Here is a 144,179-nt window from a genome sequence, read left to right on the forward strand (position 1 = left end):
TTCCCTTCCCAAGCCTTAGGCCGTTCCCAGCAGCTGCTAAGGATGGCGATTTACCAACAATCACCAGTGATGGACAGGTCGTTTCCACCAATTGCAGTAAACGTGGCTTCAAGGTAAAACCTGTTTCAGGTGTTTTCCCCACAGAAGAGACTTGCAAGGTGAAATTGAATTTTAAACCTTTTTAATTACTGAATTTGACAGTTTCCATGTAATGTACTTGTGTCGCAACAGACACACCAGAACAAGAATGCAAAATGCATCATTTTGAAGTAATTTTCCAGTCATTTATGCCCATGAAATCCCAGATAACAGGATTGTGCCTGAAAAGCAGCAAGAGAAGCATGAAGAGAATCAGGTCCTGTTTTCTAAGTGAATATCTGCCCGGCTACACCAGCACTACCTTTCCTGATGGGTACAAATATTGCACAGATCACTCAGGTAGCTGAAAACAGCATTAACCCCTGGCTTTGTGTGCAGTTACAGTTTAGCTGAGACTCCAGCACCGCACTCCTATTTCTCCTGCCCTTTGGTCATCTGTGTTTGTCTGTAAAGAATGAAAACTCACAGGGCACACCTGAAGAGAGACTGCGCCAGGGCGTTATTCTGGATCAGTTAAACAGCTCTCTTCTAACACCAGCCTCTAGTTTAGGTAATTTTAGCTCCTCCTGGTCAGGCCACCAGAATTCAGAGCCTAATAACGTGTAAAATAGAAATTACACACGTGGTTAACAGGCAGTTTAGTCAGAAACCTTTTAGGGAACATATTTAATTACTCCTAGGGAAAAACCCCCAACAGTCTGCCTAATACTTCCTCTCCATCTAAACGAATACCACAGGACACTCAGACTAAATATCTTCTCTTGCAATCGCTCTGATTTATGAACTTTACCGTTTATATAGTTCCTATGAAGGCAAAAAACCAAATACGACTGAGAAGACATTCTTTTATAACGCGCATTTAAGAAGTTCTCCTCAATCTTTGACACCAGCTGAACACGAACAGCTAACCATGGTAAGTGGAGGAACAGATTATAGATGCCATACTTCCCAAGGAAATAGCCTTTTCCCTCTAAGATACAAAATAACTGGAAATCTCCAAATCCAAACTCACTTTTCCCTTCAGACTCACACAGCTCAGCTGAGGGGCAGACGGGGACGTGCCCTCACAGGCAGGGTTACAGAGGTCTCAGCACTTCCCAAATCCTTACAGCACCTCGGAGATATACTGACAGGGGGCAGTTTGGGACAGGAGGAGCTGGCTCTGCCCACCACACAGGCAGGGCGCCATGTCCTCCGTACCCACCCTTAAGGGGGATCGGGGGCAGGTAGCTCAGCCTACCTGGAAAATGCAGAGCTTGGGGCAAGACTCCAACTACCGCGGTGTGAAAATCCAGAGAACTTTATATATATAAGTATACATAAATATTATATATACATATATCTATATACCCCTAGTACCTGCACTGGGTGCTGGTGACCAGGCTCCTGCTGCTGTGAGGAGATGCAGGGCTGCCCCCAGCCAGTTCCAGCCGGTTCCGGCAGCCCCGCCCCTCACCCTCATCGCTGGCACCTGAGGGGAGCCGAGGTGCGAACGGGCAAAATGGCGCCCGGCAGTGAGGGGTGAGGGGAAGAAATCCTGTGAGAAACAGCCCTGAGAGACCAGAGGGGACAGGAGCTGCAATAGCACTGCTGTTCACCCCAGTGCTGGCATACAGAGCACAAGAGATAGACCTGAGTGTGGCCAGATCAGAGCTGGCACATGGAATCCCAGCCTGGTTTGTGTTAGAAGGGACCTTAAAGCTCATCCAGCTCCAGCCCCCTGCCATAGGCAGGGACACCTTCCACTAGAGCAGGTTGCTCCAAGCCCCTGTGTCCAATCTGGCCTTGAACACTGCCAGGGATGGGGCAGCCACAGCTTCTCTGGGAAAAGTCTGTGCCAGCGCCTCAGCACCCTCACAGGGAAGAGCTTCTGCCTCAGAGCTCATCTCAGTCTCCCCTCTGGCAGGTTAAAGCCATTCCCCTTGTCCTGTCCCTACAGGCCCTTGTCCAAAGCCCCTCTCCAGGTTTCCTGGAGCCCCTTTAGGCACTGGAGCTGCTCTAAGGTCTCCCCTTCAGGAGCCTTCTCTTCTCCAGGCTGCCCCAGCCCAGCTCTCTCAGCCTGGCTCCAGAGCAGAGCTGCTCCAGCCCTCGCAGCAGCTCCGGGGCCTCCTCTGGCCTCGCTCCAGCAGCTCCACGTCCCTCTTGTGCTGTTGCCCCAGAGCTGGATCAGGACTGCAGGGGGGGTCTCCCCAGGGCGCAGCAGAGGGGGAGAATCCCCTCCCTGACCTGCTGCTCACATCAGGGTATGTCCTGTGGCAACAGGCAATAAGATACATTTACCAACCCTGCAGACATCCTGCCATGATCAGCTGGCCCCAAAACATCCATCCCAAGGCACTGACCCCAGAAATCCAGAGTCCTCAGGATCTGCTGGCAACTCCCTGGGATGGAGACATGGGCAGGAACAAGCTGCTCGGTCCCTTTGTCAATAGCACAGAACCAAAACAGATGAGGAAATGTTGACCTGACACATGAGCAGCATTGAAGGATGCTGAGCATCGATTATTTCATCAAGATCAAAGATAAAACCTTATCTCCTCTAGTCTCAGCAGGGCTCAGTAGCAGATCAGATCACTGTCTGAATGTTATCAAAAGGTATCTTCTCTCTATTGTTCATTCTTCCTGCTAGGGCAGGGATATTAGCAGGGAAAAAGTCAAGTATATGGTCACGTGGACCTATCATGTGAGAAAAGGAAGAGCTTCAAAGGGCCAAGGGGAGCTACTCGGTCTGAAGTAGTCCTATCTTTCTTTAATCTGAAAATCTCTCCAGAACGACTTCAGAGCAGCAGGTTTATTGCACAGTGCTGGCACATTCCTGCCTTTACATCCATCTCGATTCTCCATTAGTGCTTGCAGAAACATTTTGCTGGACACAGTAAAGTTATTACTTAACATAAGCACATATGGATTATGGATGCTATATATGAATATTCCTGTAGTTTCCATGGATGCTATATATGAATAGTTCTGTCATTTCCATTCTGTCAGGGTACCAACATAGCCTTTGTCTCCATGGCATTATAAGGCTTATACAATAGCACTGAGGGAGGTGGTACTTCCAGTCTACTTAGCACTGGTGAGACATCTGGAGTGCTGGGTCCAGTTTTGGGCTTCCCAGATGGAGATGGATATACTGGAATGAGCCCACGAAGGCCATCAGGATGGCCAGGGGCTGGAGCACGAGGCCCATGTATCTCCCCAGAGGTGCCCAGTGAAAGGACAAGCAACAAATGGGAACGCTGGGCAGATATAAGGAAAACTTCTTCACGATGAGGATGATCCAACAGCATCAAACCCAGAGCAAGGGGTGCCCAGCACACAGGGATGAACCCTGCACATCTGCAGACCCAAGAGGCTGGTCCACACGGCTCCTCGCTGGCACTCAGCCGCAGGCACATGCCAGGACCAGCGGCAACAGCTTCCCCTGCAGATGATTACAAGCCACTCCTATCCTGTTGACTTGTTATGAATTGTTTCAGCATGTTTTCCAAAGCCTGATTAAACCGTGGTAACAGCTCATCTGTTCACAAGAGGCTTGTCAAGGTCCTCAGGTGCCTGACCCCTTTCCTCTGCCGTCACGTGCGGTCAGGCCCTGATGTGTAATCACCAGCCAGACCTACTCTGTTGGACAGCTTAATTACAGCCACATGCAACTGGGGTCAATGCAGGATTTAGAGACTGAACTCCAGGTAACTATGGCATAATTTATGATTACAGAAATACACCACTGCCTTCCTGCCTTTCTCCCTGCACATGGCTGCCAAACACGTGCGGTGCATCAAGCCCAAAGAGCCCTTTCCAAGCAGGCAAAGGATGGTGGCAGCTCTGCTTTGCCACATCGAACCGTCGGGCTGGGGACAAGCTGGCCAGGCTCTCCCCGTGGGTCTCACCAGGGGTGTACCTGAACTATGGGGACTGCTGGCCCTTCTTGATGGTCTTGGATACAGAGTGGCTATTTTCCTGTACAGAAACAAACAGTAATTTGCTCATTATGTAGCTTTGCCCTTCTAGTGAAGCCATCTCGGAGCATATCACCTGCAACATCTATTTTATTTCTCCCCAAATGCAATTAATGGGATTTATGGAGACAAGCTTTAATCATTCATCATTATTTTAACTTTTCTCCCCCTTTTAAAGCTATTAGCGAAACAAGATGAACATTTTAACAAAAATTTCTAGCTATAATTAATCAGTGGAGGCAAAATCTTTTGTTTAACAGGTACATATAATTTGTTTGCTGTGATTGAATGAGGAAGCTTTGGAATAGTCTTAGCTACAGGTTACCTCATCTGGACATGAGGTGCTCTACCTGTCTGTGGGGAGCAGACTATCCCAAAGGAGAATGTTTTACTTTGGAATCACTCATTTAGATGCCACTGAATGCAAAGATAGAGATAACCATCTTGGTCACAGGCCTTTTTGCTTTTGATTTTACTTTGGTTTCTCCTTTTAACTGTTTGGTACCAGTACCCTGATGAGGAATGCTGAGAAACTGTTTTGGGAGCTGTACCAAGAGAAATACGCTGCCTCTGGGGCAAAGCAGAGAACAGTCTTTGCTCAGGAGAGTGCCAGATTGCATCTGCAACACCCTCTCAGTGCACCACGCACCAGACCATAATCTAACCTACGTCCTGTTTCTGTCAGTGACCTTCAAATAAAGCCTGGTGTGTGCAGATGTTCACTTGCACGGAGACCCACAGAGCACGTGTGAGCACTTCAGCAAAAGGGAGGCTGTACCATGCTACGTATTAATCCTGTCAACTAGGAAACGAATAGTATATATTATTCTCTTACTATATGGTGCGTAAGTTCAGTAGCAGCTCTTAATTCATGCATCATTTTGAAAGGCTCAATAGCTATGATATGTGATGTGCTTTTTTCTTTTCCTCCCAAGTGTTTTCAGCATTAAAAGGCATCTAACATATGCTCTCCTCCCAGCCCTAGAGACCAGTGGCCGTTTAAGGCTGCCAGCAGTCCTGCCAGCGAGGCACAGTGCCCTGATGCAGCAGGGTGACATTGTGTGCACCAACAAACTAACATCTCTGCAGGGACCTGATGGACAGTGGTGCAGGGAGGCAGCTAAGCAAGGGCGGAGGGAATCGTGGTTCAGAGAGGCAGAAACTGAACTACAAATCCTGTGATGTAGAGGTCCTCACGCTATTTGTGATCTCTTGTTCCCTGCTAGATGTCCTTGTAGATGGGACCACCCAGAGCAGAAGGCCTTCAAGAAGCAGTTTTTGCAGTTAGGCATATTCAAAGCTTGATGTAAAAGAAAGCTAAACCTAAGAGAGCAATCATTAGGAGCCATTACACAACGGTAAGAAGCAGCCTTCAACCTCAGCCAGTTCCTACTCCCATCCTCCTGCAAGCTTGGCTGCACATACTCACAAGTTCATCATTGCTCCCCTTTTCTGCTGTGCGCCACAACCATGCAGCCTTAACATCAGTGACCCCATTCCTGCTGCTCAAGTGTGGAAGGCAGTTAACCTTGCTTCTGGCATTCAGTATCACAGCTTCTTGCCACTTTGGTTTTATTTGTCCATGACTATAAATGCTAATATTCAGCTAAGCTGCTCTGAGACACCACTTGCATGCAGCAGGAGGAAAGCACAGGAGGAAAATAAACCCTGCAGTTAGTGTTTGGTAGGCTATTGGCAGCGCAAAGTGAGCACAAAGTGCCCAAGTGACACATTCAAGCCCCAAAATACCTGGTGCAAAATCTTTAGCGAGAAGCCAAAGGGATGCTGCAAAATGGCCATAACAAAAGGCTTAAAAAATAAATACCAAGAGGAAGCGTGAAAGTCACAACAGAAAGAATGCACTGCTTTAACATCAGTGTAAGTGAGAACACACAAGAATGCTTGTAAAGAAGGCTTTAAAATGAGTTTCATAATCTGCTCTGATTGAAGGAAAGGCCTTATTCAGGACCTCACTCATCTTGCGCTTAATTGTAAGCACATGTTGGGGTTCCAGCCTGGAGCAAGGGGTTAATTCGGCAATTATTTCACAGGATCACAACTTCACTTTTGTTTCCCTAGGAAATGCAGTGTTATTGCAAAGCCCATCCAGACATGCTATTTCATAATTAATACTAAATAAAAAGTGAATTCTCCCCTTTGTCTAAATAGTTTGCTTTGGCTCAGCTAGGAGCAGCAATTAGCAAGACAGCCTCCCTGAACGTATTTGATCTGCTACAGGGTTTCCTGCTGCGTATCAGAAGAACAAACCTGATTTCACACAATCCGTGGGGTTTATGTTGGCTGGATGTGCTATAATCAAGATGATCTTCCCCCCACCTCCCAAGGGCTTTGTTTATGTGCTTGTGGGTTTTTTGTGGAGACACACGCACCTCATTTAGCAGTTCTGTTGATTTACACTTCTGCTCTTTACTGCTTCCCTTTGTAGCATTGGCTGGCTGTAGTTTGGTGCAGAAATTGGGCCCCGTTATCATTTGTGCTATAGGTTTTAGTAGCAGGAGTAGAGGAACAGTTCCCATGGAAACGTTGCCATGTTTCATGGTGTGCTTTTCCTGGGATTTTCGGGGTTGTGCAGGGTGGGCTCTGGGGTGTTCGGGGCCTTTCTAAATGGGCACCTGCAGCAGTCTGTGAGCACTTCCCTGCAGCGGCGGGAGGAGGAGAATGTATTTTTAGGCTGTGTATTTCCTCTCTGATGAGCTCTAATGCCTGTGAAAACAGAGGAGCTTGACGGCCCCGTGCCACAGCCTGATGTTCAGGCCAATTCCCACCGCTCTGACAACAAAATGGATCCTATGTTGAAAGGCCACCTCAAACCCCCCCCAGAGTGTTTTCCTTTCGCTCTCTGACCTTTGTGCTCAAGCCATCAGCGATGCTACAGCTTAACAGGGCTCAGCACGCTTGCCTCAGCCAAGATGTCCTTGAGTCACCAGGGACTTCCAAAGCTTCCTGGAAAAACCATGACATCAATCCCCTCCTGCTCCACAGCTGAGGTGTTCAGGCCCAGGGAACGCTACTGCTCATGGCCAACCCTGTCCCCTGGCATTTTATAAAGAGCAACGCTGAAAAAAACAACCAAGAAACAACAAATCACATGTGAAAGCATTAAAACACCTTCTTTGTCACACAGCCTTTCTCTCAGGCCTCTCTGATTCCACACACACAGGTGGGTTGCATAGAAAAGGAGCTGTACCATTAGTCACCTAAACACTGCAAGAAGATGCACCTGCAGCCTGGATCCTGGCAAGAAAGGACCCCATTCCCCTTCCCTTTGTCCTCTTCATTTCCAGAGCCTGGGGATGGGTTCCCAGTGTTATTTTTTCCTTTACTTTTTCATCTGAAGACTTATAAATAAATTATTTTAAAATTTACTTCAACCTATTCACAGTAGTTGGGAAAAACCCACCCAAGAAACTTCAAACTTCAGGGCCATGGCCACTGCATTGAAGAGAGAATTCTAACGGATTTTTATGCAAGTGGAAAGTAATTATCATGGTCTAAAAAACACATTAAATAATTCATTATTATTATTTTGGCACTTCTTTGTGAACCAGGTGTTCAGGAAGCTGTTTCAGATGGAAGCAGCAATGAAATCCCTGAGGTCCTTCCCCACCAGCTGGTAGCATGAGAAGAACCACTAATGCCTGAGCTGGAGCCACCCAGAGCCTGGCTCCGGTATGGCCAGCAAAGACATGCTATCAATATCAAAAGATATTGTTTTATTTAATACGATGTAGTTTTATTGTATTTTCAGCTATAGTTTATTTAATTTTCATCGTTCCCCATGAATATTTCTCAGTTTTCTAATTACTCTCATGGAAGTGTCTGAGCTTTCCCAGTTTAGAAAGATTCACGTCAGGTTTGTGTCTCTGGTCCGTGTTATCTCTTAAGCTTTTGAAACACGATAATATTATTTTTTAATTTACTTATTTATTTATAAAACTATTCAAAATTACTTATTATTTATTTATAAGACTATTTAAAACTTTATTTTCATTCACACTACCCATTTTGGGTTGCCTGACCTTCCACCAAAGTCAGCAGGAGTGCTCAGGAGCATCCCATGTAGTCTTAGTAAGCCTTCCCCTCCTCTCTGATCTTTTCGAAAAGCCAAAAGTATTTGGCTTTTCATAACAACTGAAGTTTCTTTTCCACATATTGAAAATCTCAGCCACACCATGCTATTTCTGGGATAAATGAAAACCATGAAGAGTCTGGAGTCAGCAAGGAGGAGGGGAGAGAGGTTCTTTTTAAACAAAGAAAAACGAGAAAGAGGAAAGAGAAAAGAGAGGAAAAAGTCATTACTAGGAGGAAGGTTACTTGTCCTTTCTTCCTTTTGCAGTTTCTCCTTCCCCCTCACTCCCAATAATCAGATGTGATTTGCCAGCTCTGGCAAACGCTGTCCCATTATTCACCCCTGGGCATTAACTGCATGTGCTGGAATGTACCATAACCATGAGGCAGCCCAGCCAATGCCTGTTTGCTTGTTGATTAAATCTTGCAGAAACTCTATTTATTCACCCCAGGCAGAGCTGCTGTCGGGTCAGCTGTTCTTACCTTCAGGTTTGGATGACCAGAGTCGCTGAGCTAGTTGCTGGCTGGGGGACGTGCATGGCTGGGGTCCCTGTGTACATGGTTCACCCAAGCCTGGAAAACACAAGTGTGGAGATATAAGGAGGTCTTGGCATTATATACCCGGCAGCTGCATTTGCAAGTCTGTTCTGCAGCAATTCAAAATCAAGGACAGTCTCATCAAGATTTTTCTTGAAAGTGGGGAAAAAAAGAGGCTGAGCCACTTTCTTCAGTATCAAACTGGTGAGATCAGCATAAAGAATTCACCCCAGAGACTTATTTCCAAACCATATAAAGAATTAAATGAAGCAGTGCCCTGGCAGGAGTGGGATTCAGTGGGGATGTACCCGGCAGTGACACAGAAAGCCTGAGGGACATTTGGTGTTTCAGAGGTTCAGGCAGCACAAAGGAGCATGGGGCCGGGTGCCGCAGGGGCTGTTTGGGGTGGCTGTGCTCAGAGCGTTCCAAAGGGCTTTGTGCCGTGTCCATAAACATGTCCATCAACTGCAACCCTTGGGGAACGGGCTCCATTGGAACCATTCACTTGCTGGAAAACAAACTGCCATTCTTTACCTCCTAATCCTTCAGCAGAGCAGCTTTTCTCCACTCCAGAATGTGAAATCCACCACTACATCTGCTGTGCAAGAGCTATTTAAAATTCACTCACATCGTGAACTTTAGAGCTCATTGATGCTCAGTTCAGAAGCTGGGAATGGCCCTGTAACAACATGTGCAGATTTTCAACTGAAGCAGAATTATGCTAAAAACAACTGAACAAGAAGTTCATGAGGCTTGGCAAGATTCTGTTTTACTGAAGAACACCTAACCATGTGGGAAGAGAGCAAGACAGATGAAGGTGAAGGTCCATAACTACTACAGCAGTTTTTATTCATTAGCACAGAGACATATCACCAGGCTACAGGACCCTCAAGAGCACTGTCCCTCTTTGTCCCCACACCACCCACTTTCTCCTCTTAGTAAGCCACATTTTCAGGACCCCCACAAGATTTAATCATTGAGTAACTGACTGCTTTGTGTTGGAAGGGACATTAAAGCTCATCTAGTTCCAACCCCCTGCCACGGGCAGGGACACCTTCCACGAGAGCAGGTTGCTCCAAGCCCCTGTGTCCAACCTGGCCTTGAACACTGACAGGGATGGGGCAGCCACAGCTTCTCTGGGCAACAAAGAACAATATATTAGCTTCACGATATTGATTGTAATAAGTTTGGGTTTTTCACAGAAAATTCAGTTTTCTGCTCGCCAGCACAAGCAGCGATAGGCAGCCCTTTCACAGCACCTTCCCCTCACCTCTGCAGCCCATGGAGGGGGGATGAGGGAGCTGGTCCAGGGGCATCCAGAGATGTGTTGGGCACAGGAGGCCCCTGACACACAGCAGGACACAACCAGCCTCCCCAGTACCCCCCAACATGCCTGTGTCTCTTACCTGAGCGAAACGGCTGCGGGAGCTCCACGTCGCCTCACCCTTGCCCCAGAGCCTCTCTGTGCAAGAAGCAGGGAGGAAAACCAGGAAAACCCAGCACATGTGCCTGGGGCTGCAGCAGAGCTGGGGACTTAACACCTTCCCTGGGGCATGGAGCTGGTGGCTACCTGGAGCTGCTGCATAGAATCATAGAATCATAGAATCAATGAGGTTGGAAAAGACCTTTAAGATCATCAAGTCCAACCATTACCCCAGGACTGCCAAGGCCACCACTAACCCATGTCCCTGGCTCCCCACTCTCCATACATCATACATACAGCACCTACCTCCTTTAGCATAAAAGACAGAAGCAAGTCCACAGATCTGGGATGTTTTTAAAGATACCTGGAGAGAAAGTGAACAAAACCCCACAACGTGCAGCTCATTTCTCAACCAAGCAGGAAACCTTTCAAACGGCTCCTTCCAAGCAAACCTCATGTAAGGCCAAGCACCTCGTGGCTTCAGTCATTAAAGGAGAGCAAACAGTGTGAGATGGTATAATTTATTACCATTGCTAACTGAACACAGATACTTGATACCCAATCGTATGCAGAACTGTAAAAAAATAGTTTTAATACAGTATCAAAATTTACACAAGTGTCGTGTCAAAAGACCAGTGTCCCTCAGGTTAGCCCCTGCACATCCATCCTGCAGGTACAAGTACGGGTTTTACATCGTTTCATACATACATATAGATAGATATAGGAATACAACAATTGTAGTTTAACTATGCAAACAATATGTATGGGAGAAAACAACATGTAAAGATAACAGACAGCTGTTTGGGCTGGGTTATATATATATATCTATAAGAACTGATACAAGAGTGCAATGTTTCAAAATGGAAGGCCGGATTCTGCATTTCCAACTCAAGGAGAAGGAGTGAAGAGGAGTTTTGCCCGAGAAAGCAATGCTGGATCAGAGGCCTTACATCGAATGGTACCAAGTAAAACTAACAACAGAAACCAGTAGAATTACTGCTGCAAATTAACACACTGTTTTTCTGAAGACAATTAGCAGATTTACACCATAGTCCTAGATAACAAAAGATTGTACAGCAACCCAGCTACATTCCACTGCAGGTAGCCCACGAATACAGCATGTTGCAAGCTCAGAGAAAACACAGGTTCTGCCTTTGGCTCAAATCTTAGTAACCAAGAACAAACCAGAAACCCAGGAATTGTTGCATTCCTATTTTTCATGTTTAACTTTTATTAGTCTTTTTGATGCTCAGCTATAGTAAAAAGTTCAGCAACAGCATTCAGTCACAAGCCTGTTGCACATTCATACATGAAACTATCGTTGCTTTTAGATATACACAAAATACCTATTCGTTGCAATTCATTACACACAACTAGTATCATACACATAGATAAAAATAAACTAAGCACATCTAGGGCGCCGTCTGGTCAAATCTCAGGCAATCTGAACAAGAGCTTTCTGCCTCATAGTAATGAAAGACATGCTCTGAGTATAATAAAACCTTTTTCTTTGAAACAACGCTACAGTTGGCAAGAAAAGCTTTTGTTTTATATATAATGCAGTGCAATCTTTTAGATCCTTATAGACTCTTGTTAAATAAACCAGCGTGTCTCTAAATTAAACAGTAGAAATTAGCATCCTGACAATTGGAAAATACTCTCCAGAAAAACACTCTGATTTGAGACCTGTAATAGCAATCCCTAAGTATTCTGTTCATTAAAGGGCTGCGAACATCCTACACGTCTTCAGAAGATGTGCATCAAAGTGAATCGAAAAGAAAGCTATCGTTACTTTCATTTAGAAAGAAATTGTGTTTCACTACAAGGACTGTAGTTATGCTACACTACTGGCTGTTTAGGAGACTTGATGGTCTTTTAGCACCTCCAAAGGCAGGTATTCTACCAAAGCAAAAGAACAAAAAAATCACCTGGAAGTTGCCTAAGCACCATTAACTGATACTTTACAGACTGCAGGGTGCGTTACTAAGAGGTGACTTTCTCATAACTGCGGAGACCAAAGGCACAGTTTATCAATGTCTCTCCAGTCTGGTGAAAAACCTCCATTAAATCCAGTGGCAAATTCATTCAGATTTCACTAAAGATTCACTGTAACTAAGCAAAAGAAAACTTATATCATGTAACTCCTGCAGAATCCCGATTATCTTTGAGTTAGGGTGGGAATACCTCAGTGCTCCTACATGTGGTGTGTTGGCAGACGAGGCAGCAGCAGCGTTGCAGTAGCCAGTATACCCAGACAGCAGCACTCAGGGGACACGGACACCACCACGGCTCCTCTGGGAGACCTCTGGGAGAATCCCAACCAGTTTCTAACCGAGTCTCTTGCAGTGCATACAGACACCCTGTCATCAGCTGGAAGTTGCTGTGGACACAGCCAGTTCTTTCGCTCTCATGGCAGTTCAAACTCCTTCTCTTCACCGAGAGGACTTGCTCAGGGCCTTTTACATAGGTCCTTTATACTGATTTCCTGACAAATGTTGTCTAATTCCAGGGCACGACCCTGCAGCATCTCCAAGTTTCCTCCACACAACCTAAAGGGAGGGATGGAAGAGATGTGGTTATCACCAGTTCAGATGTACCATTGTTCATACAGACATGCATCTGGAAACGCCACGCGTTCGTTGCGCAGACCATGCAGCACAGGTAAGGACACAGGGGAGGGCCACACAACAGGAGAAGAGGGTATTTCTCAAGGGGTACAACATTCCTTCTGAACACAGAAAGCACATGCTTCTAGGAAAAAATGGTTAAAAACAGAGACAGATGAACTGGCACGTGCATCACCAGGGTGTTTTATGCTTCAGGTACAAGACTGAGGGCATTTACAGGCCTCAACTGAAACTGTTCAACACATCTCTTGCAGAATGCAGTTCAGAAGCACGAAGCTCAGTCCAAAGGAGCCTAAACACTTCCAGTTTCAAAAGCACAGAGCAGTTCTCCTCTTTTCCAAAGAATTTACTTGTTCTCTTACAATCAAGCAAGGCATTAAAAGTGTTGATTTCATTTGTTCTTCCTTGAGATCAGCGGAAGTGTGCATGTAGTCACTGTTCTACACATGCTTGTGTGTTTTGCTGAACCAGAGCAAAATCTGCAATTCAGTAGAAGTGAGTGATTTATTTCTTTGTGTGGACAATACATTATAAAGGTTTCCTTCCTCAGGCTCACATCTACTCCCATTCATGACGGTATAACACCCATGTTACAATTATGGAGTTAGAAATGCAGAGAAGTTATACCCCCCCAAATTAGGAAAGTATATAAAGGTGGACTGATTATAAGCAGGAGAACCAGCAGCTTGTGTTGTGTCACTGAGCATCTCTTCCAGGGACCACCAAAACCAAGAGTGGCGATTACCACCAACACTGTGTGTTGCAGCTTAAGATTATTTTTGTTTAATAAGTATCAACTAGCAACCAGCTAAAGCAGAACTGCTGCTAAACCCTCATTAATCTCTGGACCAACAGCCGTATGATTGTCAGGAAAGGCAAAAACTGTTTGTCATTATCTATTATTTGTATTTTAACAGTGCCTAAAGCCCAGGAGCAAAAAGATTGCATTAGCTGGAACTGAATAAACACAAAGCAGCTGGATCCTGGGAAGTTGACATCCTGAAAAGACAGTTCCTACAGCTGATGAGCAAAGGCAGAACAACCCCAAGGTCCTACTGTTATTCTGTGCAGGAGAGGGAAAATAACCCAGTTCCTCTGAGCCTTTGCTGAAGAAAACCTGAGTGTAAGCATGAAAACCAGAAATACTCCAAGGCTGAAAGCAATGACTACAGTCTCACTACACAGGACCAAATGAATTAAAGTCCTTTAAAGGAACTGTCTTTAATTCTAATGGGTGGGCACAACCCAAACCCTGCAAACTTTCCATATGACCAGCATCTTACAGCCTAAAATCAGAAGTTACCATCACAAAAATGTCTTTTAGCCATGTTTGATGTGTTGTGAAACATTTTGCTATGATGAAAGCACAAAAAATGGCTTTTCAGTGAAGCCTCCTGCATCAGCTGTCTATGGAAGTGCCATTGGAAATGGCTGAGGGCTGGATCTGATGAGGTTCCAACCTTTGGTTGCTGATTTTCCTAACTTAGTATTATCAAAAGGAAAGGTCTCTTGGATAGCTTTGTGAGGAGGCACACTATACCTACACATTGATTTCAACAACTTTCCTGGTCAATAAACATTAGACAATATTTACCAAGCAGCTAATGCTGACACAATAATAAACTAAAAGGTGACACTTCCCAAAGTCCTTTATCTCCAGCTGAACAAATGACCCTGATTGCAAGGAGAGGACAAACACACACCAGACAGCCCTGGAAAGCCAACAGCCTCAGCAGAATTGCTCAGGTGGGTCAGAAGCAATACTCATGCCTTTTTGATGGGTGGGAAATGAAGAAATCTGTATCAGCAACCACTTCTGCTTGCACACACAGTGCAACAGATACCTGAGTCTTGAAGGCATCACAGGAATTTTATTAACACAGGATGATATAGGCTAAATTTCTATAGATTTATCACCAAACTCTCCTTTTGTGCTGGTATGTGTGCAGTTCTTGGCACAGTCATGGTAGCTGTACATGATATCAGTTCACTAGTTCAACACCGACCTGTCACAAGCAGCACTAAGGGAATTACTTTGCATTTACAAGCACTGAAAAGAAAATATAATGTTTAAGCATTCCTGAATGTGTTTTAAATAGTTATGACAAATAGCCCAGTGCCACAAGCTTCACTCAGATTTCCAGCAGAATCCTTGGCTGAATAAAGGACAGTTGTAAGGTTCATGATACAGTCATGGCAATTCATTTCTAGCTCACTTCTAACACACCAGAGTAAAAGGATGGGGAAATCTTCTCCCTGGAAGCCAGGAGAAACCTGAACTCCAGCTGCAGGTGAGAGCAGCTACATCGCCTGACAGCTGGGGTAGCACTTGAGGCCAGTGGCACTTCATGTGCAGCATGAAGTATTCCTGGAGAACTCTGGGCTCCCTCTTTCGCAGCTACCCCGCCAATCCCATAGGGTATAAACCATCTTACTTTTGGTTCCCAGCCCAGGTGAGCCTGCTGCAGCCTTGTGAACAAAACTTACCAGTAATCTGAGGAAAGTCATGAAGAGCACCCCTCCAGACTTGGTCCAAACATTCCTGGGCTTTGAAATGCTCCATGCTCACTAATACATACGATGGTTTGGGTTGGAAAGGACTTCAAAGCTCATCCAGTTCCAACCCCTCTGCCATAGGCAGGGACACCTTCCACTAGCGCAGGTTGCTCCAAGCCCCTGTGTCCAACCTGGCCTTGAACACTGCCAGGGATGGGGCAGCCACAGCTTCTCTGGGAAAAGTCTGTGCCAGCGCCTCAGCACCCTCACAGGGAAGAGCTTCTGCCTCAGAGCTCATCTCAGTCTCCCCTCTGGCAGGTTAAAGCCATTCCCCTTGGCCTGTCCCTACAGGCCCTTGCCCAAAGCCCCTCTCCAGGTTTGCTGGAGCCCCTTTAGGCACTGGAGCTGCTCTAAGGTGTCCGCTTCAGGAGCCTTCTCTTCTCCAGGCTGCCCCAGCCCAGCTCTCTCAGCCTGGCTCCAGAGCAGAGCTGCTCCAGCCCTCGCAGCAGCTCCGGGGCCTCCTCTGGACTTGCTCCATGACATGATAAACTACCTCTAAACCTGCTACTACATATTGCTGCGTTCTCCTAAGACAAGTATATAAATAAAAAGCAAAAACATTCCCAAATACATTGATGCGATAGTACCAATACCACATGCTCATCCCTGAGGGGAGGAATCCCACATCCATTATCTTAATGACATATCAACGTGATCATATAACACTGTAAAGTTCCTACAACATGAATTACGAATCAAAACCATGAACCAAAATTATACACAGATTATTAAAGAGCCCAAAATGAAATTTGTCATCTTTCCACTGTTTTTACAGGCAAAATGATGCCGTGGCGAATGTTTCATGTAAAACACCCACAGTGCATAAAGCTGCAGCAAAACAGTGAGCTACAAACAGGAAGGAACTGCAATAAGAATGCAAAAGAAAGAAACATTACAATTAGTTTATCACAAATCCACTTTTAACATGGACTAGATGAACCTAAGAAAAAGTAAAACCAGAAAGGAAATAACCAACTCTTTTAAAAGTATAATAATATATCAATAGCCAAATCATACATAGATTATAAAAGTCAAAAGGAAAGGGAGCATTTCAGTGCCAGCAGCAGAGCTTTGAATCCCTGGGGAACAAAGAGACAAGGCAGAATCCAGGTATATATTTGGGATTTACAAAACTGAATTGATCATGTCAAGGTTAGCATTTTAGAAGTGGCATCGCTTACATCGCGAGGACTTTTATGGATTACTATTAAATATGTATTAGTTAGAAACTGCTTTTGTATCCATAATTTTCAAAGGAATAGAGCAGGCAGGAAAGTTCACAGGTGCCATTGCTCAGATGGGGAAACTGAGGCTGCCAGACTTCAGCATGCTTGCCAGATTTATCCTTCCAAAGGATGAATTCAGGCCAGCTGAGTCATACAGTCCTTCATCCCACGTACATTGTCACACACAGACTTTAGTGATCAATACTAATCAACATGTTAAAATCAGTGTTCCAAATAAACCAGTAATTGTATTACAGAAACAGTCACTGACTTAATTTCCATATAACATCTTCAAGGGCTTCTTGTCAACATTTAAACAAAAATTACTTTGCATTTTCAGGTGTTTCCAGGCTCAATGTGGGATAAAAAATGAAACACCTTCAACTTAGACTGCACTTTGCTCCAGCCACAGCTTTTCTGTCTCACTAAGGTAGTGGTAAGAGTTTTAGGAGTCTTTAAAAACCTGCGGATTTATATTTTCCTGAGCTTTCAAGACAAGGGTATATTTAATAAAAGGAAATGTTATTTTACAAATCTGTTTTGCAGCCACAAATAGGAGCAATAGTATATTTAAGCTTTCATGGGACCTCCTGAGTATGGGCATATATATAAAACTGACCAATTGCACTTAGACGTAATTAGAGTGATTACAGTGCTCTGGATTGCACGGCAGGAGGGATCAGTAAATCTTCTTGCCTGATCTCCTGGGTGCCACAGAACACTCACTTTTCTGCAGCAACTCCTATACTTACCCTCAGACCTTTGGTTAAAGCATACCTCAATTCCATTTGTAGATGGCACAGTGGAGTTTCCAGTAGGTGACACTGAACTCAGGATAGGAAAACTCAGTGCAAGTTTCGCAAGTGAGGCTGTGCCCATGGTTATTCAGGAAGCCAGACTAGATAACCATCATCATTCCATAAGTATAATCCCTGGTCTGCAAAGCAAACCTGTGTGGGACACGCACACCTCCATGCACAAGCACACGGGTTGGTCATATACAACTTGCAAGAGGAAACAAACACATCGTGATATGTGAAATAATTACTTATATATCCCTAGGGATACCACCTGCACATAGGGAATAATCCCATAACCACTGGCAGGGTGGGGAAGATCGCCAAGGCCCCACATGAGGATGCACAAGGCAATTTTTCCTTTCAACCACCCTGAATGATGGATCAGGCCATGGAAAAGCTTGTATCAGAGCAGCTGTGTGGCAAGGCTCTTCCCTCTCTTTCACCACTGTCTCCATCAGAGGGACAGTCACAGGTAGTTACAATTATTTTTAAAGTCTCTTCATTGCTCAGGAAAAAACCACACTATTTTTAGCAACGACCTCCCTCTGTTTTCTTCTGGATCTGCTCCTTTAAAACACGTTCCTGCTCTTTAGATTTCTTGCTGTGCAGAAGGGGATCGCGCTAACAATGGGGTTTTATAACAACAACTATTTCTTTCTTGCAGGAATTCCAAATGGCCAAATGAGTAAGGAAAAGCAGGCTCCTGAGGCTGGCTTGTTCTTCTTCCTGCATCTGATTCTGCTGAGCGATGCAAGTGGGAGCTCTGCATTCCCCAGACAGGCAGGATCAAACCCATCTGCTCCACTCCGGGAAACAGCGGGGTCTCCTGCCTGGCTGGGAATGGGGAAGGTAGGGCAGTCTGTTTAGCTGACAGCTCGCTTTCCATTTTGAATATACCAGTATCATTTATATCTATTTTTGCCTGCTGCAATACCTCCTAGCAAACTCGAGGCTGAGCTTTCACATCATATCGAACTAAATTCTGTGTATTTCTTATCAATCCATTTCAGCAACCAACGTATCAGCCATTGTTCAAATATTTCACTTACACCAACCAGCTATTACAGGTTATCAAGAGCATGTTGTTAAAGATTCCACTCAGGGAAGTGTCTTTGCCAATGGGTATTTTAAGAGAACTACAAAAGGCTTTTCCTGATAATTATGCATGATCTCTTGACAAAATTACTTTATTTTGCCTAGAAAATAGCTTTATTTTCTAGGCAACAGCAGGTGAAGTATAAGGGAGATGCACACAGGACCTTGAGGACTGCTAATGCAGGCTCCTCACCAGCCAGGAATGCTGGTGGTTCATCCTATGTCCTCTCCTGTACAAGAACAAGACCAGTGCACTCATGGGCAGAGTGCTACTGACGGGGACATGGGCAGAGGTGGCTGTTACAGAGGGGACCTGCAGTTGCGTGCACATGGAGAGGAGCTCAAGCACTCTGCTGCTGCTGCTTCCCCCTTTGGAATGCCAGGAAACCAGGCGAGGTGGCTGCGGTGAAGCACTGCTGTGCCCAGGTTTTCTGTTACAGGAAGGGATCTGATTGCTGTAATCTGTGTACAGATCACTTCTATAAACCTATTTCCTCAAGCTTCACGGAGGAGAAGTCAATGTCACCCAGGGATGTGGCAGATAATCACTCTGTGCATAAACTCAGGCAAGTCAACAGCACTCCAGAGCTCTTGCTGTGCACTGAGCATCTCCACGAAGCCCCCAAACAGAGCAAATGTCTACAAAAGTCCCTTCCAGTTCTCCCCTGAAGGAGTGCAGACCTGCCCCCTCCAAGGAACCAGTATGTCCCTGCAGTATGTGTATAGGAGGGGAGTAACACCCTCTTAACCAAATGAGTATCACAGCAGTTTAGCTAATGGGTGAAGTCCAGGAGAAGATGTGTGCAAAGCACCAGGGAACAGTCACATTAGAGCCAGCACTAGGAGGCAGGAACAGAGAGTCCCTGCTCTCTGCTCAGCTCACCATCAGTTTTTGATCCTCTTTGGAGGAGCACAGACACAGCTGATGCCCCTGCTGTGATGGGACAGAGAATTCAGCCACTGGTTGACTCAGATCAGCTGATAAACCATTGCATCTTTAATGGCTTTCTAAGTTTCATTAACTGCATGGTTTCACTGTTGACATCAGTAAGAACTCACAGATTCCCCCCTCTTTTGCTTGTGGCAATTGCTGTTTATCAAGGCAACACAGGTCTGTGCAATCCAACCCTGACTTCAGAGTAAATCACATCTGCTCTCAAAGACGTTTCAACACTGACCTTGGGATCATGATGCACGGTCTTCAGCCCAAGTTAGTTCTATTATCAATACACCATGCGCATTGGCTTTATCTTTGCATTAAAGTACTTCTCTCTGCATGGGTTATAGGAATCCATTATATTCCACTGGAGAACAAACAGGCATCCTAGGTGAAGTAGAAAGACTTCCTCGTTTGGAAAACCACCAGTTTCAGGTTCAAAATAAAACTGTACACGTGTAAGTAGTTTGGAGAGCAGCTACAACCAGCATTGACCGCACTGGAAGGGCCAGATCCCTGCCCCAAGAAACACACAGTCCACAGATGCAATGAGTGACAAACAGAACAACAAGCTCACTCATGACAGTAACATCCCAGTGGTGTCCACAGGAATGTTGCCAAGACAAATACAACACGTGTTGGAGAACAGACAGGACGTTTGGCATGGACTGTACCGGAGGAGCGTTACCTTCAGAGCATTTACCACTGAGTCAGACTGCTGAGAGGCTGAGCCATGTCCACTGATGCTAGCTGGCTCGTTTGCAGAGCAGTAGCTCCCCTCCGCCCCTCCTGGCATCCTAATGGGATCCTTCGCAAGAAATTAAACACTATTTAATAAAGAAAAGGGTTGGCAACTAATTACAACAGATGTCAGTTAGTCACTGTTCTTTTTTAAAAGGCTGAGAAGCACTGAAGGCATGTTTCACTCCAAAGTCTCCCTCTTTCTGTGCCACAGCCACCAAGATCCACGTGAGGTATCTCAAGTGCTACTGTTGAGTGTCACCCAAACACTCTCAAAAGGCCCTCAAAAGGCTCAAAGGCAAAAATCAGGATATAGGAATAAAATTTCTTATCACAGATTAGTTTGGGTTGGAAGGGAGCTTAAAGCTCATCCAGTCCCAACCCCTCTGCCATGGGCAGGGACACCTTCCACTAGAGCAGGTTGCTCCAAGCCCCTGTGTCCAACCTGGCCTTGAACACTGCCAGGGATGGGGCAGCCACAGCTTCTCTGGGAAAAGTCTGTGCCAGCGCCTCAGCACCCTCACAGGGAAGAACTTCTTCCTTATATCCAACCTAAATCTCCCTTTCTTAAGTTTGAATCTCCCCTGTTTGAGATGTCAGTTTATACCCAACGGTGACAACCTCACAGGCTTCTTCCTCCCAGTGAACACCTGAAGGGTTCTTCAGGACGCTGGCAAACAAACACAAGCTACAGAAACTCTTAGAGCTCAGTCATCTCAAACTTTGCAGGATGTAAAGCATCTCCTGGAGCGACTGCAGTGCCGAAGTAACCTGAGCAAGCAGCCTGCTTCAGAGGAGTGCTAAAAATACCCCTGCTGCATGCATGGACAGCAATGTGATAGCTGCAGTGAGAGGGATGCTTCTGAGGTGCCTTCAGCTTGACCTGCTCTTCACTGTCATTCTTCACGCACAACTTTGTTTTATAACAAAGAGAAACATAAAGAAGAAAAACATTTCAAAGATTGAGAGATGAAAAGTTCCTTTCTTACAAAGCAAGAACCACTGTAGGAAACGTTAAGAAATAATGTAGCAGTAATTCCTGCTGGAGTGTGTGGGAAATGCATTTCTGAAGGAAAAATAATGACAGTGGGAAGAGCCTCTGATCAGAATCAGTGCCCTGATGTGCACTAACGTGTCCCGCTGAGCAAGCACGAAGCACGTTGCAGTCTTTGGGGGAAGTCTATAATCTAAACAATAGGAAAGACGAAGGTGGCTGTGGGAGAAAAAGGGCACAGAGATGGCATGAGCTGAGCTTCACAGATCCAGTCTGCCTGCAAATGCGTAACTGGGAAGAACCCCAGCCCAAAGCAGGTTTATCTGCTGTGCATGGCTTCCTCAGGACCCTGCCCATGGCAGGGCGGTGGAACTGGATGATCTTAAGGTCCATTCCAACCCAAACCATTCTATGATTCTATGATTCTGTGATATGCCCAGGCCTTTGCAACCAACACTGCCAACAGGGCACATCGCAGAGAGAACCCTTGCAACTACTGAACATGGAATCATGGAATCAACAAGGTTGGAAAATACCTTTAAGGTCATCAAGTCCAATCGTTCCCCAGCACTGCCAAGGCCACCACTAACCCATGGCACTGAGGCCTCGGCTACACGGGGTGTGAACACTTGCAGGGACGGTGACTCCAGCACTGCCCTGGGCAGCCTGTTGCAATGCCTGAGCACCCTCTGGGGAAGGAATTGTTCCTCATCTCCATCTAACCCTCCCCTGGTGCAGCTTGAGGCCGTTTCCTCTTGTCCCATCCCTTGTTCCTTGGGAGCAGAGACCAGCCCCCTCCTGGCTCCATCCTCCTGTCAGGCAGTTGGAGAGAGATGTTAGACTCGCTCCCAGCAAGTGTCTGCAGGACTGAACCTCACAGATTCAAGAAAAACCCTGAAAAAATGTAATAAAATGAGACTGCTGCATATGTTAAGCCCATGGAAAAGGTACCTTAAGTCTGCATTTAATACAGAAACTCATCTTCCCGTGACGCCCTCCTGCCAAGCCGTGGATGCAGTGTGAACCACAAGAGTGGGGACTAATGGGTCTCATAACCAGGCCGACAATAGCAGCACACACTTAGGGCAGCGTGCAGTGTATCATCCTTCACTTCTCCCCAGCAATGACTATTATCAATTTGCTGTGATGTATGGAGGGAGTTTTAAGACTTATTTTTCTTTGGGAAGGATTTATAGATCTGTTAGTGACTGCGCAGACTTAATGCTATACTTTGGGAAAGGAAATGAAAGGGGGAAGGAAAAGGGGTAATAAAGCAGATTGGAGCAATTCTGGGTTAGGATAAATTCCCTCAGTCAGCTTTGGGTTTTTTATAAGGCAGAGTATTCTGTTTCTTTACTGACTCCAGAGCCAGCAAAGGTTTTGGTCAGTTCTGAATGATAAAATACAAATATTGCTACGAAAAGGCTGGGAATATTAGTGCAGATTGTACATCTAAAGCCTCCTGAATATGAGAAAATGCAAAACTCTTGCGAATTGTGCTGCTCTCAGCGTTCAGGCCTCCTCCCCTCCAGGCGTCCTCACAGCCTCTTCTGTGCCATGTGCATCTCATGAGAATGAGAAACTTGTTGTGAACACAGTGCTTTAAGCAGGCAGTGTCTCAACACGTGTTGGTAGGACGCTGAAAATTTGTATTTCCCTGTGGACATCCTTCTCCCTCTGTCCTTGGTAAAAGACATCTGCTTTTTGTTAACAATAAGGCATGTTTTGCAGCCCTGAAGCCCCATTCTCCAGCTCAGAGACTTCTCATCTCAGGTGAAGCCACTCCCCAAAGGCAGGACAGCTTTGGGGTTGGGGATGGGACCAGTCTGAATGTGGGTCTCTTATTCTTCAAGTCCTGTGAGCCTGAAGGCAGCCCAGTGCTACTGACTGCGTTATGAATTTCTGAGGCAGCGAAGCAAAACAAGAGGAAAAGGCACTTTGCCAAAGCGGAGCTGTCTGAAAACAAGGTGCCTTAGGAGATCAGAAGTGTGCTTTTCAGACTATCACCACAGCTCCTGCTTGCCAGTGGGGAGCATGGCAATGTTTAACCTTCCACCAAAACCTGACCTGAATTTCCTCATACTGAGTCCCTTCTCTGCTGCTGCCCAACCCAGATTTCAGCTGGATTCTGAGTAGACCTTGAGGATGGAGGAGAAATCCTGTTCCCTTCCTCCTCTTCTCCAGCTCCAAACACAGCACTTGCATTCAGCCACTCAAAATAGGCATCCCATCTGTCCACATGTTTTGGATAGATCTTTTCACTTATTATCTAGTAACAAAACTGTGCAAGTGGAACCATATCAGACAGAAGGGATGAAGTCATGGCTGCATAGCACTGAAATCATAGAATCCCAGAGTGGTTTGGGTTGGAAGGGACCTTAAAGCTCATCCAGTTCCAACCCTCTGCCATGGGCAGGGACACCTTCCACTAGAGCAGGTTGCTCCAAGCCCCTGTGTCCAACCTGGCCTTGAACACTGCCAGGGATGGGGCAGCCACAGCTTCTCTGGGAAAAGTCTGTGCCAGCACCTCAGCACCCTCACAGGGAAGAGCTTCTGCCTCAGAGCTCATCTCACTCTCCCCTCAGAGAGCTATTAACTCCTATTAACTTCATGCCTTACTTATTAAATAAATTTATTACATAAATTTAATAAGGTATTTACATAATTTTCTGAAATAAACCATTGTCTGATCCTGCATTAACTTCTTAACACTTGCAGGACACGTCACCTCACGCTGCAAATCTGATCTGCAAACTGGTAAGACTGTCTCAAGTCCTATTTTCTTCCCAATAGCTATAAAAAGCTAAAGCAGAATTTCATGTTTGCTTTCATTTTCTGGCTGCCCAGCTAGCAAATCTGCATTAACTGTGTATATTAATCTGTATTAACTTTAACATATTGAGTAATTTTGAATAAATGGTGCTGCACAACATCAGCATCTGAGAAATAATGCACTTTTCTGCTCATCCTACACTGCCAGCCTTCCCCTCTGGCCCTGCCCAGCCCTTGTGCCCAGGCTATAGCATGGTTTGCATGTTGCCTCCTCTAACGTGTGCTCTGTGTAGGTTATACTGCTGCAGAAAGCACGTTGCCTGAGGCAGGTAGAACCCACATAATATCCCATGTACTTCCTCTCACAAAGAGAAGAGAGGGCAATCACTAAATGTGTAGCTCCATTTTCTGTTGGAAGTAAATGTACACAATATCTAATGCCAACACGTGACTCCAGTGAATAGAGTGCACAGGAAATCTGACTCAGCCCCATAATATCACGTAACAAAAAATGAGATGAATGGAAATTTAGTATCTCCCTCACACTGACTGCAAAATGTGAGGGATACTCAGGCCATCCTCCCATAGAGGCAGAGGCAAACCCTGCACTGTGCCCTGGTCATGGTCAGAATAAAGACCCCTGCGTAGAACAGGGTATTTGATGGAGAGAACTAATGAGCTTTTCTACTTGAGCCAGTAGAAAACAGCATTTTCCAGCCCTTACTGTTGACAAGGGCAGTCATGAATGAAAACCATGTAGTGCAGAGCACACTGTGCAGCTCCAGTGGGTGATGGTTCATCTGCCAGCCCCTCTGGAGGAAGCATTCCGCTTGCTGCCTGACTCCCAACCTCCCCACGGCAGCAGGGATAGCTGAGGAGGGAGAACCACAGTCCCTTGTGCCCCAAGGACACTTGCAGTCGCCTCCCCAAAGCTTCTGAGAGAACACGATTTTCCTGTCCACTGGGCACTGCTCTGTTCACTTACCGTCGGAGACCTACTTCAAACGCCCCAGACCTCATCCTCCAGCAGCCTTTTATCCCAGAGGCAAGTGGTTTACTGGGAAGCATATCCTTCCTGCTGGGTAACTGCCACACCAGTTCAATCACTACCTCATGTTCAAAGCTTGCTTCTGATTTCCCCAGCCCTCACTTTCCCCCTTAGCTCAAAGAAAAACACGGGCTGTGTTTGTCACCTTGTTTCAAGCAGGCAGGAGAAAGGAAATCAAAAAGCACTAAACTGCAGCGTGTTGCTCTGCTGGATTAATAACACACTGCACGAAACTGCAACAATTGTTTTAGGGAACATTCCTGTCGACTAAAATACCCACTTTTACAATGCTGCAGTTACTCACCATGTAACTCCTGTTCTCAAAGACCTCAGGAGGAACCTCTACTTGTGCATATTGCTGCCAAAATCCACATAGCATCATGGCTCATTTGAAGCACACTCAGATTCCTGAGTGGCCAAAACCATTGCTGGCTACACACCTTCATGGAATCACAGAATGGTTTGTGTTGGAAGGGACCTTAAAGCTCATCCAGTTCCAACCCCCTGTCACGGGCAGGGACACCTTCCACTAGAGCAGGTTGCTTCAGAAACAACCATGTTCAGCAGGCCCTTCATAAACCTCTTTTGCTGGTGAATGTGTAAAAGGAAAAGGTCCTGGGCTGTAGCACCTCCAAAACTTGGAGGCCACAGATATAGACCACCACTATTTAATATCTGGAAGATTCAGTTTCTACTAGACTCAACTCTACTAGGACTTCACGAGAAAATCATGAGTACAAAGTAACTCCAGACCTTGGGAATTACTCTGGGAACAAAAAACCCCAAACCAAATCTGTTCTTCTCTCTGAACTGCAACTCTTGCTGTAGCCAGGTTTTCCTTGAATTTGTATCTGGGTAACACCAAGCCCATAAGCTCTTCCCATTCAGTTAACCCAAGGTGAAAGCACTATGTTTGGTGCACCCAGAGACAAACACCCTGGTCAGAACCTCAGCTGTTGTAACCTGAAGTCACTACATTAATGACCTATTAATTCAAACTGAGGAGGAGAGCACATGAAAGAACCTGGTGGGTGGATGCAGTGGATTTACTTTCAGCAAATATTTGATGACATGAGTAGATAACATGGGTTTGTTCAATGGGCTTTAATTACATTTTGGTTGAAGGATTCCCTATTCTCCTACATGCTATGGAAGGGAGGAGACAAACAGTATTGGGCTGTGAATAACACAGATTGCACAAAAAAAATGCTAACCAAACAGTTCCCATCTTCTAATTAGATTTATAAGTAAACCCATGCCATGCACAGGGTAAATAGAACACGCAGAGCTCAGCAAAAAGGGTTTTGAAAGAATTGGAAAGGGGTTGAAATAAAACATGACAGTCTAAAGGAAGGGGGAAGAAAGAGGGAAATGGAAAGTGTTAGAAGTGCTTAAAAATAAACTAATGTGTGCTTAAGGGTCACGCCTGCCATTTCACACTGAAACATACTGGAAAAGACAAACAAGGGTGCAAACCCCCCAAAGAGTGTCTGAAGCAACAGTGGAAATGAAAGAGATACAACAAATAGAGATGGAAAAGGACCAAAAGACTGGTAAAGGAAAGACTGAGGAAACAGAGGCAGGAAAGCTCGTGTGGAAGGGAGCAGGAAGGCTCGGTTCAGCCTCATGGTGTTGGTGCTGCACGCTGTGGAAGCTCCAGCTCAGCTCTCTGCATCCAGCCCCAGTGTCCCATGCAATTTGCTCGCCTAGAAAGCAGCATCCTGGCAACACTTCCTTTCCCCTTCATTAAAAGGTAAAGCTAAATTACAAGGACAAAGATTTAGAAAGGGGAAATGTTTGACAATTCTCCATCTCTGCCTCTTGCTCCCTCCTCCGATGAAACAAGCACTGAGGCAATTTAAATTGGGTGGTTTGCCAAGTAGATCTTTTGCAAATGCATTCACTGTCATTACATGACAGATGTCCACATTTCCATAACATTCCAGCTGAGCTTATCAGCCCTGAAATACTACCCCTATGAAAACACAGGGAGATCTGCGCTTAATTGCCATGTGGATGCCAGATCCCGATCTCGCTTCCCCCAGCAAGAGGCACGGGCAGCGGTTACGCACCGCACCAAGGCTCGAGGACTCTCCTGCTTCCAGTTATCTGAAGTTACTTGCTGATATGACACATCTGCCACACCCAGGAAGCTCCAGCTGGGATCTGAATCCATTTGCTTGATTATTGCTGAGTGGTTTTCATTGCAATATGCACAGACACTATGTTCTGCTGTATTGGGTTTGTGTGGCAAGGTTTTGGTAGCGGGGGGCTACAGGGGTGGCTTCTGTAAGAAGCTGCTTGAAGCTTCCCCCATGTCCAATGGAGCCCAAGCAGCCAACTCCATGATAGACCTGCCAGTGGCCAAGGCTGAGCCCATCAGTGATGGTGGTAGCACCCCTGGGATAACAGGCTGTCCCCCCGCAGCCCATGGAGGTCCATGATGGAGCAGATGGAGAACCTCACACTGGAGCAGGGGGATGCCCAAAGGAGGCTGTGACCCTGTGGGAAGCCTGCACTGGAGCAGGCTCTGGGCAGGACCTGTGGAGAGAAGAACCTGCGCTGGAGCAGGTTTGCTGGCAGGACTTGTGACCCCACAGTGGAGCAGAGGAAGGGTGTGAGGAATGCTCGCCTGAGGAGGAAGGAGCAGCAGAGACATCGTGTGATGAACTGACCTCAACCCCCATTCCCTGTCCTCCTGTGCTGCTGGGGGGAAAGGTAGAGAAAATCAGGAGTGAAGTTGAGCCCAGGAAGAAGGGAGGGGTGAGAGGAAGGTGTTTTAAGATTTAGTTTTATTTCTCATTTTCCTATTCTGATTTGACTGGCAATAAATTAAACTCATTTCCCCAAGTGGAGCCTGTTTTGCCCCTGACAGTAATTGGTGAGTGATCTCTCCCTGTCTTCATCTTGACCCATGAGCCTCTCATTATATTTTCTCCCTCATCCAGTTGAGGAGGGGTGTGATAGAGCAGCTTTGGGGGGCACATGGCATCCAGCCAGTGTCAACCCACCACATCTGGTTAGAGCACTGGTCATGCTATCTTGTGGTTTGAGGTTTTCTTTAGTGTTAGCAGCAAAACTCAATGCACAGCAATGCTGTAGTTGCAGGTACATATTGAGGCAGCAGAACGCACTGCCACAGCCCATGTGCCACAGAGAGCTTTCCTACCCCAGCCCCATGGGGGAACTATGGCCTGAAATCCAAACCTTGCTCAGACCTTTTTGCCTCCACCACTGCTGTCACAGTCCTTCACCTCCACGAGGGTTTGAGAAGCACCAGTGCACACACAGCCCTCGTCTCGGGCGCAGCCGGCACTGTTTGGCATTCCCAACACAAGACCCAGCTGCACACCATAAATCTTGGAAAGCATCTGCTTTCTTGCACAAAAATCCTATTTGTGGCCAGAAACTGAAAGGGTCTGGATCCTGTTACATGCTCTTTGAGAGAAGGCAAAAAAGAGAACAACATAAAAAGAACAGCTAATTACAGCTCTCAGCAGCACAGCAAACCTACAACCCATCTATGGCTCCTCATAACTCTTAAACCCACTACTATGCTATAAACTGCCACCAGAACAACTGTGCACAGCACAGGAAGAGACATTAACAGCCTGAAGTGAATATGTGCATTTTTATACCTTTGCTATTACCTGATCAAACTAAAATATTGACTCAGCGGTGGTACTGCATTTCCCCTGACATAGGAGCCCTTCAGCAGAGCAGAGAGAACTAAAACTCAGATTCTGTTTGAGCAGTGATGGCAGCACTTAAACCCATTTTCTCTGGAAATGTTCTTGCTACTAAATATTAATAAAACCTTTACATTAGAGGGCTGTGGGGTTTTGAAAGAACATATGTGTGTGGAGGGAGACAAGCAAAGCAAAAGCAATTGGAAAAGAACCACACCTAAGTGATAGATGGAAGGGGTGATTTAGCTGAAGAGGGTGTCCATGAATGTGCCAGTGCATTTTCATGAGTGACACATAAGCAGAAAAGGGGGAAAAGAAAGGGTATTGAAAGGAAAAAGAAGGAAAGTGTGGCAGGAGGAGAGGAAAAAGCCTCAGAAAGCAAGGCAAGGACTCTTCAGTAAAGAGCTATCAGAGGCTTCATACAAGTGTGAGTTGCCACCTCTTGTACCAAGCGCAGTCCTGCAACTCCCAAAGCCTCCCACTGCTCCAGTACCATCAAAGAGGTGCTGTGCACAAAGCAAAAGGTGCTTTCTTAGTGAAGCACTGGTGAAATTTTAAGGCAAAACACTGTAAGAGCAGTGCCAAAAACCTTCATCCGTTGTGGAGCTCATTTGATCAGCTCAGCTGATTTGTCAAAAGCGCTTGGTCTGGCTTAACACCCAACAAACTCCCATTCCTGCCATTAAAGGAATCGAAGTAGTGCCAGGAGCTGATGCATTTCCATCCTGCATCCTTGTCTTTGTGACAGGGCCTGACCACTGCTCACAGCACGTTCAAGGTGTCACTCAGAAGAACAACAAACTCCCAAACAAACTCATGCCAATGTGATGCTGAGGTAAGTGAATGCAAAGTCAGAGCGAGCTTGATGCCTACATTTCCTTCCTCGCCCCAGAGCAGTGACTTTCTTCAGAAGGAAAGGTGAGATATGTCAGGAAACATGAACCTTCTCACTCATTATTTCTTAGCATAAAGTATCCAGAAGCATTAGGAGATTTTTCAGAACTCTCTTACAGATCCTTGTGCCAACAAACCCAAACATAAGCCAAACTCTGACCTGTGTATTTAAAACCAAAATGCAGTTTGCAGGTTTGCTTACCTAGTTCTTCCCCTTCAAACCCCCACAATCAGCATATTTTGTTCCAGTTACTTTTGCCACAGCTACAGGCTTAGGTGCTATAGTCACGAGCACTATTGTCTGGTTTTGGCACCCCATCTCAGGTATTTTCAATGAATTCAATGCTCACGATGTGGGTGTTCCAGTCTTTGGCAAGCTCTGGTAATGCATTTCATGGGTCCCCACCTGAGCACCTCAAACCCCAGACGAAAAAACCCCATATGAGCACTTCTAAAGATTTTGCCCACAAAGAATGTTCTGCACAACTTATCCCCCAGCGCTGTTCCAGGCCCAACACAAACCACGAGGGTATTTTGCAGGCCCTGGACAATGTTCTTGGCAAGAAAAACATATTCTTTATCAGTGAAGATCAACCTTTGTCTTTCCTGTTGAAGACTCTGAACAAGTTGTTGGACAGACATTTAACCATTCTGGCTGTCCTTCTTCTCCAGATCAAAAAATTAGGGTACAGAGAAGCTACATAAGCTGCTCAGTGTCACCAAGAGCTACAGAGGCCCTTCCAACTGTAATATTATGGGTGAGGAAAAAACCCACCACACTTGCTTTAAAATCTGCCTTAAGGCAATTGTTAACCCAGGGCTGAGATCTTCTGACTAATCTCAGCTTATACAAATGAATAAATCTCAGCCAGTGGATTTTACTTTTTATACATTTCACTGTTATCTTGGATGTCATATTCAAATAACAGTGCTGAGCATTTTCCTTAAGACCAATGTCTTCATTTAAAGTAGTGTTTGATTTAAACAAAATTCAACTCCTTTTTTCTGCCAATGGGCAACTTCATTTGGAGACTCTATGGAATTTTCTAAGGATTACTTCATAGAATGTAATAGAAAGGTGCTGGTTTGTATGTGTATATATAAAGAATTAACAAGTGTCTTTGATTCATTCTTAATGAACTTCAAAACTTCTCATTCTTAAAAAAGCATATTTGAAAAACCTCTAACTTCATATTTTCTTATTTGTTCAATTTAATTTCAGTTTTGCATTTATGTATCTAATATATTCCTCAAAATATTAAAACTAATATATAACCCAATTACCATTACTTAAAGCATTTGCATTACCACAGCAAAATATTTTGGTTAATTGTAAATAGCACTTGGTATGTTAACAAGAAGAAGCTCTTGGAATAAAACCAGAATGCAAAGGGTCAATTCCCTGTGATTTCCAACCCTTGCATTAATTAATTATAAGAAGCAGCTTCCAGTGAATTTTTCTTAGCAAGGTACCAACACCTGCAAAGGAGAAAAATGAATGAAAGCATTGTCATAGCCTTAAAGAAATACCCCACTCAACCACGAGCAAGATGAACAAGCAGATGTGAGTGCCTTTGGTCACCCAAGTGATGAGCCCGAGTGTTCAAACGAGTAGTAACAATGTCAGATGAGAAGTGACACTGACTGTATCTCACGCATGAAGACCCCAGCGCTGCTGTCTAGCTGCTGGCTACTGTTCCCACCAAGAGAAGTCACCCACCTGGGGCAGCATGCGATTTTCCTCCTCCAGCTGTCTTACTCTTGCCTCCAGCTGCCTAACATAGGACAAGGTTGATTCTAAAAAATCAAACAGAAAAAAAGAACTCGCATTATCCACAGAGATCTGCTTGTGTTTGCTCACGTTGGAGCCTGCGCCACGTTCTGACTTGGACTCACAGCAGATGGCCTCCCTCAAATGTCCATGGAACAGTCAGCTCTGCTCCTCTCAAGGGCACTGCAAATAAGGCTGGTGCTAAAATGAATCTAGTTCTTTGTTGCTTGTGATTCTAAACTGCTGCGCTTTGAGGTGGTCCCTACTCAGACACAAGGTATCTCACAGAAAAGGCAACACAGACCTGAGTTCTTCCAACCCATCCCTCAAGCCCTGTGAGCTTGTGCTGTGTTTTGGAAATACCCCACAAGAATAATGCATTATCCCACTGAGAAGCTCAGAAAGGGAAGACAGACTTCCGCAGGAAAAGGCAGTGGAAGAAGCCCCTCCACACAGTGCTATGTAGGTCGGGTGGCACACATGCAGCCTCCTGCATGCCGTGCTGTCGCCTGCAGGGAATACAGCAGCTTGCCGGCACAGAGGCTCAAGCCTCATCCTCTGCCAGGGACATGTTGTCATGGCTCAAGCCTGTGCTACAAACCAGATGTGTGTCCCCAGGGTGGTTTTAAGCCTGGTTGATAGCACAACAGCCCAGGGCACAGCGTTGCTCACAGTGTGTACTCCTCACCCCACACATGCCAGAGCAATGCCATACCAGAACATGCCCTCACAGCACTGCTTTGCTATGCAGGCTTGGTGGAGGAGCAGAATCCTGCCCATTTTATCCGCAATCGATCTCACTGGCCTTCATAAGATAATTTAGAATCATGGAGCCATAGAAAGGTTTGTGTTGAAGGGACCTTAAAGCTCATCCAGTTCCAACCCCCTGCCACTGGAACATCCAGTTCCAACACCTTCCCCTAGAGCAGGTTGCTCCAAGCCCCTGTGTCCAACCTGGCCTTGAACACTGCCAGGGATGGGGCAGCCACAGCTTCTCTGGGAAAAGTCTGTGCCAGCGCCTCAGCACCCTCACAGGGAACAACTTCTGCCTTATATCGAACCTAAATCTCTCCTATTTAAGTTTGAACCCAGTAATAAATGAAATGAATAATAAATAAATGACATAAAATCGCACCTTTCCCATCCCCATCAAATCTCTTCTTCCACATAGTAAAATATCAGTGAGGAAAAAAAACCCCAAACTTGGTTAATTATGAAGAAAATGAGTCACTTCCAGTCTGCTCTGTTCCCAAGAACTTCATGCAAGCTTCATCCAAAAGCTTTATCATCGCACCTTTCTTGGGTCACAAAGAATTTCTGCTATTCTAGTCCTGCATCTAAGAGAAATACATACCTGAGAAAGCAGCATTTGACTGTAAGAGAAAAGATACCTTTTCAGTGCAGAAACACTGCTGTGACTCTCAGACCTCCTTGTACGTAGATGGAAGTCCACCATGTACTTACTCCTGACTCAATGATCCACTCATCTTTCTCTGAGATGTCAACTCCAGTAATATATCTGTACTAATAAAATTATCTCTTTGATGATTAATGGTGCAGAACCTGCGGGTATTGGGGCAGTGCTATCAGTTGACATAACCCTGCAAAGCTGCATTGACCTCAGAGCTGTTCACTGGTTTAAACCGGCAGATGAATTTGTGCAGCAGTTTCCCCTGGTACCTAATCACCTTGCCAGCCCACCCATAAAGTAAAGGTGTCACTTACTGCTCTTACAAGACTGCAATTGGCTAAAATATGCCTGCACAATGCGTGGGAATTTATACAACATGAAGACAACACACAGTCATTTGTCAAAAATGATTAATACACAGTGAGGCACTGGGTTAAAAATAGCATTGTACAATGAAAGAGGTAATGTGAGGTTCTGTGCGCTCTGCTGCATAAGGATTTCCATAGCCGGCAATGGGTGCATCTCTGGAGAGCCACTAAGCCAAGCTCAGCTGAGCACTTAGAAGATGAGCAGCTTATTCAATTAGCTGCATACGACAGGGTCCCTCCCACCACATCAGCTCCTTCCCAGCAGCAGCACTGCTGGGAGGAGCAGCGGAAGCTCCCTCACCATTATGGCCATTAGCACAGGCAATAGCTCCCAGCACATCTCATCTCTTCTCTCTGTTGTTTTCTGCACAAGATGGTCCCTGTGGACCCAGCTTTTCAAAGGGACTGAAGTAGGGGCTTGCTTTGGCACTTGCCATCTCTGAATTCACTGGTTACAAGTCCATTGCTATGTTAGCTTGGGTTTGGACTTGATTCTCAAGTCCAACTTCCTGGCTGTGCCCACCAGCCTGCTTTATGCGAGGTCCCTTCTGGATTCTCTTCAACTCTGGGTCTTCTGTAATTGTCTAGTTTACTGTTTAACAGCTCCTCATGGGAGGCACATCTCCTGGCAAACTCTGCCTCTCAGTTTTATTTCTTCACTTAGATGCTGGGAGCCCAGAGCCAAGATCTGTGCTGCTTCAAATAACACAACTCTGCTCCAATGCCAGTTCATACCTGCTGAGGATTTGGTCTGAAATCTCTGCCCCTGTTCACCCTCCAAAAGTGTGAAACAGTTATTTAAATCCCCTTTTGTAATCTGATTAAAACAGAAAATTAGATCATCTACCAAGCTAGATCAAAGGCTTGATCTAGCAAATCCTTATTTACATGAGTTTTCTTGAGATGCAGACTAGATGCATATATATTTCAGTATCTGTTAATATATTTATGCTGTGATGCTATGAGCTTAGAGGAAAAAATGAGCAGAAAAGCCAGTCAAGGACATAAGAGACAGAGGAATTGAAAATACATGAAGTGAAACACTGTCACTAAACTTCAAACAAAGAAAGTTGCATCTTGAAAGTATTTATGAGAAGGTCTGTATGATCCATCTATTCCTAATCAGGCTGGAGACCAGGAATGAGCTCTAAATAAAGAGCAAAGCTTAAAATGCCATCCAGCAAAGAGTTACCTGCTACCACTCCCCTTGTCATTTCAGGCAAATTGCCACAAGACAATTATGCACTTTAAAACTGAAGCAGAATGAACTGATGATAATAATGCTTCAGCTTCAATATCTGAGCTGCAAACAGATGCATCCCAAAGGGAAAGCAGTACAGCAGCTTAGCATCACTTCCCTATCATTACTGTTATCTGATAATCAGGCATTTAGTGAGATGGTACAATGTGGCAGGCAACCACTGCTCTGCAACACAACCTGTGCAAACAAGCAGATCCCAAGCTGATGTCGTTAGTCATGAAACCTTTTTGTGTTTTATCCTTCCCCAAACAGATCTCTCTCACACTGCTCATTTTCCCCGAGCTGCGGGTACACAGAAAAGCCCTCCCTTATTTGCAGGATCTTAAACTTAGTTGTAGATTGCTCATAGATAAACTTCCAAACACAAATGCACCCAGAACGAAACCAGGGGGAAATGGCATTTGTATTAACACCATAAAAGCTCAGCTACAATGTTCTGGGTAACAGCTCAGAAACTGTTAACTACCTGCAGATCAAACACATCCTCAGATAAAACCAGACAATTAATTGGGGGCCACGTCTAAACAAGATCTGAGCACAGAGATATGACACTGTAGTAGCCAAACCGCCAGTTCCATCACCATGTTTATTTCTGCTCCATCCCATCTTCCTTCACCAGGCACCTCTACGGGAGTGACAATTTTAAACAATTCCCATTCTCAGGAATGGATTCCTACCAAATGAGCTTCTCTACTTGAGCTTTTCGTGCTCTTAGCATCATTCAAAATGGGATCGCTGTGTGGTGCTTTATTCCAGGGCTGAAACTAAAACTCTTCCAAATCATTAGCGAGACAGCAGTATCTAGCTTTTAGGGAAATGCAGTGACAGCCCACCCTTTCTCCACATCCGTCACTCTAACATGTTATTAGAGAACATCAATATTTATAGCTGATCTCTTTTTCTTTTGACATCCACACTTGAAGCCAGTAGATATTTTGGGGTTATGTCAAACTTTATCAGACTCTTACACTGCTCCAAAGGCACATTTGTGCCTTGGCTTTATCCATTTTTGTGTGACTGCGCCTGATCTCAGTCTATCAAGTAACTCATAATGTTATTTAAGCCAGATTATCCTCTGCTATTTTAGGATGGTTGAAGATGTCACATTACATTCTGATAGTTTCCTTTTTTCTGGGTTTGCAGAGACTGGAGGGGTACAACTTGCAGGCAACTGTGGGACTGCACTGGAGAACTTCTTAAAGACTGAGGTCCTACACCACCTCTTAGCTCCCTGCAAAGCAAATAGATCAGAACCCCACAGAAAGCAACCTACACTTCTACCTGTTCAAATGAGCTTGAGTAACAAGCACAGTATGGCAGGTGGAAAGGGTTTTATCTCATGACTAGAGGAGTACTTGAGGTAAGGAAAGAGCAGGAGATGCAACACCTCTAGGACTGATATAAACTCTGAAAGTAATGCACAAGAAATGCTTTAACTCAGTGACTAAAATCTGGTTTTCTGCATTTTTAAAGAATACTGATTACAAGTTATAATAGTTGTCTGCAAAACCAGCACAGGGATCCCACAGACCTCCCTTTGAGTAACTTTAAAGGACAAACCCATCAATGCAAAAGATGCTACTCACCTTGTGGAAGTGAAGACTTACAGAATCTTTTAACTTTGGAGAAACCTGATAATACAGAGGATGAGGAAAGCAGACATTCCAGAGGAAAGAAGTAGAACAAAATCCTCAAAGCACTTAGAAGGAGAAAAAAGTAATACTGTTTGCTTTGATCCCTAGCTGGTAACTTACGGCCAGCATGAAGAGAAGATGCTATGAGTGACAAAAGGCTGCTCTGAAGCAGCAGCAGATGGTCCTCTCCTCAGATGGCCCCATGGCCAGAAAATGGAGAAACCTGGTTTCATGATAATGCAAATGTCACCTCAGTTCTGTTAATATCAACATTTTCTGCTTCCACTAGCTCAGCTCTTTAGGTTCCTAAAGGAGGTCACCAAATCCTGGAGAGCTGTCACATCCCAATGCAATATTTTAACCACTTACAGTATAAATGTGGGAAACTGCCACCAATTTATTTCAGCAAAGACTTTAGCATGTTATGTGTAATGATACCATGATGTATGGCAGTGAAGGTTCAGTGAAGGTGTATTCCACTTCAACAGGGAAAGTCATTTGTTACGCTGCTCCTCCTGCACTGTGTTGGCAGGGATATAATAATTGCATATCAAATCACATTTTGGTCATTCAAATCCACACCCCGCATCCTGCAATGAAAACTAAATCATCTTTCAAGAAATGGGAGATGAAAAACAAGGCTGTGCATGGGCTACTTTAAACCCTCCTGTAATTAACTGACAGCTCCATATGTTTATTGAAGGCTTTCTATGCTAACTAGGGAGCAGATTCAATGACACGCAAAGTATCTCCCTGTCCTATAATTCCTAGTCATCTGATTTAATTACTTCAGTATTAATATTCATGACTAAACCACGTTATTACTGCAATCCATCTCCTTTAAGCTGCCTCGTTGGAATATAAGTAAAAAAAATCACACTTCTGGATTTATAGGAAGGCAAATTCCCACCTCCTGCATCTCTGACCCAGTGGAGCTGCTCAGTGCTTACACTGGCAGCATCCAGCCGCCCAGCAGCAGGATTCAGTGACCTCTGAAGGTCATTTTTAGCCCTGTCTTCTGTGATTTTCTATTATGGTTGCACATCTTATGTAATGCTCCTATGGAGTAAGTGCTGGAGAAGTTATTAAAGTGCAGCTGAATTCCCCTGTAACACAGTGGCACGAGGATTAGCGCTCTCGTGTAGACAGACAGACATTTGCCTAAGGCCAAATTTTATGAAGCTCACCAGAATGTTTAGGAGCTATTTACCACTTAGGCACATGTTCCTGGGAAGTTCTGGGACAGCCACCACCCAAGCATTAGCATTAGGGTAGGGTTTGCATTTCTCAGGGTTGCTGCTGTCTGACATTCTCCCACCCCAAGCTGAGATTTCTTGTGATTACGGATCCAGCACTTCTTGACTTCTCCCTGTAATTAAAAATAGAATTACCCAAGCTTAGCTAGTTCACTGAGTACTTCAATACTGAATGCTAGCAAAGGGAAAAGCTTACATATGCTAATTCAAACATCCAGAATGCAACATTACCCCTGCCACTTAGTTTTATTTCTCAGGCAGCATGTGCCATGTTTCCCTTTTTCAGCACACGCTACACACAGACATGTGCCAATTATGGTGTTTTTGTAATCAGGCATTTGCACACAGATTTCATTCAAAAATAGTGTCTTCTCAGTTGCAGAAACTTTTAATCATAAATCAGCTATTTATTACAGGAAAAAATACTTCTAATGTCTTGAGGCAGCTCGAGACATGCCTTTAATGATCCATCTCAGGGCGGATCTTATCACTCTCTGCCCAAAGGAGGATGAAGCCAGGAGGGGGCTGGTCTCTTCTCCCAAGGAACAAGGGATGGGACAAGAGGAAACGGCCTCAAGCTGCACCAGGGCAGGTTCAGGTGGAGCTGAGGAACAATTCCTTCCCCAGAGGGTGCTCAGGCATTGGAACAGGCTGCCCAGGGCAGGGCTGGAGTCACCGTCCCTGCAAGTGTTCACACCCCGTGTAGCCGAGGCCTCAGTGCCATGGGTTAGTGGTGGCCTTGGCACTGCTGGGAACGGTTGGACTTGATCTTAAGGGTCTTTTCCAACCTTGTTGATTCTATGTTACTGATTTAGGTTGACATTGGTTGGAGGTTTTGTTGCATGTTTCATTTTAAGGGTGCAACAAAATTTCCAGTTGAAATCACCTACAAAAAGAAAAAAAAAAAGCTTAAAAAATGAGTTAAAAAAACCTCTCATAGGGAAAAGGATCTGACTTCAGGAGAACCTAAAAACGACACCAGATGTCAGATGAGGTCAGCTTCTGCTTCCTGCTTCTCTGAAGCTATCCATAACACTCTTGCTAACAGCTGGGTAACGCTGTCACGTTAATGGCCTGCTGTAACACTAACCTTGGTTTGTTGGGGGTTTTTTGGTGCTAGAGGTGACAAAGGCAAAGCTTTTCTTCCCGGCCTGCTTGATATCCTGTTAGCTCCACTTCAGCCTGGGCTAAATGCATTTGCCATGTTATTGATGAAAACTGAGAAAATCAAACCCATTACACTATGGCTTAAAGCTTGCCCACTGGCTGATTGCTTGTTCTGGTATTGATTTTGTGTGTTTTATTATTGGTAAAACCCTTATCAGCTCCACTTACTTAACTGCTTGGGTCTGTCCCTGTGCCACTGCTCTCTCATTTGCTCATTAGGAGCATCCCCCAAGTGCAGGAACATCCCCCCAGACTGGAAGTGCAGCAGAAGGAGAAGAGGGGGGTTCAGTGGGCTCCTGTGGGAAATAAAATGGAAGACTGGGAAAGAAAAGCCTGGGAGTAGCTTTGCTTGGGGAAGGAAGGTACATGGGGGCACTGGCTTGGAGAGATAAATAAGAGAGGGTTGTACTGCTGGTATGTAGAAAGAAAGCTACAAAATCTCCTGATCATGTTGATTTGCTTCTGTTAAGTGGTCCCTTGCTGAAGAGAACCTTGCAAACACGTGGCCAGTGTGAAGCCATGCACGCCTACATGGCCCCTTGATCCACAGAGCCACCACAGATCCGGCTTCTCCCGGTCCTCCTGTGCCCATGTTAAATGACCATTTGCAGTACAACAAAATGAAAAAGAAAAGAATAAATGAAAATATAAAGCTTCCCAGCAACAGCAATATTAGTGCAGAGAGCAGAGGACCAGAGGGTCAAACTGACTGAGGTGCTGAATACATGCATTGATGGTCCTTTATCATCCCTGCAACTCCCCACAGATGCTCACAGCCATCTTTCTTAGCACATAGAATTGTGTTTCACAAGCTCCAACCATCAGATGCTGAAGAAACACAGTGTAGAAAAGTCAGTATTGGTACAGCAAGTTCTAGTTAATAATTATATTGGCTTCTACTTGGAAGACTGCAATGGAGGCCAAAGCTGAAAACTACATCTCCAGGAATTCTGAATCAGATCAAACCTGTGAATCACTCTCATGTTCATCCATTGCCTTGTTAGGAGGCAGTTATCCACCCTGTAAAATCCCTTTTCATGGGTTATGATTTGTGTGACTCAGAACCAAATTCAAATGATGTTCCTGGGAGAGCAGAAATAGACGCTTTCACATTACTGAAGCCATTGAACAACAGCTCACACACTTTTTCTTGCTACAACTACAAAATAGATGCCAAAACTCATAACAAAGATTGATAGCCACGTGATATGTGGAGGAACCACCATGCCACGCTCCTCTTCTTTGTTAAGGTATCTCCTTGTGTGAGTGAAACCAGCAGTTCACATTCTGGGTTTATGTGAGGCAAGCCTGGATGGAGAGGCAAAGGCTGGGAAGGACCCTGTAGTTGTGCACACCATTAAAGTGGCCACCACAGACTGCAGGTGCACGGCAGCAGAGTGCAGCCTACTGTCTATAGGCTGCAGACCATGGCACACAGTGAGCTGTGTCAAGGACTCCTTTCCTCACCCTTTACGTCTCTCCTTGCTTAGAGAGGTCTCCACTGAGGTAGCCTCACCTGGGAGATCCTGAACAACAAACAATCACAGCTTCAAGAGATATCTTGGCAGCAGGCAGAGCCAGGAAAGCAAGAGGAGCAGTAATGTCACTGTCTCAGGCTCTGTTTCTAGCTCCTTGGCTCCCTTCTGATCCTGCTGTTGCTCCATTTCCTGCAATAGAAGCATCCTGCAGTGAACTGTGGTGTGCAGAGAGCAGCATGATGCTGCCGGAGAGCCCGTGTGGAGACAGCATCTCCCTTGTGCAGAACAATGCAGCAACACCCCGTCCTCAGGGGAAAAGTACCACTTAATAATAACCCAGGAAGATAGCAGGATTTAATCCAGCTATTATCCATGAGACTGCTGTCTCAGGGGCACAGGAAAAGATGCTGATAGGGTCAGGAGTCTTTTATGTTCCCTCTTAAACTGAGAACATCTTTACTAGCTGTGCTAAAAGCTCTGCCAATATACAATTTTGTATTGGAATAATGAGTCTTGCTTTCTAAGGAGCTGAATTTCAGACCTGTCCATCAGTCTTCCTGCATTTGCTTGGCCCTGCCTCATGCCCAAGGCATATCAGGTAGCCTGCAGCTACACACAGCCCTGCCGCCGGGAGGGACCTCATTGCCAAATGGTAAGAGAGGGCAAAGGGGACACCAACACCTCTAGAAACAAAGGCATCAAAACATCCAGCCCTTCCACATGGCTGCAGGCATCCTCTGGCCCAGGGCAGGCTGTCTGCATGGCAGATATCCCTCCAAGCAGCCTGTCCCTGCAGCCATGAGCACTTGGCAGCAGTGTGGCATCTCCTCCTGGGGGCAGAGCATCAGCAGGAGGCACCAACCACAGCAGGTCACCACTGACACTCCATCTAACCAAAAAGAAGAGGGGGAATGTCCCCCCCCAAATCCTGTCTTATCACAGATGGATACTTACTGGGAAACACAGCAGGGAAAACCACAAACCAGCAGGTCTCCAAGGGAAAGAGAAGCTAGATTTATACTATTATCCATCTCTATGGGTGAGCGATGAGGAATGCTCCTGTGATCAGGCAAGAGCAGAAGCTGAGGAACTGCCAGAGGAAGACAGGCTAATGTGGGCAAACACAGTGAAGATTTAAAATCATCAGCACGAAAGGGTGCTTTGGATTAATTCCCCTACACAGAGTGATTAAGATGTAGGACAGGCTATTAAATGTAGTAAAAGATGTTGCAAGATTAAATATGTCCTCGAGACTGAAACCACCCTCTTGCTTCCCACAGCCCATTAAAGAGCCATCATATAACAATGCTTTCCTGTCCCTACTGAGCCTGGCCACATTTGAAGCTGGAAAGATGACCATTCTGTAAAATTACTCCACTGGCAATCTCAGCACAGAACCTAATTCTGAGGAAAAATTAACTATTCATTTCATGCTGGCAGCTACATGATAACGGAGGAGAAGGCTCCATCTCTCCTGTAAGACTTTTTTGGCTGAATGTGGAAGAGAGTAATAAAAAGAAGTATTTAAATGACATGGCTTTTGAGCCAAAAATCTGTCAGTGCAAGTATGTCTCTATCTATAGGTACTCACATCTCCAATAGTCTGTCTGCCAGGCAACGTAGAACAAGAGCCTGGGCTCCTCCTCAGTGCAGCATCCATGTCTCCAGACAAAATCCCTGGGAGGGGAAAGCTCCCAGAGGGATCTCAGAGATCAGGAATCAGCCTAAATGTCCAGCTCTGGCTGAATCAGCACCTTACTAAACCACTTCAGCACTGTGGAAAACTGCAGATGTCTCCTGCATGCTCTTCATACCTCAAACAAACCTGACCTTGGGGGCACAAAGATGCCTGTGCCAGAACAGTGCCAAGCACCCACCTAACACAAGATCCTGCCATTTCCTTCATTTCTGGAGATCTGACCAAGTATCTCTGTGGTCCTGATACAATGCTAATATTATGTGATTATTTGAGTGAGACTCTCAACAGCCACTGCTTCTTCAGAGCCACAGCCAGGGCAGGACCTGCCAGGCTGAGGGGACTCGTGTGCTGCACACCAAACCCTGTCACATTGGATTTTAAGGCACCCAAGCTCTCCCAGGGACAGGGTTTAGGCACCTTTCACACATTTGCCCATCCCCATGGTCAGACATACATAGAATCCCAGATTGGTTTGGGTTGGAAGGGACCTTACAGATCATCCAGCTCCAACCCCCTGCCACGGGCAGGGACACCTTCCACTAGAGCAGGTTGCTCCAAGCCCCTGTGTCCAACCTGGCCTTGAACACTGCCAGGGATGGGGCAGCCACAGCTTCTCTGGGAAAAGTCTGTGCCAGCGCCTCAGCACCCTCATAGTGTACAATTACTGATAAGCTGCACTATACACATTTATCTGCTTTAAAGCTGTCAACTTGACAACTGTATAACAATGTATGTACCTCCCTGAGCCAGCAAATGGTGGTTGAGCCCCTTGTGCTCTCCTTCCCTGTCTGCTAGTCGTGTATCTGCAATGTCTTTGTAGCAAAACCAGCTGAGACTTCCTGCATCAGCATGTTCAATAACCAGCTGCCCATTTCCTGGTCAGCATAAAGGATTTCTCCAGTGATTCTGTATAGCTTGCATAGGTCCTGGGACAGCAGATGTGGCAGCTCCCTTTGGATGCTACTGCCTGCTCTGTTGGTAGCCCCTCCAATGATGCAGCTTTTTACCAGTATTAGTGAAGCTAATCCTGGGGCTTTAGTATGATGAGATCATCCTCCTCAACAAAGAGGTTAATGAAGTGCTTTCACTTCACTGCACTTCCAAAACATTTAGGAGAAAGATTCAAATACAACTCCAGGCAGCTCTAAGTAAAGGACAGTCTTCTGCAGAACGGCCTTTGTACATCTTGTCCAGCTCTGGGGCAACAGCACAAGAAGGACATGGAGCTGCTGGAGTGAGGCCAGAGGCTGCCACGGAGCTGCTGCGAGGGCTGGAGCAGCTCTGCTCTGGAGCCAGGCTGAGAGAGCTGGGCTGGGGCAGCCTGGAGAAGAGAAGGCTCCTGAAGGGGAGACCTTAGAGCAGCTCCAGTGCCTAAAGGGGCTCCAGGAAACCTGGAGAGGGGCTTTGGACAAGGGCCTGTAGGGACAGGCCAAGGGGAATGGCTTTAACCTGCCAGAGGGGAGATTGAGATGAGCTCTGAGGCAGAAGCTCTTCCCTGTGAGGGTGCTGAGGCGCTGGCACAGACTTTTCCCAGAGAAGCTGTGGCTGCCCCATCCCTGGCAGTGTTCAAGGCCAGGTTGGACACAGGGGCTTGGAGCAACCTGCTCTAGTGGAAGGTGTCCCTGCCCGTGGCAGGAGGTTGGAACCAGACGAGCTTTAAGGTCCCTTCCAACCCAAACCAATCTATGACCTTTGTTGCCAGCATGGCCATCAGCCACCCAGCAAGGGGAATCTGTGCATCTCACTCCAAGCTGCCTCTTAAAACACATGAAATGATGCCACTGATGTTGGCTGCCCGGGCACCTTCTCTTATGTTTCAAATACCATTTAATTCAACAGGGATTAAATCAGTCCAATATAGGAAGTACCCTGCAACTTGAAAATGCTAAATAAGCAGTTGCAATAGTTGTGCAAGTTTGTAAGCCATCTGCAGGGGTATGGTACTTTGTATTGTTGCACAAGGGGCTTCGACATCCAGACAGAGCTCAGAATGACTCACGAGCCATCAAACTTGAGAGCTCTCACAGCTGCTTATCTGCAGCATCAGAACAAAACAAGTATTTTAAACAAGGTCTCCTCTGTTTATTTCCTGGTTACTTCACTAATGGCAAAGCCATTTACGTATTTCCTCCCCCTAAACATACAAATAATGGAGAAAAGGTTTTGTGTAGGTTTACAAGGACTAAAAACGTGTGCCTTCAGACAGAGGGAGATTTTTTGCTCCTTAGCTGAGCATTTCCTGAGTAGGTTGTGCAGTACAGTCGCAGCTATCCTGTCTATCTGATTAATACTAATAATGAAATAGAAATATAATCATGTTGTGCAATATAATAAATTCTAGAGGAATAAAAAAGTCCAACATCCTCCTCTGTCAGTAGCTGCAGACTAGGACTGTATCTCCTGAGACTGGCCAGAATGAAGACAAAAAGACATAATTATTCCCAAAGTTCTGGGCAATAAAAGGCAGACGTGACTGTAACTACAAACTGAAGGAAAACTCCAAGTAAAACAGTTGGGGGGGTTACAAATCAGATTATATTACACATATATGACCACTGCAAGTCATGTTAAAAAGACAACAGAACCACACTACCTACTATTTCATTACACAGGATGAGGTCAGATACTACAGTGCTGAGGGCAAGGAAGGTAGAATAAGGCTATAAATGAGCTGTCAGAGTAGCTGCTGTACCAAAATGCAGGCAGCATCCTGAAATTTCTGGAGAAAATTGAGAAATATAGAGAGCCTCAGCGGTTTAAGGCTAGAGAAATGCCATTAAAACAATGCAGTCTGGCTTCCTGCCCTGCGGAGACAAAGGAATTCTGATAATAATTCCAGGAATGCCTGGTTTCCTTTTCGCTGCTGGAAGTGGACATGGTCTAAAGAAGTCTGTGGGTTTTTTAACTCTAGGAAAATTTTGGCAAAAACAATTAGACCAAAATGAAGTTCATGAACAACATTTTTCATGTGATTTAGGAGATAAACAGAAGATGTGTAGTAATAAATTATTGCAAAAGGTTCTATTCTCCATTTCTGTGGTTTTCCTGAAGCCTGAAAAGCTGTTTCAATGCCTCTACGTTACTGCCTGCCATTCATCAGGACAACCCTGCTCTGATATTCACCTACGGAAAGAGCAGAATAAAGCCTGTATCACTTACCCTCCATCCCTTTGTTCACATCACGTTGCACACAAGAAGGAAACCCATCTGCCCCAGCTGGCAAACCTCCCATGAGAGGTCACCCCATGATGCTTCCTCCATCCACCTGCTTCTCCAGGGATACTGGAATAGGAACTGCAGCACCACGATCTGTTGTGCTACAGTTAAGTGTTAACAAAGTCCCTACATAGAGTGAGAAATCTTACACAGATGATGACCCCCCCCTAGCAAGCCACTGGCATTGCCTAGATGATACCAACTGTCCAGCCTCTGTGGAGTTTACCAGAGCATGAACTAGACCATTCCTCACAAACTCAACAGATACTTCCAATCTTCATGAAGACTAACAGAAAAATCTCAAAGCATGGGCTTGGAGAGTAAAAGGAATCTCCTTTCCTCCCATTCTTCTAATAGCAGCAATTACGACACACCGACTCCAGCAACAGTTGACACACAAAACAACTTCTTCCTGGAAACGTGCCAGGAGCACAGGGAAATTATAAGCTGTCTTTCCTGTAGCATAAACACATTTCAATGAGGCTCTGCAACAACAACAGCAGCAGCAGGAGGATTATCAGGCAGAGTAGCCTCTACACACCACCTGCCCCTGTGCCGAGAGCCACCAGTGCTGCTGGGCCAGGCTCCGTGGGCCAGGGAAAAGGCATGATCTCAGGCAGCAGAGCTAACCTCTTCTTGAGCACTCAGGATCCAGTGCTGGCAGGAACTGAACTCTTCAGTTGAGTGGCAAGTTCCATCATTCCTCATTAGACAAACAGAACTTGGCAGACTTGGGAAGCAAATGGAGCAGTAATGGGAAGTGCCTGCTTTGTTTGATGGGCTTTGGGTTGGGGTTTTTTTGGGAGTGGGTTGTCCCAATGTTGTCCCATGGTTACAAACAGACAGAAGGAAAAAAGGCATTTAACACATCTCTAAACCACTTTATAGGCTGGGAAGTGGTAGTGAGCTGTTATTTTCCCCACTTCAGTCTCCTCCAAGCAGGTCTGTGGATGAAGTCGTTCCCCTCCAATGACTTGCAATATTCCCAGGTTTCCTTCTCACTCTCTCTTAAGGGAATGCTTGCAGGGGCAGCCAACATAGTTGGCTGAGTTTTGCTAAGAGTTATTTGCTATATCATTAGACATTTAGAGTAGACATTAGGCAGAAGTTCTTCCCTGTGAGGGTGCTGAGGCGCTGGCACAGACTTTTCCCAGAGAAGCTGTGGCTGCCCCATCCCTGGCAGTGTTCAAGGCCAGGTTGGACACAGGGGCTTGGAGCAACCTGCTCTAGTGGAAGGTGTCCCTGCCCGTGGCAGGGGCTTGGAACTGGAGGAGCTTTAAGGTCCCTTCCAACCCAAACCGCTCTGTGATTCTATGATTCTTTGACCAGAGGCCTGGCTCCACAGACAGCAAACAGGACCAACTTACACTGTACAGGGCAGCAAAAACAGTGCTACGGTGGCAGAACATGTGTGGTGCCTAGAGGGGGGTATTAAAAGGACACGGGCTTTTTCTGGTTTGAATGAAGTGCTCCTTTAGTAAGTGATAGAGGGGTGCTATGAAGGGTTAACTTTACTGAACAGAGCACCAAGCTGGCATCTGACACTGGAGACAGGCAGAAGGATTTGGTTTCTGTATTCCCCACAAAGGGAATTGTTACCTACTCTTACCGCAGGCAGACTGCACTCCTGATACAACTGTTTTGGTTTGGTTTTCTAGAAACTAACTCGAATTACTCTAAGAGGCAAACTCTGGACCTCTCAGTAAGATCCACACTCCCAGGAACACTCTGAGGGCTGCTTCCCATCATCAGAGAAAAAAGAAAAGCCCAAGATTCAGTAACAGTGTTATAGCAGACTTACTCAAGTGCACAACTTTGTGGGTAAAACAGAATTAGAACTTCCTGGCCAACATTTTAATGAAACATTTATCATTTTCACCTAAACATCAAGAGTGTTATCTAAAAATCATCTGAACATGACTGATGCTGTTGCAGTTGAGGGCACCACTTTCAGCTGAACAGAGAAGAGGCCCAACATGCAGCAACACCATTTCCTTTAATCCTGATCTGCTCCTGAGCTCCCACTGGTTTTGACCTCACAGAAGAACTTCAGCCATGGACACCAAATACAGTGATGATCCTGTGGCCAGGGCACTGCTCCAGGGCAGTAAATGACCAAAGATCAGCCTTTTAGTTCAGACTGGTCATTGAACAGACACCAGCTTTCCTTACAAGAAATACCAGTAAAGAGCCTTTCGTCAACTTCCAGATTTGTTTGTTGATCACCATCCTCACTGACGACCGTTCATATTGAGATGAAAATGCCTAGACTTGCTTATATGTTTCTTTAATAATGCCTATACTCACAGGTTTGTTAAGCACAAACATGCAAGTCATTGCTCTGTCTTAGAACAATATGGGATTAAAAGGTCAGGTCTCAGAAGGATCGGACCTTTTGGGTAGGAAAAGACTACAGGATAGACTCACACTTGGGTCTGCAGCTTTCAGAGTGGAAAAGAGAAAGAGAGGGAAGCAGAGTGGGAGGAAGGAAACTCGACCTCAGTTTGAACTACCAAGTGAGACAGATCTCTTATTGTGGCAGGCAGAGGAATGCAGACCTGGTTGGAAAAGTAAAATCAGAGGAAGCAAGTAATCATCAGCAAACTTCTTTTCAGAAAATCACCTTATCTTTACTGCCTCATTCTTAACATGAACACAATGTTTCTTACATTATGGTAAAGAATTCCCTGGAAGCTTAAACAGAAGTGATTTCTTTCTTCTAGACAGTTTTCCTCCAGTCACCCATTACCTCCAAAACAAGTCCACAATCCCTTGAGACTCAAAGCATTTCCCACCGACCATGTTAAATGTTGGCAACAGCCAGTTTTGTTTCAGAAACTCTCTCTATGCAATATCGATTCCTACTTTTCCTTACTAGCACTCATCAAAGCCCAAATCTCCACTGCTGGTCCCACCTAACCAGTTCCTTTCCTCAGCTGGCAACTAAGTACGTTCCAGAACTGTAAAATAAATACATCAAAACAAGTTGCAAATGGTTGTTACTTGGAAGCTCTTACGGCTGCACAGTTGTTAAGTACCACACTTAGTGCAACGATAGTTGCAGTGCTGCCAATAGTGACATTTTAGTCTGTTTTATTAAAAATATTTGTCTTAGCACATAGATATTGAACAACTCACGTCAACAGTGTCAAAAGCAGAAGTTGGTGACACTTTTTTCATAACTCACTTCTCAAGATAACACATAGAAAGCTGAAAATAAAAGTACATACTCTGCAACTGCGCAATGTGTTTCGAGTAAGCATCAGCCAGATCTTAGCTCTGGCATTCTGATCAATACAGAAACCTCACCTGCAAACCATTTTCCCCCCTTCTGTACCAATGTTCACACATGTAACTGAAACTACCAGCAGAACTGGCTGTTCTAACTGAAAACAAACTCCAAAGCACTTCAGCAAATATGCTTGCTCAACTCTATAGTAGCACAGTAGCTACAGGGGAACATGCCCTAAGGCTTCCTGGAGCGACTGTGCCTAGAGCTGTCATTTGGACATGTAGAAATGTCCATTTCTATGAATTCTATAAAGATGCCTCAGACCATAATCCCCAGGCGTTCAGATCCTACCTGTCTCACAGGGATGTGGGTTGAGAGCAGCCCTGAGGAGAAGAACTTGGGGACGTTGGATGAGGAGAAGCTTCCCATGACCCGGCTTCAGTGTGCGCTTGAGCCCAGAACCCCCCGTGCGCTGGGCTGCACCCCCAGAGCGTGAGCAGCAGGTCAGGGAGGGGATCCTGCCCCTCTGCTGCACTCTGGGGAGACCCCCCCTGAGTCCTGATCCAGCTCTGGGGCAACAGCACAAGAGGGACGTGGAGCTGCTGGAGCGAGGCCAGAGGAGGCCCCGGAGCTGCTGCGAGGGCTGGAGCAGCTCTGCTCTGGAGCCAGGCTGAGAGAGCTGGGCTGGGGCAGCCTGGAGAAGAGAAGGCTCCTGAAGGGGAGACCTTAGAGCAGCTCCAGTGCCCAAAGGGGCTCCAGGAAACCTGGAGAGGGGCTTTGGACAAGGGCCTGTAGGGACAGGCCAAGGGGAATGGCTTTAACCTGCCAGAGGGGAGACTGAGATGAGCTCTGAGGCAGAAGCTCTTCCCTGTGAGGGTGCTGAGGCGCTGGCACAGACTTTTCCCAGAGAAGCTGTGGCTGCCCCATCCCTGGCAGTGTTCAAGGCCAGGTTGGACACAGGGGCTTGGAGCAACCTGCTCTAGTGGAAGGTGTCCCTGCCTGTGGCAGGGGGTTGGAGCTGGATGAGCTTTAAGGTCCCTTCCAACACAAACCAGTCTGTGATACTATAAACATTCACTCAAGTCTGCTGATTCAGATAAATATCTTTCCAGGAAAAAGAATATTTGTTCTTTTGAGTCAGGATTGGAAAATATCATGGAAAACACGAATTGTGAAATCAGTGCTAATATTCTGGGGAAAATGTCTTTGCAAGTTATTTACTGCTTCGTGATCAGATCTGAGGAAATTTCACAACTCACAGAAAAGATTTCCCACACTGTAAGAAAATCATTTCCCATACTGTATATTGCAACTCTTCTTAAATTAAGTTAATTTCCCTGTTGAAATAATGGATCAAACCCACACAGCCTCCAGTTCATTTGGTGCACTGAATAGACCACATGCCAAGCCAAAGCCACTTTCATCCTGTAAAAAAAGAGACTGCTGAATCAGCAGTGTCATACACTAGATTAAATTTGCCACTAATCCAAGCAGATACACCACTTACTTTGTCCTACATGTTAAGCACACCCCCAGCCTATTAAAGGCCACGTATTTCACTAAACAGTTCTGGTTCATAATTCCCAGTTAATGTCCCAGCACAAATTAAAAGGGAGTTTAAATTCTACTTCCCTTTGCTGATGCATATCTTTGTGAGCAGCCACTTTGCCACCCCTGGCAGGGTGCACTGCCACTAATCACTTCCCCTCTTACCGTGCTGTAAAATGGGTCCTTTCACTTTGGAGATGGCTGACACTGGAGCAGGCACAAGCTAAGACACTCAGCCCACTACTGCTCCACTGGGCACGGATGGTGCCAGGGCAGGAAGGAAGGAAGGAACTACGCTGTGCAACAACACACAACCAGGTGAACACAGTGTGACTGGCAAAGAGGGGTGACCTGCTTGAAGTTTAGGTGTGCTCCTGGGCAGAGATAGATGATCATAGAATCATAGAATGGTTTGGGCTGGAAAGGACCTTAAGATCATCCAGTTCCAACTCCTGTCACAGGCAGGGACACCTTCCACTAGAACAGGTTGCTCCAAGCCCCTGTGTCCAACCTGGCCTTGAACACTGCAAGGGATGAGGCAGCCACAGCTTCTCTGGGCACCCTGTTTCTCTGCAGCTTGGCAGGGCAGCTCTCCCAGGACAATCTGCTTCCCTCCACCAGCAGCCTGGAATCAATAGTGTTGGATTGATAGATACTTTCATCATGCTGAGAGTCATTTCCCAAACCACGAGCCTTTACCTGCTAATCGTCAAGTTTACATTTGCACAAGTAATTGGCTTTTACCTCCTGCTCTTGCTGCTACAGATTTAAGAGCCTTTAAACACTTCTTGCCAAGAACTGGGTCTAACAGAGCATGGCAAGTCACTTCACACTGTAATTAAGTCTTCCTGGCCCTGTGAACCATGATAGAAAAGTTAATCAAGCATAAAAGAAATTAGGGATATTGTTACTCAAAACACCTCAATTTTATAAGTGGTGTTTCTTAACTGGGAGATTATTTCCCGTCTGTCATTGGTTTGTTCTAACTTCTCTGTGGAAAGGCTGCACAAAAATGATGTTTATTTGAAATGTCACCTTTAGCAATCTTCAGACCAAGATTAAGCTCAATAAGCTCATAGCACATGAAATTGAAAATCTGCTGAATGAAAGATGAGTTTGCCTGAACTGCAGTTTCCATAATGTAATTGCACACAATCAAAGGTAAGATTGCTATCCCCAGCAGATCTCTCTCTAGTAAAGTACCTGGGTTGTGGTAACAGAATAGGTTAATTACTGTTTCCCCCCAATAAAATCACTTCCATATAGTTTTTACTTATTACATTAGAGCAAATGATGCACACACATTCTTCAATAGGATTTCTCTCTTCACGAAGGCAATCATCATTAGCAAACTCCCAAGTCCTTGCTCAGTCTTTACTCTGTGGTTACTTGAAAGAACTCTCACTAAGATCACAACAAAGTCTTCAGGTTTTACCCCATTCTCACTGCCATTGTCTGACAGTGACTGAGAATTAATAAATAAGCACTTTCCTTACACTGCAGCTTCCTTCTTTATGGCCTTAAAATTTTGCTTCTATCTTCTTGTCAAACACACCCCTTATGTTTGACATGTTTATTGGGGGATAAATATGCACATTGTCAAATTTCACACTCAGAAACATTACTTCGACCCTGGAGCAGATGTTCACATTGTATATTTTTGCAGCTGGAGAACCCATAGAAGACAAATATACTTTGAAAAAGGCAGCAAGATTGAGGCCATATGAATGAAGATTTAAGATCAAGATTTAAGCAAACCAATTTTTTAAATAATAATAATAAACCCCCCAAAATATCATTCAAATGAAGGCAGATCCTGTCACAAAGTCAGACGACAAGTTTCAAGAGTGAAAAAAGTCCATTTTCAAGTGTGCCACTGAGGGCCTTTTTTAAAGCACCAGCATACACACACAGACACTTCTGCAATGCTTAGCTAGCTATATCTAACCTCTAAAAAATGTACCATTTAATATTAGTATGCTGCAGGTCTTGTATTTGCTCTGAGAAGAGCTCTACTGTCAACTCCCATGAATTAATTCAGCTTTTTATGAAAGTATTGGAAGATGAAATATCTGACATTGAATAAAGAGATTACATCAGAGCCTTCTGGAGATGTGCACAACATGTTCTTTTATGTCAAGCCCAGTCCCCCAGCCTGCAGCTCACTAAGCAGGACAGTGTGTACAAGAGCACTAACAGATACAGGACACCCCCCTGCACACTGGTATTTCCATCCCTGGGTTCTCACAGCACTTTCCTTTTCAACCAACACAGACCTTCCACATAGCTGTAAATTTAGGACATTCAAGGGTGGATATTGATGATTTTAACAAAACTAACATAACTTGAGCCGGGATTGATTTAAAGATCCCTTCTTCATGCCTTTTCATTCTGATGGCCTAATTTTGCTGCTGTTTTATCAGATTGATACTAGCATAAGGCTGAGAGAGCTGGGCTGGGTCAGCCTGGAAGAGAGAAGGTGCTGGGGAGACTGCAGGGCAGCTCCAGTGCCTAAAGGGGCTCCAGGAAACCTGGAGAGGGGCTTTGGACAAGGGCCTGTAGGGACAGGCCAAGGGGAATGGCTTTAACCTGCCAGAGGGGAGACTGAGATGAGCTCTGAGGCAGAAGCTCTTCCCTGTGAGGGTGCTGAGGCGCTGGCACAGACTTTTCCCAGAGAAGCTGTGGCTGCCCCATCCCTGGCAGTGTTCAAGGCCAGGTTGGACACAGGGGCTTGGAGCAACCTGCTCTAGTGAAAGGTGTCCCTGCCCATGGCAGGGGTTGGAGCTGGAGGAGCTTTAAGGTCCCTTCAACCCAAAGCAGTCTGGGATTCTATGATAAGAAGGGGCTACATTTGGCCACACTGTGGTTTGTCACTTCTATCTGTCTGACATTGTACTTCTGCCATCCTGACTGTTTCTCTGCATCCCCCTTTGCAGCCAGCCATGGACATGGAAGAATTGCTTCTCAGAGACTGAAGTTCCAACATGGAAGTTTTAGCATGAAAACCGTGTTACTGAGCATGGGACACGTGCACTGTTCAAACACCAATGACCATGAGCTTCACAGGGAGGTTTTCAGTGATTGTCCTCACATCTCTGCTCCCACCATGCCTGCTTTGTTACAGGAGCAAGTAATAACCCTGCCAAATGGGAGTTACAAGACCTCCTGTTATATAGTGTGGAAGGAATAAAAGGAGAATGAAGTCATGAAGGGCCTCATTTACTGCAGGTCAAGGAACTGGTAATGTCTGCTCAGCCCCATCACACGTCCCTCTGTCCCACACACACCATGTGGGTGGGCTGAGCTGACCCAGAACAGACCCTCTCCGTTAAATAAATGCTCCTTTCAAAAGGGGAATTGCCCATATTTCTTCCTGGTAGTTCTCTTCCCACCTCCAGAGAGGAAATGTCTAGTTACTCAGCCCATTTCAAAGACTATTCACTCACTGACTTATCTCCATGGGAAGAAAGTACTTAGGACATTTTCTTTTAGAGGCTTCTAAGAGATTCGTCAATGTAATGAACATGATGATATATATGTCCATGACATCTATTTCGTGTAATAAACCAGTTCAGACTATGTTCCAATGGGAAGCTGTGTGGATGAGATTATTAATGTGCAAGGCTAAGTGAAAAGCTGCTCCTGATTTGTTTACTTGTACTATTCAATGCATGCAGGTGTGAAGAGAAGCAATTTTCCCTAAAAATACAGGACAAGCTCAATGTTCTCTCTCTGGCTTCTGTGTCAGAAACTCATAAACACTTCCCAGTTTCTCTTTGAGGAAGGAAAGGTTAAAGCTTCTTTAAATTACAGCAGATGTGAAGTCAGTGACTGAAATGATGGCAGCCTGTCCACACAGCCGCCCTCGAGGACATGCTGTCAGTTAAGGATTTGGTTGTAGCCACACTCAAGTTGTCAACAGTCTGAAAACACGTCTTGCCCACAGCCATGGGGCCTCTGACTGACAGAAACACCACAAGCCAGAGCTCTTCCCGAGGGGCTGGACCTGACACATGTGCCCTTGAAGTGCCAAGTGATGTGTTTTAAGTGCGCTTACCACAGTGTGCCTCTACCACATACGCATGCCTATGGTTTCAGGTCAGATTTAAAACAGGTTTAGTGGTGGTCTTGGCAGTCCTGGGTTAATGATTTGACTTGACGGTCTTAAAGGTCTTTTCCAACTTTGTTGATTCTATGATTTAGATGGAACTCAGGCTACTATACCCAAAACTGTATTCTTTTCTCTACATGCACTGACGTGGGCTCCCCAAATAAACAGCATGCCAAGAAGTTAATTCCACCAGCACCGCACAATAACTGGTTTACATGGCAGCACTTTGTGTAACGCTGTTGCAGCACATCCACTGCTCTCTCTGTAGTTCTTTCCACTATCAGAACACTGCACTCAGCTCACTCAAAGTGTAACAATTTGATTTTCATTGCAAGTTATAGAAATACCATACAAAATGTATACATCTGGTTGCATTTTCTTACACAACTACTGTATTAATAACTGCTCCAGGCACTGCAAGAGGAACTCCAGCTTGTGTCAAGAGCACAAGTGTGATGAGGAACGGCTGAGGGACCTGGGGGGGTTTAGTCTGGAGAAGAGAAGGCTCAGGGGGGACCTTCTCGCTCTCTCCAACTGCCTGACAGGAGGATGGAACCAGGAGGGGGCTGGTCTCTGCTCCCAAGGAACAAGAGATGGGACAAGAGGAAACAGCCTCAAGTTGCACCAGGGGAGGGTTAGATGGAGATGAGGAACAATTCCTTCCCAAAGGGTGCTCAGGCATTGGAACAGGCTGCCCAGGGCAGGGCTGGAGTCACCGTCCCTGCAAGTGTTCACACCCCGTGTAGCCGAGGCCTCAGTGCCATGGGTTAGTGGTGGCAGTGCTGGGGAATGGTTGGACTTGATGAGCTTAAAGGTCTTTTCCAACCAAGTCAATCCTCTGATTCTATGATTCTGTGCACAGCCTCACTGCAGTGACAGGAGAGCCAGCCCCAAGAGCAGACCATAAACCACAAACATCAGGAAACATGGGTGCTAACCCCGGGTTGAGACACAGCTTTGCTTGTAAACCACAGAAACTCCTCACTGCTCTCTTTCAGAGGAACCATTTCAGCCAGAGGGACTGCTTTTGCATCCTGCCTATTCCAGCAGAGCTGAAACAGTGTCTGGGCTGATACAAGACGGTGAACAAGCCACATGCCACTGAGACAACTTCCCTAGGAGAATTCCCACTGCAAGGAGCCCCAACTGAACAGCCCGGCCTTGGCTGGCAGCCCAGCAGTGTACCCTCAGCTAACAGTAACTCTTCTATAACGATTAATCTAATGGGTACATTTATAGTGTAAATGCTGTATATACCCACTGTAGATGCTGACATCCACTGAAAATCCACTGTGAATGCTGACAGTGATTTGTTGTTTAATAAATTATGGGTCTGATTTCCAAAGGCAGCCAAGTGCCAGCTCTGTTCCCATCGAAGCCATTAGGAAAAATCTCTCCTGATTTCAAGTAGTCAGATGAAAACTCAAGACTTCTGAAAATTCTTAATTATTTGGAGATGTAAAAGCTCACTGAAACAAAATGAGTATATAAAGACATAAACTGCTTAAACAACTCGCTAGATTGCCACCAGACCAAACTTTGCAGTTTGCAGGTATTTCACATCAAAGCCAGAACACATGTGAAAGCCAAAAGGAGCAAGAGAGAGAGAACTGAGATTCATAACTCTTCTGTTTCTTAAATCCAGATAGAACCCAGAATGACTGAGTCTTAACTTTGCCTGAAGTATCATACCTGGCAGTACAATGTTTCTTACAGAAAGGTAGCTATATCTTGTGCCAGTAACACGTAAAATTTACATGGCATGAATAATTAAGAAGATATTAATAGATACCGTAAATAAATAATAAGTTTTATGAAAATAGCATCACATACATGTTTTAAAACCCTTAACTGCAAGTGTAGTAAACAATAAAGTACTTGCAGGAAACCATTTTTACTTTCATAAAACAGTATCATTTTACAGTGGGGTTATGGCAGTAAATACATAAATCCAGAGCTTTCTTAAGAGCAACTTAAAGTAGCTGTTTTGTTAAAGTACATATCAGATCTGCTACCTTCACTCAGGACCTAATCCTGCACTGGCATTCGAAGTTGGCACTAGGACTACAAGGGTTTAACTGTGTACCAGAGCTCCCAGGACAAAGCCCATATCCTGAAGAAACCCCAGTTCATTCCAAAAGCACCTCCCATCCAATTGCTAGCACATGTAATCCCTAGTACCTAGATATTTTGGTACATCCCAGAAACTAAATCCAAAGGTATTATCCAAGCTATATACAAGGTATTTCCAAAAGCGGGTGAGAAGAGCAGCCTCTGTCAGGCTCCTGAGCCCTTTCAGCACTTGAAAGAGCTGAAACCAGTAGCTGCAATTCACACAGAACTAACAGGACTTCCCTGCCCTCAAGGCAAAGGTAACACTTGTAAGAATCTAATACATAATTACTACTAAAATAACTTCCTGCATGAGGTTCGACGAAGGTATTAGGCAAATGAGGGGCACCTAAAATGCAGTGACGTTTGCTGATCCAGTTATTTGGGTGCAAGTGCTGTCTGCTGCGAATCACAACAGGCTATGTTACAAAACAGAGCAGGGAAGGGACGACATCAGAAACCAGCCACAGCTTTAATATGTGAACAGACATCTCTGCATATCAGAAATGGTTCTTTAGAGCACAATACTGAGCTCTCAACAGAAAGAGCATTTCCCACCTGTAACTGCATTCCCAGCTGAGATCCCAATGGTGAACAGCCTGAGAAGCAAGAGTATTTGGTGTATGACATTCCACTGGCCTCTCCTCCTGCTGCCCTGCACACAGGTGGCTTCAGAAACCCACCTCTGACGAGCTCATCCAACCCAAAGAGCAGGTAGTGGCACAGCAAAACGTCCCTGCAGGACACCAGAGACCTCACACAGCAGATTTCACCTGAGAGTAAATGCTTTGGTGTTTGAGTTATAAACCTCCAGAAGCAGGACTTGGAGATGATCATTTTCACATTCCCCTGGCTAAGATGTTACTCTAAAAATAAAATGCTAAAGAGAGATCTACTACCTGAGGTAAGATTAAAAATAAGGTTTCAGGGCAAGTCAGTTCAATGCGGAGTGGATATGTATTTAAGAGATCCATTTATTCCATGCAGCTGTATTTCTCCCTGATCTTCCTTTCCATTAAATTATATTTAGAATTGTGTTTAGAATTACACAGTCAAACCTGTAGAACTGTGTCTGTCTTTTTAAGATGCTTTCTACACCAATTTTCTCCAGGATTTCTGAACCATCTGAACTAGAAATTCCCCCGTTCTGCAATTTTACAGATCTTTGGATTTTTAAAGAAGTGCTTAAACAAAACCAAGCTTAAAAAAAGGACCTGCTAATAACAACCATTTGCTTAATGGGAGGTGTACAGACGGTGCAGCGAGAGACCGCTTACATCTGCAAACAGAACCCATTTATAAAAGGGAGTCTTATAAACCACTGCACAGAAATCTATGGGAAATCAATGCCCATGGTTTCTACTAGGAAGTAGCAATGAATTATTATTTATCCAAGAAGTAAAATCAGCTTTTCTCCCACTGAAAAATATGAAGGCCAGACCCAAAGCCTTCAGTCAGTGAAGCTCCTCGCTGGCTTCTGTGGGCTTTGGATGACACCCTTCGCCTGTCCTTAATCTCGTCAACAAATTCTATTATATCCTTCAGAGAAAATCCTGTAGTTGTTTTAAGTATGTCTAATCCATAAGGACAAAGCTTTAATGAGTTTCTAAATTTATATCTTAAGAAGTAAAATAAAATAAAATTAAAAAACCCCTGTGACCTAGAATCTATTCAAAGCATGGCTCATCTCATGTGGCCTCCATGCACTCTCCTGCAGTGAAGCCTCTAGATCAGATTTCCTGGAATCATAGAATCCCAGCCTGGTTTGTGTTGGAAGGGACCTTAAAGCTCATCCAGCTCCAACCCCTGCCACGGGCAGGGACACCTTCCACTAGAGCAGGTTGCTCCAAGCCCCTGTGTCCAACCTGGCCTTGAACACTGCCAGGGATGGGGCAGCCACAGCTTCTCTGGGAAAAGTCTGTGCCAGCGCCTCAGCACCCTCACAGGAAAGAGCTTCTGCCTCAGAGCTCAGCTCAATCTCCCCTCTGGCAGGTTAAAGCCATTCCCCTTGGCCTGTCCCTACAGGCCCTTGCCCGAAGCCCCTCTCCAGGTTTCTTGTAGCTCCTTTAGGCACTGGGAGCTGCTTTTAACTCTGCTCTGAGCCTTCTCCAGGCTGAACACGCCCAGCTCTCAGCCTGTCTCTCATGTCCATGAGCTAATAGGCAGCAAATAGGAAATAACTCTTGTGCTACACAGAACTACAGTTTTCACCATATCCCTCAGAAGACAGCAAAGGGCCCACGCTCTGTGTACCCACTGTCACCGCAGAGCAGTTACCACCTCACATCCCCGCAGGCGTGTGTCTAACAGCATGACATCATTCCTAGCTGAGAAGTGCTGGTTTTAGTAAAAATGAGAAGTGAAATAAACGAGGGCTGGAGCAGCCCCCTGGGAACAGTAACAGCTTCTCCTCGACTCTCGCTGTCCATCCCTTACGTGGTTTAATAAAGGGCAGGATATTGTGTATCATAAAATGAAAAAGATAAAATTCATAAGAACTTCTTGTGTTCCACCGAGTTTGTAATTTGGCAGTTGTGTAATTTAAAAGAAGTGAACAGTACTTCCCATGCAGACTCGATCAACCTGAGAACAATAACACCCCAGTCCCTTACCCAGGGTTTATTACACTGCCAGCAAAATGACAAATGAAAGCAAACACCAACCTCTCACTTGTTTCTATTCAAGATTTACATTCCTTCCAACGACCCCATTCTGTACTCTACAGGAAGCTGCAAGTCAAAATCACTTACTTAGTCCCTTTTTATTTAATTTCTCAGTTAAATGTGTTCACTTTAAGGTAAATAAAATAAACCAAAGCTGGTGAGTAGCTAGGGGAATGGAAGAAAGGTGGGGGAATCCATGAGGAAAGGAAGGGCATTTTCTCCGCTCAGTCATGCATGCAGAATGTACAGGAATATATATGACAATATATGCACAAGAAACAAGGTATTGATTACCACCCTGCCTGGTGATGATCACAGTGCCTTTGCATTCCTTTATTCTCTTCTTGTTTTTCTAGTGTACACAGTCTTTGTGGGAAGGACAACCTTCCTTTGGGTTTCCCACTGCAAGGCATGTTTGGGAGACTGCTGCAATCTAGCCCAGTGGCTCTATCAGACTAATGTAGGATACAGCAGAGAGGGCCAAGAGAGAAAGCAGCAGTAGGGCAGCAACCACCAGCCAGTGCAGGAGATGAAAGTACAAACCAACTTACTGAGCCTTCTCTGTTCTTGAGCAGATTTGGGTAGTGCTCTTATGGCTTGACTTGGAATAAGTCGTGACCACATGAGAAACAGAGGGCCAGGACAGCAGATGGCACAGGTCAAGAAGATGTAACATGAAGTTATCACACCTTCTGACTCCCAGTGGTGATAAAACCACCCCGTTGATGTTTTGAATTTCTCTCACCTGGTGTCAGGCAAAATCATAGAGAAAGACCTGCCTTTTGTCAAAATCAATGGGGTTGTACACATGCTGTAGAGGGGAGCTGCGAGGCACACAGCAATGCAGAGTGCTCCCCATCACATCACTGGTGAACAGAACCGAGGGGTACAACCCCACACCAAACACCTCTTACACTGCCCACCTCTTCCTTTTTGGTCCTGTGGCTTCTTCCCTGCTTGGTCCTGCTGAATAAGGAATGAGTAATGCCTTTGCTCTCATTTATGGATACTGTGGGAAGGCTTCTCCCTTTTTTCATATTTGTATCTATTCAACCTCTTTCCTAAGAGGCTGAATTTTTATAGAATCATAGAATGGTTTGTGTTGGGTTGAAGGGATCTTAAAGTTCATCCAGCTCCAACCCCCTGCCACGGGCAGGGACACCTTCCACTAGAGCAGGTTGCTCCAAGCCCCTGTGTCCAACCTGGCCTTGAACACTGCCAGGGATGGGGCAGCCACAGCTTCTCTGGGAAAAGTCTGTGCCAGCGCCTCAGCACCCTCACAGGGAAAAGCTTTTGCCTCAGAGCTCATCTCAGTCCCCCTCTGACAGGTTAAAGCCATTCCGCCTTGTCCTGTTACTACATATAGATATACATATAGTTTCATATAGAAGTTTGCATGTATCTTTAGAATTCAATCCATATGGCATTACTTCTACACGTATAGCCTAAACAAAGTTTCTACTTGCAAATTGTCTTAATTATAACCATCCACTTGCACTAAAATAAGCTACAGTGTTTAATGCTCACAGACTTCAAAATCAGAGCACCCTCAGGATAAGCTCACTTCAAGTGTAAGCCAAAGGATGCACACTGGCTGTGTCTATACTGCAAATAGAAGCAGACTCTTCACAGAAGGATCCTCAACAACCAAGCATGTCTTTGTGCACTGAAGTGATCTATTACAAAAATAAGTAATTGATGGAATAGGAGTCAAGTGTGGTGAGAAGTGAAGGGTATTTATGAGTATTTACCCATACTAGGGTAAATACAGCCTTTAAGTGGGCAAGTCAGCTTGCACTTTCAGATGCTCTGAGATCAGACTGGTCTGCCAGGGATTAGTTCAAGAAGCTGCAGAACAACAGGCAAACACCCCACCACAGGCTGACGCAGGTTACTTTGTCCCTCTTAGCAGGGAACACATCCTGTCCTTTAGGAGCCAGGAGTAAACAGTCTTGAAATGTAATTATTGCGGAACACAGCTTGTTCCGGTCAGTTATGATGACCCTGAATATCCCAATATCCACATTTCAGTCTTGTTTCAATTACAAATACCTTTTAAGTATCATGTCTTTTGGTTGTAAATTTTATTTATATATTTAAATAACATTTTTGTTTCTTTCACTGGTTTTAAATTTCCTGCTATTATATTTCATAGAGTATTTATGAAGGATATCATAGAGTAGCTAGAAGCAAAATAAAGTTTCAATCTGCCTTCTGCAGCTACTCACTGTTTTCACTTATTTTTCTCCTCCTCTTCTCCTCAGACATTAGAGTCTTTTCCGGTTGTCCTTCACCAATTAAATCTTTTTTGTCCCCAAGATAGAGATAACCAGAACTTCACTTATTAGTTACAATAAAGCTTAAACAAAATATACACACTTTACCATGTTCCCTGTAGCATTCACAACCCCATGGAACCTGCCATGATGTTTGCTTCTTCTAACCGACACTGCACACGCACAGGGCCTCCTTCCAGCTCCAACACCCAGATTCAACACCAGTATTGATAATGCCATCAGTTTAGCACTGGGAAAAGTGCCTTAGTTGTTTTACATCCCTATTAAAGTTATCCCTATCCTAGCTGGACACCACAGTGGTCGTATTTAGGCCACAAACAGTGATGACAGGCCACTAACAGTGATGTTAAGTGATGACTTCAAGATCAAGTTGATCTTGAATCAATTTGGTTTGCTATGGACCACATCTTGCCCAAGTTTGTTTTCTAGGCACGACTTACATGTTAAGCAAACACTATCCACAGTGTGGTTTTACTCCCAAACACATTGAATCTTTCTCTAAAAAAGTGACGGAAGGACAAATATTTGAGAGCTCCTCTGGAGAAAATCTCTGTTCAATTGCCATTTTAACTGGGATTTTCCTCCTGTACCCATTCACACCTTGGTTGTGAATTTGCAGATGCTCCCTTTGTTCTCTTTCAAATGTCACTCTCTTTTCATGTCCCAACCATGTATCTAAAGGCAACTTTTCTTAGTTGGTAAAAGGGCATTTGAAGGCATAGCAGTAGTCTAACATTTTCAGTTCCAGCCCTGTACTATGTCAATTTTTATCTCATCACTTGCCTGAAAGTCCTTTTATTCTTCTTGTTTAGAAACCTACAGACATATGGTAGCAGTCATCTAGAGGCAGAAAGAAGTGATGTGGCATGAGCTTAAAGCAAGCTAAGATTAACAAGCAAAAGGAAAGGTTTTTCACTGGAGATAAGTGTTAAATATCATAGTACGGTGTCCCAGATACAACAGCAGCACTTTCTGCATGACTGCATACGCTATAGATTCCTGATTATCAGATGGCACACTATGGTTGACTCCAGGTGAGGAGTAGTATTCCTCCTCAGTTGCAATGCCAGTGATTTCTGTAGCTTCAAAGTGGAGTTCACAAGAGGCACCTGATCCCTAGGAGCACACATCAGCAAGGAATCAAGCAGCCCCCACTCACCTGCATGGTCAATACTTTGTCGATAGCAAAAAGCATTTCTGTGTGAGTTTGTAGGTATTTATTTGCCTGGTTGCTCCTGCAGCGGTATAGTAAAAGCCAGTGAGCCCAAGGAACAGATACCATCAGGGAGACCTGCCCTTGCTGTTCACAGGCCAGCCTTATGTTAGTGCACACCAAAATGTAGAATGAAATTAAAGGAAAGGGGATTTAGTCTATATAGATATGAAGATATTTGCCTCCTTTTCTTTAATATAACATGTTCCAAACTGAGAGCAAGGATCATCCTGTCAACAAGGGTATAGACAAGTTTGTGTACCCATAGCTTAGACATACTTTCAGGTGTAAATCAAATGCAGAGTAATGTTTTAAGAAGTCCTTAAAAAAAAACAGGGTCCTGCTGTTTAACCCCACTATGGCATCTGCATCATGTTCTCACCTGTTTGGAAGTTAAGGGATAACTGCTCTTCCCATCCAGAGTCCTATGAGGTCCAAGCTGCCACTGAGAGAAAGGCTCAAATATAAGCAACACACCAAGCCCACTAGTTGTAAAATGCTGGATATTCTGTTTTAACCCAATACTGATGCTTCTTTGATGGAAATTTCCCTTTATCATTCCCTGGAAATACTGAAAAATCTGTCATCTTTTAACAAGCTTTAGTTTTAAACCTTTAAGGAACAAACCTGAAAATTAATGGTGTTAATGTAGAAGCACAATAAAACCAGCAGCTGATAAAAAACCCTGTAAAAATGAAATACAGCTTATTCTTCTCGCATCTTTACATTCAGCTTGCATTACTTCCTGAAGCTTCAGAAAGGACAGGAGACAGCCTATTTATCAGAAACCCATCAAGCTGGAATTTCAAGTCAGGCTAAAAAGATCCCAGGTGAGCTGCTTATCTATAAATAAAAGAACCTGTGAATACAACATGGAGCTTGATTTCCTCAGCTCTGAACCCCAAAGCTGAATGGTCAAACCCAGAAAACCCTTGCCACGGTTTAATTCATCTTAGTTTTAAAGTTCTGCTGCAGCATCAATCACCTTTGGGTTTGCTATCAGGCCTTCCCTGTGCATCAGACTATAAACTACACACTTGGCCGTGCTTAAGCTGTCAGCTCATTAGAGTGCATTCATAGCTCCAGCACCACTGAGACACACACAAAACCACAGTTTTTGCATAGGTTTCTGTAGAGGGGGCAGAAAAGCAGGAGTTTGGGGCCAGCGATACCCACCTGGTGCCAAGGTAATGCAATAAAGCAGTTAATGAACCCAAAACACATTGGGAATTTAACAAGATCCATGTACCCGGGCTTCCTTAACAAACATCACCACTGCTCTGCTTTCAGATGGAGGTTAAGGCAGTGATGCTTGTGACTACAGTGATAAAAGAGTTATGGATCCATAACGCCTCACCTTGCAACCAGATCTACTGTGTGCAACACAGCTTCAGTGAAGTCTGCATCATGAATTACACAAAATACTGGCTGAGCTTACCACTTAAAATTGACTTACATTTCATTAAGCAGGAAAGTCAGAGTATGGAAGGAAGATGTGAAAGAAAACTTACACATCACTGGGATGGCCACTATCCAAATCTTTGCAGCTTTCACAGGAGCTGTCATCATTTGATGTAATGTATGAAATGGTTTGAAGATCTGAAAATCTAAGCCAAATTCCCAGTGAGTCAGAAAGCTCTTGCACTTCTATGCCACTTCACATTAGCTAAGGATATGAATCTCATTCCTTAAAATGTTAAACTTTTCTTTGGTGATTTGGCTCACCAACACAAACTGGTGCACGTTCCCTAGGGCTGCAGGGGGCTGGTTGGATGGAGTCATGTTCAAAAGGTCCTTCTCTTACTACTGCTAAGGGAAATGAGAGGTTTAATTTTCAGAGCTCTTCAGCCAGGAATCATTTCCTTCCCTCCTCATTACAGTGTCTTTGCATGTGTTACAACTCTTTTGGGAAGAAAAGAGAAAGAGAGAGCAGCAAGATGTACTAAGATGTATAAATAAGTAAACAAGAAATCTCTGTTTTCCAACTGTTACTAAATAAGATTAAAATAACTTCTGTAATCAGACCCACCTCTTACTGGAGAAAGGAGAAGTGAAGAAATGGCTGTGAGATAAGGATTAGCCTCAAGAAAAGCATCATCATTATTCTCTTTCCACTCCAAAACCTTAGACATACTCAGTCTTACTTGATTTCATCAAGATACTGCCTAGGCAAGGGAAAGGATTCCAAAAATAGTGTCAGCACCAAGACCACTTGCACGGCAACATATTCCTGGACACTTCCCTTGTGACATGACATCCAGAACATCACTAAAGCTTAGTATCAGACCGTGGCATTCAGCATCTGATGGTGCAGCAATTACCAAGCTCCTGTGATTGAACGTCTCTCCCTGAGTAGTCCCTGCAGACCAGTGCTCTGCATGAGAATTTGACTTCTGGAGAGAACACTGATGATCTACACTCTGACACAGGACGTGTTTCCAGGTCCTGCACATTCAGCATAACTCAAAGCAGCCCTGATAGGAATTGCAAACAGCAGGTTAAAGATTCTGGTGTTCTGCAACCTCTATTTACCTTTGAAACAGCTACTATTTATGTCTTCCAGCTCAACAAAAATCACCTTTGGCACATCCCAATGCTTCCTGGCTTTCTCCCCTTGTCTTGGTTCTAGTACATCTTCAAAACATGACATCAAATCTGCTTATTTTTTTAACCACCCATTGCATTTTGTGTAAGGAATACTGCCTAGAAACTGTACCTTGTACTTCTTCACTCTCCTCCTGCCCTTGAGAGGCTTTTCTGCTTCCTGCTGACGCTGCCTACCTGGGAAACCTCAGCTCTGGCAGAGGATTTTGGTTTGATTTCTCTAAGGAAAAGAGTATGAAAGAAGAAAATCCCAACAACTCCATCAAATCAATTGCCTTACTCATTAGTCAGGCAAATGTTTTTGGGGGCTTCACATGCAAGAGCTCTATTTCTGTTCCCTGCAAATGAAGAACCAAAACTTCCACCGCAGCTTGTGTCAGCCTCAGCATGTGCACTTCACACACATGCATGGAGTTGTTCTGAATTTGGTTTGGATTTCCAACACAAGACAGACATTCATTCTCTCTTTACTACATTTTTGCTATTCCTTTGTCATCCAACTGGGAAAACCTTAATGGAGGCATACAGTGCAAAGTGTCCACATGATATAAAGTGCAATATATCCTTGGGTAGGCATCAGATCCAAATTCTGCCTTGGGATGCAAGGATAAAGCTTCTGCAAGTACCTAAGAGAGGGAGAACTTTGTCAAGGTTTAATGAAGATCACGAAGCAGCAGTGTACTGCTCAAGTTGTCTGAATTGCCAGGAGCTGGAATGATACCTGTGCCTTTTGGAAATACAGCAGCTCTCCTATGATCCCATGCACGGCTCCAGCCAACCTCCCGTTGCTGCTCTCACAGGCATCTCAAGACCAGGCTATTGGTCCTTCAGCGTTTTCTATCCCAAAGCTTTTCCTGTTCCAAGATCATCTCTCACTCCTTGCTGTCTGACAATGTTTTTAGCTTTTTAGAAGTTTTAATTCCACTATTTATATTCCCAAAAGGAACATTGTTGATGCATGTGCTGCTCTCAGCCAAAGGCTTTTTTAACCCCTTTTTTCTACATAGAACCATTTTTGTTTCACTAAAATGTCCAAAGAAGGGACACTTTCACCAGCACTGAAATACACAGCATCTTCCTTGTCTTACAGCAAAATTAAGCCCAAGCTGCCATCTGTTCCATCTGTCACATCCAACACTTCCTGCAAGAGAGAGCTCATTTGATCATCAGCCATCTAGACTTTGATAGTGTGATCATAGGATCCTGCCTAAAGGATAGTAACAAATCGTAGTGTTCTGTTTGCAACCATAAGGTATTTTTAACCTTATTGTGATGACATGCATGCACAATTTTCCCTATTATTCATATTAATAACAAATAATAAAACATTGTATTATTTTTAGTATTATTATGTTGTAAAGAAAGTTATGAGTACACCACGGAAACAGACGACAAACTGAAGCAATGTTTGCAAGAGAAAACAGTAAAAGTTACTCTACCATTGAGAGCAAAGCCAAAGCTGAGTGGTTCTGAAAGGAGCTCATGCTTTGAGCATCCTGAATGACAAGTCATGTCCTACAGGACATGTGGGAAACCTACACCAGGGGGACAGCAAAGAGATCTCAGATTTCATAGAATCCCAGACTGGGTTGTGTTGGAAGGGACCCTAAAGCTCATCCAGTTCCAACCCCTGCCATGGGCAGGGACACCTTCCACTAGAGCAGGTTGCTCCAAGCCCCATCCAACCTGGCCAGGTCTGTTCTGCTGTGTCCAGACAGTCCCACACAGTACCAGTACAAACAAGTTAGGATCATTTCTGAGAGCTAGTGAAGAGCCCACAGAGATTTGGCTGCTGAGGAAGACAAATAAAACTATTTTCAACCTAAGATAAATTTCTCTAATATAAAAAGATTTTTCCATTACAGAAGTTTGATGACTTCACATTCCAGAGGTCAATAATTTGAAATCATTGTTTTATGGCTACACTGAGCACAAAGCTTAGTCCTGGGAAACAAACCCATGTCTACTGCAGCACCAACATTCATTCACCTTTTACAAGTTTTCCAGGGGTAAAGACTGAAATGCCAAGAGTCCTTTAAGGAAACTCTTTCCTATCTACAGTTGCTCATCAGTCAAGCCCAATGTAAGTATGAAAGTCCAACCACTGATCAGTCTGATAAATCCAAGCTGACAGATACCAAAACAGGGAGATGCAGAGAGAATAACCAGGATTGATTTTTACCAAACAGAGTATCCGCTGGTTTCTTGCCCTGCAGGTATCTGTCGTGCACAGCCATCAGCTGTGAGCAGCTCCGAGTCAGAGGGCACCACAGTTGTTCTCATGCAATCAGAGTATGGGCCATTGCAGAGCCACCTGATAGTTACTCACTTCAGCAGCCAGGAAAGGCAGGAATCTGGCTTATATCTTTTAAAAGACTTTAGCGCTTAATTTTCTGAAGATGTGGAAGGAAACATAAGGAAAACAGCATTTCCAAGGGAGAAAACAGGTCAGAGAAGGGAGGTTTTACCCCAGAATGGGAATGATCTCTTCTTGACATAGTACTGAACCATTTCCATCCTCAGCAGGCATTTTTGCTTATAATTACGTTTATTTTATCTTCCAAAAATAAAACACAGAAGAGTGGCAGGGACAAGGGGCAAAGAGATAAGAAAAGAGAAGGCTTCAGGGAAACCTTAGAGCAGCTCCCAGTGCCTAAAGGGGCTCCAGGAAACCTGGAAGGGGGCTTTGGACAAGGGCCTGTAGGGACAGGCCAAGGGGAATGGCTTTAACCTCCCAGAGGGGAGATTGAGATGAGCTCTGAGGCAGAAGCTCTTCCCTGTGAGGGTGCTGAGGCGCTGGCACAGACTTTTCCCAGAGAAGCTGTGGCTGCCCCATCCCTGGCAGTGTTCAAGGCCAGGTTGGACACAGGGGCTTGGAGCAACCTGCTCTAGTGGAAGGTGTCCCTGCCCGTGGCAGGGGGTTGGAGCTGGATGAGCTTTAAGGTCTTTTCCAACCCAAACCAGTTTGGGATTCTATGACAGTTGTGATAAAGAGAAATAGGTGCTGTGATGAGAGAAGAGGAAGTGAATCTGCTTCTGGGCTCGAAGCAGACAGGGCTGTGCCTGCTGAGAAGCACACTGCAGCATATTACAGAGGTTTTCGACAAGAAGTGAATGGTAACACTGCACACAATGCTCTCTGCAAACAACACCAGTGTTTGCAGAGAGCCTTGGAAGAACTTTAAACTTTAAAGCTCTTGGTTTGTGGGATGTCAAATAACAAGCAGAAAGGATCTCAGTTTAATATTTCAACCTTTACCTTCACAATATTTATGACTGACTCAAAAGATAACGGTTTTTCCATCACTAACACCCTTGTGTTCTTTCCAGAGCTTAAAAATCCAGGTAAGGACACAGGCTGACCCTGCTCAGCTTACGATTGCTGAGAAGAGCCTTGCTTGCAAAAGTACAGCTTCTTTTCTTTTAAATAAAGAATTTCTTTGTTAGCTCAGACACTGCTGAGCCCTTCTGTCACTCTGGAACTACACGAGGGACTATGTACAAAGGATTATGACCCAACCTCTGAACAGAGCAGAGTCATGGGCTCACCTGATCTCTGTAGGGCAAGGACCAAAACCATGAAGCACCTGAGGAATTTCACCTAAGTCCAACATGTTCAGCCCTAAGGCCTGATGCTGCCAAGCTCTTCAGAGCTGAGCTGCAATTTACTCCTCCAGAAGACTCTTCCATGCCCTGCTCACCTATAGGATCCAAGGCACATCACCAGCTCCTTTTATATATTGAGGATCACCAAAATGAGACTTCCAGTACAGGCTAGCTGTGCACATTTACATAGCTCTGAGTTTAAGGAACCCACTCAGGAAGCAGCATTGGTGTTTTCAAATCCCCACAGTGCAAGAGTCAAACCCAAGTCTTGTTTGCACCAGGAGAAACCCCAAGGCTCTGTGGCACTGTGTGCCTGCCCCCCAGAGAGGTAACACCATACCACATCTGATCATTCTCTGTAAGAAAGGATGCCTCTACCATACCTCTCCCCTCTCCATCTTCTGCTGGATAGATTCTCCTCTCAGTTTTCCAGTCTTTCCCTAACCAGGTTATTCTCCCCAGAACTGAAAGGGTGAAATCAGAAACTTGGAGCTGAAAATTCCCCCAGTAAAGCCAGGCCCATGTGGGCATTTCACGCTGACTGCCTGGGGTTTCAACTGAGGTCTCTCATCTGAGAGCAGCCAGAAACTGCTGCGGGCAACAAAGGACTATGTAGAGAGGGGTGATCTATACACTAAAGCCTAAATTTAAATCAATCCCCTGAGAGCTTTAAAGAATAAGAGCAGTAGTTTGATAAGGAACCAGAATATTGTGAGCTATAAACATCTTCTGCAGCATAAGCTGCTACTAGATTGGGTTTGTAAAACATCTCCTGGGGAAAAGGGAGGAATTGTTGTGAAAAGCATGATTTTAAAACCTCTCATGTTATTTTTGAGTTTGTTCTTTAAAAGTTATGTTGTCTAATCATATAAGATTCCAGGGGGGTACAAACCAGCGACAACATGAAGAATCCACTGAAAACTAATTCTGCATGTAGGTTCTACAGTTTAAAAGGTAATAAATCACCAATCACCAGCACGGGACCACAGCATCTATTTCATGCATGAAGCAGCACTTCATCATGGGAAATTTAGCTGTGTCTTATTAAACTGAGTGCAGTCTCTGGCCAGCAAGTAGAACCTCAATAGGTTTGCACATTATATTCCTCAGAGCTCAAAATAAATCAAAGTCTCAGCTTCATGTACCTACATGGCATTTAGAAAATGACTTCACCATTTCAGCTCCTGAGCCACGCACCACGTGTGGGGTTGGTCTCCAGACTAAAAGTTAGAGGAAAATCTCTCCTCACCCGCCGTGGTTCTGGCATAACAATCATGGTACAAACTAGAAAGTTAATTTAGTCCCATGCAGTCAAGTAGGTTTTGTTTGTTCATTTCTAGTGAGATGGTTTTGGTTTGGGTTGGGGTTTATTTTGAGTGTCAGTGATTTCGTCTATGCCAACAGAGAAGCAGAGTCACAGGCTCCATGTGGCTGCATCCTGTTCCTCTAGAAATCAATGAGAATATTTCTACCAGAGGATCAAACCGTGTTTGATAGATTTCTCATTCGAATTCATTTATTCTTTCCACCAAGAATGAAATTAAAGCAATTTAAGCATTTTCCAAACCCCTCTGCCCCTTTTCCCCATGGTTTATTGGCATTCAGTTTTTGAGAAGAAGAAATTTTCTCCTCTATGTCCTAAAGGTTGTGTTACGTGTTGCCAATTGTACAAGGTTTGATTCCAACCCCACCTATTTCCTTTGCTATATACACACTGATTTTTCATACTTTATTCACTATAGGAAGCAAAGATTTAGGGAAAGGGTTGACTATAAAGAATGAAACATGTTCCCGTACTCATAAAACGGAAAGAGAATTCTTGTGTGACCAGTTCTTTGCAGCAACATGAACCTCCTCCCTCCTTAGAATCAACCAGGTTGGAAAAGACCTTCAAGATCATCAAGTCCAACCTTTAAACATTCTGACATTCCATTTTTCTTAAAAATCAAACTGGAGTTGAACAGGCTGGAAACGGAACTTTGGCCCTCCCCATGTCATCTGCTAACCTACAACACCCAAGCATGGCCAGGTCAATTGGTGCTCCTGGCAATCCTAATTCTTATTCCTGCTTCAAGGACTCTGTGTTCAGCAAGAGAATAAGCCCAACAATCCTAGGTCAGTATTTCCTTGATTCTACTTTAAGCCTCTCTCCTGTGTGTATATGAAATAACATAGGATATACTCAAGTATGGATTTCTCTTCTTTTTTTTACTGCTTTAGCAAAGGGGATGACTGAAAAAGCATATTCTGCTGTTTTCATTCAAGATACCCAAGGACCAGAATATCCAGTGTTAAGATACGTGCAACAAATTCACGGAGTGCTGCCAATTCACCCTCAAGATTCGGGGCTTATCGTTTCAACACGTCTGTTCCTGTGACGAACACAGGGTCACAGCACTGGGATCTGAAATGCTCATCACGCTGACAGCCAGAGGCTTCCAAAGCAGACCCAAGGCAACTCTCTTGGCTTTTTATGATTTGAGAGATTAAACCCCAACGTTTTCAAAAGAAAAGTCTCTGATAAATTTAGAGAGCTTTTTCCTCGATGTGGAGCTGTAAAGCTTTGCACCCACCACAGATTTCTGTTTGCCTATGCTTTCACTCTGCACCGTGAGGTAAGTCCTGCTCACAGGGCTTGCTTCATATGCCTGTTCACAGGCCGACTGGCAGAGAGAGGAGAAAATAGGAGTCCTTCCACAGACTTTAACCTCACCTAAAGTGATGACAGAGTAACTGCAGCACAGCAGAACCCCATCCAAGATAGCACAATCCTGTGCTTCTCTTCCCCCACAACTTCAACCACCATCACCACCACATTTCCCCATCCAGTTCTAGTTTCCTAAAAAGCAGTGAAATACTTCATGCAATTCCTTAAGAGCTCCAAACCCCAGCCAAAATCACATTCCCACTAACTGTGGCTTTTAATATATCAGTGACCAAAATCTGCCTTTCCTCGAGGAGGAATTAGTCATCAGCCTAACATTATCCACCCAGCAAGCAAACACTGCTGGCCCTTAGCTGTCACCAAAGCAATGTCAATAGGAAAGAGGCAAAAAATTATTCCAATCTCCAGAAAAGCCACCACAGTTCAAGACATAACAGCTCCAGTGCTACTCACTTGTAGCTGCTATTTGAAGCATCGGCTATAGCCTGCACACAGCAAGGATGCCTCAGACTTTCATAATAGTAATTCATTGCAGAGACAGGTCTCATTTCCTGCCCTCAGCACAGGAATGGATTGGCAACACTGGTATTAATTCTGCTTTCTCTCTTATTGTTGAATCTCAGACTGCCTGGAGATGTGACTATTGCGAGTATTTGTATAGCTACAACACAACCTAAAGGTTACCACACTGTGCACCTTCCTGTGCTTGACCTCTCCTTTTGAAACAGACATAGGATTTCCCACAAGTAGGTTCAGGTCCTGCCTGGAGTTTAGTACTAAGGCATATATACAGCATGGAAGGTGGAGGCTATGCTTTTCTGAAACAGAAAGGCAATTTCATGTTAGCTCTGTGCAATACAAATAAATAAATAAATACCTATTTCTCTTCTCAGTGACCTTCCAGGGAAGTTTTCATCCTGAGGTATCTTTGGATCATGTTAAGTGTATCAGAATTACCACTCAAACTGAGAGATTAAAGGTGCTTAAGGCTATAGTTTGAAATAGTCATAAGGCTAAAACTAAGCATTACAAATGATTCGAGAAAGCTGTCAAACCTCCTACCTCTGTAAGAGCATTTAGCTGAGTTTCTTGATGATCTTCAAAACAAAACACAAAAAAACCTGACAATGATTGAACAAAAAAATTTGTAGTTTAACACATTAGTTGCATGGTGCCTTCTATCTATGCAGCATACACTTACATGAGTATCAAGCAATGCATGGCAGCCCTCGTAACTGAAGTGGCACAGGCTGCCCAAAGAAGTGGTAAATCCCTGGCAGTGTTCAAGGCCAGGTTGGACAGAGCCTTGGGCAACATGGTCTAGTGTGAGGTGTCCCTGCCCATGGCAGGGGGTTGGAACTGGATGATCTTAAAGGTTCTTTCCAACCCAAACTATTCTGTGATTCTATGATTCTATGAAGTTAATTCACTGCTTTTAATTTAATCAATCTGATATGATAATAGCTAGACAGACAGATAGTTCTATTTGTGCACTTGAGTGAACATTTTCTATTTGATTTAAAATGAGCCCCCTAAATTCATAAATGCTACTATGTATGGACACACATAAAATGAACCATGAGATTCTTTCCCCATTTAGTTAATCTGGGATTTTATTCCACATCCTGAAGCCCAGGAACCTTTAGGAACTTCATGCTACCAGACACTTCATGATGCCATGTTAATCAGACAGTGCTCTGTCATTTAAACCACTGCTCAACAAGGACTAACAAGAGGAACCAGGAGGAATTCCTGCATCCCTGTCTCCCTGTGAATAATTCATCATCCACCATCAAAAATAAATCAAGGAAAACCAAACATTTGAGAAGAGTCTGATCTCGGTCCCTGGCAGATTTGCAGTGATACATCTCAGTGTTGGTACAGGTAAAAATCAGCCTTCATGGCTGTTGAAACCCCAACTGTGACAGGTCTGGATATGATCCCAAGTTTATCTGACAGGCTGTTATTATACACAGGTAGAAAACACATGCACTCATCTTTTACCAATATGCAGAAGAAATTAAGCCTATTTCTCTCTACACTGCACCCAATGTATAGAAGGCAACAAAACACAACCCAAATAGACAACAGTAATCAAGTGCTGCGCTAACGCAGCCCTCAGAGGATGAGGATGCTAATACTGAGTATTAGCAGCACTCAGAGGGCAGACAGTCCTCTCACATCTGGTTCTCAGCTGGGTTTGAGGTGTGTAAGAAAACAGGGACAAACCGTTCTTCATTTTGAGGATTCCGGCCACCAATATCTATGACTTTGATCTACATAAAACTTCTTCTGCAATGCACAAAGCATAATTTCCAATCCTAGATTTAATTAAAGTTTACTTATCAACACAGTCTGAACTTTAAGTGTGCATCAGGCTTCCTGAGCCACGTGACTTCTGGTACTGTCAACTTTCATGAAGAAGACTTTGCCCTTTAAAAACCAAGTCCTCATATCAGCAAAGGCTGCTTTTACACTTCAAATGAGGAACAGAGTGAAGCTTACAGAAGACAACAGCATCACTTCAGCATATTAGCTTACAGCTGTTTGTAAATGGCCACAATCTGAGGCCAAAGACACAAGGCTGTACACATGGAAACCGAAATGTCGATACATTAAGACTACAACCAAACCTACCTACTAAGCTATTCTACTTTTTTAGTTCAGAGTAGCATGCAGTGTCCCTGGTCTGACAGATCATTCTGATTATGCTTGCACATCACTAAGCTTTTAGCAGCTCTATAATGCTGCAGTGTAGTGAAAGCCATATGGATCTTCCATGGATAGCCTTTGTTGGATCCTTCTACACTGCTGGACTCAACCTCTTTTGCCACATTGCTGAATCTGTCCAATTTCACCTCAAATCCCACCAGACTGAAGAGGTGCAATGGATTTTGCACTCTGAAGAGCAATGGCTCATTTTTAAGAATACATATTGGTGCAGCAACAACTTATAAAAAGAACTTGGCTGCCTAATAGCAAAACTGAGAACCCAAATAACTGGATTACCTCTGCTCTTGCCTGCTGATAGTCTAAACTGTTTATAAAAGGCAGCAAGAAACCATCTCTGCCCCACAGAGCTGACAGAGAAACTAGCACTGTAGTTCTTCATCTCATGTTAGACTTTCAGTTGGTCTTCCAATGTAACTGCTTTTTCAACAGCAATAATGAAAGGACTCATAGTAATGACTTTCACAGATTAAGATCACTTTAGTAAAAAGTGGACAGAAAACATGTTTTGCTTTCTCCTTTTTAAACAGGAAAGCTCAGATTTAGTGGCAGAGTTCAACCAACACAGACCAGACTTTTCATTGTTTGAAAAATTCAGTATTTCCTAATGAAGGATTTCTGCCTTCCAGTGTGCAGGAGGAGATTTGTGCTTTACAGAAAACTCTGGTGGCAGAGTAGGGGGTGTGTAAAAAGAAATTCACATTTCTACACTCTGGGATTGCCAAAGTAGTTGCAGGCACACTTCTCCATTCCCAACCACAAGGGAAGACCTGCAGTAGGTACCTTCAGGTGCTCAAGACACCAAAAGCCACGGGGAGCTCAGAGATGCTACATAAGTAAAATTCCCAACCATGAATTGGTCAGGACCAGCACTACCACAACAGCAGCCACACCGTGGCTGGCAGATATTGTAATAGCTGCCCTATTTTTCATCTGATAGAACAAGGGGGGCAGGATATCAACTGATACCTGTGATTGACTAAAACCTGCATAGTCATTAACAAATCCCTTCAATTACTGTATTTATCACCCACAAAGAAGTGAATGTAAGTGGTTGTTATCTGCATCATTTCCAACCATTTCAAGTTCAGAAAAGCTGGAGCTCTGCTTGCCTCTATAATCTAATTCTACTCTCTCACACCTCTGTTTTCTAGAAGCAAGAATACTGTTAAAAACAGTGCGAGTTTACCCAACCCAACTTTGGCTAACTGGACTGTGGCATTTCCCCTTCTTCAGAGTCCCTCACTTTACAACGTACACACTCCTGAACATAACTCTGAATCTGTCCAACCTCATCCAGTTTCTTTTTCTCAAAGAAAACCCCTCAGAAACGACAAATTCTCTTCCAAGCAACTTTACTGTCTGTGCTCACGAGGGTGCAACTCAAAGCTTCCACATCAAACAGAGCCTGCTCCCATTACAGCTACAAAACTACCTCATCCCCAGGTGATCTGTCCTAGAGATGGCAATCAGCTTCTGATTGCCAGTTTCAGGAGTGAGGAGAAAGAAGATCCTGTTCAGTGCATCCTTCTCTTTCCTTTCCACTTCCAGCAATTGTGCATTTGCTGCTCCATCTGTAACCCCTCTGGGGAAGAGAACGCTCTGCTCCATGCTCCACCCTCCCCGAGCATGACTGGTGGAGCTGCTCACTCTCCTTTCCTGGACACTGAAGATGCTTCATCCCTTGTAGTGTTTTACAAGGTATATGGGTGGTCAAGAGCTTTACAAGGTAGCACAGAGGGAGTCTAACATGCTTCCCTGCTACTAAAAGCTGTATGGGCAACTCACATTGTGCCTTCAGGGAGGGCCAGCCCTGGGGTGGGTGATCCGTGAAGGCAGCACCTCAGGGAAAGAAAGGCCATTGTCATTTTTTGACTATCTTCAAACCTGGATTGAGAGTCTTGATGCCAAATATCCATCTATTGAAAGCAGGTAGTGAAAGAATAGAACTTCCTGAAAGAAAAGTTGCAAGATTTCCTTCAGACCAGAACATTATGGGGAAAGGAGATTGCTGCCTGCTTTCTCTGGAATAAATTTCTAAGTTCCAGCTCAGATTTTCATAATACCACTTAAAAAAACCAAACAAGTGCTTCTAAAAGCCTGTGAACTCAGTGGGAACATGCAAGTGCATAAAGTCAGTCACCTGCATAAATAAAAGTAGTATTGAATCCTAAATGATTTCATTAGGTCCATTGGTACCTCCAACATGACAACATGGTGAGCCATTCTGTTTGCTGAAACAGCAAGATTACAGCACACACATCCTCACAGACGTGCATTCTTACAGTCCCCAGGAGTCTGGAACAGGCAGACTTCCAAGTAGCAAGAGGTGCTTCAGGTGTTGGTTTAACACAACATGCCCATATTCCTAGAAGGCACACAATGAGGATGTTTCCTGGCAGCTCATCTTTCAAACTCTGCCCAATCCTATCCTCATGCTCCTGGATAACAGCTGCTGGGAAGCAACAGAGACCTGTCATCGGGCTGGCACCAGTCCTACGCCTTCGAGCACGTCCCTGAGTGGCAGGTGATCCGGGTGATGCTCATCACATACCCACCTCTTGGCAATGCACTTCACTTCAGGAGGACCACGTTAATCGGAACCCTTCCTTTCTCACTGCTATGTAGGAAGAGTAGTTTTAAATCTACATCATTCCCTGAGAGAATGGTCTTGCTCATTTCTAAAGTTTAATAACAGGCCAGTTAGCCTCTTGCTCATCATCTACCATGCTGGACAAGAGTCTAACAATGTAGACAAAAGGATACGAAAGTATTCTGGTTATTCTACTCTGGCTTTTCCAGCTATGCCAAACTTTTCAGGCTCAAACATTTTCAGTTTCCTTTCATTGTATATAGATAGATGTGTTGCTATTTCACATGCTCATGACTCAAGGTTCACACAGCTCTGGCAGAAGAAACACTATAACTTGGAAAGTGTGTTCACCAGACTGAACACAAAGCATGAGATGTAACCAGAGGAGTCTAGACACTGTGTTACAGGATTCCATGTCTACTGACAGTGATATCCCAAGAGTTCAGTTTAAAAAGAAATTTACTATTTTGACCCTTTCAAAAAAATCTGGAAGTGTTGTGATGAACTATTTAATTTCTATGAATTATCACTATTCCATTTCCTAATGGTGCCTTTGCATTTCTAACTGCTTACTGTTCACTTTTCTTATTCAGGCTTCACAGTTTAATCTCTTGACCTACATCCAGTAAACGTTTACAATGACCAGGACGTGATAATCCCATGCTGGAGTTATAAAACTGCTTAAATACATTAGGAATGTTTTTACAGGAGAAAATTATATGGCTCTGCAGAAAATTTTACAGGCAAAGATATTTAGACAAGTGCTACATCAGAAGTAGCACCATATGTTCCCATACTTGAGCATGAAAGACAAAATGCCTGTAAAATGAAAAGCTACTGCCCTGAGAACTTAAAAATACACCATTATTTCAAGCACCAAATAATCAGAGCAATCTAATTAGGAAGCAGATAATTAAAGGACTAACAGGTTGCTAAATCATGCTCAGGACACACAACCTGATGTTTGCTCCAGTTTGTAAGGTTAAAATAGTAACAGAACCAATGCCTCTTTAATCTCTGCCCAAGTTTGAGACACTAAATTGCACTCAGACCACATCTCATGGTAAGGAGTGCCATTAAAAACTCACTTCTTTGCATGGCAGGAAGCTGCTGTGATTGCAGTAACTTTCTACTCATAACAAGAATTGTTACTATAGTCCTGTCATCACATATCACGGGCTGGAAATGTTTAGGCTGTCATTTCTGAACGTCAAAGCTTGATTCCCCTCTGAGCACACATTACTATGGAGCTTGAAAATCCTGGCCTGAATTCTGATGGGTGCCATTCATAAACATTTTTAGCAATGACTCTGCTGCAGTTACTTTGTACAGGAAACCTCCATCTTTTTGGCAGACAGTGAGAGCCTTTCCCCAGTCTTCCCTCAAACACAGCCACTGCTTCACAGACTTGAAGTAAACACTTCAGAGTGCAGTGTTTGATAGATAGCAGCAGCAGCAGCCACCTAACTGCTAGAAATGAGTGTACAAGCTTTCAGCCAAAACAGCTCAAACTACACCAGCTCCCCGGTTCCTATCCACATCTGCCAAGTCACACAGATGTGCAGGCTGGGGCTTGTCATGGAGATTTATATCTGTTAAGTACCACTGGCATATTCACAAGATGCCACACTATTGATTGATACGAAGGACCAAATCATCATCTTGCCAAAATATTGTGTTCTCCTTTTAGCATAGAACAGCTTCCATTTTCAAACTCTACTCTGATAAAAGATGAATACTCCTTTTGATTGCACCAGTCAGCAACTCAAAATGCTCAGCTGATAGCTCACCATGGCTCTGATTCGTACCAGCATCTTCATCTCCCAAATGAAGGCAACTACAGCTACACAACTATTCTACAACAGTAAAAACAGGCCCCAAGAAATAAGACAGACAAATATAGCTTCTTCTAGCAAAGCTACCACAGCACTTCCAGTATGGATTCACTGTAAATCACTTTATGGGCAAGGATGCTTTTAAGCACCCTGTAAATGCAAAAGGTACATTAACATCTTCTAATATGCCTGCTGCATTGCACGCACAGACAAAATAGCTTTGTTCCCCACTGGCCTGGTTAGCATACCTCAGGCAACTCAGGAAGGAAGGAAGCAGTGCCTTGAAAGTTGCTTTTGAAAGGAAACACATTGAAAATGTTTGTGTCAAGCTAATTGTTCATAAAGGTGTTTTCTGGGCACGTGAGTAACCTCAGCCCCAGATTTTACATCACACTCAAAACCAGACTAATGTAAGAAAAATGCTGTTGGAAAAGTGGGGTGATGCAATGGAATAATCAGTAGCTAAAACTCAGGAAACCTGGATTTAAGGTTCGGTTGGTGGCTGATTCATCCTGTCTCTTCATTTGTTTAGCTTATGGTTCTTCGTACACTAGATGATGATCAGTGTTTGCTTCATTGGTAACTTGTTTTGAGAACTACTGATGAAAAGCTCTAAGTAATAACCAGGCACTACTAACAGGTGTAAGTGTTTACTCGGGTTAACAGCACATCCTTAGCTCTTTATACACATCAAGGTCTCACCTTCACAAAGCTGTTTTCACTGACTGTGCAACCATTATCTTGGCTACAACCAAGAGATCATTCATGCATGTAAACTGATGCAAGTTCCACACCGTGATGCTGTCCTGGTCAACACACCAGTGATCTCCAGGGCTAGAACTACCACGAGTTAATCCATCTCCAGCTAAAAAGCCAAAGCTCTTTAGTAAAGAGTTGCTTTATCTCCTAAGAGTCACACAAAAGTGGTTCACCAGCCTCTGCAGGCTCAAACTCCACAGTTTGAATCTGGAGCAAGGAAAGGACTTTCTGTTGGCTTTCCACAGCCAGCGAGCAAAACAAAACAGCAATGTCCTCCTCTCCTCCTGCTCCTCTAGCTGGTACCACACTCCCCACCTCTGAGATCACACACTTGCTCGGGACCTTTCAGAAGCTCACATGACTGACTGAAACACAGAAGCAAGCTTGCACAGCACAAACCAGAGCAAAAGGGTTTGGCCCAAAAGACTGGGCCTGAAAAGAACAGACCTACTGCAACGGATTAGTCTGACGACCAACATGGTACAGATTTTCAGTCTTGCCCTGTGCCAGATGTTCATGAATTCAGCAAAATTTAAGTATACCACAGGCACACAAAATAGGTATCACTGTGTATTTACTTTGGGGGCTTTCAGATGAGAGATATACTCAGGTTTGAGTTTTTCAGTATTTGGCTTTGTGGTTTCGAGGGTTAAGTTTTCTGCACAATACTCTATTATAAAAACATGTGTTCACAAAACCAGAGCAAGGTAACAGGATACAAGATGTGATGACTCCACTGCAGTGATTCCATACCGAAGGTGAAGCCTGACTCAGAAATACATTTGGATTGCTAAGGGGATGGGTTGACATGCAGAAGAGAACTAGGCCTGCAATCTGCAGGACAAAGAGCTATATGTGATATACACCACTAAAATGGAGAAATCTATGTTTGTCAAAATGTGTGCAACAGATGTCTCTGGATGTGGCTAAAACTAAGAGTATTCTCAGCTTTATCCTGTCCCAGTTCCTGATGACACTTCTGGAGAGGTGAAGAAACTGTCTCTCACTTCCCCTTTTCCACTGTGTTTCACGAGATATGATGGGACACAACTTCAGTACTTCGTAAGCACTGTATTGACACTCACAGCAGCCAAGGAGCAAACCAAGCAGCTGGTGTGTTCACCATCTCACTGGTCTGACTATTCACACTCCTGAGGCACCTGAATACCACACTGATGGGTAAAAACCCAGACCACTGAGGCTCAGGGTTTGGAATTAAGATGCTCCCGGTTCCCTGAGAAACAGCATTTCCTTATGAACACAGCACAAACATTGTTTTTTTCACCCCAGGCAGTGGAAAATCTACTGATCACTTTCATCTTCCATTACAGATCCCTTCCCATGAGTTTCAAGAGCCTCTTGCTTCCTGTGCAGGAAGATGTATCTCTGAGCAGCACTGCAAGGACAAATAAATCAAAAAGAACAAAACTTGGGGGGGTATTCAAAGCACTTCATTAAAAATGTTAAATGCATCTTCACAGTCGACACTCTTAACAAGGACAGTGAGCATCAAAACATCTCACATTAGGTTTAAGTGACATGTGGGTTAATATCCAACATCCATTTATTGATAAATACAGCTGCCAAGTGCACCTCCACCAAACACAAAGCGGAGCCAAGGTTTGCTACATTCAAAGTATAGATCTTGCCATGTTGATGATTTCAACAGGTATTTTGCTCTCAAAGCCAACAGGAATTATCGCTCATTCAAACAGTCTTGACTAATCCTTCAAACATCCATTTTCCAAACCAATATCAGGAGCAACACTGTTGATTGTCAGTTGAAAAAATAGAACATCATCAAGCAACAGAGGTGGAGTTGAAAGTGTTGCCCAAGAAACTGCCTCCTGAAGTACACACTTCCAGATACAGGCTGATAAGTGTTGACTTGTCCTTTAAGTACAAACCACTTTGCTTAATCTGGATTGTTGCAGAGTTATCATGAAAGAGGCTCAAGCAAGACCTTTTGTGCTACGTCTCTTTTTGAGCTTCCTCTTTTCAGTATTCCATTGGTTGACAACTGGACGTACTTGCAGTAGCGTGACCAACACAAGGAGTTGGCACTATCCGACTCATTCTTGACAAAACCAGGATGATGGAGTGACTTGAGAGGATAAAACTCTCAGATCCAAGCTTCCAAGAGACTGATCAGTCACTTCCATGCTGTCAGGCAATCCAGCAACTCCTTTTTATCAGTCTGGATACAACTTTTCAGTACACTCTAAAAGGTTAAGAGATCTTTCTGCTTTCTTACATTCATGGAGAAGGTAAAATACAAAAATATCAGGGCTTTAATGCTGAAATTAGGATTTATTTTGATATGCTCAGGATGCTTTAGTTCTCCAAAATACGTGCACATGCTTGCAAGCAGTCAAAATGTAGCATTCAGCATTACTGACTGAAGTGTAGACCAGATGTCAAGTTCCAACAAGGAATAAAGCAAGAAGTTCTCAGCACCTGTATCTGGAGCAGACAGAGATTCTGGTATCTTCTGCTGTTTAGTTAAGACTGCAGAGCCTTTGGTCTTGGTGGCTGGAGAGCTGGTAGGAAAAAAAACACTGTTGCTTTCATGGTTTCTTTATGGACTTCATGATATTGCAAAAACCTAAAATTCAAAATTTAACTTCAGGTTACAAAAAAATGCTGAAATGGAACAGGCAAGAGATGAATGACAACACAGACAAGTGACCTCAGAGCACTGCAAGAGCATGGATGTTTAAACTCCTTGCTTCTGTCTGGGAATCCAATCTCACAACAAGTCAGGTGTCAACAACGAGTGAAGTGCTCAAAGACTTCCAAGGATCTAAGCCAGATTTGAGGTTCTAGCTCACAGCATTCATATGCCTGTGCTTGGTGTATGCAGCTGCCTTCAGTGAAATGTTCCTTTCTCTCTCATAAGCAAACAGTATTTTTAGAGACCCATCCTAATGTCATTGCTAACGTTTTCAGACCACAAAAACCTTAAGATGGATTTTGAACCTCATTAAGATTCATTCACTGTAAAACAAAAATAGATTCAGAAACCAAGAGGGGATGTGGGTCACCTCCCAGTGCTTTCCTCCAGGCCTACCTGAACCCACATAAATGTGAGCTACATAGTGATGAATCAGCCCTGGAGTCTCTGTAAAAAGCAGATATATATATTTTCTTTGAATCCAAGTTTCAAGTACATGCTCCAGGAGCCTACAGCAAGGGCTGAGCAAGGCAAACTTTCACAATCCACAGGAACTTCAAGAGATGCAGTGGAAGAAATCTAGTGAGTTTTGAGGTCAAACATCTGAAGGAGGTGTCTCTCTACTGAGCGCATCAGAGAAGTTTGGTATTACAGGCATAAAAGCTCTGGAATAATTTTGGTAACCTTGAGGAAGCACCAAAACAGAGGCCTTTAGAAGACATTCAATACTGCTGCCTACCACATGGCTCAGGATGCTTTTTCAGCTATAATGTGTATTTACTCATGATGCTACTGTGTTTGATTAGTCTAAATAACCACTTACATTACTATATGGACTTCTACTAGTCAGTATTACAAACCTTGTCACAATTTTCCCCCCTCTGTAACTTGATATAATATTTGTAATAATTTAGTGCAAAGTTCATAGAAATCATGCAAATAAAAAATAAAGGGTTGCAGAAACCTGTACTTGCTGAAGTGCAGAGGTGCAAAACTGCTGTTTCCTTCCTCTCTCCAAGAGTACACAGAAACCATGCAAATATGCCCGAAGTTTTATAGTAGAACTCACAAGTCGAACTAAGATTATTTGTTATTCAGTAATTCAGTAAATTTTTGTTATTCAGAATTCAGTAAATATTTGTTATTCACGTAAGTGTTCATCTTTGAAGACAGCCGAGCTCAAGATAGAAGCTTCCCATTCCCAATCATCCATCTGAAAACATTTTCATGCTGCGTACCAAATGCTCACAGACACATCTCAAATCATGATCTGACTCCTGAGTATCTTACAGAATTAAAAGCACTTTAAAAAGATTTATAAACACACTAAATGTGCACTAGTGTCATTAGTGTATTTAATATTTTAAAAACAACTTCAGTATAGATCCTGCCCCCCATGTTATACTTGCAGAACTAATCTCTGAAATGGATTACTGTTGTTACTAGTGTATCTTAATGTCTTTCAGTCCCACTGTCCAAGGCTTCTCCCAGGCTAATCCTTCCCTTTGCTCATTTCATTTGGTATCTTCCTGTTATGACACTGAAAATCCCATCACAAGTGATCAGATTTCAAAAGAAGAACTGGAAATAGCACAGAGAGGGGAGAGAGAAGGACATTTACTCCTCATTTACTCAGACACGCTTTCAGGTTTCTTGACGGTGAATGCCCCAAAGATTACAGAAGATTCCTAATTCATGCTTATGAAGGAATCAAAGAACATAACTAAGACCCTTCACAATACTTTAAGTTTGCACTAAGAATGCAGACCGTATTATTAAGTCCTTGAGGAATATTACAGGCCATAGCTGCGGAATGAGTGTGTGGAAAAACTGCCTCCATGTACAAAGGAATAAGGACCAAAAGAACCACCTTACAGAAATTAGAAATTAGGATCAGACCAGTGCAATTAGTGTTTTATATAAATATATATACACACACATATATTTTACACACACACTCCTAACAGGGAACAGGACCAGCTGTTTTAGACAGAGGCACACAAAAACTTCTGCCATCAACAGCAATGGAACGACACACTGGAGTGAAATTCACCCTCAGTTTCTATTACTTAGAAGTTGATGTTCACCTTAGAGCAAATGAATCTGATTTCTTCTCCCAAACACCAAGGATTCCCATTTTATCTTGCATTTTGTATTACCGAAAGGAACACATAACACTTTTCAGGACTTCAACTGTTGTTGGGCTCTGCGTCATTGCACAGCAATGAGGGTCTGGCTAAATCTGCTGGTGTGGTTGAAGAGCTCAGTTACAACTGAGCATCCTGTCACAGTACTTCTCCAACCTCCATGGTACAGCGCTCTACCCCTTTGTCTTTACTAAGGCTTAATGCCACTGTTATCTCTGGACAGGCAAAACCACTGTTGGTTCCGCAGTGGATTATTCTACAGACTCAAGTATCAGGTTGTGGTAAAACTGATCATACCACAAGCACTGTATAATTTGGTTTTAATCTTTTCACAAGTATGGATGTGGTCTATTAAGATGTATTTTGTTCTGCACTAAGCCAAATTCAAAGCTCAGTGTTCCAGTCCTAGTGGATTCTCTTAACTGAGCCACCCTTTAACTGTTCAAGAAGCATACGGACAAGATTTATACCAAGAACATGACTGGAAGATAATTCTCAATGGTCTCTCAGAAACTATACATATATATATATATATATATATATGTGTATATAAGAATAAGACCTAAGCTGTGCTTCAGTTTACTAATCAAAACATGACTTACTAGCTCAGAAGCCAATGAAGTTTCATTGCCAGAGTAATTTTTATATGTACACAAAGCTTTATTTACCTCATTAAAGCCCCTATAATGTGGAATATTTCACTGTCCTTCACTCCTGTCAGCATCTGTGCACTGGGTGTGAATGGCAGTACAACACTTTAACCCCATACTATATGACTGCTACCCTCTTCCCTATTTGTTAACCAGTTCAGCTCCAATCCCTGCACAACCTGCAGCAACTCCCCATTGGTAACTTCCTAATAAAATAATCCATTAAAGATCCCATTCATAGCTAGAACAGAAGAGACAGGACACTGTTTGATTAACACACACAATATACCACACGAGGTTGAAGTTCTTAAGCAGCACTTACCAAGAGTTATTATGATATTCTAACTCTGCATTATAACTGACAGAGTTCAGAGAATGACAATTTAATCACTGTAATATTTCTAAAACCATATTTCACTATTCTAAAATCATAACACTTTAACTCAAAGCTCTGCAAAGGACTGTATTAAATGAGGTCCTGGCCTCAGGTTAAAGGTGCACTCTCCAAGCACAGACTCAGACAAGGCTTTAGTGTGAGGACTCTCCATTCTGGCACTAATGAAATAAAATAGAATCAAAATGTGCCCACATATTCCAGGCAGTCAACACTCACAGCCCTGCAAGCTCCTGATGAGCTCTCAGAGGTAAAAGCAAATATCTTGCATCTTGACCAAATCATCATGAGAAATAAATGATATCTTCTCTACATACCGAAACAAACTCCCACTCACTGCTCAGAAAATGCAGTATTGTTCAAAACAGGCAATGAAATAAGCAGAAGTAGTATGAGTATGTCAGACCCATCCCAGTGTAACGCCAGTGAAGTGAGGGGATGACACAGGGCTGGCTTGCAGGGTGTTTGTCAAGACAGTGATAACAGCACTGATCTATTGACAACCTTTCACTTCTGGAAGCCTGTGGACAAACGTCAGTGAAGTTCCAGCAGAGACCCAGAGCAAGAGCTATAGCTACACACCTCAAATTCATCAGCCAGCAGAGCTGCTGGTTAAATGCTTGGGAGATAAGGGCACTGCTCACAGGTCTGAAGGGAGAGTTGCTGATGGGCTCTATCAGCACTTCGGTGTAACTATGGCAAACCAACAGGAGCTGAGGGATGAGTAACCAACTCACTGCAGCAGCTGTAGAGTCAGCACAATTCCCTCCCACCTTATTAACACACACACTCATCATTGACTGACATACACCTTGCTCCAAAAGATATATGGTGTACTGGTGATGGTTGAAAGATAATGTATCTACAGTCCCTACTCTGATTCTTGCTTCCATCAAAGAAAAACTGAATTAGCATCCAGTCCTTACTGCCAAAGTCATCTGTGCAGCAGGGTATGCAACCTAAGGGGAAAAGGAATAAGTTTAAGACTTGAAAGTAGTGACTCCACAGAAAGTGCTGGCTCTCACACGTGGCTAGGGTGTATTTACAGCCCTTTGAGGAGAGGGCTGAGTTCAGCTGAGTCCTTCCCATGCTTCCCACTGTAAAGTATAGTGCCACTGCCTACCTAGCATCAGCTAGACAGGGATCGGAGCAAACCTCTGCCAGCAGCACCAGTCTCGTTGCCACTTTGATCAGGCACTGAACTTCCCAGTCATCAGAGCACTGGAACATCCATGTAACTGTTTGAAACTAGGCAAGTGTCTTTGTAAGGAGAGGCACCACTCTTCCTGTTAACACATCAACAGTTTGGCTGGAAGGATGATCCACCTTACGCTAAAACATTCAAACCACAACTGGTTTTGCCAGTGAAGGACATATAAGTGTAAACTTGTCCCCAAAGCCCTACAACATTAGTTTCTAGTAGACTCATTGTTTTGATATTGCAAGACACATTTTCAACTTGATAAATTACTCCAGGAAAAATGAGTTTGGTAATAAATGCAGCACGCTCCAGTCACATACATATTCACATATACACCCCAGTTCTCTTACAGTGTAATACCCAAAACTAATTTACAAGCTTGACATAAACTCTATGGAATTCAACTGAAAGACTCTGATTGACATAAAGTTTCAGAGTTCTACACTTCAAATAATAAGTTTCTGGAATAAATAGTACATTACTTCATAATGTCAAGCAAAAGAATCTATCAATCCTGTAGCCTCTGCTTACACAACAGGTTACTCTCAAGAGTAAAGCTGTGTCAGGCTCCCAGTGGCAGATGTAGAGTGGTGGGTGCCATCAGGAGAGCTCAAGTCACACACAAAGTATCCCTCTAAACTGCTATTAATGACAGGCAAATTATTTCCATTTCAACTTTAAGGTACATAACACATTAAAAACCCACACCAAAACATGGATGGCATCATTTCACTCTTCAGCCACCAGGATGTGAGCGATTTCCATGGGGCGGCTACCAGTTAACTCAGTAACATTATTACATGGTTTGTCTCTCTGAAGCCATGCTGCAGTTTCCTCTTTTTACTCAACTCAGCATTTTCTGAGTTTATTTTCCTTATAAGAAGCATCTTACTAGCAGAAATTGTTCAAGATTTAAGCCAAGTCTCCATTTAGCCTACAAATACCTTTGCTCAAGGAGAGGGGCTGTTCCATTTGTTCTGTAAGAACTCTCACACCTCCAGCAGCACACTTGGTGTTAGTCAGCAGTTTTACTTCTCCTCATTAATAACCTCAGCAGGAAGCAAAAAGCATGTATGAAAAGCCTTCTGATGCTTTCCTTTCACACAGGAGCCAAAGCCCACAGTAAAACAAAGGGCTTCTTAAAATAGGAAGTTTACAATAAATTGCTTTGAATAAACCCCACCACTTAGACTGCAACTGCTGGAAGCACATTCATTTATACAGAGCACTTCTACCCCACACACTATGTCAGAGTCAAACTGTCATGTATTATTCTCAGCTGCAGAAATGTTCTCTTTAAAGTGTTTTTTTACTGCTGGTATCCTCTAATTTCAGCAATCTTTCTATCCCAAATAACCCTGTGCCCATTACCCAGAACCTTTAGGTGTGATCACAGCAGAAGGTTGTTGCCGTGTTTTAGTTGCTTAGAGCCTTTCAAATGAAATACATGTTTTCAGTTAACAAACATCAAGCCGCATTTAGAGCTCTCATCCCAGTTTCTGTCATTCCAAAGGTTGAGGACACCCAGTGCAGAAAAATATGTAGGAGAACCGTGAAGTAAAGTTTTTAAAGCTTTATAAATCTTCTAAATGAAAGCTGACATGTCATACAAGAAAAAAAATACCAAGATCAAACCTTTGAGCATAGAAAATGAGAAGAATTATGAAAGGAAATGTTATCACCTCATCCTTTATTCCTTCAGCTTGCCTATGGACCAAAGACAGCTCCAGACTGAAGTAACTTCCTGCATACCTCATGACAGCTTAAAATATGCATGAAGCCCAAATGATTAATGCACATACCATATCCTGTAAAGCAGACAACAGCTACACATCATATTTCTGATGGCACTATAATATTACATTGCAACTGCATTAACTTTAACTTAAGAGTTTGGCAGAAACCTGCAAACACTCCATTCCCCACATCTTTACATACAGTCAGAGTTCTGGTATAGATTAATTGTACATTACTCAATACATTGCTTCCCTGTGGTCACACAAGTGCTGACAAGACCAGAACTCCTCTCAGACCTGATTCAGGGTCCAGTTAAGACTACGGAAGATGGGACAGGCTTGTACTGAGTCTATCAAGTTCTGCTTACATTGTTAAAATGTATTATTTTATTCCTTTACTTGCAAAGGTGTCAGCATTTCTTTGCTATTTGTCACCCTTGCTGCTCAAATGACAGTCCATGAGCACTGCAATAAGATTAGAAGTGCCCTGGAAAAATAATCACAGAGATGTGCAGTCATACTGCAAATTGTAAAACAAACTAGGCTCCACCAACATGATATAGTATACTTACTACATGATTTTGGGATAGGAATCAAAAATAGCATCCTTTTATATTGCTTATGGGAGTTCCAGGCTAGGTATCCAGACCACTTTCTAACTCCTATTTTCACAGTTCCACCATTCCTTACAAGACATGCAAAAGATCCAGATTTTCACTACAGCTCCAGGCACAGTTCCCACCTCTATTTGATTGGCAGGTTCATGCATACGGGTAGACTCAGAACAGGCAAATTAAGATCTACACATTACTTTAACAATACCAAATGGTAGTGGTCAGCACTTCTACTGCTTCCATATTAACTGTTCTTCACACCTTTACAGCAGCTGGCAAAAGCAAAACACAAAACCCCCAGAAGGATTCAGCCTTGCTGTGAAGATCAAGTATATTCTTGAAGTTTAAGGCCTCTTCCTCAGAGCAAAGCTGTCAAGAGTTTTACCACTGTCCAAGGTCAGACAAATGTCAGAACTAAGCCTCATGCTTGCATCAAATTATACAAATATGAAAGGAGAAAGGTTTGACATCCTGCTGGTGAGAGAAGTCCTTTGCAAGAATGATTATATAAAGCACAGGACAGGCAAAGCTGATTAAAGTCAATAAACAGACTCCCAAATCGCCAGCTGCCCTCTCCAGCATCTTGTGGCCCAGGTCCAAATTGTAGGTAGCTGAAATACTCTGCACAAAGGACACCAGTCAACTCAGGTTTAAAGTAACAACTGCTTTCCTTGCACTGTTAATAACATGGCTGAGCTCTTGACAAGACTATTTGGACTTAAAAATACCAGGAAGACCACTATGCAGAAACCCCATCTCTTTGTGCATGAGTTTTAAAACCTTAGATCACCTTTCTTCATAACCAGTGACCAGATTGATGAGCATTACAAGTGCAAGAAAGAAGCCATGTGGGGAAGTCTGGTTCCATACTTCATGCTACTTACAGCCAGGTCACTTTTAAACAGAAAGAACTGGATGGAAAAAGAAATACAGGATTTAATGGAAGTTTTTGTAAGACCAACTTTTGTAACTTGTGTATTCATACAACTGTCTTCATACAGTTGTCATGCAGTCTTTAATCATAAACATTAAAAAGAGAAGCCTCTACACTTACCACTTTGGGTTCCTCAGCCCTGTCAAGTATATGCATTTCCCTGAAAGTAATCTGGATTTACCCCTACAGTGCAGGTTATCTTAACTGAAGGCATTCTGCAAGCTAATCACCACAGGTAAATGGACCAAGGTGAGAGTGATGTGATAAATGAGGACAGAGCTCACTGCCTCCTCCGACACACAAGCAGATCCAACAACAAGTGGTCAGTTCCACCAAGGTCAACATGACTTCTACAGCTGCTTATAGAATGGAAAGACATGAACTCCATCCCAGACAATTACTAAGGCCAAATCATCACTTTCCACAGAGCTAGACTTCAAATCTAAGAGTAAAGGTCTGAGAAATGGGTTTGCAGCTACAATGCTCATTTCCTTCATGAAAACACCTCAAAGCACATCGAAGAAACAAACTGGAGCAGGCTACAGAAATTCTGCCAAGTCTCTAAAAAGTTATTTCTACAGCAGAGGAGGATGCTTGAGCTCTGGTTTAATAATTTCCTTTGCTGTATTTCATTCATTTCAATATGGTTGCAAGTGCTTGGCTGTCAAAATAACAGAATGCTTCATTGTGACTATCTTAAAGCAATTAATTTCAATCAGAGAGAATACACAGCTCTTAAAGCTTGTGCTTAGAAGCATGTTTATTGGGTATCTTTCTAAAATGCAGCAATAACAACATAAAACCCCAACCTTAAGATCTTCCTTCATTTTTAATTTGTTATAATTAAACACATACAAGCCCAAGGCTTTGAGACTCATTTATATGGAGCCCAGCTCTTCATCTGGGGTCTTTTCCGAAGCTTAAAGAAAAGGACAGAAGCAGCCTTCCAGCAACAAACAAGACTATTTTACATCTTTAAAGCTACAGAAAGAGCAGGTTGGGAAGGTGGAAATGAAACTGAAGACATTCACCTCCATTCTGCTGACTCAAACCTACGCAACATCTCTCTGATGTAAACAGAAGTCTACCTAGGGACAAACAGTTTACATCTACCAACCACGGAGCAGGATCACAGCCAAGAGCTGCTCCGTGGTACCTTACACCAACACTCAAGATCTACTTTTCCTTTGCTTTTGTAATCCACTCAACAGCTACTGGAAGTACTCCAATTATATCACTTGCTAAAGGAATAATGCCAACACCAGACTTGTTTCATTTCACATAAATCATTATTCCTTTCCCAGAAATAGCTGAAATTAGCACTGAAACTACCTCAGTAATTTTCAAAGTGAGTTTTCACTAAAGGTATTGACCCACCATTCATTCCATTGTATATACTCCTGTGGTGAGGTGACAGGTCATCCGTTACTTGTCTCCTGAGGGTACCTTCTCTGCTCCCTCCACTGAGGTGTTTGAGATGCTCTGGGCTCCCTCCATAGTGCTGTTTGAGATGCTCAGGGCTCGTACCCCTCACTTTGTGGAGATGTTCTGTACTTCCACTCAGCGTGTGCTTTTGAAGATGATCTGGGCTGCCACTGCTGTGCTTTTGATGCTCAGGGCTACTGCCCGGCCTCTGCTTTTGAAAGTGTTCAGGGCTACTACTCAAAACATGCTTTGGGATAGTTTCTGGGCTGCTGCTGCTGTGCTTTTGTTGTTCAGGTGCTTTGACAATGGTTTTGTGATGTTCTGGACTCGGTCCTTTCAGGTGATGGTCAGGACTGCCAGAGCTCCTCGGCTTCTGCAGGTGCTCTGGGCTGATGCTCCGATGTTTCTGGTGCTCAGGGCTTCCTTCACCCCGAGTTTTCTGAAGATGCTCTGGACTAGTACTTGGATGATGTTTATGATGGTCTGGACTGTCTGTGCTTCCCGTGCTAGAAGTACTGCTCCCATCACCAACATCTCTGATGTAAGCACTCGGTGCAGTTAACTGGCACAGGCTGATCTGGCTGTCGATAGAGCTCCGGCTGCCTGCTCCACCACCCTTCTCCTCATCCAGCAATACACACAATTCCTTCAGCTCCAGGTTCTCCTTAACTACTTCCTCTTGTCTCACTTCCAGTTCTTTCAGCTTCTGTAAGTATAAGGCAACCTCTTTGTGCATAATACTAGCGCTGTACCTGCCCAGTCTTTGCCATTCTCGGGACACCTTCTTGCCCTTCTGCCTGTCATCATCCAGAAAGCAGCAAAGGTCTCGCAGCTCTTGGTTATCTTCTTGCAGCTTCTGGTTGATATCCTTTAAGAGAAAGATTATCATGACAGAGAAGTGTCTAAAGAATTAAGATTATACCATTATATATACCATTATACCAAAAGAATTAATCTTATGCCATTGCAACCCTCACAAAGCCAGTGAACAGCGCTGCTATAAACCCATCATCTAAGCACTCCAGTGAGGCACAGACAGTTGTGTGTGTAGATCTGGCAACATTATAATAGCATCATGCTTCAAACAAAGCTGCTGGCCAGTAAAAAGCAACTATCACATGGAGCTAATCTTGAAGGGTTCAAAGACAAACTTCTGATACAGCATAAAAGTTTTGGATGCTTAATTCATTTTCATGCTAAACATGAGAATAATTTAGTTCCCGAGTTGGCAAAGATCATCACCTCACTCATGATGATCTCACTCCCCTGAGGAATATTCACCTGCAAGTTAGTGCTGAACAGAACTGCCAAGTACATCAGAAATTGTAATCTTGCCTAAATAATTACTTATTAACATTTATGCTCTCTGTTCCCTAAAGCAGATTCACAGGTAAGGATGAACATTTGAGAGATTCGAAAAACCTGAGGGTTTCTTTGGCTTTGTTTCAGATTTGCATGACAGAACCTTGTCAGGCATTACTTAACCACGATTGCTTCAACCACTCTGCAATAAAATAACCTGCTGTCATAGGTTTTTGTTAGGAGTGAAAATGAAGTACATGATTCCATGCCCTTCTCTAAGTGAGGAACAGTCTGAAGCAAAAATGTTCCAGCTATTACTATAGCAGAATGACATGCCAAAGAAAACATTTTCAGTATTTCAGCCTCCTAGCTTTACTAAACTGGCTTGTGACCATATTTATCTTTCTCCCATCTATATATTCATTCCTTCTTATGTAAGGTATGAGAAATAGAGATTAGCCCCAATTGTTAAAAATTAGCCTTATGGAAATACCATTTTAGCACTCTTTAAGAAAAGGAAGCTTTTGCAACTCTGCTGCATGTGTTTGCCTGATCTCTGCCTCGAAACAACTTTGAACGTGACCAATTTCAACCCATATTTGACAAAGGAAAAATCTCAGTGAGGCTACAAGATATCCTTAAAAATCTGAGCTGTGAGGGAGATTTTAAATGACCCCACAGTGGAATAAAACAGTTGTGGAAGCCCACAACTGGTCACTCAGAGGCAGGAGGCACTCATCCACCGAAACCAGGCACAGCTGCTCATTCTTACTCATGAACCAGTTATTCCACACAGGACAAAGGAGTATATGTCCAGACACCAACCCATGGCTCACAGACTCATTCTCCCTAATTCCTTTTCAAAGTTCCAGCTGAGGCATCTGAACAAAAGGTGGAAGTGAAACATCACTTCAGGAGTTCAGAATGGAGAGAGGAATTTGTCACTCCTTCCTACACATCTTGGTCTGTTTTGTTACTTATCTGGAAGATGCATAAATCTGTATGATGTCACCTTCGCACATAGCTGTAATTTAGCTTACATTTAACACTTTAAGCTTTATTTTTACTATGGTACTATCATGGAAAGGTCTTTTTTACCCCCAGATTGTCAAAAAGAGGGAGGGGAGACACATACACACTCCTACTTTGGAGAACTTGGGAGATAGGAACAATCTTCCTCCACATGCTATTTATTTTATGCCATACTGTTATCAAAGATGCTTTCTAAATCTTTCAGTTGATTAAAGCCATTCTGCAAGTCAAGAACTATCTTCTAATGTACCCTCACATAGTAATAATTCTAAAGCCCACCCTACATCTCTGTCTCTCCTCTCCTTCCCTCCAACCTCATCTCACTGAAGGAGCTTCCTAAAGACAATGTCCTCTCTCAAAGCAACAAAACACAAAAGGTTTTGTAGTCATACCTACTTTAAGATAACTTTCTAGGTCTATAACACATGTGTGCATACTAAGGCAGGGAAATTACCTGTGAATAGTCACACTATCTTCCCAATCCTTGGAATTGGGAAGGAAACATCAGGGACTATGTTTCTCATCCAACAAAAGAGTTAAATTAAGAAGGGATAAGTCATTACAGACTTGGTCTGCCTCCAACTGCAGCTTGCAGAAGCTACAGTAGGATCGAAAATGGTTCGGTCAGAGATGAATTATCAGACGTCTTTCTCAGACAATAAACTAGGATTTGGTTCTGATCATCCCAAAACAGAGCCCAGGGGTTTACCACCACCTGCCACACACCGCTCTGCATCCCGGAGATGAGCAGCTCTCTCCAGCAGCCTACCAGATGAGTAAGGCATCTTAAGACAGTGACAGAGAACAGAGTAAGCTACATAAAACCTTTTAAACGTCTACAGCTCTGCACACTACTCTTTCATGTACACTTTAAGCCAGTGTGGTTTAACCTGCCCAAAAAGCAATGAAGTCTAACGCAGAGGTGACCAGACTTAAGGGTTTTATCAACCCAAAGCACGCTGGAGCAGAGCACGAGAGCCGTGCTCCACCGCCTGCAGGAGAGCAGGTTGTGCTCTTAACCGGACCCTCGATCTTAAGCGGGCTCAAAGGCTATTTATTCACTCCAGCCCTTGTTCACTTTCCATGCGACTCTCGGTAACGACTCCTCCCAAACCATCCACCTGCTGAGATCGCTCCCGGCGGGACGCCGAGACACGGCAGCAACTTCGGGGCTCCCACCCTGCCCACCCCGCTACCTTCAAGCCGCGGATCTCGCCGAGGTGGAGCTGGAGGCGCCGGTTCACCTCGCGGATGAGGTTGCTGTGGTCCAGCATCGCGCTCATCTTCTCGGCTTCGGCTCGGCGGAGGCTGCGGATCAGCTCCTCCTTGCTCCACTTGAGCAGCTCCTCATCCGACACCTTGGACAAGTCCTCGGCCGGCGCCGCCCCGCAACTTTCTGCCGCCACTTTGGACATGGTGGCACCCGCGGAGGGGACACCCGCCGACCGGGAGCTACAACCCCCCCGGGGCCGCCCCACCGCCGCGGCGCGCAGGGGAAGGGGAGAGCGCTGAGCCCGCCGGCCGCTCCCGCGGGGGCACCCCCGGCTCCAGCGCCCGGGGCGGCTGGGCCGGGCAGGGGGGTTACGAGAGGAATCGCTCCCGGCTCCAGGCAGCGGATCCTGGAAAAACGGAGGAAGAGGAGGAGGAAAGGGTGTGGAGGAAGCCGGGCCACAGGCTGGGGAGCAAACTTCCCCCGTCGAGAAGGGGGAAAAACACAAAATAAAGGAGAAAAGACAAAGGGAAGCGGGACAAGCCCGGCTCTTTCAACAGGTCAGCGGTCCTCCTCCCCGCTGCCGCGCCGGGGCTGCCAGGGCGCGGTGCCTCTCACGGTAACCGCCGCCCCTGTGCTGCGGGATGCGGGAGCGCCGGGCGCCGAGGCTGCGGGGTCCCGAGCGAGCGCTCCATGGCGGCGGGCCGGTCCGTGCCTGTCTGTGCCTGTCTGTGCCTGTCGGTCGGTCGGTCCCCGCCGCAGCGGGAGGAGCGGCAGTGCCGGGCGCGGGGCAGCTCGCGGCTTTTCACACGTGCGGGGGGCGGGGGGGGGGGCGCTGTCCCCGCACGGCTCGCGGGCGCCACCTGCCGAGCGCTGCCCAGCGGGGGCTGCCCCGGTGCGGGGCGGAGCGGAGCGGGCCCGGTTGGCACCGCCGGTACCTCCCTCTCTCCCGCAGCACAGGGGCCGGGCTGCGCGTACCGCGGCCCCACTGCGCGGGGGAGCCCCGCGGGAGGGAGCTGCCGGGGCTGCCCCTCTCCCCTTACGCTGCAGGCCGGCCCCCGGTGCTCCAGGGAGCAGCTTTACACCGGGAAACGGGGGTGCAGAGGCAGCCGCCCGCCCCTCAGCCCGCTCCCCGCGCCGGGCGGGAGGGGAGGGCGCATTACATCACCGGCAGCCAGCGCCGCCCCGGCTGTATACAGCTGTGACCAGACAGAACTAGACACAGCCCCTCAGCGCAACTCTTCACTCGAGCTGAAGGTCGCTTGAGCTCCCCGCAGGAATTAGGACTGGGATGTTTGTATTTCCTCCTTCAGAACACTCGATAGCGGTGCTGCGAGCGGTTTACACGTCCCAGTTTGCTCAGAGATACAAAGACTCTACAGAAATCTGCCTTGCTGATGATTTGAGAATGAAACGTGATAATCCATTCATGCTGCTTACACAGAGAGATGATACGATACAGTTCGTCGTGGATGAACTGGGACTATTAGGTGCATAATTCTATAATTGGTTGAATTCCCATTTCTTAATCACCCTGAGCAATCCCCTGTGGGCAGAGGAGGGTGCCTCCCTCCATGGGCTCTTACCACCTCCAATTTCACAATTCCATAATTACTTAGTATTAGATTCCCGACTCTGGAGGGAATTGTAAAGTGCTGGATATTGGGGCTGGCAGATGCCGAGGCCGCAGCCACACGAGTGGGGCTGGCTCTGCAGGAGCTGCACAACGCCTGCCCTGTCAGTCCCTGTCCCTGTCGCTGTCACCATCCCAGCTGGCTCCTGTGGCATTTTGCTGCCTCAGGCACCTCTCTGCCCTGCCTGCTGGAAGAGCAGCCCATGCCACAGGACCAGACAGCCAAGGGCTGTTTTCTGCGCCAGTCCTATTTAAAAGTTGCTGCAAGAATGGTCAAACCAAACACTATTTATTCCTTTGTTCTTCCCGAACTACCAGCTCTCACTTCATCACAGAGTTCTGCTCCTGTCCATCTCAGGCTCCACTTCACATTTCCACCACACCAACATGTTTTCCCTTACCAAGTGCTATTCAGAGGTGTTCTCCCAGCTAATCCGCTTCCCATGTATCTCCAGTTTCCCAGGGAGGTGCCAGGCCCTGGTCTGACCCAGTGAGGGCAGCCCAAGACACCATCTTCCACCCCTACCAGTCACTTGCCAAAGTCTCATTTTGGGTACATGCCACCATGGATACAGGCTGCCACACAAGAGAACCACCCCGACTACAAACTGAACCTGTGCCGAGCTGCAGTACGAACCCTGATGTCCATCACAGTCAACAAAAGTTCCAACAGAGCATGGAGCTCTGCCATTGGGAAATCCCATTGCCCAACCAGCACTAAGTAAGTATTGTGTGAAATATTTATTTTCTCTGAAAAATCCATCACTCCCTTAAATCCTCTGAATTTTTCTTCCGCTCTAAAGAACAAAGCTGTAGATAAAAGCATCTGACCAGTCACAGCAAAAATACTGTAAAAGGCCATGAAAAGGAGCTGTCATCTTTCATGCCCAAATATATGCCATTTTAATGCAACTCAAAAAGAACAGCTTGGGGAAAAGGCAGCAATAAATAAAGGCTTTTTTTTATTCTTCTAATTCAGCAGTATATTAGTTGAAAGGTCAGATGATGTTGGAATTTTGAAAGTTCAAATGTATTTCTTTCCATGGAATAAGCTGTTGACTGATAAATGTCTGATAATTTTTAATCCAAAAGCTTCAGGAAAGAATGTCCCCTTGCCTCAACTCAATGTTAATGGTGTTTCTCAGGAGTATCACTCCACGGCTTGTGATCATGGGGTGCCATGGAAAGCACGGATCTGAAAAGAACAGCTTCAGGGAACACCATGTTCTCCAAAAGTATGAAATTCCTCCACATTTTTGCCTTCAGGGGACACAGATTTATTGTATAGACACAAACAACGAGTATCTAAAAGGGGCCTATAAGAAACCTGGAGAGAGGCTTTGGACAAGGGCCTGTTGGGACAGGCCAAGGGGAACGGCTTTAACCTGCCAGAGGGGAGATTGAGATGAGCTCTGAGGCAGAAGTTCTTCCCTGTGAGGGTGCTGAGGCGCTGGCACAGATTTTTCCCAGAGAAGCTGTGGCTGCCCCATCCCTGGCAGTGTTCAAGGCCAGGTTGGACACAGGGGCTCAGAGCAACCTGCTCTAGTGGAAGGTGTCCCTGCCCGTGGCAGGGGGTTGGAACCGGATGAGCTTTAAGGTCCCTTCCAACACAAACCAGGCTGGGATTCCATGAAACGCAACAGGAGAATTCATAAAGTGTGACCATTAGAAATAGTTAAATAAAGCCAAACTTCCAAAGTTTGGGAGAAATGTAGCTCTAATAATGGAACCAAAACCATAGCAAGCGGAACTAATCTGTAATGCTTCTATAAGGAGAGGATCTAATTTCACACTCACTCACGCTTGTGTAACAAGATCAAACAGAGAGTGGGAAGTGTGATATAATTATTCCCATCTTCTGGCAATTTTAAAACTTTACTTTCAGATAGTCCATCTTTCTGCTCAAACACTGAGCACTTCAGAGAATCATGGAATCAACTGGGTTGGAAAAGACCTGCAAGATCATCAAGCCCAACCATTCCCCAGCACTGCCAAGGCCACCACTAACCCATGGCACTGAGGCCTCGGCTACACGGGGTGTGAACACTTGCAGGGATGGTGACTCCAGCCCTGCCCTGGGCAGCCTGTTCCAATGCCTGAGCACCGTTTGGGGAAGGAATTGTTCCTCATCTCCATCTAAACCTGCCCTGGTGCAGCTTGAGGCCGTTTCCTCTTGTCCCATCCCTTGTTCCTTGGGAGCAGACACCAGCCCCCTCCTGGCTCCATCCTCCTGTCAGGCAGTTGTAGAGAGCGAGAAGGTCCCCCCTGAGCCTTCTCTTCTCCAGACTAAACCCCCCAGGTCCCTCAGCCGTTCCTCATCACATTTGTGCTCCAGGCTCTTCTTCCCTACGCCTGGGCTGTTACCACCAGTGGTGATGACAACAATTGCCCCAAACCGAACTATTTTTCACATTAACGCTGATTTTTTGCTATACCATCTTACTCCTCTGGATAATTCTCATTCACAGGCTGAAGAGGAGAGGCAGGAGGCAAACAAGGTTGGGGGCTGCAGTGTTGGGATCACTGCAGCCTTTGCCCAGTGACAAGGGGGGTGCAGTCCCCCTCCCTCTCCATGCTGTCACACCATGTGCCAAATGCTAGCAGCAATGAGGGCCTGCATCCAATTAGCTCTCCATAGCTGACCATGGCTTGCCAGCTCCGTAACACGTTCACTGCTGCGTCCTGCTCACCCCTATATGCAGACAGACACTGGCAAATTCTCCTGTGAGTCCTTGAGGACTCGCTGGCTCTTCTGCCTATCAAGTGCTTAAAGTCTCTGGTCCCTGGGAGGAGTCTCTAATCATTATTATAACCAATCATAATTATGCAGTGATTTCAAAACCACTTCTGGGCATTTCCAATGAGGTCCTAAAGCTGTTCAAGAGCTCTCTGCCAAAAATATGTCATAGCAAATGAATGCCTTCATAGCAGTCATGTTACGAAGATGGCTAAACTGTTTTTGTTCAGACTTTCCAAAAATACTTGTGAGAAGAGTTTAGACTTGAAAAATGTCATTCCCAAATTGGAAGGAAGTGGAAAGAGCTTTACAAATGAAAAGTTCAAGTAATTTTAGTTACTGTTGCTTCTAGATGTCCTACCCATCATTCATGTGTCTGTGGCTGACACCCAACACAGCATCACCCACCCTGGCTGGTCTCTAATCCTAGCCCACAAGTTCTCCATCACCTATCCCCAGGCAGAGCTCCACACCTTCCCATTGGATGACTTCTCCTCCTCTCCTTTCCATCGTGTCCTTCATAGAGAGCATCTATCTATCCATGTCAGCACCCAGTCAGACGAGCTATCCCACCATGCCTCCATGATCCCAATGAAATCACAGCCCACACAGACCTAATTCCTCCTGTCTGTTCCCCATGCCATCTGCATTGGCATACAGGCATTCCAAAGAGGCACCCAGATGTGCTGATTTCCTAGGAAAGGCAGCAATGATTCCTCTGCAATGCTGTCCTCTCAGCACCTCCTCACTTAAGTGCACATGCTTTGGGTTGACGTCCTTCAGTCCTGTGTGTAATTCCTGATGTCTCTCCTGTCCACATCACCCCGCAGCCCTTGCTTTCCAGCCTGGTCCACCACTTGCTCGCCTGTCTGTCACCAGCTCTCTCCTGTCCATCCCTGGGTTAAAGTTCTCCTCAACAGGTTTGCCAGAATGTTGGCAAAAATGCTTTTGCCTGATTTGGTCAGGTGGATCCCATCTCCTTCTATTGCTCCTTGACACTCAAAGAGGGTCCCATAGACATAAAAGCCAAATCCCTGCTCTCAACACCAGCTGTGCAAGTACTTGTTGACCACAGGATCCATCCACTCCTCCTCAGGCTCTTTCACCACAGCAGGAGTCTTCATTTTCCACCTGTCCAGCTCAGACCCTGGCTGCCCCTCCTTTATTCACTATACCATATAAATTCAATTAATGTATTCACATAACAACATTTTACAGTAGACTATAGAATAACTTTCCCTAATGGAGTCTTCTACTTGTACATATAAAACTTAACAAACTGATACCAGGCAGTCCATATAATATTTTCTACTTCATTGCACACCCACTACCATCACACAAGGGATATTATGGATAATACCATTGAGCTAAAGCTGGCCAGAAACAAAATCCTTCATTACAGACACCTTCATACTCAAAGCATTTACAGATGGAATCCTCATCTTTTGCTCCTGACTTCATGATAGGTACAAGTGAACAGCCATCTTTGAACAAACCCACACTTCCTTATGTTCACAACCCAACGTGAACTATACTCACACTTTCTGGCTTAAACCCATTGCTTAGGCAGAGTTTATTTATACTGTTTCTCTTAATAGATCTGCAACAGGTAGAGATACACCAGCACACTTCCAGCTTTAAATGAGATTAAAGACAATATGTTATGTGAAAGGGTTGGGTTTCCAAAGCTTTTGTGCCCATGTGCCCTGGGCATTTCAGAATGCATCTCTATGCCGTTCTCTACTATGACAGGGTTTCATTTGTGACCTCTGTCCTAAGCAATGCTGCAGACAAACACCAAGCACAGCACCATAGCAAAGCTGCCACACCACTAAGAGCTGCAGGAAGTGAAAAAGGGGTGGAACCAGCAGAGACTGCAGACCCCTGGGACAAGGCTGGTGACATGAGGGCACGCCATGCGATGCTTCAGCCCCCTTCAGAGAGCACAGACTGGTTTGTGTTAGAAGGGACCTTAAAGCTCCCCCAGTCCCAACCCCCTGCCACGGGCAGGGACACCTTCCACTATAACGGGTTGCTCCAAGCCCCTGTGTCCAACCTGGCCTTGAACACTTCTCTTGCTGATGTTCCAGCTTTATTGCAACCTGGATGACAAGCAATTCAACAATTCCACAAATACGGATTTCCAGTGCAACTACCAGCATCCTTTTAAACTTGGCAACATGCAGTTTTCTCATCCTAAAAATAATCGAAAGCTCAGCTTGAGCTCATCATTGGGCTTTCTAAAACTCCAGAAAGTTTCAACTTTAAACCCTTTAATTAATTACCTATGATAGTTTCTACCTATTCTCTAAGAAAAATGAAATAACAGCTTTCTCCCTCTTTCAATTGCTGAAAAGTTTATCTCCTTTTTTCAAAATTAAGGATTTCTCACAAAACAAAGTTTGCTCTGAACTTCCTCCTACATGATCTGGCTATATGCAACCCTGTGGTGAGCTGGATCAGCTTCAGGAGTCAATAAAAATATCATAAACCCAAAATCAACCATTTAAAATAATGACTGGTTTTGCAGCGGATGATTGCGCTGATGTGGCTCAGAGGACCTGAATGGGCTGCAAGGGAGGGAATACAGGACCCAGGGGTGGAGGTGGAGCAAGAGCATCTCTGTTGATGGCAGCCTGCATTGAGAGCAGGTTAAACCCATGGTGACAGTGAGCCTTCGGGACAGCCACCAAAGACACCCCAATGAGAGAAGAAGAGAGCAATGAGCACTTCCTGCTGGTGGTTACGTGGTGACTGGGGCTCAGCCAGGCTTGCAGGTTTGACTTGCAATCTGTAACAGAATGAGGAGTCCTGAAAGGTCTTATGTGGGCATTTTGCTCTTTCTTTCAATTGGAAAACTGAGTGGAGGCTTTTGCAGCTCTCCTCCAGGACAATCCTGGGGTCCCCAGGTCATGGATTACTCCCAGAAGGTGCCAGAAAAAGATACTGCCACTCAAACTGACTTGGAAACTGCCTTTACAGGTCTGGGCCAATATCCTAAACCTGTGTGGTACTTTCAGTGAGGTACATGGAAACGAGCATGCTTTATAACTGCTCAAGGTTAAACCAGTGGTCGCATGACTGATCCTTAGAGACAAAATAAAACACAGGAACAGGCACCTTTCCAACTCAGCAGAACCATACCTGAAACAATAACTTCAAGGCATCCAACGATGTTAGAATGAAATCATTAATTAAAACATTTTTATGGGGCTGATTTTATCGAAGAGCTTGGCAACTTCTCTACAGCTAACAGTTAGCTCTGGCTGGGATCCAACACAGAGGCATAACCAGAGCATCTGTGGGTTTGCTTTAACTGCACTCCTGTTCATCGTTTGGGTAACACTGGACTTTGGTTTGTGTTCATATTGGATTAGGGAGTAAATGAGGGGCCAGATGCTTCTTCCACTCTTGCTGATGGAAGCAGATGACTATGTGTCTTCTTCATGTGCATGTCCTCCAGCATAATCCTTTGCTTCCCCTGACCCCATAAAAGTGGCAAATACTGGCACACTATCTACAAGAATGAAGATGGAGATCTCTGTCCTCCTTTAAGATACCAGCATAACTGTAGTAAAGTGCACCTTTAAGCATTTACAACACACTTAGTAACCACAAGCACTGAAATGAGACTAAGGTAAGATAAGTCCTTGGGAAAAAATGAGATGTTTTGGAAATTAAGCAATACCATGCAGGAAGAAAGGCACCACTGTCTGGAAGGAGCAACATGGAAAAATGCCCTGTTGGACACCAAATACTTTACAGGAGCTTTTCTTCTCCTTCCCCTCTTTTTCACTATGTCCTTTTTTCAAGTTTAAGCTCTGGCATCATGAATGAAAACTGACACAAATTGACTGGAGTAGTGGGTTCCTCGATAACTGCACAAAAATAATGCTCACAGACTCCATGTCCATTCACATAAGCCATCACACCAAATAAGCTCCACTTCCTAACTCCTCAGAACCATGATCTGAACCAGCTATCTAATGAAAAGTAAAGCCTCCAGACTCTACCATCATCTCTCCGAATCTATGAAGCAAAAGACTGTATTTTCAAGCTAAAAGCTTCTTTTTAATCTGTCTCTTCAGTGACATTATTGTTACTTGTTAATAAACCCTTTTTATGAAAAAGAGGTTATTCATTGTATTTTTATAAAACTATGTGTGTTTAAACAAAACTAATCAGCAACAAGAGTATAATGGGACAGATCTCCAGTGGTCTGTAACACAGTACTTTTCATTTAGAACCATCTCCATTTATCCCAAAATATTTAAATCAGTCACCTACCATTCTGGCTGCCTGATGGCCTCAGGCCCACCCTCTCCCTTGGTGCAGTGGTATTTTGTGAATAGACTCTGCAGTTTCCACACACCTCCCCAAAACTCAGTTGCTGTCTGCAGTAAGGTGGGCTTTTGGGTAATCACTGGGTATTTGTCCATCACTTACCTCTTTGCCAGAGAGACACCAGCAGCATGTCACCGAAGACAATTCCTCTGCATCTCTTGCTGCTTCACAGTGACAGCTTCCACAGTGGAGCTTTGTGGGAAACAAATCCAGGGATTTCCAGCTTATCGTGACTTCCCATTCTGAGGTGTCCATGTCTTTACTAGGATTACCTAGTCACAGAGAAGCAAAACAAGATTATTTTGAAGATTTCCTTAGAATCACTCTAAATACTAGACTAGCTTTAAAATACAAACAAAACCATTCTCCCCAGCCATGCATTGATTCTTGAGTACATAATTGGAAACCAAGTCATGAAAACAAAGCATAAAACCAAGGAACACACACTGAAGATATTCACACTTCGGTCCACATCAGTCTCACATCCTCACTGCAACTCTGAGTTCACCTGCAGCACTTCTCAAAGCCAGTGGCCAGACCACAGCATCCAAAGTGCCATGCCTGCAATTATGCTTTGAAATTCTTTACTGGTTTGGGGCCTCTGAAATATGTGTATACATATTAATGTGCAATACCACACCTGGAAGAAAGGGGTACAGTAATGGGAAAGGCAGCTCACAAGGTTATTGAATGAACAGTGATTCCCACAGATCACCTTCCTCTGCAACTTTCATCTCCAGGAACACACTCTTTAGTTATTCTGCTGATTCCTTTCAGCAGGAAGAATCCATTAAATATTTAATTAAGCTGTGTTCAATATATTAGGTAAGTGAACTATTCTAGTGCTGGCTTAACATCACATGTTGTATCATAACATTCTGTACAACAGACCATTGCTATGATATGTGCTTTATTGGAGATTTTGCTCTATGTGCTTATGAACAATAAAAGCAAAAAGAAAATGAACACTTAAACCAGGATTTCTAATCTAAGTGTACTCCTTTTAGCTATTATTATCAATTCAAGAGGAGACGCCCAAACTCTGGAAACTGCTGGAGCACTAATAGGTGGGCAATGAAGTGAGGGTTTTTTTGCCTGGTTGGGTTTTTAAGTGGAGCAGGAATTAACTGGTAGAGAAAATCCCATTGTATGGCATAGCCACGGGCCTGACAGGCCACAGTGGAGGTTTTAAACTAAGTGAAACAGAGGTAAAATAGAGAGGGGACAACTTGATAATTCCAAGAAAGGCCATATAACCGAGATACAGCACAAACCATTGCTTCAGAACTCCATCAAAACTTTGCAGACTCCAGCCAATCCCCAGCAATTAGGGATGACACACACTGTAATGTTTGGAATATTCAGGGGGAAGAAAGGAAAGAGAATCAAATTGCTGTACAGTGCCACAGCTGAGATATGACAATTGCCAAGGGCAAGTGTTTCTGAAGATAAACTGATAGGCTGCAGTTGAAACAATTGCTTCTGACAAGGAAATGTTAGAGACAAACCCCAATCTTCAGAGGATGAGTATTTTCTCTGTAACATTAGACAAACAATGAGCACAAAGCAAGATCACTGCATGGGAAATTCTTGCAACTGCAGCACCACGTGAAATGAAAGAGGATCTAATCCAGAAACTTGATTTCTTGGGCTGACACAGCAAACATTCAGCAAAGGTTAAATCAAAGATTTTAACTTCCTAGTATCTGAAGAGAGGGACAATCAGGTTCAGTCCTATGAAATAGGAACAACTGCCACTACGTAAGACCCCAGAACAAAAAGCTATGATAAAAAAAGGGACAAATCTCAATATTTTGATCAGCAACTCAGCACTGTGGAAGCAGACAGTTGCTAGATGTTTTAGGGTTTGTCCCAAAGCCCACTGGCTTCAATAGGTGACTTCCCATTATTTGCAAGGAGTATGGATTGGTACCTTGCTCAATTACTTACCTGTCAGCCTTATTCCTGATCTCCTAGTAGAAGTAGGGTGACAAAAGAAGAAAATCAGTGTCTGACAAGGACTAAACCCAAAACATTGTGAAGATATGCAGAAGACACAGCCTTGTAGCAAGCAGCATGGGGAAATTTGCCAGCTGCCCAATTACTGTTTTGGAAATAAAGCAGGTTCTAGAACTAGAGCATCAGAACTTTGCACAAAGCCACAAAGTCCCTGATCTTGCAGGGGGATGGGGAGAAGCAGTTTGGACCAAATTGAAAGGAAAACTTCCAAAAGGTTTTCTTCCAAGGGGATCAGATTAGATGCTTCCTTCAAAGCAGTTATTTATAAATAAATAAATGAGGCTTAATAGAAACAGTTATTTTCCATACATCATTCTGAACAAACCACAGGCAAGAAGGAAGAACAAGGTCAGCAGGTTTTGTCACTATTACAGACACAGAAAGAAAAACCCTACAACCAGCTACTGTTAAAGGTACTGTTGGTTTGAAGCCAGCTCCCCTCCTTCAAAGGGTGACAGAAACATGCTGGCCCCACAGGGAAACTGAGAATCTTCTCATCGTTGTGCTATAATCTTCTTGTTTCTGGTCTTCCAGGGGCATAAATCACTGCTCAGCACTGTGCCACATCCTTCTGTAGAATACCATCACGAGGCAGGCTGGATGTGGCCTAGCCCAGTCTTAGACAAGGATAATTTTAGGGAGGAGGGAAGCCATCAGAGGCACATGTTCATGTAGGACAAATATAAAGAGATTTATGTCTCCATCCACATAAACAAGGTCTGATTTGTATGTGTGGGCACTGCAGCTGCTCACTTCCCCAGCATTCTGAGGATAACATGTGGTCTGAAATCACATTCTCTAAGTTTACATCTCAATAATCCAATTAAAATGTACGAGAACTAATTAAACCTAATGGATAACAATAGTATCAATGGTACATAGTAATTTATAGCATTTTCTATCTTCAATGCACTTTACAGGCATTAACTAACTAATGGGTAACATGAATTTAAAAATCAATGCCTGAGCAGAGCATATGATTAGAATTAACATCTCAATTACTCTCCTTCCCTGACCACTACATTTACAAAAGGCTTCTTATTTCTCTGCACGTATTTATCATAATTAAAAAGGATTCTCTACAACTTATTACAAAGTAATTACCGAGTTTCTGAACCATCCTATGCCTTCAATGAGGAACCACGTGGAAGTCTTCCACTAGGAGGAACTGAGGCTTTCAGAAACACAAACCAAAGACCCATTTTGGCAACTCATCTTCCCCTGCTGCCAATTTAAAACTCAAAGTTTAAGATTACTTCCTTTCAACATCTCTTGGGTTTGTGGCTGATGGATTGACCTTTCGGAGAAAGGAAAAGATTCCTTCTGGGTTTTTTTGCAGGCCACTGGTCCACAGGGATATCAGTGCCTGGATAACTCACAGTTGTTAGATATTTTCCAATAGCTTTCAAGGGTTTTCAGGTACTAAAACCAAACCAAAAATCCCCAAAGCCATAAGCACCCACCTACAGTAGCTGTCAAACACAGCCTACAATGAAAGGCTGCCAGGGTAAACGCATTTACCTTTTCTCCACAAAACCAATTTGCAGCCCAGGGTCTCCATGCTGATTCCTTCCTACCACTGCCCTCTCCATCCGCAGTGTTTCACTTTGTCCTCCTGCTGCTCCACACACCTTTTTAATGAAAATTAATTCATAGTGCAGCATTTTCCCTGCTAGATGTGTAGGCTGAGACTCTCTTTGCTCTGCTGTTCTCTCTCTTTCTTTATGGACCAATGCAAATTGCCCAGCTTGAGTTTGCTGTAAGATCTCTTTTTTTCCACACATCCCTGCATAATTGTCAAGCATTAAGTTTGAACTTGTAAGTATAGAGGGACAAAAGCATTTATCCAGCCTGGTACCTCTTTCAAATGGCTTTTTTGCTCCTGTCTTAACTCTTTAGTCAGCTGTAGAAGCCTTTGAGTAGCTGGTACCATTCTAATGTGTCTTTTTTGGTGCTAGTTACATGTTTGCAATCAATGAAATCAATAGTACACTTCTCATGATTTCCCTATTACATCAATATCAATGTAATGCTTCCAGAGAACAGGCTGAGGTGACAGAGAAAGGGGAGCACAACAGTGACAGCCAACAGGAATCACTCAAACCCTGCTGAATACAGTTCTCAGTAAAAATTCAATTATCAGGTTCCTTTTTTCATTAAAATTAATAAGCCACGCATAAATGTCTAAGAGGAAAGGCCAGCACTGACTCTAATCTTGCTCTTTACATCATTTGCTTCTAATAGGGCTGCAAATTCCGTTCTTGTGTTAATTATATTTTTTAATTATTATTCTTTAAAATGGAATATTTCTTTCATTTGTAGAGAAGCTACCTGCTGAGATCTAACTACTGATAGTTCAAGCTCATTGCATTTACTTTCAGCCATGAAAGAAAATCTGTACAACCACGAAGACAAGTTTTAATCAAAATGCAACTGGCCACTTCAGAAAAGCATCTCTGTACACAGCGCACGAGAAAGAGCTGTGTTAATAAAGCTTTCTGGACCCTGGATGGAAATTCTCATTGGTAATTCTCACTAGCAGGATGATCCTAAACCCTTATTAGAATCCGTGAGGAAGATTTTACAAGAGTAATAGTGAAGCAAATGGGTTGAAATATTGAGAGAGATCTCTGAAGCTGAAACATTTGGTTGCTACAATGTAGGAATCAGATTCAGTGACAGGATTTTGCAGGCAAACAGAAGATGGAATGATTCCTGGTACTCAGAGATGGAGCCCACCCCAGGAATCTACCTGAATCCATCCGTGTGTGGAGCACCCACTGCTCCTACTATGGCTCTGTGACCTCTGAAGATGCTAATAAGGGAAAACCACCCAGTTTCTAAAGCACAGGGAAATGTTTTTGGAAGAGCAGGAGGGTTTGCCCCACCTTGTTAGGCTTGGGAGAGCTGCTGGAGAACCAATGAGCACTGGAGAGGAATAATGCTTGAGCCTAGAGACGATGTTTAGACAAGCTTCAGGCACTGTCCCAGAGCAAGAGGAAATTTCCATTGCTGTTAGTACTGGGTGTCATCTGGATAAAGGCTTTCCTCAGCCATCCCCTTCCCACTGCCTTTCACAAGTTCTGCACTTACAAAAAGCAGCACAAATCTGAAGGCTGCAGGAAATGCAAAGCACTTCTCTTGTATAAGAATGTTCTAAAGGAAAGAGGGATCACACACAGAAATATTTCATTAGAAATACAGCCTTACAACTATCCCACTTTACTTTTCCCTTTACCATTTCTACCCACCTGCTCTCCCACCCACACATCCCCCAGCACTATTAGTGCTTATGAAAGAGCATCAAGTTTTCGTAATAAAGAATGTTTTTGTCCATTATCTAGAGAATAATATACTTCATTCGATATGTTCCCTTGAAGAAAAAGGCATTTGGTCTGCTGTAACTAGATGCTCCTGCTCAGGACAATACATTGCACGGAACTACCTGGTTTCTTTTCGATTTATAAGGGTACAGAACAGCTCTGCCTGGAGACAGTGATTTCCTTGTGGTGATGCTCACCCACAGACAGCTGAGGTGCTGTTCATTACATATCATCATATACCATGTGTTACGTGTAGAACAAGGAGATATTTTTGATCCTAAAAGCTGATTCTGTTCTTTTTTTATCTCATTACTGAAAAGACAGATGTGCTCAGGTTTTTGTCCTCAGAACTTACTTCCCAGATATGCTCTGCTGCCGTTTATTGTTTGCTTCTGGAAAGTTCTTTATTAGCCAGAAGTTTGGCGATATCAGTAAATCACACACCTTCAAAACAACCTGAATAAGCATTTGCTTATGCAAAGGTTAAGGCCAGGCTACAGGTCTGGGAGTCAGTTGTGGAGCCAGGGATTTCAGCTGACAGTGCTTTACGCATAGTGCCTCCAGTGCTTTTCATTCCTATATGCCTGATGTCCAAACTGAATTTATATCATCATAAGGAAATTTATATCTATTTTAAAGAAATAACTAAGGAAATACAGCTTAAATATCATAAGGCTGAAAGCTGGGTGCCTGCTGGATAGGATATGGCACTGTGGTTCCCCAAACCCTCACACACACTGAGCCAGGAAGGCTGCCTAAGGATTTATTGGGAGGCAACAGAGATCTCTCTTGTGAGGGTCCTCAGAGAATATCCAGCGAGGAGGGGACAGTCCCTAAATATCACTCCCCCCAAGTGAAATAAAACAATTGCATAGCAGCCTCATCTGTCCATGAGAAGTACTGCAGGAGAAGTAGAGAAATACTCAGCAGTGGAGTGTCTTCAGTCAGCTCAGGGAATTTTGTGCATTTGTTATTTAGTGAACGCTTATTAAAAAAAACAAACCCAAACCAAAAAACTCCAAATCCACAAAACTGAGCTATTCACTGACATTTTCAAAAACAACTCCAGTGTGTTAGCACTCGTCTACACGGCGTGTGAACACTTGCAGGGACGGTGACTCCAGCACTGCCCTGGGCAGCCTGTTCCAATGCCTGAGCACCCTCTGGGGAAGGAATTGTTCCTCAGCTCCATCTAAACCTGCCCTGGTGCAGCTTGAGGCCGTTTCCTCTTGTCCCATCCCTTGTTCCTTGGGAGCAGACACCAGCCCCCTCCTGGCTCCATCCTCCTGTCAGGCAGTTGGAGAGAGCGATAAGGTCCCCCCTGACTCTTCTCTTCTCCAGACTAAACCCCCCCAGGTCCCTCAGCCGTTCCTCATCACACTTGTGCTCCAGGCCCTGCACCAGCTCCATTGCCCTTCTCTGGCCTCGCTCCAGCACCTCAATGTCTCTCTTGTAGTGAGGGGCCGAGACCTGCACACAGGATTCGAGGTGAGCCATGTCACTAAGGGCCTCACCTACACGGTGTGTGAACACTTGCAGAGGCTGTAATCACCCACATTTCAAAATACCTTTCCCCTGTGCCAGCCAGTGCCCCGGGCTGAGCCGCCTCCACCGCTGCTCCTCTCCCAACCCAATCTCCTCACGATTCGCACCGGAGCCCGGGCGGGAAACCCGGACACCGGCCGCCCGAAACCGGCGGGGAAGGCGGCGGCGGCGGCTCCGGGCCGCGGGAGCGCGGCCGGCAGGTGGCGCCCGCACACAGCCGTTACACCACCGCCCAACGGCCGCTCCGCGAGCCTATGTGTACATACATATACACCTATATACACATATACACACATATATACACCTATATACACACATATACGCACATATAGACACGTACACACACATATTAGGAGCCTCCCCCGCCGCCTGACGCCTTCCTCTTCCTCAGTCTCCACAGAACAAAAGGGCTTTACCTCAGACCCCGCTTCTCCACCGCTCTGGGGATCTTCCCGAGGGCAAATGGCGGGAGCCGTGTGGTGGCCGCCTCAAGTGTCCCCCCCAGCGCCTGGCGCCGTGCGGCAGCACTGGCAAGGGGACACTGCGCCACAGAGAGCGATCCCCATGGGTGCCCCAGGCCATGGGCACCTGGTGCCCCTCCAGCTCTGGAGAATGGCCTGTGCCTCTGGTGAAACCGGTGACCTGGCTGATATGGGTACTTTTTTGTTGATAAAGAACCACTTGTATCGGTGCCAGGCATTCTTACCCAGAAACTATTGTCGTTTTACAGGGTTTCCTCTCCATACGCCCTGTTTCACTCTATCTGGATGCAGGTATTTGCAACAGTGTTTTATACACCTGACAAGTTTGAGGTTACCCTTAACCTGCAGTTTAAGGATCTCTTAAACGTACAAATCGCGGCTTACAATGTCATTTGATGGAAGAAGGAACCTCAGTTATCACTTACAGGTAGAGAACTGAAGCATCTGTAAATGAGAACAGAGCAGGACCCCTACTCTGACTCCTTGCTTTAGGTACACAACATCGTTCCCTGCCAGCAGAACCACACATCAATGTTATTAGACTGATTTTTCAGACAGAAATCCCTGTGAACTGGGGCTTGGAAGGGATAAGTGTATTGCCTCGAGCGACAGTGAGCCATGGCGGAGGCAGGGAAAAGACAGAAGACCCAATACCTGACTGCTGCTCTAACTGTTAGAGCCATCGCTGTAAAACCTTCCACCCAGCCTTCCTCTCCGGCACACCAGTCAGGGGAGTCTGTTCCAATGCAATCAAATTGAAATAAAAACCACAATAAACCTGTGCAGTTCGCTTTTACTGCCCAGTGAAGTGCCCTGTGAACATTACAGGGCAGTAACTCCTGGTTACCGCTCTCCATCCGTGCTGAACAAAAACTCATGGATGATTCCTCAAAGGGCCGCAGTCCTTCCAGCTACAGCCCACAGGCCTGAAAACAGCAGATTAAATAAGCACCAAGAAAGCCAGCATTAGTGTGCTGTGGCCATCTCAGCCTCTCCAACAGCATCTGTGTCTAGAAATGCATTAGAGAAGCATCCTTCTCCCCCCCATGCATTGCCTTCCTTACAGGAAGAAAATATGCCCCCTTAAGTACTGAGTTTTATTAAGTACAGTAGCTATTTTCTGTAGAATTGGACAATTCCCTTCATTGAATGATGCTGCCTCACACTATCTGCACAGGGATCTTTGCCAAAGACTGCTGGCAAAGGTACCTGATGGGCTTGTTCATGCTTGTGGGGCTGAATAAGTTCATTAGGCTTACAAGGAAGAACAAGCTCAAATAAAGCTGCACACATCAATGTGCCCTGCCTTAATTAAAATGTACGATCACCAAACAGCTGACACCCAAAACACTCCTGACACAAAGGAAGCACACATGTCCCTCAGCTAATAGTGCTTTATTTCTGCCAAAACTATTCAGGCAGGGGTTTTGTTGGGGTTTTTTTTGGGGGGGTGGCAGTGTCTCTATTAATTGGGCATAAGAAGCTGCACCATGTGGAACCAGGACTCATGAGTTTCAGAAAGCACTTGAGAAGTCAAGGTTGTCAAGGTAATAATCGGAAAATTGGATATGTATCTTTTAGTGATTTGGTGATATTTTTGTGATCGAGATTTTGTGAAATATTGTACAAGTATTGACCATCTCTTCCTCTATTTCCCATTTTTGTAGCTGATTGCCACACATACAAAAGTAAAAGATTTTCTGGAGGAAGAACAGAAAATGCCAGATGATGCCACCGGTTTTTCACTTGGACTTTCCCCCATCTGTAGAACTTTTCCATCTTCTTCAGGATACAAAAGGAACAACCATTCCCATTGGAGAGAACCCGGCAGGTTAAGATTTTCCTTAGCATCACAGGTACCAGCAGTTGTATCACCAACATTGACAGTGATCTCCCCTTAACCTCCTTCTCCAGCCTACCTGGAGACACAGGGGAATTTGAATGGTGATCATGAAGCCAAGGGAGTGTTGGTATGTGGTTGAAGAGGATATATGTATCACACATAGGTATCTCAAGGTACTCAAGACCAAAGACCAAAGGCAGAACATATGAGAACCACCCCAGCAAGAGCTCAGCCATCGGCTCTTTTGTCTTCCATTTGTTCTCTGAGACGTGTCTCCTCACAGCACTCAGTTCAGGATTGATCCTGTGGAGTGGCCTCCAAGGGAGGAAGCATGGAAATATAGAGCATGGCTGGTTGCAAGATGAGCCCTGTGGGACAAGCACTCTGTGTTCAGTGTCAGACACACCTGTGGCACTAAGAACACTTGAGGGAACAGGAACTGCAAAGCTAGCCCAATGTTTGCTGTGCCTAGAATTACAGGACCCAGTTTAAATTGCAATGCTACATTTACACTTCAGAATAAAATATAAGCATCTGACTAATTATACAGGTTTCACTCCAAAAAGGCGGGGTGGGGGGGAAGTCAGTCTTGTGCTGCACCTTTAATATTGCCAGACCTCAAGTAACGAGTGTTTGCCACGGGTGTTTCAACACTGCTCTGTCCACTAAGTGTTGTGAATATACGATATGCACTTTCTTCTGACAGCTAACTAATTGATTCTCAGAGAGAATCAGCTTTCCCAAGGTGAGCAAAATGTGATTTATGCAAAGAAGCATTTTTGTCAGAGGGAGCACAGCTTTAAAGGGAATAAAAATTTTACTTGGAATATGACAGAAAACATTTCAACAAGTGGAATTGTGTTGGCTAGTGCTGCTTCTGAGGAGAAAAATAGATTTGTGGTTTTTTCCTTTGTTCTATTACTTGTGAGATAAGAGAGTTTAGATTTAAGGTTCTTTTTTCTATACCCATTTTGATCAACATGATACCTTTCCAATGATCTTGTGGTATATAACGTTAGGCCATTTGCAACCCATTACAGCATGTTGTTCCAGTGATTTGCAATAGAGTGCAATATAAAGCTGTTTATAAGGCAGTTACTTGTGTGTATAGTTCAGCCTAAGTAAAAGATATTGAAAAGAAAGGCTCCCAGAGCCATCATTTTTTTATTTGCTCATAAAACTATTTTGGAACTTCAATATTCAAGTGTAAATTCAAGCCAAATTAAAGTGCTGAAATGTTTACTGAGAGTCATATTTTAGGAACAAGTAACTTCAAAAGTATTAAGAAAACAAAAAATAGGATCTGAAGGCATTCCTCTGCACAGAACAGCAAAATTCAAACAGTATGGTTTAGCTAGAAAACACTGCGTCCAGTGAAAGCCAGAAGGCAATGAATAACCCTCTTATAAAGGTGCTTCGTATTGACAAATCCCACCAAACACAAGAGGCCGAGAGACATGTTCAAGTCTCTTTGAACATCAGGTGACAAATCTAAATCCAATGTACATAGACCCTTCCTTAAGAAAGGCAGGTCTCTGGTAGGTAAAAATAGTTGAACTCTGCTAATTCGGGGACTTGAAAGTGTTTTGCAGACCATCTGGACTCAGCAATGCTCCTGGGAAACAAGGGTGTTATTATGCCCCGTTTATAGAGAACGTGCATTAAGCAGATTTTTGCTATCATATTTTAAACCATCAGCCATGAGGTAGAAACAAGTTTGAAGCACAGCTGTCCTTAATGGGCTTCCAGGTCGGCTCCGCTGACCGCTGCTGCTGGAATGCTGAACTCTTAGTCCCATTCGGTACAATAACTTCTGTGTTCCCAAAACTGAGGCAAGAGAGGCTAAAGGCCATCACAAAGAGTAGAAAGGCTGGGGAGCAAATTCTTCTATATTACACTGTGAGTAAACACTGTCTGCTTACTTATAACCCTGATCCAAAGGGAAGGTCATCTTGTCATGGACACGCATATGAGCAAACCAGGAGCAGACACTGAGGGTGCCAGCGCAGAGCACAGAGTGGCAGCACATGGTCTTAAAGCCATCCCAGGCAGTGCCAGGAGAACACTCACCATGGCCAGAGGAGCTCTTTGGGGCACTATCAGAGAGTGAATGTCCTGGGAGGGGACAGTGATTCCCTCCAAGGTGCTCTGTGGTGGCGTTTGGCCATTCTGTTGCTTTCCACATCTTTTGCTGTTTTGCATTACTGAATAAAGGCAGCATAAAGTGGAAAAAGCACATGTCCTGAGAGAGCAGGGAGGCTGTTTCTGACAGTTTATACAGTGTGCCATGCAAGATGGCCCAACTGTTTTTCTTTCCCAAAGCAAAAAGATTCCCCTGGGCAAGCCTGAATTCACAGATCCAAACCGACTGGCAACCAGGAGCACATGAGCGCTCCAGATCACGCTCCATCACAATACGGTTACAACTATTTAAAACCCAATTAATTCTCTTTCTAACTTTCTCATCGAGCTGTAAAGTTCCAGTTGGCAAGGCTTTTCCCTTTGATTTTGAATTCCTGCTTGGAAGATTAACTGAAAATGGCTTTGGCTTGAACAGCTGCACCGAACAGATTTTGTTTTATTTTGTTGCCATCTCAAATAACAATACTTAGCACTCTTCATCTTCAAAGCATTATACAAACACTGAGTCACATCCCCTCACAACAATCTCGTGACATCACCTCCTGTGAATAAAATCATTCTCATTGCAAAGAGGTGGAGAATGAGCAACAGTTCCACAATTTGTGCAAGGTCACAGGAAGAGCCCTTGGCAGAGGCAGATGGAGAAGTCACGGGCTCACAAGCCCCTTCTGGTCCTCACTTCTGCAGACACATGGGGGTTGGTTTGGGGTGGAGTTTTCTTCCCTTTTATTTTAGCTCTGTTCACACTAACTATTCTATGATTCTATAAGGTAACATCCAGGGCAGGTAGAACACGCATGTTTTAGCTTGCAGGCTTGATACGTGCCCTTCCACCTCCAGTCGAGCATGTACTGGTCCATGGTTGGGAGTTCCCTTTTCCCTCAGTGACTACAAGGTATTTCGGGCATGGTTGTGTGCCTTTGCCCTCAAGTCAGTGAGGCCAGTGTATCTGGCTTCAATCAGCCAGAGAAGATCATTGAATCATAGAATCAACTAGGTTGAAAAAGACCTTTAAGATCATCAAGTCCACCCGTTCACCAGCACTGCCAAGGCCACCACTAACCCATGGCACTGAGGCCTCGGCTACACGGGGTGTGAACGCTTGCAGGGACGGTGACTCCAGCACTGCCCTGGGCAGCCTGTTCCAATGCCTGAGCACCCTCTGGGGAAGGAATTGTTCCTCATCTCCATCTAAATCTGCCCTGGTGCAGCTTGAGGCCGTTTCCTCTTGTCCCATCCCTTGTTCCTTGGGAGCAGAGACCAGCCCCCTCCTGGCTCCATCCTCCTGTCAGGCAGTTGGAGAGAGAAAAGCAGCAGAAATCCTTGTCTCCAGACACACTCAATGCTGACAACGCAGAGGTCTCCTGAGGAGTTCGCTGTCTGTAGGGAGAACGCAGCACCAAGGCCAACACTTAATCCAAGTATTGCTTACACAGGGTAATACACTGGGTACATGACTTGTGCCTAAATTAGGAGACTCAGGTTGTCGTGACCTCGGTGGAGAAAGGAGCCTCCTTTCAGGGGTAATTCAGAGACATTAATTTAGGTTCCACTGACTACAGAGAGCGCCTGTGCTCCTAAATTAGACATCTAAATCAGTAGCCTGTGTGAGGCAGAAGTCGTGTGAATACGTCCTATAAATATATACTCTCTGCAGCCCTAACTCCCATAAAGTGAACTAATGTCAAACATGTAGAGCGTATAGATTATTCCCTATAAAACTATAACATCACCTAGAGAGCCCCTTCCCAAGGCATTCCAAGGCACAAGCAAGGGAACTGCTTCTCCTAAGGCCTGACAGGTATGTGGCAACAAAATCCAGAAGATTTTGTTGAATTTATGCCTCTTTATGCAGTCTAGTACCTCATTCTATGATTTCTAGGCTGGAAGGCACTGGGAAGAAATGGCATCACCATGAGGCTGAATCATTCAGCACTTAAGACACTGTCCTAGGGTAATTTCCAGTCCCATTACTCCTGCAGCACAGCTTTAAACACGTTATTTCACGTCTATTCCCACTATGAGGTAGCCTTGATTTCATGAGGCACCATCAGGTGCTTCCTATATTAAGCTCTAGTGTCAGTTTTTGAGTTCATGTGAAAATTGTCCATAGAATTCCCAACGGCAGTGGCCACACGGTGGAGAGGAGGTGTGCCAGTGGGGCAGTGTGAGTGGGCTTCTTCTGTAATAGAATCCTAGAGTCATAGAATGGTTTGGGTTGGAAGGGACCTTAAAACTCATCCAGTTCCAACCCCCTGCCATGGGCAGGGACACCTTCCACTAGAGCAGGTTGCTCCAAGCCCCTGTGGCCAACCTGGCCTTGAACACTGCCAGGGATGGGGCAGCCACAGCTTCTCTGGGCACCCTGTGCCTCAGCACCCTCACAGGGAAGAACTTCTGCCTCAGAGCTCATCTCAATCTCCCCTCTGGCAGTTCAAAACCTCTTTCAGTCCAAGTCTCACATGAGCTTCTGGCCCAGTTCAAAGCAGTGAAATAGTTGTAAGAACTTTAGCTTATATAAAATGATTGGGGGGCATTGAAGAAAAGAAAAACCAACAAATGCAAACCAACATGTCCACTTTATGTTCTGGTTCTGAAAGCCATTATGCAACTATAAATGCTGGAGCCAGCAAACGTGAATGCAGAAGGACTAACGAAATCGTCCAAAACCTCACCTATAGGTTAGGTCACTCTCCTCACTCTTCTCAACAGAGACAATGTATTTCTGTTATCTCAAACTGAAAGGAAAGAATAGAAATGAAAATGCCACCGACAGTGCAGCTTTTCAAGTAGCAAGTCCAGCTCCCAAAGGCTGCCCCTGCCTGCAACACAGACCTAGCCCACGCCTTCAGCAGCACCTTCTGGCATTTTAAGTCTCCCACAGAGAGCCATTTATGGCCTTTCTATCACTGGGGAAGAGCAGGAACGCATAAAGACACCAAGAGCATATAAATCCCCACAAGAATAGGAAGAGGAGGTAGCTGAAAGAATTTTTGAGAACCTCTTTCAGGATCAACTCCCATTTTGCTTTTGCTTTATTCTGGATCACCTTTGTTCCTTCTGATACTACTGTCAACTTCACATTCAGGGACTGAAATAAATCATAGCTTAGCAAGTGTGTAAAATAATTCATATTTCCATATTTATCACCCATTTCCACACATTCTAGTTGAAGAATGATAAAATATTGCATGATAATGGGTGTGATGGAAGAAGCAGGAACAAAATCTACCGCTCCTTTTGGCCACACTTCTGTGCAGTGAGTTAAGAGGTGCAGCAGGATGAGTTTAAAACTGATGTTTCTCATTGTGCAATAATGCTACTAAAGTTAACTGACCCTGAAAGCTGAATCAGATTCAGATACCCACTGACATTCCATTGTACATCGTTTTAGATCTTCCATTAACCACTACTGAAGTTTCATCAGGTGCTATTTCATACCAGACCAGTGTTTTATAACCTTCACTTCACAAGAGCATCCATTATAGCACTATACCTGGTTTTCAGGTATAATGAAGTGATGAGCTGTGGAATAGAAGGAAGAAAATGGTCCAGGTAACTAGATACCAGAAGACTGTATGTATTTATTGCTTCAAAGTGAAAACACAGTGCAGACTGGAAGGGGAAAAAGTTCAGTAAAAGCAGTTTCAGCAGAGGAATTTACAATTATTCACATATTCCTTGGAAAGGATCCACAGCACTTTCATCTGGTAACAGTAGTACTGGGTTAGGAAACAGCACTTAGACATTCTGGATTAAACAGCTATCTTGGAAAAGTCAGGTGGAGGCTGTCAGTCCTACTCATCTAGAACCAGAGATAAACCCCTGCAGTGATGTGCAGCAAAGGGCACGTGTTAGGAGGAATAAAAGGTATTACTGCTGCAAAGCAGGAATGTGGCTGGCACCATTTTTCTTCTCCAAGGGGAAGCTTGGACTGGGTGATGACAACACTTGGAATCATACTGAACAGCTTCATCCCACCAACTGCTTCATACACAGCATGGGTTTACAGACAACACCTGATACTGGGGAATGTCAAAAGTGGAAGAGTCATTTCTTAGATCCACGTTTAACCTTTAAAAGTTTAAGTCTCACTGTGCTTCCCACATCTACAGAATCTCTCCAAGCTGTGTCAGGATAATCATGAATTTGCACATGGAGATGCTGTCCAAGTGCAAACAGAGCAGCATGGGAAGAACGGGAGAGAAAACACACCCCAACGAGGCCAGGGTTGAGGAGGAGTTTTGTAACAGCACAAATCCCCTCCCCTCAGCAACAGCTGTGCCCCTGAAAAGCACTTTCCTGAAAATTCCATTGCTAAAAAAAAATAAACAAGCGAGTAAAATGTTCACCATAAATATACAAATAAAGAGTAAAAATACACCCGTGCAGGTAATAGAGATCTAAATATAAATACAGACAGAGATTGAAAAGCTCTCAGTTCAATCTGGGAGCCTCACAAACAAAATCTGGTGCTCTTGCCAATGCTGGAGCCAGAAAAAGCCCAGTGGTTGTGGCCATCACAGCTTTATAGAAGGTTTCTGTAAAAAGCAAAAGACAAAACCTCAGAAGTCACTAAAGCCTATTTCATTAGATAGGCAACTTAATTAATTTGTTCAATTTGCTCCTCTCCTATGCATGGGTGTAAATGCAGGTTGGAAAGCAGGCGGCTGGAGGTGATGGGAATGAAGCTCATTAGGAAGCAATAACGAAGGAAGAGATGCTGGAAAATGAATGCTGGTTCACTGGGAGAATTTTAAACCCCACCATTTGTCTTCATGACACAGAGAGAGACGAGCCCAGGAGCCCATGCATATGGTTAGTTTGTGGGGACCTTTGACTGCAGCTGGCCTCTGACCTCAGTGCTTCAATCAAGCCATGCACGGTGCCACCTTCCAGTATCTAGCACCTGCAGTTCTTAAAGAGTACAAGCCAAACCCAGCATAAAACCAGACACCTAATACAGGATTCCAGCAGAATGTGGGTTAGCAATCTGAGAATCCAAGATGCTGTGCACCCCAGGCTCCTACACACCACTTCATGCCCTCTGGTCCCCTGTGAGCCAGAAGTCCTCTTCTGCACAATGGGTCTCTGCCGACTGCACATTTCCAACCTAAGAGGTGCAAACTGACCCGAGCTTCTCACAGACTGACAGTACTGGTGGTAGTCCCTTTTCTGTAGACAATGACTGAAGGTGACACCACTTAACAACCAGCCTGCTGGTTGATAAGGATTTGCCCAGCACGTCACAGACAGTCCTCAATCACTGCTCCTTTTGCCATCTTTCAAATTAGTATCAGCCAGGAAAAGAACCCAAATGCAGGCGCAAAACCCTAATATCAGGGAGCTACAGCACTCCCCTGGTGACCAGAAGGTTTGGTCCTTCCTTCTCAGCATCATTTAAGCACTTGTGACCAGTGAGAACCTCACCCACCCAACAGAAAAGCTCTGCTGTCTTTCCAGCCCAGCAACTGGAACTTGGAGGATGACTGGATTCCCTGGAGCAAGGGAAGACTGTGGCTGCCGAGTGAAGCCAAGTGTGTAGCCAGATCCTGGGCTGGTTGACAGAGGGGCACAGTACATCAGACCTCTTTCACACCCAGCTTCTGCAGGCAAAGCCTAGTTCAGGACAGCCAGGAGCCATGCTGCCTGCTGACATGCATTCTACAACCCCTGCACTTCAACGTAACTGCACATATCAAATGATGCAACAAACATTCACTGCTTTCCTACGTGGATTCTCATTGTTTCTCCTCGACTGCTCACATTTCCTGGTGGTGTTTACTCTTTCAGGCTCTTTGAGAAGAGCATCTGTGGTCAGTTCTGCAGCAGAAGACAGTTGTACACTTAACCTGGGTAGGGGCTGCTGAGAGCTGTCAGTCATTTCTTCTTCCTCGACCTGGGCATGGAGCCAGCACTCTTCTCCAGGAATCTCTACAAGCTGAGACAGCCACATCCCATAAGTAAGTCAGGCTCAATTATTTTATATCAAAACAATATCTTAGCTTTTAATGAGTGCAACTGCCAATACAGAGAGCCACGCATTATGAATCACTGTTTTCTCCTTCCTAGCACTTTCTAATTTCCTGCTAAGGAGTCAAACTGAATGGGGTCATTAATCTGAATTAGAAATACCGTGACCTGCTCTGCACTTTATCTGCTAACATCTTCTGGTGCAGCGATAGAGGATGGGATTTTGTGTTTCAGACAACAGTAGGACGTGAGAAATGTAGCTCCTTGTTTTAAATAAGCTCATGAGGAAGTATTTTTACCAGCAAACTCTTAAATTTAAATGCAGCATTTAAATCTCTCAAAGCATCACAAAAAGTATGTTGACCAGAGAGCAGATAATATGCTCTTAAACACATTAGCATGCGGAATGCTCTCCTTTACCTTCCAATTAAATATAGGAATCATTTGGAAAATACACAGATGAATGAGATCACAAACCAACTATAAATAGAAATATAAGGTATTAAAATATAAAGAGTATAAACAATAGCAATGTTCAGAAAATTAATGAAAACCACTGTACCTAATTGTATTTTCCATTTACAAAGCAACTTCCCTCACTCGGGAGCCCAAAGGCCCTGACAGAAGCTGGTTGTGCTGGGTCTATGCTATTCCAGCAGCATTGCACTCTGATCTCTGCAGAGAGCTGTTCAAAGCCACAAACATGACATAGCCCAGGGGGTCCAATATCTGAGAACAGTTATGCACTCCAGCCTTGCTTTCCTTTTGGATTATTACTTTTTATTAGACTAAAATGGAAAGTGCAAGCTGAAGTCGGGGACCACATTCCCATTGTGCGAGCACAGGGCAAATTCAGACCAACAAAAATAGAGGGCCAGAGCTGAGACTTCAGTGTTGCCCAGACCTGTTGCCAGCCACTTGACAAAGGAATGCACCTCCCTCAAAATAACTTTCCACAGACGGACAATCTCTGCAAAGTCAGTGGGAGTTTTCCACAGGATTTAAGCTGCTCATGGAATTTCCAGCATCCAGCCCAAGGCTCCAGCGAGCTCATAGGTGAGGTTGTCTGAGTTTCCAGAGCTCCTCCAGCAGGACTGGGCCCATCTCAGAGAACAGCACTTACAAACAGCAGTGCCTGGAAGGATGAGGAGCAGCCACCTGGGACCCAGCATCCTGAACAGCAGCAGCACACGAGAAGGCTTGGCTGGAGATGGGAAGTAAATGCCGCACATAGATCTAACACGACAGCATGCAGCCAATTCCCACTGCAATTTATTCAGTAATTATTCTCCATTCCCTATATATATTTGAGAAGCCAAGAAGATTAAAAGCCACTAGTAGAACTTTTTCCCCCCTTATTTCTTTGGTAAAATCCCAATTTTCTCCTGCTTATGGCAGTTTTACTAAGCCAAAATCCCTTTGGTGTTTAGTTCTCCTTAGAACTAAGTCATCGTTTCTCTGACTCAGACCTCTGCCTCCCAGGCTGCTGAATTTATTATCAGGTTTTGATATCATGGTAGACAGTTATGTTTCGCAGTGCAAATGTTTTTCAGCTCTGCAAACCTTGTTGCTAAACATGCATTAAGGCAGACTGCAAATTAGAATCACAGAATCCCAGACTGGTTTGGGTTGGAAGGGACCTTAAGGCTCATCCAGTTCCAACCCCTGCCACGGGCAGGGACACCTTCCACCAGAGCAGGTTGCTCCAAGCCCCTGTGTCCAACCTGGCCTTGAACACTGCCAGGGATGGGGCAGCCACAGCTTCTCTGGGCACCCTGTGCCAGCGCCTCAGCACCCCCACAGGGAAGAGCTTCTGCCTCAGATCTCATCTGAACTTACCCTGTTTAAGTTTAAACCCATTACTCCAAATTAGAGGCAAGTAAGTTAATAAAGGGAGAAGACAGAGTTTTTCAGTGGTTCAGATTTCTGTGTTTGGTACCGGCTGGCTGTGCCTCTGTTCTCCTCAAGAAGGTGACAATCAGCTCACATTTCAGCATCTCAGTCTGCTGACATGACAGAGGAGAGGGTGAAGCACTAGTGCTGTGCTCCTGATAGTTACAGGTATCAAGAAATAGATTTTAAAGTTCCAGGCTGAGATCCCTCCAATCTGTGTACAACAGATTCTCCTACAAAGGAGCGGTGCTGTGGTGTCCTCCCCCCTCATCCTTGCATGCCACATTGGAAGAGAACATGAAATAAGATGTTAGTTCTTGAAACAAGATGAGCTTTGACAGGTGAGTGGGTTCTGCCCTTATTTGACATGAAGAAGTTTTACATGAACATTGGAGTTTTCTCTTCAATGCAGACAGATTATAAATAATGCAATGACCAGGCTATAGAACCAATGGCTTTGCCCTGCCTCTGTTAACGTGTGACACAACAGGCAGGATGGAGCTGAAGAAAAAAAGTCCCTATATAGCTTTCCACCGTCCACTTTCTTCCAAAGTTTGGATGCTGGAGAGAGACTTTTCATCAGGGATGTAGCGATAGGACAAGGGGTGATGGGTTCAAACTGAAACAGGGGAAGTTCAGGTTAGATATAAGGCAGAAGCTCTTCCCTGTGAGGGTGCTGAGGCGCTGGCACAGACTTTTCCCAGAGAAGCTGTGGCTGCCCCATCCCTGGCAGTGTTCAAGGCCAGGTTGGACACAGGGGCTTGGAGCAACCTGCTCTAGTGGAAGGTGTCCCTGCCCGTGGCAGGGGGCTGGAACTGGATGAGCTTTAAGGCTTTTCCAAGCCAAACCATGCTGGGATTCTACGATTCTAAGTTTTCCCTCCCCACATCTCCCTTTCTTGTAACCGAGACATAGAAATTCCCATCTATGACATAACTACTTCCTCTGACTCACAAAGACATTTTGTGCTGAAGAAAAATTGAAGAGGGTAAAGAGATGGCAGCTCCTGTTGTGACGGGTGGATTTTGTTGGCTTGAGGTTTTAATAAACATACACACACAAGCTAAAAGAGCAAGGTAGGCTATAGGAACCCCGGTGTACTGAGAAGCCACCTATCTGTTGATCAGTCAGTTCTGACTTCCTTTTATTCAGGAGCAAGAACTGCAAACTGCAGTGCTGATGACCTGTGGTTTGCCAACTGGTTCAGGATCAGGAAATGACTTGCTCCACACTGGCCAGCACTGTTTTGGTTTATTTTTTCCTATTTTCAGCCTTTGACTATAAAAAAAAATATGACATTTTGGCAAGCAGTTAGGAGTGCAGGAATTGCTGGTCAGCAGTCTCGCTATCCCAGCATCCTGGCTCTGCCAGCAGCTCTCAGGAAAGCCATCCTTTCTATGGTCAAACTTTACAGGTTCCTGTTGTCACCAGGGCCCATACAAACACTCCCTCATGGCTGTGCCCCTTGGCCAAGCACATCAAATAGCCTTTCCTCAACTTTGAAGATGATCCAAACAGTCATCTCATCATCCTTCTTCACTGCACACTCCTAACCTTTGAGGAATTTCATTGTTTCTTAAGGAAAACCTCACGATTTTCCACTGACACGTTTCCACTGCTGAGCAGTACTTCTGTCCTCATGGCGGGTCACAACACATTGAGAATAAGGTCTATTCCTGAATGAATTCCTCATCCAGTTTGAGTGTGACACCAATAGGTACATCCTAAACTCACTATTATATTTCCAAATCCCAGTAAAGCTGTAACACATTCTAACACTTCTTTTTTCCTTCCCTCTCCTTACGCTGCCATCCAGCCTTTCCAAAGGAAACACAGCAGTTCTTTTCATGAGCTTTTGAGTATTTCGGAGGCTGACACTCAGCCATGCAGTAATTCCTAGAAAAAGGAAAGCAGAACAACTGAACATTTGAACTCCCACAAATAACCTCCACAATGATTTTCCACATGACCCAGAAGAATTATTTTTAGAACCAGCAAAGTAGCTTTATTCTCCATTTCCCCTCAGTGCTGGTAATGTTGGAAAGGACATTCAATAAGGATGAGTATTATTCTTTCTCCATGATGTGTATTCACTTGGAAAAAGCTCTAATTCCTAGAAGTACCAGCCATGAGGAAGACACGCTGTTCTAAGCACTGTGTAACTTATGGTAAGAGACAGCTTCTGCCTCCTGAGAGTTTACAATCAAAACAGATGGAATGGAGAAAACAAGAGGATGAGGAGTGCGGTTTGCAGGCAGATCTTCCCTAGTTTCCAGTTTAGCCACTAAACTGGTGTGTCCTATCCCTGAGACAGGACAAGACATCAGTCCTTCTAGACTGAATCTCTACTCCCTGTTCAATCACGAGTGTCTTCTGCCTCGACTATCTTCCTATGAGCTGAGAGGTTTTGGCAGAAGCACTCAACTGCAGCTCTCCTGAGGGGCACCCAAGTTCCAACAGGCAGCTTTCCTCCACCCCTGATTCCTGTTTTGAGCCCTTGGTGGGGGTATGAGGTGCCACTGGATGGCCACAGAAGAGGCTCAGTGGTGCCCATCAGCCCATTGCATTCCCAGGTTTAACTTCAGAGCCCATCAAAGTTCATGTCATTTCCATCACATCTCTGTCCTATTCATTTCTCAGCCAACACGTGCTGCTCAAAACCACAGCAAATAAAAACCGCTTATGACAACCTTACAGGACCCACCAGTTCCTGAATCCTACCAAACCTTCAGTGCTAAGGGGAGATACTCAATGTGCTATCTTGCACCATACAGCAATGCTTCCTACACAGATTTACTTATTTGTTAATCTCTTACTTCATTTCTCCAGCCTGAGGCCAACCAAAGGCCAGTGCCAAATGCTGTGCAAGCAGCTTTTCCGTGTGAAACTGCACACCAGTTTCATTTGCATGCTGCAGTAAATGAAGCCACACGTTCTATTTACTCATATCACAGACCAACACAAATCCTGATGCGTGGAACTGAAATGTGCTGCAGCAAATGGCTGTGGAGGAGCTATGGAAGTGTGTGATACATGAGGTCCCAAGAAAACGCTGCTGCTGTCCACAGATGGGTGATTTTCTTATATTTCTCAATTATATTCTTTCAGTGAGGCAGAACAGGGTTTGTGCATTGGCAACTTCTGAGATCAAATAGGGAAATAGAAGAAGTATCATTCTGAGATTAAATATAAAAGCTCCTGCAAATACCTCAGCAACTGTTTTAATACCTATCCTAGCAGCTAATAGTAAATGTAATCCAAACCTGGTTATAAACCACTCATTGATTTCTGAAAAACCTTCTAGAATTGGCACATGAACACTCATTTACCCCCATTGAACATATTTCTGTTTTTAAACAGATTCCATTTTTACTGCTTTTTCCTGAAGCCTGAGCTTTTCCACATGACACTCCCATAGGACCTACAAGTTCCATCTGAAGGCCCTGAAAATCAAGGGGATCAACCAACTGGTTAGGATAGGTTTGGGGTTTGTGCCTAGGATCCCAGCACAAGCGAACCAGGACCTGGTTCATCTCTCGGCTCTTCCTTACAAATCCATCAAAACCATTTAAAATAGCATTTTATATTTTGCATGAAAATAGCATTTATATTCCTATCTCTCAGGATACGTTAGTCCACACAGACCTTTTGGTGCTGTGACACAACTGCAGATGAAATACCTTGGCTCAGCAAAGGGTTCTCTTCAAAGCTTTCACTTCTGCAGTTCCTCTCCTGTGATACCCAGTTGACACATGAATAGCAAAGCTGATACAGGTTCAGCATCTATATTTAATACACATTTGTTTCATGTCAGATTCATTACAGATCTATGGAACCTAGTTACATGCCCACAGTCGGGCACTGACTTTTAAATCTTGCTTTGTTAATTGTGGTGTTTGTTGGGTTTCGTGTTCTTGTTCTTTTTAAAAAGGTGGCTGAGCATTTGAGTGATTTTTAAGCTAAATAAGGATTCCACAAGAATATTTACTTCTGAGAAACCACTGAAAAACTTCCGTGAGGACAACAGAATTGTCAGTGAATCTGAAGGAAAAATTCCAATCACAGAATTTTTAACTTAGGAATTTTGTATAGTGGATTTTATTTCGAGGTCTCATCCAAAATAGCACAGAAAACTTCAGAAACCCATGAAATTCCATATGTCATCTGTCTGTTACATCTAGACACATCACACAGCGTGCTACTTATTTTAAGCAGTTTGCCAGGCTGAGAGAGTTGATCTGGTTCAGCCTGGAGAAGAGAACTTGTAACAGTTTTCCAGTGCCTAAAAGGGCTCCGGGAAACCTGGAGAGGGGCTTTGGACAAGGGCCTGTAGGGACAGGCCAAGGGGAATGGCTTTAACCTGCCAGAGGGGAGACTGAGATGAGCTCTGAGGCAGAAGCTCTTCCCTGTGAGGGTGCTGAGGCGCTGGCACAGACTTTTCCCAGAGAAGCTGTGGCTGCCCCATCCCTGGCAGTGTTCAAGGCCAGGTTGGACACAGGGGCTTGGAGCAACCTGCTCTAGTGGAAGGTGTCCCTGCCCGTGGCAGGGGGTTGGAACTGGAGGAGCTTTCAGGTCCCTTCAACCCAAACCAGTTTGGGATTCTGTGATTCTATGTAGTAATTTGCATGTTATAGAAGGTTATCTTGCTTTTATCCTCTTTTTATTGGCAGAAACACTTAATGACAGCCTGTAGGCATGTCACAGGAGAGATTTGTGCCTCCTTCCCGAACATGCAGGGCACAGCTCAAGGTCTGGGCCTATGTGGAAATTCATTTTACCATGAAAACACACGCAGGAATATTCCCAGAACACATCTGACAGATGAGACCAAACCACCTCATCAGCCCTTCCTCATTTACCCCTGTCCACGAGCCCTTCTCTGCCCTGTTCTGGAGAAAATGAGATTAACTTTAATACAATGTGCTGTGACATTACTGTTGTGTTATCTCAGCAGGGAGCAGGCTGCTGGTGAGCGCTGCCCTCGGCAGGGACCAAGAGCGTGATCCCCCCAGGTGCTGCAGCACTCTCAGAGGGAAAACCCACTGCTCACAGCTAGAAAGGAGTTGGAGAGAAGTTAAAGAGTCCGAGGGGAGTGGGGAGGCTAAATACATCTTGTGGCTCAGCTCCAGAACCTGGAATGTGACACATCAAAGAGGCTGAGGGTGTCCCAGCATGGTAGGAACGTGCTACACCCATGGCACAGGGCTCATGGTACCCTGGGTGAGCAGCAGCAAAGGGCCAGAGGTCAGTGCCTGTACCTCCTAATGCAGGCACTGGAGTGCCACTAAACTCACAAGGTCTGTCCACATTGAATCCACAGTGACCAGACCCATGCATGAGGAGAATGTGGCACTAGGCACAACATAGGTATTTTGGGGGCAGGGTATGAATCTCCTCCTTCCAATGAGAACCCGCATAAGGATGAATTTGCATTTTGCTGCTCTTTCAGTTTGCAAATCAAACACAGCAATTCAATCTACAAAAATCATTTTCATCATCATCAAGTCAGAATTCAGGAAGGCTTTTGGGGTTTTTTTTAGAGGTTTTTTTAGTTGTTTTTCCCTTTTGTACCTCAGTGAATGAAAACTCTCATCCTGAAGAGCCCAAGAGAAGTAATTCAAGCAATTATATCCACATCTCTGTGAGTGTGCAGGGTCAACATGCCAGATTCTGTTTGCTTAGGTGGCTCTCATCATTATCTGATTCCTTTCTCCCCATGGTTAATGGCTGTACCAAGCAGCACGTTCCATTTATACAAATAGCATTTTAGTTCTTTAATTAAATCACAGCATAATCAGAAACAATTGAGCAGGCATCACCGAGGCACAAGGCAGAACAGCTTGTAACACACAAGCCACGGTATTAAGGCTGTAGATGATTTTCATTTGTTTCCTTATTAAGGAGCATAAATGAAGCCTTATATTATTTGAAGATGCTTAGAGAATATAGGTATGAGCACTCGGTGGTTAATCACTTCCAGACAGGAGACTAGTGGTAATTTCTTTAATTACAGTACAACTAATCAAACACAGAAAACTCCAAGGAATCGGCCGGTTCCTATGGATTAGACTGCAGGGGTCCCATCTAATTTCAGCGACTTAACCCATGATTTCAACTCATGTAGTTCAACTCTCTCTCCAGAACAAAACCTAAAGCTGTACAGCAGATGGTGAGGTTACCAGACCATTTTCTGGGGGTTTATTTAATACAGCCACAGCTGAGGTTTGGTGGGAAATGACTGTTAACAACAAAGTAAACTTATCAAATGAAGTCTCTTTCTATGGAGTTACTAGAATCACTTTGAACCTGCTGCAAAAACCTAAGTTCATAAAGTCTTATAAGTCACCTTGTTCCAGCCTTTGTTCAAAAGAGCAAATACAACTGTCAAAGCAAATGCAATTGTATAAACTGCTGCTTTTGTCTGTTTTGAGGTAGCACTGTTTAAGACTGGAATTTCTTTTCTTTATATTGCTATTTAATTACATTTGTTTAGGGTTTTTTAATGTATAAACTAAGTTCCTGTCATTAGCTGAATATTTTCCTGCATTTTAATCTAGTTACTTTTCTAATGATTTTTAACGTGTATTTTCATATCTTTAAAAGTCTGTTCTAAAGTTAAGATGTTGATACTTGGCTAATTCTGACATAAAAAGAGACCAGTGAATCACAAATCAATCCTGCAAGAGAAGACCGAATGAATCTTAAATATACTCACAGTGACACATGGAATAATAATTACTTTTACATGGTGCTATAATGGAGGAGGTAATAGAGGATATTACAGTGCATGAAAATAATACCCTGTCTTTAATCCAACATATGGTTTTCATGAAAGATGAACTGAAATCACAGAGCAACCAGGGGAAAAAAGAAAGAGAAGGCAAGCGAGTGAACACAGGACAGAGAATTTACTACCTTAATATTAATACAGAAGGAAAAATACCTTTCTGGCAAAGCCTATTCACACAAAGATGAAAAGTTAAGTTTCAGGGAAATTCCCTTCATCAAATACAGCAACTGGAAAGAATGTAAGAGGAATCCTTTGCTCCCCCATCTTAAACCGGAAAGGAATTGCCCAAAGGCTTTCAGATACCTCTAGATTTTCCCAGTGAGTTTGTAACATGTATTTCTGCTTCTCCAGAGAGCTTGGTATCCTCCTGCTAAATCTCATTTATAGTCCAGCCCATTCTCACCCGGAATTTTCTAGGAGCCCTCTGACCTCAGGTGCACACAGTTAATTCTTGGTAGTAATTTATCTTCTCCTCCTTTTCAGCTAATTCAATTACTTCTTAATTAATGATACAAGACAAAGAAGAAAACAAACCCAGCGTATCATTAATGGGCAGAGTCAGGAAATTCACCTGAGAGGGCTCTTCAGAGGACCACAGTGACATGAGGGATGAATGGGGCATCTCAGTGCCATCCTCCACAGTGGTCCTGATGCAACAGGACTGGTTATACACCACCAATGTTCACTTGAGCTGCTCTTATTAAGCTTATAGCCAGAGGGGTGGGATTCACCCATCCTCCAACACCTCTGCAGCAGGACACCCTACACAGGTCAGTGCACATCTGCTGCCCCTGCTGCCTGGGGCAGCCCGTGGAGTACGACCTCCACCAGTACCTCACCACAGCACACTCACTGCCATGTAATACAAGGGGTTTACTCCTCCAGCCATCAGTCCTCTGCCCTTTTTCTGGTCTCCGGTGCCATCACAGAGCTTCCTCTCTCACATGTTTTGCTGTGGAGCACTGCCAGCGCCCAGATACCCACCAAATCAGCCATTATTCCTCTAGTGGTAGGACAAGGGGTAATGGCTTCAAACTTAAGCAGGGGAAGTTTAGATTAGATATAAGGAAGAAGTTCTTTACAGTGAGGGTGGTGAAGCACTGGAATGGGTTGCCCAAGGAAGTTGTGACTGCTCCATCCCTGGCAGTGTTCAAGGCCAGGTTGGACAGAGCCTTGGGCCACATGGTTTAGTGCAAGGTGTCCCTGCCCCTGGCAGGGGGGTTGGAACTAGATGATCTTAAGGTCCTTTCCAACCCAAACCATTCTATGATTCTACAAATCAAGCTTGCCTACAGACAACACTGCCTTGCATGTCTGCTGATAATCTTTCACCACTCCGTATCCATTAAATATGGATTAGACAAGCAATCAGAGCATTGAAGAAGTAATTACTGTGTACTGGTTTCTGCAAAGGCAGGAGACAAATTAGTTATGAGGTAATTATGGGAAAGATCTTTCCAGGACTTTTGTAGTTGTTGCTGTAGTTGTTACAGCAACAACTGTAAGGGTTGATTTTAAACACGAGTTTCCAGCCCACCTTTCTGCTTTACCTGACTCTCAGGCTAAAATGTTCAAATACCGAGATAGACTAACATAGTTCAGCCTCTAGGAAGCACAAGAAAGTATATTTCCTATTATAGAAAGAGTTTCATAGAATCATAGAAGAGTTTGGGTTGGAAGGGACCTTTACAAGCCATCTAGTCCAACCCCCCTGCAATGAGCAGGGACATCTTCAACTAGATCAGGTTGCCCAGACCCACATCCAGCTTTATTCCTTTACATATTTATTTATTAGCAGAGAACAGAAAAGATGTTTCTGTACTAAAGAAATTTCACTTCTCCATTCCCTCATCCCTTCCTGAGGAAAGCCAACAGAAGGACACGTTTTTGCAATGACAGTGAACACGTGTGAGAGCAATGGGCTATCGAATTCAAGACAAACGTGTTGTAACACCAACAGTGGCTTGCATACACCGCAGAGCTACAAAACATCAGACAAAAGGATGTGAACAGTGTGAGCAAAGGGAAATTGCCACAGAAACTACAATTGATCAGGAAAAGGTCCATCCCCAGGGTATCACCAGCAACTGGGGCTTCAAAGGACTACCAGAATGCTGTGAAAGGCTCTCTAAGATATGAAAGGACATCTCCTCCACAGCCTTTTGGAGACAGCAATACAACCCAGAGCATATAACAGATTCAATACCTGGCATATCAGAACCCTGCTTTTCTGGGTTACTCAAAACTGTAGCATGGTGGCAAGGTTCAGGGTCAACTAGACTTTTAAAACATCCTTGGAGCAAATGAAATGAGGAAGACAACTGGTCTGTGACTGAAGATATGGACTAGGAACTAAACACCTCTTCCTCTTGGGAGAGCTGGGCAATTTCCCTGCATCCCAATTCCCCAGCTAAATATAGGACGACTGACACTTTGTTATCTCATACAGCTGATATAAAAACACAGACAGCAGCGCCTCAGCGAAGGCTGGAACTGTTTAACTCACAGGGAGATCACTGAAGACAGAGCTGAGAGTTAACTCAGAAATCTGCTTATTCCAGAAACATGGATTAGAGTTATCCAAGGGAAGATGCAGCACTGCACATGAATGCATCGAGGCACGCTGTTCTCCAAGACCGTGCAGCCCAGAAGTAAGGAATGATCTGCTGCACATTCACTCATGAGGAGCTTTGCTGACTACTGAAAGGTTTAATCAAATACGTGGAGGGTTCCCAAAATGCTTAAGCAGATATTAGACAGATCATTCCTTCCGCTATCTGCACACTTCACAGCTTATGCTCCCTGTACTCTTCAAACAGCCCACTTTGCTTCAGCTCCAGCCAAAGAGGATATGAGAGGGAAGTGGAAGGCAAATTCCACTGGTCCCAGAGCTCCAAGGACTCCTCCTACTACTGTGTTCAATTACTCCATTAAAAGACCCGCTCTCCTGCAACTTCAGAGCTGCTCAGCAACTATGCACCACATAAAAATAGTTTTCTCCTAGAAAACCATAATAAAATGTATGTGCACATGAGGGTTAAGAAGCAGCTATACTGAGCTAAAGGCAGTTTTGCTGCACAAAGCAGAGATCATGAAGAACATAAACAGGCATTCTTCACCATGTAAAATTGCTACGGACACATGCACAGGAGCAGATTACCTGAGAGTTTTTGGCATTCCCCCAGCTGTCCTTCAGTATCATAAACAGAATATTGTTATCTCCAGTGCAACTAAATGATGGTATAAAAGGTGATTTCAGATGAAGGGTGACGGAGAAAGCGGATGAACCCTACAGAAATAAACCTTCAGTAAAGAGGAAGATGTTGCTGCTATCACAGGTAGATTTCAGTGAAATCCACTCACAGCCAGATAATCCAAGCTATTTTACAGAGGTTGCCATAAAGTACCACAGCTGTAAATATGTCAGCAATCAGAAAAGGTGTCAGCTGGTGTCATGCATAGATTCATGGAAGAACCCTTCTGGTTATTAGCTCAAGAACCAAGTCAATGTCACAGTCTGGGGGGAGCTGAGCTCCACAGTAAGCTTCAAATCAAGAAGTTCACACCCTGTCTCAAGACACTGTATTTTTCTCAAGCAGCAATTCAAGATACTCCAAGTTCTCCAATACCATCACAGCTCCACTCTCTTTACATTCTCTAGTGTTACCATATGCTTGGCTTAAAAACAGGGACAACTTTAATCAAGGCTTACTTGGCCAATGTACTATTGGAATTAGGACAGGATATCACCAAAGGACCCAGCTTAGAATAATGACAGTGAATAGGAGCCACTTTGGCTTAACAGTGAAACATCAATTCTAACTAATGAGAATACATCCACTCTTTGCCAACTGGTTAAATGGTGCTTATCCAGATGTTTAATGCATGCAAACTACTCAAATCCCATCTTTTAATTAAAAGAAAAACCAACATAAAAATGAGGATGCTCAGCTAAAGATGACTGCTTCATCTGCTTGTTCAGCCTGGAGAAGAGAAGGCTCCTGAAGGGGAGACCTTATAACAGCCTTCCAGTGCCTAAAGGGGACCTACAAGAAAGCTGGGACAAGGGCCTGTAGGGCCAGGCCAAGGGGAATGGCTTTAACCTGCCAGAGGGGAGATTGAGATGAGCTCTGAGGCAGAAGCTCTTCCCTGTGAGGGTGCTGAGGCGCTGGCACAGACTTTTCCCAGAGAAGCTGTGGCTGCCCCATCCCTGGCAGTGTTCAAGGCCAGGTTGGACACAGGGGCTTGGAGCAACCTGCTCTAGTGGAAGGTGTCCCTGCCCGTGGCAGGGGGTTGGGACTGACTGAGCTTTAAGGTCCCTTCCAACCCAAACCAGTCTGGGATTCTGTGATTCATCCTATGTCACAGACATCATTTTATTATTTCATTTATGTCTTTGAAGCATAATTTTGAGCAGTGTCTTTTCTGGTCACTGCACTAAAGAGGATCCCATTGTATTTATACAGTGTCACATATTGGGTATTGGATGAAGTAAAATAGCCTGGTCAGTGTTGAGCTGTCATTGCCACGTCTTGGTTATGTGTAGCAGTAGAGTACTCTCTGCTGCTAGAGGCAAAACCACAACCAAAGGAACTGCTCCACGTAAAGCAAGGAAAAATGATTTATTTTCCCTTGATCCACAAGAACAGGAAACCTTTCCAGGGAGGAACGAGCCCACAGCCAGCAGCAGACTATTCCCTCCCTGTGCCTGCTCACTGCTGGCCAGCGCTGTGGGTCAGAAAGGAAACGGAGCACGGGCCTTCTCCTGGCAAAGAGATGGATTTGGGAGAGCCCTGACATCCACACTCCTCCTGCACTGTATCTGCTGGGCAAGTGTCTCCCACCAGAGATAAGCCACGTCCTGTTCATGCAGCTATTTTGGATGCTCCGCACTCATTCTGTATGTGGATGTGTATATCCTGTAGGAATAAACTCAGCGACCACTGTCAGGAAATTTGTTGAAGGAGCAGCATTTCCTAGCAAACTCACATTCATAACTCTCCCCGAAACAAGGCTTCCAGTATAACTGTGGTCAGAATCTGGTCCAAAGGAAGCTATGCTTATTTATATTCTGGAGACAGATTTGAGCCCTTAGTATCTTGTTTTCCATATTAACTTGAACAAAGCACGCCTTTTCCAAGGCTTGCTAATGAGCCTAGCATACTTAGGGAAAAAATGTAAAATATACAAACAAACTCACTGTCAGATGGGTTTTTCCAAGGCCTGGCCTGAAACTCAGAGAAATAAGAAATAAATGTTATGTCCCTCCAAATATCTTACAAACTCTGACGAAGAAAAAAGAACCCCAACCTTGATTTTCTGGCCAAATCTCCCAGCTGCTTTTGCAATTCATAATGGGCCTGGCTGAGGAGCTGCTTCATTTTTATAAATCCAGTTCCTTTTCACAAGAATGTTACTTTAATAACATCCAAATCCTGATTATTTTGTGCTTAAAAACCAAATGCTGTGAAAAGACGGCGCCTTTTCCTGCAACCCACTTTCACCCAACATCTGTGGAAACACCTCTGGGGTTCTTATAGAAATAGTGTGCCCTTTCCAGCATCGATGTTGTTACTCAGAGGTTGGGGTAAGTGCATTGGATAAGACAAATAATAGATCAAGATAGAAAGCACCTAAAATCCCGGTGATCAGTTAAACTGTCAGAACAAGCAGGACACTGACTCTTCAGAAACCACATAGGTTCAGAATTCAACATATTGATGATCAATCGATGCAAGTTCCAAACTGACAAGATCACTCCAAAAGCCAGGACACACAAATGTCAGGTTTTGAAGGGTACATTTCATTGTATTTCCTCTATTTTATCAGTCCTGCTCAGCACTGGGTCTCAATATTCTTCTACCTTCTTGCAGGTGTAGCATTTTCGAAGACTCACTGGCTGACAGACTTTGTTTTCCTCATGCATTCATCAGTAGCAGGTATTATGTACCCAAACCATTGTAAGGAGAAATCAGAAAACGTTTTTGCTATATACACACAGTTATTCAAGCACTTGTATAACTTCTATGTGCAAATACACACATTGCAATCACACGTGTTGTAACCCCACTCACCTGAGCACGTTCTCCTCAACATTAGTTTCTTCCTGTCAAATTACACAAAAATAACCATATAGGGACCGAATGTGCTTCTCAGAAATGCATCTCCTAGCCTTGCCACACAGCCTTTTTCCACTTCCAAGCTCCATTACTCAAAATAGCTCTGAAGTGGTTCCAAAAGGCTGGCAGGACACAAAGCAGCTTTCACATGAGACTTGCAGCCACTTGCTTCTCACCTACCAAGTGGTGGTGAAGGGGTTTGGAGAAGTCTTGACCAGATTAAACCTTTCCTCCACCATATGCACCACGAGTCTGGGTGTAGCTACTTCTCATCATGTGCTTGTCTTCAGCACAGTAACCACACTTCGTTAATACTGTGAATTCTGATGTCTTACAAACTTTTTCTGAGGACAACATGACAGATCTCAGCCAGGGTACCTCTAATGCCACTGTGAACAAGAAATAGCCACCTTCAGCCCTCAAATAAATAATCCACAGAATTTTGCTTGATGAAAATTTAGGAAACAAGTTTAAATGCATCACATTCAACCACACCTGCATTTACAGACTGTCCTTCGAAGAAGCCACCTACCAAGGTCAAAAAGCAGTCACCTGAAACAGGATTTAGATGGAGACTTGGATGGAGATTTAGCTTCCTCAGATCCAGTCAGTCTTTGCTGGGAGGGCAGCACTTCTTGCCACACGTCCTGAGCACATCCTCACTTTCTGCTGTAGAGCACAAGTCACAAGCACCTTCCTGTTCACTCATCATTAGACCAGAGGGCAGCTCAGTAAACCAAACCTTCACAGACTAAAGAGAGGACAAAGACAGGACAGACTCTGGCATAGAACAAACCTCTCCAAGTCTGCCAAAGTGCTTTCATGGTATGACTTGAACCAAATGCCAACAAGCACTCACAGGCACCCATCACCAAAACAGTGAGACAGCAGCAACCTGGAGCTCAGAAGCTCGCATGTCCTCACAAGTGAGCCCTGTGGTACTTCAGGGAGCACCAGCAAACCTACAGGATGAGGAGGACTTCGAGAATTCCAGCGTTTGCTGCTCCAAAAATACACTGTTTGACCAGGCTGCTGTCAGAGCCCATTCCTACTAAAACAAACATTTAACATGTGCAAATACTAAAAGATGAATTTCCTGTTTGAACAGTCAGCACAACAGAATAGTGCCAAAAGAATCATTGCAACATCTGTCAACGTAACCAACCACCTACCAGCCAGAACACAGGACAACCGTGATCTGCCATCAAGAGACAGGCAGAATGTCCCAGCAAAGCCTTCCTATAGCAAATTCCACCTTGGAGATGAATGACTAGCAGGATAGGGGGGCAAGCAAGACAGCTGCTGTGATCTCCTACCCTTCCCTTCATACCCAAATAAGCCAATAATCAGCTTAGGAGTGAAAGCACCTTTGGTGCTTAGCTCAAGGGACACATGAGAGCAGGAAAGGAACCACCTTCTGGGCAGAGACAAGTTTGGGACCTGTTCTGTTCTTTCCAAAACGCACTGAGTTGCTTGTGACCATGATACCACTTCCCTCAGACATCGTAGAATCACTGAATCATAGAATGGTTTGGGTTGGAAAGGACCTTAAGATCATCTAGTTCCAACCCCCTGCCATGGTAACACCATGATAACATCAGTTATCAGAGCTTACAAGCCTGGCCAAACGCCCACAGCAGATACATACAGACATTGCCATGATGGCAATGACAAGTCATTAAGATCAAGAAGAGACTAAGCTTCAATTTTTCTTATTTTTAATAAATATTTCCAAGGTCTTTGCTCATTTTCTAAGCATTCACACATTCATCATCACTCTCTCTGAATCAAGTGATAATAAAAGAGTTGAAGTTCAGAGGGAAAAGGTGTTACTGTTGACAGCTCATTGCATGCTTCTGCTCAACAGAAGCACTATGTGCTGGTACCGGCAGCTGAGTCAGTGTCCTCAACATTGCCTTCCTGCAGGACAGCATGGGCTCACTCTCAAAAGCTGTCTGTATGTGTGGTGGGACACATGTATGCCAGGAAAGATGTCACTTCATCAGTAGAAATGATGCTGATGTAGCTGTGGGGGGTTTTAACCTACTTCAGGAACCAAAAATCCCTCTACATCCTGAGTGCCTGAGCAGTTAGTACAGTCGTGTGCAGTGAATGGGTAAATGTTATCAATTTGGCTTTACAAATGATGTAAAAACCCAAAGGAAGCCAAATTAAAGCTTGCCTAATTTGACCAGTTAAAGAACCCTCCAGTGCCAAGGAGGAGGATTCTGGTCACATAAGGCCAGCAGAATATTTCCTTTGTGAACTTGCTGCCAGTGGAAATCTGGTGAAGGATTTTCTGAGCCAGTTCGTACTATTGCAGCATGTGGAACATGCCAGGGGGGGAAGGAAAGAAAGAAAAAAGAAGAAAAAGGGAAAAAGGAGTGTGTCAGAGCAGTTTATAATGCCTCAACTAAGATATGCTGCAGGAAGATGCATGGTAGCAAGACACAGCTGATTACCAAACACTCCTCCTGGATATACCTGCAGGGAGAAACTGAGCTTGCTGCCATTCCAGCCCCAGCTTGCATGCCTGGGATTTGTAAATGCAAACGGGGCCCTTAACTTCCCAAAAGCTTTTTCCTGTTTCTATTTTAAACTAAAAAGAGCCACTCAGAACTTGCCACAAATCTCTGCAGGCTCAGGGCAGCTGAGGCACCAGCATTAAATGTTGTGGTTGTAATTTACTGCAAGTTTGCTGCCTGCATTTGTAACATTAGAAGATCATAGGAAATAAAAAGCAGCAATTGCCACTGCTCAGGACTGACCCTGCATTAGTGTATCTGACATTTCCAGTGTTTTACACTGCTCCCAGCTTACTTCCACAAATGGCTGGTGAGGATTTCCCTTGTTTCCTTTGGGAAACCACCCCCAGACATAATCCACCTGATTCTAAAGAAGTTCTTCTCACTATCCAAGCTCAGTCATATTTTTTCCTTAATTTTACCTTACCAGTCTTAATTATGTATTTTTCTTCTCATTCTAAGTTACTCCTTTACTAGTTTGATATTTAATGCTCTCCCCCTCAGTGATCATAGAATCCCAGACTGGTTTGGGTTAGACAGGACCTTAAAGCTCATCCAGTTCCAACCCCCTGCCACGGGCAGGGACACCTTCCACTAGAGCAGGTTGCTCAAAACAAGAGAAAATGCCCCGATCCTCAGATTACATTCAGAAAACCCCAAAATAAACAAAATTAATGAATGAGAAAATTTTATACATCACCAGCCACATAAACCCCCCCACTTATAATTACCCCCTTACCCTTCCTGCCCAATAGCAAAACCTATCTCGAGTCTATGATTCTATGATCTTGATAGTTGGGATGCAGTGATTTGACACGAAGTTTGGAGGCTGAAGACCCAAATGCATCTTTAAACACAGAGTGGCTGCAGAGCAGTTTCTCGAAGGCAGGCCACGCAGTGTGAAGCAGCTCAATCCAGCTGGCTGAGTGATCCATCCAGCTGTGGCTTCCCTCAGCTCTTAAATAAAATATTAGGGTGTGTTTCCATTGTTTGCTCGCTGTCATCAGCCCATCCTTCAGCTGACGGAGGTTAAAGGCTATGGAGATTCCTGGGACAGCTGTTTGGTAATTGTCACAGCCAGTTCCTTGGTAACCCACAATCTCAGGAGGTAGATTCTTGGTTGCTAAGCGATAAATTCAGGTAAAAGAACCTTTTCCTGGGTTTTATTACAACAACAGCCTCCAACTGTAGAGTCTGAAGCTCTTTTCTTTTCCTTTCTTTTTTTAATTCCCAGGGATGAGATTTAAAATTGTTGCTGAATAACTTCCCTGGGCTCTGAGGCAGCGTTCAGCATGGATTAAATGAAGTGGCACTACATTCTGCTCCTATTTAACTGGGTAAACCCACAACAGACGTCCTGCAGCATGCTGCAGCGCGTGTAGTTAATTTGCTGGGTGTAAGAGAGTCATTCCCACAAGAACAGGCTGAGTTAAACAGGCCCTCCTGCAACAAGGAATCTGTGTTTCTCTTTCCTTCCCTTTTCCAGTTTGAGATCTTATTCTCATTTTTAGGGAAGTGCAGCACACAGGTTTGAGCTGAGCCAGATGCTCTTGTGACTAACGCTTGCTAAGTAAAGCAAAGACCTCGCTGCCCTTGGCAGCATCAGAGGGGTCAAACCTCCACATGTTCCTTAGCAGTTTTTCCCACATGTGTGTCACAAGCAGGAGCTCTCAAACATCCTCCCAGCTTCAGTGCCAGCTCTGAGTGTTCCTCAATGTCCCCACCTATGAAACAGAGCTACTGGCAAGACTTTTCTATATCACAACCTTATTTATGAAGGCTTCTGAGGATGAAAACCTGCTCTTACCCAATTTGCTGATGTTTCATTAGCAGAGCTACAGCTGTGACAGTGGGGATGGCAAGTGATGGGTGAGAGTGAGATGGGGTTAGCTTGTCCCTGCTGTCAGCAGCTCGTCCTCGCTCCGGATGCGGTGTCCATGTGTGACCCCAGCACGGGCTGGCTCCCAGGGCAGGCTGAGGGCTTTCTGTCATGGGGAAAAGGGCAGCTGCTCTGCCCTCGCTGCTCAGGGGATGGTTAATGTCCCTGGCTGCCTCGGCTCTATCGTACACAAACAGGCTCTGGTGCTCTGTCTGTTCTTTTCACGTGTGTTTGCCACAAAGATATTATTAATGGTTGCTACAGGAAAAAGCCCTTCTACCTCTTGTCATTGTTATTTATTAACTCTGATGTCCATCTTCAAGGAAATTAATAAAGCAAAGCTTGCCTTCCTCCAAAAGAGATATGCAGAAATAAGTTGGCTGAATTGACTACACTAACCACATCTTGCTATTACAAAGCAGGTCAGAAAAGGGTAGTGATTAGGGTTTGGCTGCTGGGTGCATAAGAGCGCTTCAGCATGGGCTCCAGGTTAGGAGCATGGTGTAGCTGTCCACAAGATTTGTGCAGCCACTTACATGTGTCTATCAGCAAGCACCAGCCTCCACCAAAGGTGGCAGTACCAGCCCAGGGAGTAGCTTACTCCCCTTTCTGCAGCTGTCTGCCACTGGGAAGAACCATGGAATCCCAGTCTGGTTTGGGTTTGAAGGGACCTTAAAGCTCATCCAGCTCCAACCCCCTGCCATGGGCAGGGACACCTTCCACTAGAGCAGGTTGCTCCAAGCCCCTGTGTCCAACCTGGCCTTGAACACTGGCAGGGATGGGGCAGCCACAGCTTCTCTGGGAAAAGTCTGTGCCAGCGCCTCAGCACCCTCACAGGGAAGAGCTTCTGCCTCAGAGCTCATCTCAATCTCCCCTCTGGCAGGTTAAAGCCATTCCCCTTGGCCTGTCCCTACAGGCCCTTGTCCAAAGCCCCTCTCCAGGTTTCCTGGAGCCCCTTTAGGCACTGGAGCTGCTCTAAGGTCTCCCCTTCAGGAGCCTTCTCTTCTCCAGGCTGCCCCAGCCCAGCTCTCTCAGCCTGGCTCCATAAAATCCAATCCTACCTCTTATAACTGCCCATCTCTCTGCAGAGCAGCAGGCATGGCCTCTGCTATAGTATCTGAGGGAGGATGACATGTTGGTCCATGCTGTCTATATTCCACTTTCTTTCTGGAACAGCCTGGCAACACTGAGGTGATTTCCCAGACACACTGGAAGGACTGCTGTGGGACTCTCGAGTGACTTACGTTCCTTTCAAGGACTAAGGTGTTCCCTTGTCCTGACCCTCATAGAATAATTGTTCCCTCTGATATGGGAACAATTAAGCTTTCAAGAGCTATCAGTCTGACATCAGGAGCTATCAGGAAGGATTTCTGCAGCCAGTTCTGCTACAAAACCCCAGTGAATGAAACCAACTCCAGCCTCACTGTCAGCAACTTTAGCATGTTCTGACTGGCCTTTTCCCTTGACAAGTGAACTTCTCAAGCCATAGCAAAAACCTACTTCAGCCAGTACCTGAGTCAGCACCATGGGGACTGGTGAGTGTGATGCACGTGTGCTGGCTACACTGAGCAGAGCATCCATCCTTCCACACAAAAGACTGACAGCAAACACAGTGCAGCATCTCAGAGGAAAGGAAAACCAACAGAGTGGTGTTAATGAGGAGCAGGTAATGTGTTTCTGCATCGTATGTGTGCAGTGTCTGCCAGGCTTTCACCCAAAACACCCAGAGCTGTGATGCAAATACACCTTGCTTAAGGAGAAGCACAGACTACAGCAGAACTGCTTTAACCTAGGCAGGTCAACTGCCTTGTGAATGCCCAGACCTCAGGCTGCAGGGGAGCATGTACAAGGAACCAGGCTCCTGTAGAAGATGAGTCCTAAAAGCTTGGGAAAAGCTTGGGACAAAGTCTGAAAGCATTTTGTGTCCTGACACTCTATAAGAAACCAATGAAAGACACTTGGTAATACTCAAATTTAGACTAGTAATTCTTTAGTATGTTTTGTGTTATAACCACTGAACTATTGGTGCTCTGCTGATAAAGGATACCTCAGCTAGCCAAATAACCCTCCCTTTTTACTAGTAAAGGTTAAAGGAGTGAACTTAAACCAGAAAATTGGTTTGAATGAGTAATACACAGACATGTAACAAACCCTTTTGTACACAGTTACTGTCACAAGGAGGGTTCTCATTTCAATTACTACTAAAATTACCATTGAATAGAATGCAGATCTGGCCCGTGTGCATACAAAACCAGTAAAGTTATGGTTTACAGTGAGACAAAAGGCCCAGTTTTCAGTGCTACATTTCTGGTGAAGCAAGAAGCTCATTTGCTGATGGCATAACAAAAAGGATAGACATTATTTTGAATCCAAAATTCATGTTTCCTCTGGTCTTACTTGATTTCTTTATTTTTAAGTTACATATTTGCATCAGTTGCAACAAACATTTGGAGGAAGAAAGTGCATCAGGAAGGAAGGAATTGCCCCCATAGAACATTACCAATTATCAGTACTGATAATTTTAGCTTTATGCTTCGTTTCTACAGCCCCAGAAACACAACAGCTCTAAAGCTGTATTTCTGTTTCAGGTGTTTGATTTGCATGCACACAGCAGATAGAAAATGTCACCTGCTTTGGCTGTGCAGTTGCAGAAGTTGGGTACAGTGACTTCAATGGAGTCCCCACAACATCTGGTGGCAGACTGGAGCCTAGAGATAGTGGAGGTAAAAAGAAGAGTGGGCAGTGGCTTTCAAATGCAATAAAACAGCACAAAAGCTAAACACAGTGATTGGGAATGGCACAGGGTGGGCATGGGTCACATTTTGCATTACAGGCATTAAAGAAAATACGTTTCAACACATCTCATTTAACAGTGTTAACAGATGTGATCTGATTAAATACAGTCATATTCTACACCCATTTATAAACCACCATCCTGAGCCATTCCACCTCTTTTTCAAAATGGAGAAAAGTAACACTATTGACATATTGACATATTGATTCTATGATCCAAAAAAAAGGAAAACCTGAAGCTGATCCAGCACCTACAGAGTCAATGAAAACATTCCTGTTGACTCCAGTGTGTTTTGGATCAGGTTCTTAGTAAGAGAGAGTCTTATACCAGGGAATTCTCTGTTACTGAAGGAGAACAGCTCAAAACCTGCCTCATAACCCTGTCTTCCTAGTCCTCAGAAACACTTTTATGAGGAAACAAGGTGCCATCTTTTGTGAGACATTTCCAGGCAGCTTTCAATGCTGAGGAAAATTACCTGGATGCAGCAATCACACTGATAAAGGGTTAGTAAACATGGTTCAAAATGCCATGAAGACCTATCTCCAGAATTAAGCACAATATTACAGCTCTGTGTTATGCAGGAGGGAAACAAATGTCCGTTTTTCTACAGCACATTACCATCCTGTGCTTAGGATTCATTCCTTCCTTCAAAATGGCATTATTTTCACATTATTCTGTAGCTTTTTGTTCATGTTTCAAAGGTAATTAAACTTTTAATAATTAAGCAATGCCTCCCTCAGAACAGCCAGGCCCTGCTTCTGTTTGCTTATTCTCCTGCTGCTTAGCCCATAAGCCTACCTAAAGCAGTAGTGATTAAACAAGCCCTGACTTTTTGGGACACAGTAGAGTCGGACAGAGCAGGGGAAGATTTTTAAGCCTCACAAACCTCACGGCAGCACCCTCCTCGCTTGTCATTTCTGTACCTTGACAAGATCTCCAGCAAGAAAAATTTTGCATTTTCAGTCTCACAAAAACCATGGGTTCTCCAGCAATGAGGCAACGGAAAAAATCAATACTTGCCATGTACCATGTAACCAATAGAATAAGGGCAATGATTTATGTATGGATGGATGCAGACTGAATCAGCTGGGGCCTCAAACAGAGGGAGAGAGAGAGAAGGAGAGAGAAAGAGGTGTGGGGGTGAGCTGGACTGCAGTGATTATTCCTACACTATGGCCAGATATTCTTTTTCTTCTGCAGCAATAATCCCCTTCTCTTACCACTGCAGGACATAGAGGAAGGACTAGCAATGTGGGGAATATCTGATGGACCAGCTTTTCTCTTTTTGCCTCAGAATAATGATGCTATGTTGACTATTAAGGTACAGTAAAAATAAAGAAGAATGCTATGTGGTCTGCAGTCCTTCAGTCTTTCAACTACCTCCACCCTAATAAAGACCAAGCCAGTGGGTCAACAAGAAATAGTTTAAAGAGAGTCAAATTATCAACAGGATAAAATTGTACCATCACTGCTTCATGACAAGAAAAAGCAGGAAGGGCTTACAGAAGAGAACTACTGTGTACCCCAGGAGTTTCTGCTGAGGATATAGTTGTGTAAATTGGATTACCAGGGATACAGCGCTATAAGGTATTTAATGACTGTGGTAACTTTTAGGATATCTAATGCTGCTGTTGATTTAAAATCAAAACCTTCAAGATAAAAGATTTACTTATGTGTCTGTGTGATGTAGGCTACCAAGAAACACTTATCCAAACTATATTCAATGCTTTACTGCTGTACTGTTAATGAATGTCTAGTAGATGACTTTAAAGTGACAGTAATGTGCTCCAGAAATGTCAGATGATTTTATTAAAAACACCTCCTGTGTAGTTTGTGCACATTGCTAAAATCATCCGCGCACATTTTGCAATGCTTTGGCTGTTCTGACTGTATTTACATTTCTGAGAATCAGATGTTCATTCAGTACTTTCAATATTGTACTTTGCTGTGAAGTAATCTTGTAATAATTAATATTTCTGCTGCAATTACTACCGATGACTGAATCGATTCTCTTTTCTTTCTATAACATTTGGACAACATTTAAGCCGAGGGATTGTCAGTTTTCCTTTTGAAAGGCATAATATTTTTAGATTATAGAACAATA

The 144,179-nt window shown here is 44.4% G+C and overlaps 1 protein-coding gene across 5 annotated transcripts; it reads right to left on the reverse strand.

Moving 5' to 3' along the window:
- Window positions 1–10,614: 10,614 nt before the first annotated feature.
- Window positions 10,615–94,839, reverse strand: CCDC85A (coiled-coil domain containing 85A). 5 transcript variants are annotated; one of them, XM_030490433.1, is made up of 5 exons: window positions 94,021–94,839; window positions 90,443–91,358; window positions 31,207–31,283; window positions 20,037–20,156; window positions 10,615–12,656 (listed from the first exon to the last, which is right to left on the reverse strand). In XM_030490433.1, exons 1-5 carry the CDS (start codon window positions 94,237–94,239, stop codon window positions 12,567–12,569), a joined length of 1,422 nt encoding a protein of 473 aa, XP_030346293.1. In that variant the 5' UTR covers window positions 94,240–94,839; the 3' UTR covers window positions 10,615–12,566. The 5 variants fall into 5 exon arrangements, with proteins under 5 accessions (XP_030346293.1, XP_030346294.1, XP_030346296.1 ...); XM_030490434.1 differs by lacking the exon at window positions 20,037–20,156 and having other exon boundaries at window positions 94,021–94,833; XM_030490435.1 differs by lacking the exons at window positions 10,615–12,656; window positions 20,037–20,156 and adding an exon at window positions 30,933–30,965 and having other exon boundaries at window positions 94,021–94,833.
- Between the last annotated feature and the right edge of the window lie 49,340 nt (window positions 94,840–144,179).

The sequence above is a fragment of the Strigops habroptila genome, chromosome 6 (assembly GCF_004027225.2).
Source record: "Strigops habroptila isolate Jane chromosome 6, bStrHab1.2.pri, whole genome shotgun sequence".
In the NCBI taxonomy this organism is placed as follows: Eukaryota; Metazoa; Chordata; class Aves; order Psittaciformes; family Psittacidae; genus Strigops; species Strigops habroptila.

Coding starts and splice junctions, on each gene's coding strand:
- CCDC85A (XM_030490433.1), bottom strand. CDS start 94,239: ATGTCCAAAGTGGCGGCAGAAAGTTGCGGGGCGGCGCCGGCCGAGGAC. Junction 91,359..94,020: donor GCGAGATCCGCGGCTTGAAG/GTAGCGGGGTGG, acceptor TTTCTCTTAAAG/GATATCAACCAGAAGCTGCA. Junction 31,284..90,442: donor TATATACAATGGAATGAATG/GTGGGTCAATAC, acceptor TTGATTTTTTAG/AATCAACCTTGTCCTATGTT.